Source organism: Melanotaenia boesemani, chromosome 4 (genome assembly GCF_017639745.1).
Source record: "Melanotaenia boesemani isolate fMelBoe1 chromosome 4, fMelBoe1.pri, whole genome shotgun sequence".
NCBI classification, from domain to species: domain Eukaryota; kingdom Metazoa; phylum Chordata; class Actinopteri; order Atheriniformes; family Melanotaeniidae; genus Melanotaenia; species Melanotaenia boesemani.
Genome location: NC_055685.1, coordinates 39,963,924 through 40,103,923, shown reverse-complemented (window position 1 = coordinate 40,103,923; position 140,000 = coordinate 39,963,924). Strand labels below are relative to the sequence as shown.

The following is a 140,000-nucleotide window of genomic DNA, read 5'->3' as shown; positions in this document are numbered from 1 at the left end:
AGTGGATTAAGTTGATGAGAAGATGATCAGATTATTTTTCATTTTCTTCCACAAGCTAATAAAGACTGAACCGTACTGGACGCCACTTTTGTTTTAAAACAGGAAATACCTACCGAACTGAAGAGAACCACCAAAAGAACTCCGACCTGGTGAGTTTACCAGACTGATACCACCCCTGCTGCCACCTTCAGGTTAGGAGGACAAACTGCAACACAACAGCTAAACGACGCGTTCCCTGATGCTCAAGGTTCTGTTTCTGAACCAGAATTCTGGTCCAGTTTTGGTTTCACTTACCCTCCCACACGGTGTCTCGTCCTCGGACCAGCCTGAACTTGTGGCGCCGGTCCAGTTGGCCTTTCTGGACTCTGCATCCGGCCACAGGAACCTTCTTCTTCCCCACAGAGACGTCGAACGTGGCCAGAACCGCAGCCTCACCTGGATCAGACCAGAGAACAGATGAGATTATGAATATGTCGGCCATCTTTAAACACGCTTCTGTTGGTTCTGGAGGAAGCGGACTCACCGATGACGTTCTCGGAGACCAGCAGCGGCAGCTTGGCGCTCAGCTCTTCCTTCAGCTCGTCAATGAGTTTGTAGATGACGGCGTGGAGTCGCAGCGGGACGCCTTTCTTAACAGCCAGCGTCCTGATGGAGCGGCTGGCTGCCACGTTGAACCCGTAGATGGACCCTGAGGAAGAGGAGTAGCGTTACCGGGTCAGAACGTCAAGTTTGAATGGAATACTTCAGGCGCCGCTCGTACCGCCGAACGTTTCCGCCATGTTGATGTCGTTCTCGGAGATGTCTCCGGTCCCGAAGTGGACCACGTCCATCTGACACTGCTGCTGCGTGTCATAGCTGTCCAGGATGTTCAGCAGCGTCTCCACCGACCCATCCACGTCACCTAGACACCACAGGTGGGTCAGCAAGTGACATCACAGGGGGAGGAGCCTGCAAGGGGCGGGGCTCACCTTTAATGATGAGCGGCAGACTGAGCTGCTTGCTATCCACCCTCTCACTGGGTCTGGTGGCGAAGCGGGTCTTGTTGGCCCGGTACAGCACCACCTTCCTCTGCCTCCAGGTCAGGTGACTTAGCCCCGCCCTCTCCTGGCGGTACTCCTCCAGGTGCTGCTGCTGCTTCAGCTCGATGGCACTCTGATCCTCCAGAAGCTTCTGCTGCTCCTCCTCCTGACTCCTCCACTCCACCACCTCCCTCGCTCGCTGCTGCAGGAGGAGGAATGTTTCAGGCTGTCAGACACCTGGAACACCTGGAAACCAAGGTGTTTTCTTCTACCTGGGACCTCAGTCCTCACCTCCGACTCCACCTCCAGGATGGTGTCCCCGGCCGACGGCAGCTCCTTCCAGCCGACCACCTCCACCGCCGTGCTGGGCGGCGCCTCCGCCACTGCCTGGCCGTTCTCGTCGAACAGGAAGCGAACTTTGGCCCAACACCTCCCCGCCAGCAGGACGCAGCCGCGCTTCAGCGTCCCCCGCTGGACGATGGCCGTCGTTACAGGACTGCAGAGAGAAGCTGGGTCATTTACAGAACCGGTTCTACCGGGTCGGGCCACAGAACCGGTGTGTAACGTCCTCCCTGTCCTCTCTGTGCAGGCGGAGGATCCAGCAGCAAACTTATGCTTCAATATTAATTCTTTTTCTTTAACAATATAAGAAATAATTTTTTATTTGATGCATTTTCACAGAAATTGTTTATAATAAATTTGAAATATTTCCAGGTTTTCATGATAAATAAATCCATTCCTTGATCTGTTAACTTATGTTTTTATTTATTTGGTGTTTTTCCGGCTCCATGAACTCATTTTTAATTTCTCCGTTGGAATAAATGGAGTTTAATAACTGTTTGCAGGCTGTGATGTCATTTCCTGTCACCGGAGCGTGTGGATCCATCATCTAAAACTCTGTTTTATTCAGCCTCCTGTTGGATGTCGACAGGATGCCGGTTCCTCACCAGGTCCAGCTTTAGAACCGGTTCTGAGGGTCTGACCGGGTCAGGTCTTAGAACTTCACACAGAAACCCATGTGAAGGGCTTATTGAAACATGAGTGACGTGTGGGCGGAGCCACAGAGCCTTGGGTTCTGCATCCATCTTGGACTCACCCTTTGCCTTTATCCATTCGGCTCTCGATGACGAGGCCCTCCACGAGGCCGCCGGGCTCCGCCTTCAGCTCCAGAACCTCTGCCAACGCCACCGTCGCCTCCGCCAGAGCCAGCAGATTGTCGCCCTGGTAACAGTGACATCATCACTTGCATCACAATAACTTCCTGTTGTGACGGCTTTAACACTGTGTGGTTTAAAACATGACTGTCCTGTCGGGTCAGATCAGGTCACCTTCAGAGCCGAGACGTGGATGGCCTGAACGTCGCCTCCGAACTCCTCACAGACCACGTCGTGGGCTAGAAGCTCCTGTTTGACTCGCTGAGGGTCGACTTGAGGTTTGTCGCACTTATTCACCGCCACGATGACGGGGACTGCAACGGAGACACGGACAGTAGAAACACACACAACAAAAACACACACACAATAAAAACACACACACAGTAAAAACAAACACAGTAAAAACACACACACAATAGAAACAAACAGTAGAAACACAGAGTAGAAACACACACAATATAAACACAGAGTAGAAACACACACACACACACACACATAGAAACACAGTAGAAACACACAGTAGAAACACGTACAATAGAAACACAGTAGAAACACACACAGTAAAAACACACACACAATAGAAACAAACAGTAGAAACACAGAGTAGAAACACACACAATAGAAACACAGAGTAGAAACACACACACAAATAGAAACACAGTAGAAACACACAGTAGAAACACGTACAATAGAAACACAGTAGAAACACACACAGTAAAAACACACACGCAATAGAAACAAACAGTAGAAACACACACAGTAGAAACACACAATAGAAACACAGTAAAAACACACAATAGAAACACACACACACACACACACACAATAGAAACACAGTAGAAACACACACACAGTAGAAACACACAATAGAAACACAGTAAAAAAAAACACACAATAGAAACACACAATAGAAACACAGTAGAAACACACACACAATAGAAACACACAGTAGAAACAAAAACACTTGAAAATCAGGTTCATGCAAAGCAGGTTTTTTCGCCCTCAGCTCTGACTGTCAGGGGGAACTCGCACCTTTGGCCCTCTTGGCATGCTGGATGGACTCGATAGTCTGGTTCATGACGCCATCGTCAGCCGCCACCACCAGGATGACGATGTCGGTGGCGTTGGCTCCACGGGCTCTCATGGAGGAAAAGGCAGCGTGACCAGGTGTGTCCAGGAAGGTTATCTTCTCACCTGTAGGCAGCTGGACTGGGAGGAATACCCAGAGGATAAACGTTATTTCCTTTAAAAATAAAGTATTAATTGAAATTATTAATGAATATCAGGTGAAGGATGGTATAAACATGTTCGCTCTGACTGATCAATGATCAAAAAGGTTTAACTTTCGTCTTCCAGGAGCCAAACCTCGTAGTCGTAGTTTTCTTTGGTTCCTTGAATTTGTGTCGATAAAGTTTGAACCGGGACAGAGTTTTTACCCAGAAAGGCTCCGATGTGCTGGGTGATGCCGCCGGCCTCCGTGGACACAATCTGGCTCTTCCTCAGGCTGTCCAGCAGCGTGGTCTTCCCGTGGTCCACGTGACCCATGATGGTGACCACCGGGGGGCGGTTCACCAGGAGAGAGGGGTCCGCCGGAGGTCTGAGGGGTCAGAGGTCAGGAAGTCGTTTACTCTTTGGTCAAAACTCAAGAATAAAAAAAAAAAGAGAATACAAAATCTGTGAGGTCATCACCTGTCACCTACTCTGATTGGTTTATCTGTAGTCCTGCTCTGATTGGTTGATCTGTAGTCCTGCTCTGATTGGTTTATCTCTAGTCCTGCTCTGATTGGTTGATCTGTAGTCCTGCTCTGATTGGTTGATCTGTAGTCCTGCTCTGATTGGTTGATCTGTAGTCCTGCTCTGATTGGTTGATCTGTAGTCCTGCTCTGATTGGGTCCGCACCATTTACCGGATTTTAAGCCGAGCGATGAACCGGGGCATCAGCCGGATGACCCGCTCAGATCATTAAACCCTTGAAGAACGGCCCTTTAACCACATGGACCAATCAGAGTCCATCTGCAGATAAACGCAGAAATTGTTCCAACTTGATAAATAACGATGTTCAGCCTTTATTTGTTCAGTAGCAAACTTCACATTAACATGATTCTTCCAGGCACTGAAGTTCTGTTCAAGTCCAACTAATCGTCCTTATATGTTCAGAGACCTCCAACAGAGACTGCTGCACTGTGCAGAAACAACCTGAAAGAACACAATGACACCTTTATTATTAACTTTATGTTATGTTTATGATCAATTTCTCCCTGAAAGATTTATGCCTCTTGTTTTGGTAAGGCCTCTTCCAACTAGCAAACACTTTCCTCTCCATTTAAACGGCAAACGCCCCCTCACTACTTGTCTTTACTTCCCCCCGCGTCACGGCCCAGCTGACGGTAAAAGGAGCGGACCCACGTCTGCCCGGGTCGCGGCCCGGCTGACGGTAAAAGGAGCGGACCCACGTCTGCCCGGGTCGCGGCCCGGCTGACGGTAAAAGGAGCGGACCCACGTCTGCCCGGGTCGCGGCCCGGCTTACGGTAAAAGGAGCGGACCCAGTGTCTTTGTAAATCAGCTGACCTGGGACCAGACCTTACCTCCGCTGGGCGTCTCTGTTGGGTCTCTCTCTGCTCTCACTCAGTTTGGCCCATCTGAACTTCATACCCGATCGGGTCACCACCTCCTTGATCCACTTCTCCTCCAGAACTGAGTCTGGATCCAGAGAGTCCAGATCCACAGAGGTATTGAGCAGAGCCTCCAGCACGTGATCTTCAGAGGAGACCGACATTTTTAGATCACATGATTTAAACTCATCTCTGAGAAGACGGGTGTTCAGTGTTTCTTACCAAAGTCTTTGTTGACGGCCGCCGCAAGAGCCGCCACCGTCATCCCGTGTCTGATTTCCACTTCCTGTTTGTCCACCTTGGGTTTTACATTCGGCTTCTTCTGATCTTTCCTCTGACCTTTCACCTGCAACACACCATCAGTTTTCATTTACCGGGTTTTCTCTCTGCCAGACAAAGTGCACGTGTACCCGTCCGTGCACGTATGATGAACCATGCATGTGTGCTGAGTGGAACAGCTGATCAGACTTCAGGTGTGTGAGGTCGTTTATATTCAGCTTAAAAGAAATTGGTGGAAGTTTTCAGATGTCCAGAGAAACAAACCGAGGAGATGAAGGTGAAGAACTGGTAGACAGGTAAACAGGTAAACAGCAAGACAGGTAGACAGGTAAACAGCAAGACAGGTAAACAGCAAGACAGGTAAACAGGTAGACAGGAAGACAGGTAAACAGGTAGACTGGTAAACAGGTAGACAGGTAAACAGGAAGACTGGTAAACAGGTAGACAGGTAAACAGGTAGACAGGTAAACAGGTAAACAGGTAGACTGGTAGACAGGTAAAAAGGTAAACAGGTAAACAGGAAGACTGGTAAACAGGTAAACAGGAAGACTGGTAAACAGGTAGACTGGTAAACAGGTAGACAGGTAAACAGGTAGACTGGTAAACAGGTAAACAGGAAGACAGGTAGACAGGTAAACAGCAAGACAGGTAAACAGGTAGACAGGAAGACTGGTAAACAGGTAGACAGGTAAACAGGAAGACTGGTAAACAGGTAGACAGGTAAACAGCAAGACAGGTAAACAGCAAGACAGGTAAACAGGAAGACAGGTAGACAGGTAAACAGCAAGACAGGTAAACAGGTAAACAGGAAGACTGGTAGACAGGTAGGCTGGTAAACAGGTAGACAGGTAAACAGGTAGACAGGTAAACAGCAAGACAGGTAAACAGGTAGACAGGATGACTGGTAAACAGGTAGACAGGTAAACAGGTAGACTGGTAGACAGGTAAACAGGTAGACAGGTAAACAGGTAGACTGGTAGACAGGTAAACAGGTAGACAGGTAGAACGGTAAACAGGTAGACAGGTAGACAGGTAAACAGGTAGACTGGTAAACAGGTAGACAGGTAAACAGGTAGACTGGTAAACAGGTAAACAGGTAGACTGGTAGACTGGTAGACAGGTAGTGTGAGACAGGGACGTTTGTATGTTGTGTGTGTGTTTGTGTGTGTGTGTTTATGCTGTGAATGGTGTGTGTGTGTGTGTGTGTGTACATGCATGTGCTAGGATGAGTAGGTGATAGATCGTAGGTGGGGTGGGGAGGGATGACATGACCCTGGGGGGCCTCCCGGGGAGCGGGAGTGTAATGGGGACCTCTCACACCCTTGTTCCCCCTGGGTGTGGCCGGGGGCGCGTGGGGGGTGATGGTTGCCCTGGGAGCCGGGACCTAGTTTGACTGCACTGATGGGCTGCTGGTTCTGGGGTGTGCAGGGTCTGTCGCATCGGGGGTGGGGGGTAGTTGCTGGGGGTGATGGTGTGGACCGTGCTGAGGCTCGCTGTCCTCTGGTCTACCTGGGATGTCCCCCACCCCCAGTGGGTTTTTATACTAAGAGATAATTTCTCTGTTTTTCCTGTGAGTTAGTATCTGGTTGTTGGTGTGATATGTTTGTAACATGACTTTTTGATTTGGTTATTATTTAAGACTTTTAATGACGAGCAGCTCTGTTTTTATTAAAAGTTGTAGGAAACTTTCTGGTGTGTTCATGTACAGGTGGAACAGCTTGTTGTCTGGTGATGGTGGATTGAAGGTCGTTACTTCTGTCTGTGGTGTTTTTGTCTCCTTTCTTCTTTCTCTTTTGCTTATTTTTACTATTTTCCACCTTTTTCTGTCCCCTCCGGTCAGATCCAGTAAGTTTACATAGATTCCATTATTCAAAGTAAATAAATAAATGAATGAATCAGATTATCAAGAGGAGCCTTTTACCCATAAACCTTCCCTTGGCAGAGTAAATTTGTTCAGCACGATACAACAACCAGACCATCATTCTGCTGCTACGATGCTGGACAGGTCAGGTTAAAAAAAAGAAAAAAAACACCCTACCATATTAGACGCCGCGCAGGTACAAATCCAGCTTTAGCTACTAATGTACCGGTCATCACACCCACTTGGACTAGTTTCAAGGGTCTGCTCAGAACCAGAACGGAACCTAAATCATGTTTCTGGACCATCAGAGGAAGCTGGAAAACATCTCACCTGTTTGAAGGCAAACCTTCTGCTTAGTGACCAGGTGAGCAGGGGGGCGGAGCTCCGGGGAGGATCGAAGAAGAGCTGCTGAGGCAGGTTGGCAGAGAGGAGCGCCCGTGCACCCCGCATCACTGATGACATCACATTAATACCTGCATGGAGGTGAAAGGTGACACATGATATTACCAACAACACCTGAACGCATCACTGCTGAGACGTTTTTCTAACCTGTCCTGAAACCATTAAAAATCCCAAGAACATGTTTTTAATTAAATTCAACTAATATATTCACACATACATGTTTAGATAGATAGATAGATAGATAGATAGATAGATAGATAGATAGAAGTCTGCTGCTGTTGACTCTCAGATGGACATTTTCTCATTTTCTGAACTAAACTGACGTGGACGGTCGCGCCGCCGCAGCTGGACCGGACTCCGGTTGTGTTCGGTGTCTCACCTGACATGGTTCACCGGTTCGTTCTCGTCATCTTGGAAAATGAGCTCGTTTCAAGTTTCACCGTGAGAAAAGTCTCCGACAGGGAGCCGCCATGACAGTTAGCGAGGAGGCGGAGGGATGTGAGGACAGCGCCCTCTGCCGGTCCGGAGGAGGAACTGCTGGGTTTTACCGCAGCCTCCTTTCCTTAACGGTCTGTACCATGGATGTATTATAAGAACTGGATAACGGACTGAAAATGGCGGCCCATTCATTTCTATGGAAGTTGCTCACCCAGCGCATACGCCGAAAAAGTTCTCAGGCTTCCGGGTTACTTCCGCATATTGGGCCCATAGAGCATGCGCAGTAGTGTCACCTCCCATCATGCTTCACGTCACTGTGAACGAGCAATGCGCAGCCCAGTGACCTGATCCAGCGACGCGCGGTCACGACATTAATCTGCAGTATGAGAGCTGTACAAACTCAGATGATGATTTTCTACGGCACACGATCGGACCTCGATGTAAAGTAATGATATAATATACGTGGAAAAAGTTGTGTAGTAATTGTTAAAATGATGGTTTGTTTTAATCTGATGAATTTCTATATGGGATTCGTAATAGCCCAATATAAGTCAGTCTATATTGTATATTTGTATAATCCCGTGTCAAATTTTCACGATGACTTACAATTCCTACCTTTATTCATGAATAATTTCAGGCACGTCTTTTGTAATAAATGTTAGAAGTCCTTGTTAATGCATTATTTCATTGTGCTACCCATGCATATTCTCTTTATTTTTCTGCTATTCCCTGGATGACACCAAGATTATCAATTGCGTCTCTTAAAATGTTCCTTTCTTGTGTTTTGCCGGATTCCACTTTGTTAAATGCTGCAGTTTTTTAATTGACAAAGAAAAAAAAACTTTGTTTAAACTGAGGACTATGTTAAGGCAAACTAGGCCACTTGGGTTATCACCATTCTATATTTATTATGTAGTTATGTATTTTATGTATCGTGATTTCCGTTAGGGATTGAAAATGGTTTTGTAGGCTATTTTACCTAACTTGGCGACATTGTGTCGCTGTCATGAAATGGCTCAACACTCCCAAAATATTTAACTGTATATGTATAACAAAATATCACTGACAGCGATGCGTCAAGACTGTTATTCATATTTTATTTGAACTAACGAAAATAGAATAGCAGCTCATAAGACAAAATATTTTAATTAAAAAAAATTCTATTGCCCTCTGGGTGAACAGTGTGATTAAACTACTTAACAAAAAGTGAACTAATGTGAACCAAAATATAAGAAATTAACAAATAAAAAAAAAAGCCACCCTCACTTTCCCCGATCTATTCATGGGCTGAATCTCTCTTTACATAAAATAAACCAGTAAAACGCACTATCAGGTGGTTTAAACAGGTGGTCGTAACTACAACCTAGAGCTAATTAGGATTTAGGTCACAATACGTTTAAAAACAGGAACTATCATGCATGTAATATCAAACATTAAGAATACAAATGTATTAAGTTACTCGATATCAGAAAAAAGAAACTTAACTTTAACTTAACTTTTACGAACAGCTTTCCCATCATATTGAAGTCAACAGCCGTCCTCCTCGCTCCCGACACAGCATGACCGCGCTTCGGCAGTGCATGTGCACAGCCGTGACGTCACCGGAGAAATACAGACTTTTCTGTGGCTTTTATGGCCTTTTGAAAAATAATTGACGGATTAAATGTCCATGAATTAAAAATATTGAATAGAAAGATTAGTAATTAGCTGTGTTTAAAGCTGAAGACGTCCTGTCAACAGTTTTACAGCCGTGTCTTTTACCATTGTGGCCTATGGGAAAAATGCTTTTTGGGCCCCATGGGATTTTTTGTTGCAGTACCACGAGTGGCCACTGGGAAAAATCGGCGTGCCGCCATTGTTCAGTCCGTTATCCAGTTCTTATAATACATCCATGGTCTGTACTCATGCAACACGTCATAGTTCTTCTTCTTCTTCTTTTTGATTTTTGGCGGGTGGCACCTTCCAATCAGGTGCATTACTGCCACCTACTATGCTGGAGTGTGTGTCTGAGCGGATAAGACACAAAAAAAAGACTAGATTCTAGTAAGTAATCCAGTTTCCTTTAGGAAACAAAACAAGTACTTCCATGGCTCCCCCCTTAATATAGATGATATCTGGAGATCTATGATGCCAGCTTTCTTTAAACCTGCATGGAATTTAAGTCTTTCTACTGAATATTTCGGACATCAACATAACACATGTTGAACTGTCTCTTCACCACAATTTTCACATAAACCTGACGGGTGTTTGCCTATTAAGTTTAACGTTTTATTTAAGCCAGTGTGTCCAATTCTGAGTCTAGTGATGACCTGTTCTTTCCTCGCGCTGCCCCCTGCTGGCCTGTCCTTTCTTCATCCCATTTCTTTTGCCATTCCTGCAGGATGTGTCTTTTGATTATAGATTTAGTTTTTGTTTTACTGAGTGCTACCACCGTGATATCATCTAGTTCTAATGCCTCCTTCGCTAATGTGTCTGCCCTTTCATTCCCTGTGACACCCCGATGTGCTGGAACCCACATAAAACAGGTGGATATATTATTGCTTTTAAGTTTAAAAAGTGCTGCAAGTATCTCATTTAACATATCTTGTCTTGTTTGTGAGAAAGAAGACTGAATTGATGCCAGGACTGAGTGAGAGTCAGAGCAGATGATGGCCTTAGTAGCCCTGCTGTCCTCTATCCACTGTAAAGCTGTTATCACTGCCATCATTCCACTGTAAAAACTGCTAAGTGATCTGGAGTCCGTCTTTTGATATCTATTGCTAGTGTAGGAACCGTCACTGAAAACCCTGTTTTTCCTGTTTTGGGATCTTTTGAACCATCTGTATAAATAACAACACAATCCTGATACAACATTTCAAGTCTATCTTTTATTAATATTTGAGCATTTGCTATTCCTTTGTACTTATTCCTGTTTTCCAAGAAGTATAAGTCAATGGAGACTGCAGGAAAAAGCCATGGTGGAGTAACTGATAATGGAACTGTAGGAATAAAACAGAGGTTATTTAATCCCATTTCATCAGCAAAGTGTGCACTGCTTCATATTAAACACTTTGTTCTGTCTCTTTCACTCTCCCAACAAGGAAGGATTACCTTAGTTGTTGGATGTCTGTCCAGAGTGTGACCCTGAAGATACGCCCAGTAATTCATCAGCAGTTGCCGTCTTCTTAATTTCAAAGGTAATTCTCCCATTTCCACCTGTACTGCTGCAACTGGGGATGTTTTAAATGCTCCACAACATAATCTTAAAGCCTTGGATTGGACTGTCTCCAGTTTTTGTAAGTGAGTTTTAGCAGCAGAACCATAAACAAAGCATCTATAATCTAATACAGATTGAATCAGTGCTATATATATCTTTCGTAATGCTCTCCTACTGGCCCCCCATTCACACCCCGTAAGGCACCTCATGATATTCAAAGTTCCTTTACATTTAGTACCTATTCTTGTTATATGTTCCTTCCAGGTCAAAGTGCTATCCAGCCACATTCTGAGGAATTTAAATGATCTGACCTGCTCCAGTTTTTCTTCATACATTTTTAAATCTGTTACTACATTTCTCTTTCTACTAAATATTACAACTTTTGTTTTTTCTACTGAAAACCGAAAGCCCCAAGAATACGACCATTTTTCTACAACCTCTATTGCAATTTGCATCCTCTGTTTAACATAATTAATATTCCTTCCCCGTTTCCACAGGGCCCCATCATCTGCAAACAGAGAGCGCCCTATATCATTTTGCACAAGATCAAAAACATCATTAATCATAATTGTGAATAATACCGGGCTGATCACACTTCCTTGTGGGGTGCCGTTATCTACCTTATACTGTCTGGATAAATAAGATCCAATTCTTACCTGAATGACTCTATCAAACAAAAAATCTTTAATCCAGTTAAATGTCCTACCTGTTACCCCCATCTGATCCAACTTTATCATTAAGCCCTCCTTCCATACCATAAGCTTTTTCAGTGTCAAAAAATACTGCCATTACTGTTTCTTTAGTTATTTGGGCCCTCTTGACTTCTGTTTCCAGCCACACAACTGGATCCATGGCCCCCCTACCTTTCCTAAATCCACTTTGAAAAGGAGTCAAGCAGCCTCTACTTTCCAAATAATAATTTAACCTATCTGTGATCATTCTCTCCATTATCTTACCTATATGTGAAGTTAATGCAATTGGTCTGTAGTTCATGGGATTTGTGGGGTCCCTACCCGGCTTTCTGATTGGGATAACGACAGCCTCCTTCCAGCTTCTGGGCAAAACTCCCTCTTCCCACATTTTATTATAAAACCCCAGAAGTTTCTATGCTGCTATTTTCCCTAAGTTCTTTAACATGATGTCATCTTTTCCTGGAGCAGATGTTCCAGCCTTCCCAAGAGCTCTCCTCATCTCCTCTAGTGTAAATGGAGCATCCATTGCTCCCTTTACGCTCTGAGTATTAACTCTACGCTCCAGGACCCCTGAGTGAGCAGCACTAGTTCCCTCCCTTCCTCGTTTTCCTTCTTCTGTCAAATTATTGGAACTATGGATTTTAGTGAGTACCATTGCTATTATTTCCGCTTTTTCTGCATCAGACACCGCATTCTGTTCATTATGTTTTAATACTGGATATTGCCATTCCCTTCTAATCCCTCTCATTCTCCTAATCATTCCCCAGACATCCTCCACGGGTGTTGACCTCCCAATTTTATTACAAAAGGACTGCCAGCTATGTGTGTTTTTCTTTCCGGATGGTTTTGCGAAGAACTGCTTGAGCTTGTTTGTATTAAATTAAATGTTGGAAATTGTGCGTTTTCCTGAGTTGCTTAAAGGCTTTATTTCTCTCCCTGAAAGCTACACCACACTCTGCTGTCCACCATGGGACTCCTGTCTTCTTCATTTCTTCTAACAAAATATGTCGAAATCTTTCATCCATTACCTCAATATCTACATTTAAGTTTAAGTCATTCATGTCTTTTTCACACACATCACTGAATTTCTCCCATTGTGCCCTACTAAAAACCCACCTCCCTGGTACTGAACATTTTTAATCAAACAGTTACAAAAGATTGGAAAGTGATCACTCCCTAACACAGACTGTTCCCATAATTCCCATTCACATAGTCCAGCTAGGTTTCTAGACACCAGAGTGAGATCTAGTGCTGACGTTTTTCCTGTGCGCATCTCTATCCTTGTGCCCCTTCCATCATTTAAACATACCAGCCCCTTTTCTTCCAACAATTCCTCTATCACTTCACCATTTAAATCTGTTCTCCCACCTCCCCATAAGGTGCTATATGCATTAAAATCTCCACAAAGGATTACCCTGTTACTGTCAAGTCCTTCTATTCCACGCAATCTATCAAGAATCAACTTCTTACAAGGATTATAAAAATTAATAACAGTTATCGCTCCCACAGTTGTCCATAATTCAACACCAATGTATTCTAATTCATTACCTTTACCTATCTCCCTAAATGGCAAACCTTCACGAATAAAAGTAGCACATCCTCCACCCACCCCATCCGTCCTATCAAGTCTGATGCTAACATAGCCAGCTATTACAAAATCCAGTCTGGGTCTCAGCCATGTTTCCTGCAAACAGATTCCGTCAGGTTTCCTTGTTAAATCATTAATAAACGTTTTCATGTCCGTTAGCCAACACACTTCTAGCGTTCCATAGTAGCAAAAGGACCATATTAATACACCTACCCTATCCCTAGATGCTCCTGGCTGGCCTGCATACTCAGATCATCCCTCACTTCCTCCCAAGTTAATTCCTTGATGTCAAGGTGGTGAATTGCTGCTTTAACAATGATTTGTATTCTTTCCATTTTAGATTTTACCTCCATTGTTCCATTTACGACTCCTGCAATGAAAGTGACCAGCTTCTTTAAGTCAGTCAGAACTCGTCTGTCCATTTCTTTGCCCTGTCCTATACAGTGCTGTCCTTGGATGCTTCCCCTACCTCCCTGTTCCTCTTGTGTTTTCACACTCCTGACAGCTTCTGCATATGTGATTTTATTTTGCACTCTAACTCGCTGTATTTCCACCTCCCTTTTCATTACCTCACATCCTCCATAAGCCACACTATGACTCCCCCCACAGTTACAACATTTTGGTTGTACACCCTGTCCACACTTGCCATAGTCATGATCGCCTCCACATCTTGCACATCTCCTCTTACTCTTACAAACCACGGCAACATGCCCAAATCTTTGGCAGTTAAAGCAGCATAAATGCTTCGGTACATATCCTCTCACTCGATAGTTTAACAATCCAAGAGTCGTGTTGTTTGGAAGTAATTCATCTTCAAACTCGATCACCACACCTTCGCTATCTGTCCTTTCACCGTTTCTTGTTACCTGAATTCTTCGAGCATCTCTTACTCTCCCTCCTCTGAGGTTTTGTTTAATCTCTTCCACTGTCACTCCAACCGGGACTACCCATATCACTCCTTTGACCCATTTCCTCCCCGTTTCAATGTGACTCACGCTCGTCACCTTCCACTTACCTATTTCCCTCAACTTACCTGCCCTCTCCCGCTGCTCCTCATTCTTACAAACAATCAGTAAATTACCATCTCTCAGCACCTTGGCCATGACAATGTCTCCTTCACTGGACTCATGGCAGATAAACCATTTTCTTCTCCGAAGCGTAGTATAATCTTCCATTTTTCTTCCTGTTCCTGAGGTCTCTCATCTCCAACATTCCTAACTTTCTTACTTCTATTTTCAAAGGATTCCCTCCTTCTTTTTACCCTCTGCCTGCCACTATCTCGACTTATCTCCATGAGATCCTCACCTTCAGAAAAGTCAGTGTCTCCCCACTCAGGCCCATTCACAGCATAGCTGCACCCACCCGCCATCGCTCTCATTGATTCTCCTGATTTCCTCATTCTACCAGGAATACCTCTCCTCTATCGCCAAGTGATCCACCTTCCTTTTCGCCACATTCAACCACCGAGTTTTGTTGCTGATTTCGCAATAGTGATTTGACCATCGACTCTTTTTGGGATCAGCTTCCCTCTCGACCTCAGCACATGTAGCTAACGTTAGCCCGGGTAGTCCAGACGAGTTGAGTGATGGTCCTGAGAAAGTCTTAATGGCGCTGTCAGTGTAGCTTCCTCGCATCGCCTAGCAGCTAGCTAGTAGAGCATCACGGCGCGAGGACCCGACCCGGATAGGATTTCAGCAAACGGCTTACACGTCATAGTTCAGCTCAGGCATCACGTTTTACATCACAAACACCAGCACACAAATCATTTAACACACGAACAAACAAGATTTAAAATAGAAAGGAGAAAAACAAGCAAGCTTGATGAGATATTAAGTTTATATGGAAAAACAAAAAAGATGTTCTTTATAATTCTTTAAAGGAGGGAGGACTGAATGCTTTAACATTTACTGATTTGAATCAGTTATAAAAATTGCTGTTTTTGGACAGAAAATATAAATAAATGTCCCTCATTAATATGTGATTTCCAACAAGATGTAAGAAGATTTATTAAAAATTGTAGACAGTTTTTTTCTAGTTAAAGAAAAATGATCCCAAATGTAATACGTCGCATGTTTTTCTTCTTGTTCCAACTACAGAGAAACCGGATCAGTTTTCTTATCAATACCTGATATTTTACTTTGCTTTAATCATCCCATTTTCTCTGCTGATTAAATGTTTTTAATTTGATGAATATTCTTGCTAAATTTTATATCTACAAATCAATATGGCTGAAAAAAAATGACCTTTTTATGTTTCTAAAATTACAGATTTAAGAGTCAACTTATTATAAAGCCATTAATTAATGAGCTGAATTTTAAGAAAAAAAACTAAATTAAAGAAGATTCTGGAACATTTTAAAATGAAGGCCTTCCTGTAGCAGATCATTAAAGTTATTTTTCTCTTTTCATTTACCTCCAAAAGCAGAAACCTGAACCAGGAAGCTGGATTTCCTCTTATCCAGGTAACGTTGGGGTTAACTCGGTTTTCTGTCCTAGAAAGCTGGTTCACTTCTTACTGGGTAAATCATCATGGTAACTTATGCTGATTGGCTAACCTGCTGCATAACTTGTTCCAGAGCAGGTTTTATTACCAATCAGATCTCTTGGAAAAAGTCCCACTGGGCCTCTAAAGAACTGGATGGGAACTATAAAGCAGGAACTGAAGCTCCGCCCCCCACGTCTGGGCCGTAATAATCACAGTCATGTCCAACTATATTGTCCAATCAATTAATATCCTAGAATCTCTACAGCCGGCGTTCCTTACTGGCTGTTGCTATTACAACAATACTGGATGATATTTAAGTTTTCAAATTTTCTCAAGAGTTAATGTCAGCTCCTCCATGCCTGTGATTGGTCAGATGCTACAAACTCCGCCCCTTTTATGTGAGCACGCTCTTTTCCGGGTGGAAAACATTGGGTTGAATTACTGAGCTGGTTTTCTGTGTCGAGGCTCAGTGAAACTGGAATAGTTTCATCTTTTAAAAAAGGATGATGTAGATCTCCTCGTTACCTTACAGGCCGTCTCATCTTCATCAGTAATGTCACTTAAAAAGAATTCCTGTCTGTTTTAAATACTGAAGGTGTTCGTTTGTAATCTCCATTGACTAGATGAGCAGTAGAGTTGACGAATAGTAGAGTAGATCTGCTACTCGACTGCTTTCCCACTCATCTATTCTACTACTACTCTACTAACTACTCATCGATGGGTAGTAAAGCAGACGAGTAATAGAGTAGATGAGTAATAGAGTAGATGAGTAGATGAGTAATAGAGTAGATGAGTAGATGAGTATTAGAGTAGATGAGTAATAGAGTAGATGAGTAGATGAGTAATAGAGTAGATGAGTAGATGAGTAACAGAGTAGATGAGTAGATGAGTAATAGAGTAGATGAGTAGATGAGTAGATGAGTAATAGAGTAGATGAGTAGTAGAGTAGATGAGTAATAGAGTAGATGAGTAGATGAGTAATAGAGTAGATGAGTAGATGAGTAATAGAGTAGATGAGTAATAGAGTAGATGAGTAGATGAGTAATAGAGTAGATGAGTAGATGAGTAATAGAGTAGATGAGTAGATGAGTAACAGAGTAGATGAGTAGATGAGTAATAGAGTAGATGAGTAATAGAGTAGATGAGTAGTAGAGTAGATGAGTAATAGAGTAGATGAGTAGATGAGTAATAGAGTAGATGAGTAGATGAGTAATAGAGTAGATGAGTAGTAGAGTAGATGAGTAGATGAGTAGATGAGTAATAGAGTAGATGAGTAGATGAGTAATAGAGTAGATGAGTAATAGAGTAGATGAGTAGATGAGTAATAGAGTAGATGAGTAATAGAGTAGATGAGTAGTAGAGTAGATGAGTAATAGAGTAGATGAGTAGATGAGTAATAGAGTAGATGAGTAGATGAGTAATAGAGTAGATGAGTAGATGAGTAGATGAGTAATAGAGTAGATGAGTAATAGAGTAGATGAGTAATAGAGTAGATGAGTAGATGAGTAATAGAGTAGATGAGTAATAGAGTAGATGAGTAGTAGAGTAGATGAGTAATAGAGTAGATGAGTAGATGAGTAATAGAGTAGATGAGTAATAGAGTAGACGAGTAGATGAGTAATAGAGTAGATGAGTAGTAGAGTAGATGAGTAATAGAGTAGATGAGTAGATGAGTAATAGAGTAGATGAGTAGATGAGTAGATGATTAATAGAGTAGATGAGTAGTAGAGTAGATGAGTAATAGAGTAGATGAGTAGATGAGTAATAGAGTAGATGAGTAGTAGAGTAGATGAGTAATAGAGTAGATGAGTAGATGAGTAATAGAGTAGATGAGTAGATGAGTATTAGAGTAGATGAGTAGTATAGTTGTAGAGTAGATGAGTAGTAGAGTAGATGAGTAGATGAGTAATAGAGTAGATGAGTAGTAGAGTAGATGAGTAGATGAGTAATAGAGTAGATGAGTAATAGAGTAGATGAGTAGATGAGTAGATGAGTAATAGAGTAGATGAGTAATAGAGTAGATGAGTAGATGAGTAATAGAGTAGATGAGTAATAGAGTAGATGAGTAGATGAGTAATAGAGTAGATGAGTAATAGAGTAGATGAGTAGATGAGTAAAAGAGTAGATGAGTAGATGAGTAATAGAGTAGATGAGTAGATGAGTAATAGAGTAGATGAGTAGATGAGTAATAGAGTAGATGAGTAGTATAGTTGTAGAGTAGATGAGTAGATGAGTAATAGAGTAGATGAGTAGTATAGTTGTAGAGTAGATGAGTAGATGAGTAATAGAGTAGATGAGTAGTAGAGTAGATGAGTAGATGAGTAATAGAGTAGATGAGTAATAGAGTAGATGAGTAGATGAGTAGATGAGTAATAGAGTAGATGAGTAGATGAGTAATAGAGTAGATGAGTAATAGAGTAGATGAGTAGATGAGTAATAGAGTAGATGAGTAATAGAGTAGATGAGTAGATGAGTAAAAGAGTAGATGAGTAGATGAGTAATAGAGTAGATGAGTAGATGAGTAGATGAGTAATAGAGTAGATGAGTAGATGAGTAATAGAGTAGATGAGTAGTAGAGTAGATGAGTAATAGAGTAGATGAGTAGATGAGTAATAGAGTAGATGAGTAATAGAGTAGATGAGTAGATGAGTAATAGAGTAGATGAGTAGATGAGTAAAAGAGTAGATGAGTAGATGAGTAATAGAGTAGATGAGTAGATGAGTAATAGAGTAGATGAGTAGATGAGCAGATGAGTAATAGAGTAGATGAGTAGATGAGTAATAGAGTAGATGAGTAGATGAGTAATAGAGTAGATGAGTAATAGAGTAGATGAGTAGATGAGTAATAGAGTAGATGAGTAATAGAGTAGATGAGTAGATGAGTAATAGAGTAGATGAGTAGATGGGTAATAGAGTAGATGAGTAATAGAGTAGATGAGTAATAGAGTAGATGAGTAGATGAGTAATAGAGTAGATGAGTAGATGAGTAATAGAGTAGATGAGTAATAGAGTAGATGAGTAGATGAGTAATAGAGTAGATGAGTAGATGAGTAATAGAGTAGATGAGTAATAGAGTAGATGAGTAGATGAGTAATAGAGTAGATGAGTAGATGAGTAATAGAGTAGATGAGTAGATGAGTGGATGAAAGAAGAAGAGGACAAAAACATATTAATGCTGCACAGACACGTTTATCACTGAATAAATTATTAAGTTAATGTTGATTTAAGTGATGATCATGTTTGACAATAGATTAAATAAAAATAACCAGCACAATAATTTCATACATTTTGGAGGGAAAAATTCATCTCAACCAACGAGCATTTATTAAAGACCAGACATGATGCTCCTCAGCAGCCTCTATATTTCCTACTGATAACCGTCCTTATAATCCACTTTGTAAGGTTAAAAGATCGGCTTGTTAGGGCTTATTTTCATCTATTAACGCCAGCCGTGTGGTAGCAGGTAATGTCCCAGCAGGATGGACGTAAAGTCAAAGACATGATGCAGAAAACACTGAAGATCCCTTCAGACAGGATTCTGTCTCATTTCAATGGTTTCTATTTAAAAGTCCAAATCTGCACCATCTCTCTTTAGCTGGATTCATTTAACTTGATCATGCTTAGTTTATGTTCTTCCCTTTTTGTCTTTTTAATTTAAATTATGCTTCATATGTTCTTATGTTTTTAATGTCTTTGTAAAGCCCTTTAAATCCCCATGTTGAATTGTGTGGTACAAATAAAGTTGCTTTGCTTTGAATGTAAAAGGAAAAGTCTTACTGAGCAACAACCTGGTTTAACTAAAAACCCACCTGAGCTACCGGTGGGACAAGAAAACAAGTTAAAAAACAAACTTTTTAATGATATAAGACAATAAAGTAAATAAACCAGTTTCAGTTTGATAATGAAATAATAAAAATAAACTTTGGGGAAGGAAACGTGACAAACTGATGGATGTCAATGTTCCTGCCTGCTGCTCAGGAACAAATATTTTTTTAAATGACTGTAATGGTTAAACTAGCTGCAGAACATAAATTTAGAGCAGCTGTAACATGAGCTGATATCGAGTTTTACCAGATATATCAACAAGTATGTGTGAAAACGTAATGAAGAGTAAAGAAGGAAGATTAAAGAGTGATGGTGAGTGAAGAGATGCACAGGGAATCGGTGAAATATAATTTAATTAGGAATAAATTTAGGTAATTATTAATCAGTTATTGGTGGAACATGGAAACAAAAAGGGACAATGCAGTTTTAATAAATATTTAAACAGTTTAAATAAAATTTAATAGAGAAAAGCCAGTAGGCTCTGGATAATTACCTAACAGGTCAACCACTCTGTGATTTTCTATTATTTGCAATGGTTATACAGGGTGTGCAGAATTTTTAAGCAAGTTGTATTTTTGAGGATTAATTTTATTATAGAACAACAACTATGTTCGCAATGAACACAAAAGACTCATAAATATCAAAGCTGAATATTTTTGGAAGTTGGAGTGGGGCTTTTTTAGTTTTAGTATCTTAGGAGGATATCTGTGTGTGCAGGTGACTATTACTGTACATAATTATTAGGCAACTTAACAAAAACCAAATATATACCCATTTCACTTATTTATTTTCACCAGGGAAACCAATATAACAACTCAAAATTTACAAATATACATTTCTGGCATTCAAAAACAAAACAAAAACAAATCAGTGACCAATATAACCACCTTTCTTTGTGAGGACACTCAAAAGCCTGCCATCCATAGATTCTGTCAGTGTCTTGATCTGTTCACGATCAACATTGCGTGCAGCAGCAACCACAGCCTCCCAGACCCTGTTCAGAGAGGTGTACTGTTTTCCCTCCCTGTAGATCTCACATTTGATGAGGGACCACAGGTTCTCTATGGGGTTAAGATCAGGTGAACAAGGAGGCCATGTCATTATTTTTCCTTCTTTTAGACCTTTTCTGGCCAGCCACGCAGTGGAGTACTTGGATGCGTGTGATGGAGCATTGTCCTGCATGAAAATCATGTTTTTCTTGAACGATGCTGACTTCTTCCTGTACCACTGCTTGAAGAAGGTGGCTTCCAGAAACTGGCAGTAGGACTGGGAGTTGAGCTTGACTCCATCCTCAACCCGAAAAGGTCCCACAAGCTCATCTTTGATGATACCAGCCCATACCAGTATCCCACCTCCACCTTGCTGGCGTCTGAGTCGGAGTGGAGCTATCTGCCCTGTACTGATCCAGCCACGGGCCCGTCCATCTGGCCCATCAAGACTCACTCTCATTTCATCAGTCCATAAAACCTTAGAAAAATCAGTCTTATGATATTTCTTGGCCCAGTCTTGACGTTTTATCTTGTGTGTCTTGTTCAGTGGTGGTCGTTTTTCAGCCTTCCTTACCTTGGCCATGTCCCTGAGTATTGCACACCTTGTGCTTCTTGGCACTCCAGTGATGTTGCAGCTCTGAAATATGGCAAAACTGGTGGCCAATGGCATCTTGGCAGCTTCACGCTTGATTTTCCTCAGTTCATGGGCAGTTATTTTGCGCCTTGTTTTTTCAACACGCTTCTTGCGACCATGTTGACTATTTTGAATGAAACGCTTGATTGTTCGATGATCACGCCTCAAAAGCTTGGCAATTTTAAGAGTGCTGCATCCCTCTGCAAGACATCTCACTATTTTTGACTTTTCAGAGTCCGTCAAATCTCTCTTCTGACCCATTTTGCCAAAGGAATGGAAGTTGCCTAATAATTATGCACACCTGATATAGGGTGTTGATGTCATTAGACCACACCCCTTCTCATTACAGAGATGCACATCACCTGATATGCTTAATTGGTAGTAGGCTTTCAAGCCTGTACCGGTTGGAGTAGAACAACATGCATAAAGAGGATGATGTGATCAAAATACTCATTTGCCTAATAATTCTGCACACACTGTATAACATTTTACAGACAAGAAAACAATCATGGTGAACTGTGCAACATTTGGATGCTCCAACCGGTCTGAGAGGAGCTTCCCAACGTCTGGATTCGCAGAGGACCCAGAACGGAGGAAGAGGCAGCTTGTAACGTCGGCAGGAAGGATTTTAATATAGCTGCACGAATAAGAAACAATAAGAAACTGTGTGAGGTTCGATCAGTAGATCAGTAGTAGAGTAGATGAGTAGATGAGTAGCAAAGTAGATGAGTAGATGAGTAGTAGAGTAGATGAGTAGTAGAGTAGATGAGTAGATGAGTAGTGAAGTAGATGAGTAGTAGAGTAGACGAGTAGATGAGTAGATGAGTAGTAGAGTAGATGAGTAGATCAGTAGATGAGTAGTAGAGTAGATGAGTAGATGAATAGTAGAGTAGATGAGTAGATGAGTAGATGAATAGTAGAGTAGTAGAGTAGATGAGTTGATGAGTAGTATAGTAGTAGAGTAGATGAGTAGATCAGGAGATGAGTAGATGAGTAGTAGAGTAGATGAGTAGATGAATAGTTGAGTAGATGAGTAGTAGAGTAGTAGAGTAGATGAATAGTAGAGTAGTAGAGTAGATGAGTAGATGAGTAGTATAGTAGTAGAGTAGATGAGTAGATCAGGAGATGAGTAGATGAGTAGTAGAGTAGATGAGTAGATGAATAGTAGAGTAGATGAGTAGATGAATAGTAGAGTAGATGAGTAGTAGAGTAGATGAGTAGATGAATAGTAGAGTAGATGAGTAGTAGAGTAGATGAGTAGATGAGTAGACGAGTAGTATAGTAGTAGAGTAGATGAGTAGTGCTGTAGTATAGTAGTAGAGTAGATGAGTAGATCAGTAGATGAGTAGATCAGTAGTATAGTAGATGAGTAGATCAGTAGATCAGTAGTAGAGTAGATGAGTAGTATAGTAGTAGAGTAGATGAGTAGATCAGTAGATGAGTAGTATAGTTGTAGAGTAGATGAGTAGTGCTGTAGTATAGTAGTAGAGTAGATGAGTAGATCAGTAGATGAGCAGATCAGTAGATGAGTAGTATAGTAGTAGAGTAGATGAGTAGTGCTGTAGTATAGTAGTAGAGTAGATGAGTAGATCAGTAGATGAGTAGATCAGTAGATGAGTAGATCAGTAGTATAGTAGATGAGTAGATCAGTAGATCAGTAGTAGAGTAGATGAGTAGTATAGTAGTAGAGTGGATGAGTAGTATAGTAGTAGAGTGGATGAGTAGTATAGTAGTAGAGTAGATGAGTAGATCAGTAGATGAGTAGTATAGTTGTAGAGTAGTATAGTAGTGATATTAACTCGATGGACTGAACTAGTCTGGCTCCTGGTCTCCGTGGGGGGCTGCTTCCCTCCATGATGGGGAATCTCTTCATGTATGTGTTTTATTACAGAAGCAGAACATGAGGGAGGAACGAGCCATAGTAAACATATAAATATAGCATTTAATCATTAAATGTCTATTTCAGTTGGAAATAAATTCATGAATAAATAATTAATTTCATTCAAACATTTCATTTTATGTGAAAACATAATTATTTCACTATGTAATAAATTATTTCTTGATCCTCATGCTGCAGAGCATCATGGATCCCTTTGATCTCAACCAATACACCTGGTGGGCGGGGCTAACGGCTACTTTGGTCTGAAGGTATTTCTGGGAAAATGGCACTGATCCGCCGATACCTGCTGTTTTGGTGCTCAGTGTTCCAACATTTAACCTCCAGTGATCTGATACATCTGCTTCTTGGATGTCACCGTTCCTTACCTCCTTAGCTCCTCCTTATGTGTGACGAACAGCTGATTGTTGCCCAGCGCCTTCTGGACGCCCTGCCCTCCAAATATCAACTAGCCCAAATTTCCTGTGATGTCCAAGTTGTTTTAGTAACAGGGTTCGGAGGTTTCTTCTTGTTTGTTGTGTCCAGTTTACTCTTTTTCACCATATTAAAGTCCCCACCACAAATTAATATTCCTTCCATTTTCAAGATCATGGCATCAAACGAGATTTTAAGGAGCTGGTTTCCACAAGCGCAGCATACTCATTCCCACTGTGACCATTTCGTTTTCACCACCACTCACAGGGACAAATCTCTTTTGTCCATCATTTCTTTGAGACACTCACATTTCACTGAGCTGGGGACCAGTATGGCCACGCCTCCTCTGATAGGAGGACCAATAGAATGTTTTCTAAGTTTCCCACTTTCTAGTGTAGACAGGTGGGTTTCCTGAAGTCTGTGATTTACCTTTCCTTAATGTGGTCATTATCTTCTGTCATTTCATGGGGTTTCTGAAACCATGAATATTCCACATCTTAACGTGATTCTCTAACGTGGTTTTTTACAGAGTTGTGTGGCTGTTAAACACAGAACAACGTGGACATCAGTGACGTGCATTCAGGGGAGACAGGTGATACAATAAATATTAATATTTTCCACTGGTCTGTGTTAAAAATGCATTTTCAGTTTGACTCTAACACGTTTTCACAGTTTATTAAGTAAAAATTGCCTAATTTCAGTATTTCCCAGGTTAGAAACCCGGTGGAGGAACGAGCTGTGTCTCATCTCTGACTGGACCATCCAACACAAACTGGGTTCATGACACGTTTCTGTTCCTCAGCATGAACGTTACAGAAATATGTGTTATACACCACGACTCTCTACAGTCTGTGTAATTATTTAATGTGTTTGTGGGAGAAATATTCCCGTTTATCGTACAATAAAGTGCAGAGAAAAGTCAGCGGGTGAGGCAAACAGTACTCTGCCTCACCTCAAGGGGGCGCACTCACACACCAACACGGTGTGTGTGTGTGTGTTGCCAGCAACAAATCCAGCGACTTTTTCAGTATTGGAGACTTTTGTAGACGGACGTATATGAACGTAGTTTATTCTTCTCAGTGAGGACATGGAGGATAGTGTGGGTGGAGGACAGTATGAGTGGAGGTTTGAGTGGGTGGCGGACAGTATGAGTGGAGGTTTGAGTGGGTGGAGGACAGTATGAGTGGAGGTTTGAGTGGGTGGAGGATAGTGTGGGCGGAGGACAGTATGAGTGGAGGTTTGAGTGGGTGGAGGACAGTATGAGTGGAGGTTTGAGTGGGTGGAGGATAGTGTGGGTGGAGGACAGTATGAGTGGAGGTTTGAGTGGGTGGAGGACAGTATGAGTGGAGGATAGTGTGGGTGGAGGTTTGAGTGGGTGGAGGTTTGAGTGGGTGAAGGATAGTGCGGGTGGAGGACAGTATGAGTGGAGGTTTGAGTGGGTGGAGGATAGTGTGGGTGGAGGACAGTATGAGTGGAGGTTTGAGTGGGTGGAGGACAGTATGAGTGGAGGTTTGAGTGGGTGGAGGACAGTATGAGTGGAGGATAGTGTGGGTGGAGGATAGTGTGGGTGGAGGACAGTATGAGTGGAGGTTTGAGTGGGTGGAGGACAGTATGAGTGGAGGATAGTGTGGGTGGAGGTTTGAGTGGGTGAAGGACAGTGTGGGTGGAGGTTTGAGTGGGTGGAGGACAGTATGAGTGGAGGTTTGAGTGGGTGGAGGACAGTATGAGTGGAGGTTTGAGTGGGTGGAGGACAGTATGAGTGGAGGATAGTGTGGGTGGAGGATAGTGTGGGTGGAGGACAGTATGAGTGGAGGTTTGAGTGGGTGGAGGACAGTATGAGTGGAGGATAGTGTGGGTGGAGGTTTGAGTGGGTGAAGGACAGTGTGGGTGGAGGTTTGAGTGGGTGGAGGACAGTATGAGTGGAGGTTTGAGTGGGTGGAGGACAGTATGAGTGGAGGTTTGAGTGGGTGGAGGACAGTATGAGTGGAGGATAGTGTGGGTGGAGGTTTGAGTGGGTGGAGGTTTGAGTGGGTGGAGGACAGTATGAGTGGAGGTTTGAGTGGGTGGAGGATAGTGTGGGTGGAGGACAGTATGAGTGGAGGTTTGAGTGGGTGGAGGACAGTTTGAGTGGAGGATAGTGTGGGTGGAGGACAGTATGAGTGGAGGTTTGAGTGGGTGGAGGACAGTATGAGTGGAGGATAGTGTGGGTGGAGGTTTGAGTGGGTGGAGGATAGTGTGGGTGGAGGACAGTATGAGTGGAGGTTTGAGTGAGTGGAGGACAGTATGAGTGGAGGATAGTGTGGGTGGAGGATAGTGTGGGTGGAGGACAGTATGAGTGGAGGTTTGAGTGGGTGGAGGACAGTATGAGTGGAGGATAGTGTGGGTGGAGGTTTGAGTGGGTGAAGGATAGTGTGGGTGGAGGTTTGAGTGGGTGGAGGACAGTATGAGTGGAGGATAGTGTGGGTGGAGGTTTGAGTGGGTGGAGGATAGTGTGGGTGGAGGACAGTATGAGTGGAGGTTTGAGTGAGTGGAGGACAGTATGAGTGGAGGATAGTGTGGGTGGAGGACAGTATGAGTGGAGGTTTGAGTGGGTGGAGGACAGTATGAGTGGAGGATAGTGTGGGTGGAGGTTTGAGTGGGTGAAGGATAGTGTGGGTGGAGGTTTGAGTGGGTGGAGGACAGTATGAGTGGAGGTTTGAGTGGGTGGAGGACAGTATGAGTGGAGGATAGTGTGGGTGGAGGTTTGAGTGGGTGGAGGGTAGTGTGGGTGGAGGTTTGAGTGGGTGGAGGATAGTGTGGGTGGAGGTTGGAGTGGGTGCTGCTGTGAAGGCCCCTCCTGTCGTAAAGCAACCAGAAGAGGCTTCATGCAGCAGCAGCTGCATCCAGAGCAGGAGATGACCTCCTGCTTCATGACCAGGCTGAACATGAGACGTTCAAAGCTGCTGCAGGAGGATCTCGGCTGGCTCACCGTCAGATATTAACGTCTATTAATGAAGAGTGTGGAGCAAAACAAGTTTCTCCTAATTACAAAACAAGCTACACAAAATTTAACTAGAATAAAATATTAACCAAAGAATTTGTTTTATTTTTTATTGGTTTTGCCTTTTTAAACATTTCTAGCTTGTTTTTTTTGTCCATTTCTGCCGTTCCCATGACGTTCGTCTCCACAGCAGCCTCCATGTACCAGGTTTTTATTAACATTTGATGATGTCATTTAGCGACTTTTAGGACGCCAGCAGCTACTTTTCCCACTGAAGAGTTAGTAACAGAGGGTGTGTGAGTGTAACTGAAAGAGGAATGCTGACAGGATACGAATGAATATTGAAATAAGATGCTCTTTTCAGTTCTTACAGTTGTAAATCACCAACTCACCAGAACTGTCCAACATTTTATGCTTGTTAACATGAAGCCGTCCTGCTCGGTATTAACCGGCTAGTGCACCTAAAACATGTTTTTTTTTCAGCTTTTACTTAATTGTGATGAAAACTATGTACACATAAAATTTGTATTTTGTTTATTTTAAAAACAGGATTTAGTGGGTAAAAATGTCTCATAGCGCCCTCTACAGGGTAAAACCAGGTCATGTTTTTGGTGACATAGAGAGGTTGTTTACATTTAAAACCCCCACAGCCCCTCCCTCCAGATGCAGGTAGGCGGGGCTTCGCCTTGCAGACACAGAAAGCCCCGCCCACCAACGCATATGAAGTGATGTGAGCTTATCTGGTGTAGATGTGCTAGTTTCAGACTTCTGTTCTTCCACAGAGTTTCTGATGAAATCTTCCTGCAATGGGACGGATTTGTGCTTCTGAGGGTGTAAAAGTAAAACCGGACTTTATTCTTTACCTGCTGATCCTCATCTGGCGACAGACAGCAGCTCAAATCGTAGCAGCAGCAACTTCCAGCAGCTCTTCCTGCAGCTGCCACAACCTGCCGCGAGTCTCCAGCTTTCCAGAGCTGCTGGAGCTGCTGACAACAGCTAACAGCTAACAGCGCTAATGGCTAACGACTAACAGCTAACGGCTAACAGCTAACAGCGCTAACGGCTAACAGCTAACGGCTAACAGCTAACGGTTCACACTGATACGTTCAGGACCACCTGGTTCATGTGTAGCTGAGGAGGTTCAGGAGGGAAAGTCCTCCTCATCAGAGATGCTCTGTGGTGTAGCTGCTTGGTGGATCTGGCTTTGCATCTATCTAGTGGACGCTGGGTTGCTGTCTGTCAATCATTTCTACCTGTGCATCCTGACCCGCCCACTCTCCGCAGAGTAGGGGGTGGAGCTACACTTCAAATGTCTAATAACAAACCCAGAAACAAACGTCCGTTCAGCCCTCAGTTCTATTAAGAAATCAATTTTAATGTAGAGTTTTGTGATAAATTAAACGAGAATGTTGAGCCCTGAATTTCCATGGCAACGCTGCAGTTGTTGCTGCCACCATCACCTCGACCTGCGGTGGTTCAGGTCCTGTGCTGCCTCCTCCGCTGTCCAGAAGATCCTCAGGCCGGAGTCCCGTCTGGAAGTGAATCCCCTTCTCCTTCAGCCGCCTCGATGGGGTCATGTGTCTTACGCCTTAATCTCTGCGTAGTCATTATCAAAACTGTCGTCGTTCCACCTTCTGCTTCCTGACATGAAACTATAAAAAGCTCAGCTTGGTCGACCTCACCCCTATTGGATCTGTAGCTCCGCTCCCGGCGGTCGCCTACACCTTCCTTCTTCACCTGCTAGAACTCCAGAAATCCTGATTTTATTTCTCTGGGAACGGCTGTAAACCTGATCAGCAGGAACCAGGAAACACACCAGACATGAATGCTGTGCTCTTATTGGTTCTCTTTATTCATTAATAAGTCAAATGTCACAAAGTTCCGTTTCATGGACGGCTGTGTCCTCTCCGACTCGCTGCCTCGTTGACGTCTCTGCTTTTCTGGGAACTTTCAGGAAACGTGTGGATCAGACTAATCACGCCTCCACAGAGGAATTCATCTGAATTTCTAATCAACTTGGCCGCTGCTGAATCTCTGCATGTAGGTTCTGACCCGTCAGTAAAACACAGAGACCTGCTTTGGCTTGAACAGACCAGGTCTGAACTGGACTGGAGGAGCCACTGGATTTACCTACAGAGACCGTAGACCAGGTCTGCTGCTGTGAAGAGGATCCAGCTCGTCTCCTGGTTATCTGCATTAACTAACCCGAACGTCAGCTGATCAGCTGACCAATCGGAATGATGGCTTTGAAAAACAGCTGCTGCAGCAGGAAGTGGAGACGAGTCGTTAATCAATAATCTGATCAATAATCACTCTGATGATGTCTGTTCATTACATAAGAACCACGTTTGTTTCAGGGATTCAGATCATGTGTGTGTTTATAATGGAGTTAGGGTGTAGTTAGCGTGTAGTTAGCGTGTAAACAGACCATAGAACAGCTTCAGAAAGAAGCTTCCTCTCCAACTGACCACAGCTATAATAAACAATCCCATGCAGACGTGTAGGTAAGAGCCTCCCACTGGATGATTCCTGCAGGTATGACGGCGTTTCAGCGAAAACATCTAAAGAGCTGCAGAAACTACGAGAACCCGTCCAACACATCAGTAAAGTGGGGAATGTTCAAAGTGTAGCATGTACAGCTAGCGTTTAGTGGAGGGTATAGGTAGCGTGTAGTGGTTAGCATGTAGTTAGCGTGTAGTTAGCGTGTTGTTGGTGTGTAACAGAACGACCTGGATGTATTTCTGTGTTTGGACTCTGAACTTATCGGTTTGCGGTCAAAAAAGTCAGCAGCCAGTCTTTTCCAGTTCAGTGATGGTTGGGGAGAAACACACGGCTCAGAAACAAAGGAACACGTAAACAACACCATTTAACTCCACATCAGTCACACGTGTGTGAAATCAAACCGTCCACTTAGAAGAAACACTGACAATAAAGGAGGTTCTGCAGGTGGTGACCACAGACCACGTCTCACTTCCTGGTTTCTGGCTGATGTTTTGGTGACTTTTGAATGCTGGTTGTGCTTTCACTCTAGTGGTAGCATGAGACGGAGTCTACAACCCACACAAGTGGCTCAGGTAGTGCAGCTCATGCAGGATGGCTCATCAATGCGAGCTGTGGCCAGAAGGTTTGCTGTGTCTGTCAGCGTCGTGTCCAGAGCATGGAGGCGCTACCAGGAGACGTGGAGGAGGCCGTAGGAGGCAACAACCCAGCAGCAGGATGCTACCTCCACCTTTGTACAAGGAGGACCAGGAGGAGCACTGCCAGAGTCCTGCAACATGACCTCCAGCAGGACACAAATGTGCATGTGTAGCTCAAACAGTCAGAAACAGACTCCATGAGGGAGGTATGAGGGCCGATGTCCACAGGTGGGGGTTGTGTTTACAGACCAACACGGTGCAGGACGTTTGGCTTTTACCAGAGAAAACACCAAGATTGGTAACTTCACCACTGGCGCCCTGCGTTCTTCACAGATGAAAGCAGGTTCACACTGAGCACATGAGACAGACGAGACAGAGTCTGGAGACGCCGTGGAGAACGTTCTGCTGCCTGCAACGTCCTCCAGCATGACCGGTTTAGCAGTGGGTCAGTAAATTGGGGGGGGGGGGGGGGGGGGCATCTGGGACATCATGTCTTCATCCACCAACACCACGTTGACCAGAGACTGTCCAGGAGTTGGCAGATGCTTTAGTCCAGGTCTGGAGGAGATCCCTCAGGAAACCATCCACCACCTCATCAGGAGCATGTCCAGGCGTTGTAGGGAGGTCCTACAGGCACGTGGAGGCCACACACACTACTGAGCCTCATTCTGACTTGTTTTAAGGACATTACATCAAAGCTGGATCTGCCTGTAGTTGTTTTTCCACTTTAATTTGAAGTGTGACTCCAAATCCAGACCTCCATGGGTTAATAAATATGATTTCCATTAATTATTTTTGTGTGATTTTGTTGTCACCACATTCAGCTATGTAAAGAACAAAGTGTTTAAAAAGAAGATTTCATTCATTCAGATCTAGGATGTTATTTCAGTGTTCCCTTTGTTTTTTTAACAGTTTAGTTCCTCAACTCATCTCCCAGAAAGATGAAGATCAGTAAAAGTCCAACAAACACTTTCTCACCTTCAACTCAGCAACCCTCTGAAAGCAGGCGAAGCAGCGTTTGTGGAACAAGCTGAATGTTTAGTGACGAGCTGTCCTGATGTTCTTACGTGACTCTAAAGAAGGTTTACAGGTGATTTATACTCTGCATGTCTTTCTGCTCGTCTCGTTTTTAGCATGAAGGACCAGGCTTAGCATGTTATCCTGGAATTCCTTTTTCATTCATTCATTCGATACAACCTTTTTTATTGGAATCAGTTGCCATGGTGATGCAACCTTTCCTGGAATCAGTTGCCATGGTGATGCAACCTTTCCTGGAATCAGTTGCCATGGTGATGCAACCTTTCCTGGAATCAGTTGCCATGGTGATGCAACCTTTCTTGATGCTGAAAATTCTAACCTGGATAAGACCCTGATCCTGGTTCAGTACAGAGACCTGGTCTGGATTCTGTCCTGGAAGTTAAAAGAGGCGCTTGATGAGGGAGAGGACACGGCGTCACCATGTGGCTGGAAAGAACAAACATCGAGTTTCTACCTGAAAACATCAACTTATTTTACTCCACTGTCCTGAGGTAGAAATCTTTTTTTCATTAAACTTTTATACAAACTAGTTTCTAATTTTCACACCCTCAGGTTTTATAAACTGGGATCAAACACTGATCCATCTTCCTCTTAGTGCAGTAAACTGCATCCTCATCATCACACACACACACACACACACACACACACACACACACACACACACACACACACACACACACAACAGATACGCCACAACAGGATGCAGCATCCATGTCTGTAACAGCCCTAAACGATGATAGCACCACGATTTAAATAAAGTTGTATCAAATGTTTGGTCAGAGTTTGTGAAAAAGGCACGTTGACACACGAAAACACTACAGGAACACCTACACGTCTGTCTGAGGTCACATGATTCCCACAAATCTGACGAAAAAACAACTGGAACACAAACGAAGTCCCGCCTTCGTCTCAAGCATCCGAATGTACAGGAGGAGTCGGCCAGTCGGCAGGAACCCGTCGCCGGTCCGTCGGGACTTCTGGTCCTCACGGGGCAGAAACAGGAAGAAGAGGCGGCTCGGGTTCATCTCACTGACATTTCCACACAAACAGGCTGCAGAGAAAACACACACACACACATCAAGCAGCTCAGAGATGCTGGAAGGACTCGGTCATGGACTCTTGTAGGTCTCCTGGTCTGGATTTGTGTCCAGGTGATGAAACAGAACTACACGGTCCAGGTCAGGCTCGGGGGAATCTCCCACATAAGTTCAAATGTCGTGCCAAAGGTGTCCACCAGGGGGCAGAAGACCAGCATCAGAAGGTGTTTGTCAGACGGCGCGTTTCCCTACGATTCAAGATGCTGAGATTTAAATCGTTTCACAAACTTCTTAACGGAACCGGCAAAGTGCAGCAGCTACGTCATCGGAAAGTAAACACCACCCGGTAAACACCACGCTGTAAACACCACCCAGTAAACACACCCGGTAAACACCACGCTGTAAACACCACCCAGTAAACACCACCCGGTAAACACCACGCTGTAAACACCACCCGGTAAACACCACGCTGTAAACATCACCCGGTAAACACCACGCTGTAAACACCACCCAGTAAACACCACGCTGTAAACACCACCCGGTAAATACCACCCGGTAAACACCACGCTGTAAAGACCACCCAGTAAACACAACGCTGTAAACACCACGCTGTAAACACCACGCTGTAAACACCACCCAGTAAACACCACGCTGTAAACACCATGCTGTAAACACCACGCTGTAAACACCTCGCTGTAAACACCTCGCTGTAAACACCACGCTGTAAACACCACCCAGTAAACACCACGCTGTAAACACCACGCTGTAAACACCACCCAGTAAACACCATGCTGTAAACACCACCCAGTAAACACCACGCTGTAAACACCACCCAGTAAACACCACCCGGTAAACACCATGTGTAAACACCACCCGGTAAACACCACCCGGTAAACACCACGCTGTAAACACCACCCAGTAAACACCACGCTGTAAACACCACCCAGTAAACACCACGCTGTACACACCACCCAGTAAACACCACGCTGCAAACACCACCCGGTAAACACCACGCGGTAAACACCACGCTGTAAACACCACGCTGTAAACACAACGCTGTAAACACCACGCTGTAAACACCACCCAGTAAACACCACGCTGTAAACACCACCCAGTAAACACCACCCGGTGAACACCACGCTGTAAACACCACCCAGTAAACACCACTCTGTAAACACCACCCAGTAAACACCACGCTGTAAACACCACCCGGTAAACACCACGCTGTAAACACCACGCTGCAAACACCACCCGGTAAACACCACGCTGTAAACACCACCCAGTAAACACCACCCGGTAAACACCACGCTGTAAACACCACGCTGTAAACACAACGCTGTAAACACAACGCTGTAAACACCACGCTGTAAACACAACGCTGTAAACACCACCCAGTAAACACCACGCTGTAAACACCACCCAGTAAACACCACGCTGTAAACACCACCCAGTAAACACCACCCGGTGAACACCACGCTGTAAACACCACCCAGTAAACACCACTCTGTAAACACCACCCAGTAAACACCACGCTGTAAACACCACCCGGTAAACACCACGCTGTAAACACCACCCAGTAAACACCACCCGGTAAACACCACGCTGTAAACATCACCCGGTAAACACCACGCTGTAAACACCACCCAGTAAACACCACGCTGTAAACACCACGCTGTAAACACCGCCCGGTAAACACCACGCTGTAAACATCACCCGGTAAACACCACGCTGTAAACACCACCCAGTAAACACCACCCGGTAAACACCACGCTGTAAACACCACCCAGTAAACACAACGCTGTAAACACCACGCTGTAAACACCACGCAGTAAACACCACGCTGTAAACACCTCGCTGTAAACACCATGCTGTAAACACCACCCAGTAAACACCATGCTGTAAACACCACCCAGTAAACACCACGCTGTAAACACCACCCAGTAAACACCACCCGGTAAACACCATGTGTAAACACCACCCGGTAAACACCACCCGGTAAACACCACGCTGTAAACACCACCCAGTAAACACCACGCTGTAAACACCACCCAGTAAACACCACGCTGTACACACCACCCAGTAAACACCACGCTGCAAACACCACCCGGTAAACACCACGCGGTAAACACCACCCGGTAAACACCACGCTGTAAACACAACGCTGTAAACACAACGCTGTAAACACAACGCTGTAAACACCACGCTGTAAACACAACGCTGTAAACACCACCCAGTAAACACCACGCTGTAAACACCACCCAGTAAACACCACGCTGTAAACACCACGCTGTAAACATCACCCGGTAAACACCACGCTGTAAACACCACCCAGTAAACACCACGCTGTAAACACCACGCTGTAAACACCGCCCGGTAAACACCACCCGGTAAACACCACGCTGTAAACACCACCCAGTAAACACCACTCTGTAAACACAACGCTGTAAACACCACGCTATAAACACCTTGCTGTAAACACCACGCTGTAAACACAACGCTGTAAACACCACCCAGTAAACACCACCCAGTAAACACCTCGCTGTAAACACCATGCTGTAAACACCACGCTGTAAACACCACCCAGTAAACACCACCCGGCAAACACCACGCTGCAAACACCACCCGGTAAACACCACGCTGTAAACACCACCCAGTAAACACCACGCTGTAAACACCACCCAGTAAACACCACCCGGTAAACACCACGCTGTAAACACCACCCAATAAACACCACGCTGTAAACACCACCCAGTAATCACCACTCTGTAAACACCACCCAGTAAACACCACCCGGTAAACACCACGCTGTAAACACAACGCTGTAAACGCCACCCAGTAAACACCACGCTGTTAACACCACCCAGTAAACACCATGCTGTAAACACCACGCTGTAAACACCACGCTGTAAACACAACGCTGTAAACACCACCCAGTAAACACCACGCTGTAAACACCATCCAGTAAACCCCACGCTGTAAACACCATCCAGTAAACCCCACGCTGTAAACACCACCCTGTAAACACCACGCTGTAAACACCACCAGTAAACACCACCCAGTAAACACCACGCTGTAAAAACCACCCAGTAAACACCACGCTGTAAACACCACCAGTAAACACCACGCTGTAAACACCATGCTGTAAACACAACGCTGTAAACACCACCCAGTAAACACCACGCTGTAAACACCATCCAGTAAACCCCACGCTGTAAACACCATCCAGTAAACCCCACGCTGTAAACACCACCCTGTAAACACCGCCAGTAAACACCACCCAGTAAACACCACGCTGTAAACACCACCCAGTAAACACCACCCAGTAAACACCACGCTGTAAACACAACCCTGTAAACACCACGCTGTAAAAACCACCCAGTAAACACCACGCTGTAAACACAACCCTGTAAACACCACGCTGTAAAAACCACCCAGTAAACACCGCGCGGTAAACACCACGCGCATACTTAAGCACGAATGAAAACACACATGGTGAGGAGAGCTCTGACAGCCGTCCATCCACCTTGTCAACATCTGGACGATGTCCTCTCTGCGGCGACCGCTCAATCGAGTTTGGCCAGTCCAGATGTTGAGACTGCGGTTGGTGTGTCATCCTCTGATTGGTCGGTTTCTGGCCGACAACAGAGCTATGTCGTGTTGGAGCCTAACCCAGCATTTAACAGGTAAGAGGCAGGTACACCTGGACAGGTAACCAGTCCAAATACGATGCCATCAGGTGTTAAATGGTAAAACCTCACCTGCAGTCGCTGCCGCCGGCGCTGACCACGTACTTATCATCAAAGGAGAAACGAATGTTGGTCACATGAGCAGAATGGCCGAAGTAACGCTTGTGCTTCGCCTGGAAGAGAGGAGGGAGGAGACAGGAGGAGACAGAGGGAGGAGACAGGAGGAGGAGACAGAGGGAGGAGACAGGAGGAGACAGAGGGAGGAGACAGGAGGAGGAGACAGAGGGAGGAGACAGGAGGAGACAGAGGGAGGAGACAGAGGGAGGAGACAGGAGGAGGAGACAGAGGGAGGAGACAGGAGGAGGAGACAGGAGGAGACAGGAGGAGACGACAGAGGGAGGAGACAGGAGGAGACAGAGGGAGGAGACAGGAGGAGACGACAGAGGGAGGAGACAGGAGGAGGAGACAGAGGGAGGAGACAGGAGGAGGAGACAGAGGGAGGAGACAGGAGGAGACAGGAGGAGGAGACAGAGGGAGGAGACAGGAGGAGGAGACAGGAGGAGACAGAGGGAGGAGACAGGAGGAGGAGACAGAGGGAGGAGACAGGAGGAGGGAGGAGGAGATAGGAGGAGGAGGACTTAGATCATGTACATCAGGGGAATCGTGGATGTATGAAGGTCACTGACAAACTTGTCCGAGCAGGGGAAGTCGAAGAGCTTGATGAGGCCGAAGTCGTCTCCGGTCACCAGGTTCAGGCCAGCGTGAGAAACGCAAGCACAGTTAACGTCGGCTTTGTCAGCGTTACGAGGCCACACCCCCACAACTTCATCACCGAGGATGCTGGGAAATCAAGAGAAAACCGTTACACCCCTCCTAAGTCCACCATCTTCAGTCTACTGAAGACTCGTCCAGACATCTACCAATATTGACATTTACTTCTCTAGTTTAACGTCCTACTTGTCCTACTTGTCCTACACCCGGGTCCTGTCAGCTCTGTGCTGGACCTGTTCCTACTTCTTTAGCCAGAAGATCCCGTTTGAAACGGGTCTTTGCTGTCTCTCATGTGTCCAAACAACTGGTTCATCCTGAGTTAGTAGAAATAACTAGACAGTAAAAAATGAAGAAATGAGAATTTAATGAGGACTTGGAACTGGCTGTGTGCTCTCTTCACTACATTTAAGGGAACAGGTTATGTCCTGGTTTAAATCTTGTCTAAGATGTTAAACACCTGCAGCAGGGTGTGGTTTACCTGTTGCAGGAAGCTACTGCCTCGTCTGGACATTAGCTTGGAGGCTAACACCACAGGACACCACATCTGACACTGTTATTAGCAGCACAGGAGCACCCCAGGGGACGGTGCTGGCCCCCCTCCTCTTCACACTCTACACCTCAGACTTCTGTTACAACTCAGAGCTGTGTCACATCCAGAAGTTTGCAGATGACACAGCCATCGTGGGGTGTATCAGGGATGATGGAGAGGATGAGTACAGGAATCTGGTCAGTGACTTTGTCACCTGGAGTCAGATGAACCATCTCCAGCTTAACACCTCAAAGACTAAGGAGCTGGTTATTGACTTCACGAAGTCCAGCCCACAACCACGTCCAGTGACCATCAGGGACGACAAGGTGGAGATTGTAGACAACTACAGGTACCTCGGGTTGTGGCTGGATAACAAGCTGGACTGGACATGCTGTACAGATCACCTGTACAAGAAGGGCCAAAGCCGTCTGTACTTCCTGCGAAGACTGAGATCTTTTAACATCTGCAGGAAACTCCTGTGGATGTTCTATCAGTCTGTGGTGGCTAGTACGCTTTTTTATGCTGTTGTCTGCTGGGGGGCTAACATGACAAAAAGGTGCTAACAGGCTGGAAAAACTCATCAGGCGGGCGGGCTCTGTGGTTGGCATGAAGCTGGACTCCCTGGTGACAGTGGCAGAGAGGAGAACACTAAAAAAACTACTGGCTATTGTGAATGATGCCAGTCACCCTCTGCACACTGTCATCAGTGTGCAGAGAAGCCTGACCAGTAACAGGCTGCTCCTCCCCAAGAGTAGGACCAACCGGCTCAGAGACTCCTTTGTCCCCCGAGCCATCAAACTGTACAACTCTGCATTAGGCTGGAGGGGGAGAAGGAGGGGGGAGAGGGAGGGGGAGAAGGAGGGGGGAGAGGGAGGTGTGCAGTCCGCCTGATACAACACATGCACAATAACCCATACAAACAGTTGCAATAACTTATACGTGCAATAGTGAACTGGGAATCTGTACCACCTCTACTGTGTGCAATGCTTGTTTATATTGTTTTATTTAACTTATCTTATTGTTATTTATTGTATTCTATTTGTGCTTTTCTTGCACCTTATTGCCTCTATTTTGTTTTGTACCTGTATATATTGTGTTTTGTGCTTGTCCTGCTTTACTGTTGGTGTTGTATTGCTGCTGGTACCCAAATTTCCCTGAGGACTCTCCAAAGGGATTAATAAAGTATTTCTATTTCTATTCTATTCTAACAGCTATAGCCTCTTACATGGTAACTCATTGGATTAGACACTATTAAATCATCATGTTTTACCGGCTAGCATGACAAAGCTAATCACCTCCTTGGTTGTTGCTTGCACCATAACTAAAAATGTATCCCTGCAAGGATCCAAATGACATCTTTGACATAAATAAGACTGAAAAGCTAACATTATCCCAGCTGTTGTCCAGCCAAGGCCCTGTCTAATCCAGTGAGTTACAACCTTTAGAGATGCTAGCTGTTAGTCACTTGAAGCTAATGTTTAGCTAAGACATCAGGTCACGCTGGACTGCGCCCTCACGCTAACTGGTCCCACTCAGTATCTGGGCCACTTTGTTCTTTAGATGCTTCCGTTTCTGGGATCTGCCTGTTTCTGCATAACCAAACAGGCTCCATGGCTTCTACATTTACTTTCCATTCCAGTTAGCCCACATCTCAGTGCAGGATGAACCTCTGGCTGCTTTCATTCTACGTAATGTGTTCTTACTGCTGCACAGCATCATATCCATACGTCTTTGGTATTCCATGTTCTCTACGCTGAGCCCAGCCTCACCTGGTCCAGGTTGCCCAGGTGATCCTCTCAATGATGGGCAGCTCTGTGACCATCCTTCCAGAGGGAACTTCGTGCACCTGACGAATGTAGGAGCTGGTGGACACCTGAGATGAAAATGAGCAGCACGACAGTCAGATCAGCGCAGCAGCCATGATCGAGCCCACCTGGCAGGTTCTGCTCACCTGGATGTGTCTGCTGTCAGCGGAGAAGTCGATCTGGATGACGAAGCCGGGGATGTCCTTACAGTAACCGATTCGGTTGAGGGATGGCCCCAGAGAAAGGTCGTAGAAATCAACAGCACTTTCAACTGAACCCACCGCCAGGAACCGGTTGTCTGGACTTAACCTGAAGCAGGAGGAGATCCCAGTGCTGAGAGGAATCACAGAGAACCCTGAGTGTCAGACTCGTCCTGCTGGATGTGTCACGTCATACCGAATATCCTGGATGGCGACGCTGCGGTCTCTCTTCTTGCCCCAGACGGTCAGCGAGTTGACCAGCAGGACAATGAACTCTCCGTTCTCCATGCCGATGGAAACCATTTCTCCGTTGGGGCTATAGGACGTGCACTTGGCAGGATGACCCAAATTCACCTTGTTCAGGAGTTTCTGACACAGAAAACCAAGTCAGTGTGGCATGTTGAAGTACATCAGAACCTCAGAGTTTGGTCCGGTACCTTGTCAGCCAGGTCCCATATCCGGATAGTCCCATCGTCGCTGGCGGAGATGAAGACGTCTTTAAAAGGATGAGTTGCTAAACCCCAGATGCCTCCCTGAGTGTGTCCGTTGATCATGGTGTTGGAGGCAGCATTCTTTTCTCCAACCTCTATGATCTCTCCATCTTTGGTTCCCACCAGAATTTTCCCCTGAATCAAACAGACACACCAGAGTTTCAGGTCATTATGTGGCGTTAACAAAGGTACCGCACATCCTCCCAATCAGAAACGATCGCTGCTGGGTTACGCTGGACATCAGCGATGCACAAACGTACCTTCCCTCTGCAGACTGAGCGGACATTCTCAACGGGCTGGCCGGTCTCCAGCTGAAAGGCCCGGCAGCGCTTCATCTCCTGGTCCCAGAGCTTCACAGCACCACCCTCTTTAGTTCTATTAAAAACACAGGAATTTCATCTATAATTCAAATATCAAAGACAATCTGAGAGCTGGATCCTCTTATAGTTTGTGTGACCAACAGATGGGTATCAGGATGATGAGCAGCTGCTACAAACTGACCAGTGAGAGTCCAGATAAGCAAACCCATCTGACCTCTAGGAGCTGAACTTGCAGTCTCATCTTCTGCCCTTCAAAAAAGGATGGGGTCAAGAGTAAAGGGGAGGTTCATCTTTTTATCCTACTGGAAAAGGCACCTCATACACTCCAGAACTTTTCTGAGACGAAGCCTGATGCTTCCCAGTTAAAGGAAACAAAGTGTCTTCTATCCAGTACAAACATTCCCAGTTTGCAAGAAACTGCAGGAAAGACCCTCCATCCTGGTCCTCGGGGCCGGTGTCCAGCAGGATCTACAGGTTTCTCTGCTGCATCACAGCTGATTTACACTCAGACTTGAGCCGGGCTTGATGTCTAACTGATGTGAGTCAGGTGTGTTGCAGCAGGAAGACTTCTAAAACCTGCAGGACACGGACCAGGTCTGGGTATCTCTGGTGTAGACTAAACCTTCATCTAATAGTGTTTATTGCCAATCTGATCAAAAGATGCAAGCACATAATCCAGAAACGGATCTTTAAACGGGGTGAAGTTTAGCTGGAGGATACTACAAAGCAACCAGAGGACAGAACATCTAAATCAAAGTAGATCAAATTCTGAGCTGCAGCTCTGCAGTCAACAGGTGCTCAGACAGGTGAGTTAAGTCACTCACGGCCGTTCCTTTCCCCCGGTGACGATGAGTCCATCCCTCAGGGTGGTGTACATGGTGAAGACGGGGCCGCTGTGAGCCTTCGCCACCACTCGCACCAGGAAGTGTTCCCGCCAGACGTACACGTCTCCGTTGATGGCACCAGTGAAGGTCAGGTTGTTCTGGGCGAGACAAACACCGATTCACTACAAACAAATAAAAGCAGAGCTTCACAGATACGTCCTCTAAAATCAGCGTTTCTTACGGCGCCAAACGCCACCGACAGCATGGTCTGCATGCGGCCGTCCTCCACCGAACCAATCACTCCTTTCTTGTACATGAGCGAACCTCCAACCAGAGTCCAGAACTTGATGTGTTTGATTCCCACCGACACAAACTGGGTGTCAGAGTCGGGTCGAAACTCCACCACGAAGATCCGCTCAGCATGGCCACCTTTGCTAGTCACCTTAGTGCCTGGCACAGAGGTCAGAGGTCAGATATCATGAACTTTCTCTGGTTCTTCACCTAAAACTGCGCCATAAATCCATCAACGGTTCGTCAGTAAATACCCGGAATCACTTACCCTCCTGCCACCTCCACACCGTGATGGTGTGCTCAGGCTCCACCCCCACCGACAGCAGCAGCTTCCCTGTAGCGCTGAAGTTGACGTAGCCAACACCTTTAGCATGGGAACAACGCAGGATGGACAGAGTCTGCTTGGTCACTGCATCCCAAACATGGATGGAGGGGGCGAGGCCTGTAAGAGGGAAAAAAGGTCACAGAAACCACACAGCTAAGAACCTCATCATCCAGGGAGCTGCAGGGCCATGGATCTGAAGCACCGAGGGACATCTGGCTCCACAAAGCTAAGGGCGCATTGACACCAGCCTTCTGGTTCCAATCCCAGTCCGTTTGCTCTGAAATTCTGGTTCGTTTGGGACGGTGTGAATGTGCATCTGAACTCTGATGTGGATCAAAGAAGCAAACTCTGGTCCACCTACAGACACAGGTGTATGTTCGCTTCAAGTCTACCAAATACAGGAAGTGGATCAAACACACGGCATTGTGGGTAAACACAACCAAACAAACATGCATGTGGGACAGTAGGCAGCCCTGGGTGGGAGAAACGTCTCCATTCAAAAAGAGAAACTTGAATAATGTCGACATTCATTCTTCACAGACCGACATATTTAAACGTTTATTTCTTTTAATCTGATGATTATAACTGATGATTAATTAAAACCCCAAATTCAATATCCCAGATAATTATAATATTATTGAAGACCGACACAAAACAAGGATTTCTAGAAATGTTGGCCAACTGAAAAGTATAAATATGGAAAGTATAAATATGGAAAGTATGAACATGAAAAGTATAAATATGGAAAGTATGAACATGAAAAGTATAAATATGGAAAGTATGACATGTACAGCACTCAGTACTTAGTCGGGGCTCCTTTAGCCTGAATTCCTGCAGCATGCGATGCGGCGTGGAGTCCATCAGTCTGTGGCTCTGCTCAGGGGTTATGAGTCCAGGTTGCTCTGATAGTGGCCTTCATCTCTTCTGCATCGTTGGGTCTGGCGTATCACATCTTCCTCTTCACAATAGCCCAGTGAACCAACACCAGCAGATGACATGACGCCCAAACATCACTGACTGGAAACTTTACTCTCCACCTCAACAACGTGGATTCTCTCCTCTCTTCCTCCAGACTCTGGGACCTTGATTTCCAAAGGACGTCAACAATTCCTTCATCAGAGAACACAACTTTGGACCATTCAGGAGCAGCCCAGTCTTTTTTCTCTTTAGTCCAGGCGAGACGCTTCTGTCTCTTGTTCCAGAGTGGCTTGACACCAGGAAAGCGACCTCTGAAACCACGTATTCATACATCTGTGCTGCTGGTTCCTGAAGCTCTGACTCCAGCTGCAGTCCACTCTTTGTGAATCTCCCCCACATGTTTGAATGGGTTTGGTTCCACAACCCTCTCCAGGGTGCGGTTATCCCTACTGCTTGTACACTTTTTTCTACACATCTTTTCCTTCCTTTCGCCTCTATTAATGTTCATGGACACAGAGCTCTGTGAATATCCAGCCTCTTTAGCATCGACCTTTGTGTCTTCCCTCCTTGTACAAGGTGTCCATGCTCGTCTTTTGGACAACCGTCAGGTCAGCAGTCTTCCCCATGATTGTGTAGCCAACAGAACTAGACTGAGACCATTTAAAGGCCGTTGCAGGTGTTTTGTGTTAATCAGCTGATTAGAGTGAGGCACCAGGTGTCTTCAATATCAAACCTTTCCACAATATTCTAATTTTCTGGGGTATTGAATTTGAGGTTTTCATTAGTTGTCAGTTATAATCATCAAAATGAAAAGAAATAAACATTTAAAATATGTCAGTCTTTGAGGAATGAATGTCTACTTTATACAAGTTTCACTTTTTGAATAGACTTACTGAAATAAAACAACTTTTTCATGATATTCAACTTTTATGACGAGCACCTGTATATGAAAAAAATTTTCTTTGTTCTTTAAAAAAAAAAACTATTTTTTTTTTCCTTTCTGTATTATGTTTTATTTACTTTCACTATGCCGAAATAAATCAATAAGAAATATTTTAACTGTTGCTGTTTAAAGAGAAAACTGCTGCTAAACCTGTTTATGTGTTTAGTGCAGGGGTCTGCAGCCTTTCCAATCCGAAGAGCCATTTTTCCCTCAGCAGCTAAATAAAACTCCTTTAGAGACGCAGATGTTACCAGACTTTTGGAAAAATTTGTTTTTTTCGAAGAACCACATTTTTATTTCTATTTTTAGGTTTAAAATAAAAAAAAAACATCATCACAGACAGACTTTCTTCTATGGGATGTAGATGATTGTGGAGAATGATGTTAAAAACAGTCCATAGTTTCCAACCTAATGACAAGAAAATAGATCAAAATATTCCCGGTACTTTTAGTGTCAGTATGTTGTGGAAATTCAATGCAATTATTCCATGACAATAACCTGCATTTGTATTATATTTATATTTAGAAACATGAGTTAGCTCTTCAGCATGTTTAGCCATGTAGTAAGAGCCTTTGTGAAAGGTCCAGAGACCCACTTGCTGCTCCGGAGCCGCAGGTTGAACACCCCTGGTTTAGTGTTTGTTTATTGCATTTTCTGTAAATCAGATCCTCCTGTGGTCTGAGGTGTGTTACGAGCGAATTCGTCCTGACAGTTGGAAGTTTTGTTCAATATTTACGAGCAGAAATCTTCAGGTGTGAGGAACGCCGACGACTCCTGAGTCGTGACTGCGTGGATGGTGACGTGGAACGGAACTAGCCAATCAGAGAGCGAGCTGGCTGGGGAGCGAGGAAGGACAGAAAGTCTGTGTTCACGCCGACTTTTTTTTTAGTTTGGGATTTTTCTGTAAAGACCAGCATCCTTCCCTCGCAAGGCGTTTTCCAGGCGTTGCTATGTTTCTTTTTCTTGGTTTTTGTTGGATCACGCTCGTTCATGCAAGGATTCCAGCTCGGAGGACTAGATTCTGGATCGGTTGCGGGACAGAGTCACTGTGTGTGTTGTTCTGTGAGATTATCGGAGCCGCCACACAGCACCAACAGCACTGTTAGATGCCAGATTTTTATCTTCATGTGGAGTCACGAACAGGTAAAACACATTTATCAGATTTAGAAAATCCTTGTGTGAACCAGCGTTAGGAAGGAACCTCAGAACCAAGGAACCAAATACTCCTGAGGTGGTGGTGTGAACTGAGGTCCTTACCATGTCTACAACTGGGGAACAAATGATTCAGGGAATAGGACGACAAACAAATCTAAATTCACGGTATCATAAAGCAAAGGAGAAGCTTATGGAAGAAACATACGAAGTAACAACAGGATCCTTACATAACAGAATGAAGTGGTGAGGAGGTCACTGCCCAATGGAAGAACCTTGTCTCATTCCTCATTTAAACTGAAATACCTGGAGGTTCAAGCACTGACCTGTCACTGCTTTTTAGTTTCTTTTTATATGGTTGAATTTTGTTTTAATCTAGTCTGTTTTTTTTGTGTGGTTTGTTCTGCTGCTTTTCTGGGCCAGGACTGTTTTAAAAAGAGGTCAGTGGGACTTTCCTGGTTAAATAAAGAAAAAATGAAGAGACAAGACAGAATCAGTAACCCATTTAACCCGATCCTGACACCTACAGCCCAATTCCAACACCCTGACGTCCCAGTACCGACACCACCCAATATTACCCCTCTGTTCTGCAAGGGTAAGGTCTTCCTTTTCTTATCAGATCAAGCTGTAGAGCTCATCTATCAGGACTGCTTGGATGACCAGATGACTGTCACACCTTACCTGTAAAGGTAGGGTGTGAGGTGGGGTTGGGTCAATGGATGAAGAAAGTGAGGAGCTAAAGATGAAGTGGAATCAAGACATGAAAATGTGGAGTATTAAATGGAATGACTTTAGACCCTTTAGCCTGGGTGAGATCATCTGACAGGCAGCCAAACGGTGGACGTTTTCCATTTAGGAATAATTCAGTACTTCTACTTGGTTAAGGTGTAGGAAAAACAGGCCCTGATATGCTGCTAGTTAGATCCAGGGCTGAGAACAATAAAACCACTCCTTTTCTATAGTTTTTAGACTTCCACATCTCACATTAACGCCTCAATCACACCTGTTCATAGTCTGAGTCGCCCACAAACACCAGAAATAAAACCGGTACACGAAGGCGAGGTCACCAGCATTACAAGGACGCATCATGGTTGTCTGCAGTCAGGTTGGCAGGGACCACTAGCATTGGACAGATCACATGACCATGGCTGCAGCAGGCTGATGTAACAGGATATCAGATGCATAAGTACAACAAAGCTAATGAAAGAACTCATGCAAAGGCATCCAGTCTCAGCGCTGACAGCAAACACTCTGCTTCTCCAACATGCTAAGGACAGACACTAGCGACAAGCACTAAAGCCCGGGGCTAACGACAGGCGCTAAGGCCCGGGACTAACAACAGGCGCTAAGGACAGGTGCTGAGGACAGGCGCTAAGGTCCGAGGCTAATAACAGGTGCTAAGGACAGATGCTAAGGCCTGGGGCTAATAACAGGTGCTAAGGACAGATGCGGCTAACAACGACATATGCGACATATGGGGCTAACAACCTCCTCTATGAGCCGCCACCTTATCATGGTGGAGGAGTTTGTGTGTCCTGACGATCCTAGCGGCTATGTTGTCGGGGCGCATGCCCCTGGTAGGGTCACCCATGGCAAACAGGTGTCTAGGGGAGGGACCAGACGAAGCGCTGCTCAGATGACCCTTATGATGATGAAAAAACAAGGATCAAGGTTTCCCTTGCCCGGACGTGAGTCACTGGGCCCCCCCTCTGGAACCAGGCCTGGAGGTGGGGCACGGAGGCGAGTGCCTGGTGGCCGGGCCTTTGCCCATGGGGCCCGGTCGGGCCCAGCCCAAAAAGGAGACATGGGCCTCTCCTTCCGTGGGCTCACCACCTGCAGGAGGGGCCATAGGGGTCGGGTGCATTGTGAGCTGGGTGGCTGCCAGAGGCGGGGACCCTGGTAGTCTGATCCTTGGCTGCAGAAGCTAGCTCTAGGGACGTGGAATGTCACCTCTCTGGCGGGGAAGGAGCCTGAGATGGTGCGCGAGGTTGAGCGGTTCCGTCTAGATATAGTTGGACTCACCTCGACGCACGGCTTGGGCTCTGGAACCACTGTCCTCGAGAGGGGCTGGACCTGCTTCCATTCTGGAGTTGCTCCCGGTGAGAGGCGCCGAGCAGGTGGGGGCATGCTCATTGCCCCCCAACTTGGCGCCTGTAGGTTGGGGTTTACCCCGGTGGACGAAAGGGTAGCCTCCCTCCGCCTTCGGGTGGGGGGACGGGTCCTGACTGTTGTTTGTGCTTATGCACCAAATAACAGTTCAGAGTACCCACCCTTTTTGAAGTCCTTGGAGGGGGGTGTTGGACAGCAGTCCTTCGGGGACTCCCTCGTTCTGCTGGGGGACTTCAATGCTCATGTGGGCAATGACAGCAAGACCTGGAGGGGCGTGATTGGGAGGAACGGCCCCCCTAATCTAAATCCGAGTGGTGTTTTGTTGCTGGACTTCTGTGCTCGTCATGGACTGTCCATAACGAACACCTTGTTCAGACATAAGAGTGTCCACATGTGCACTTGGCACCGGGACACTCTAGGCTGCAGTTCGTTGATCGACTTTGTAGTCGTGTCGTCGGACTTGCGGCCGCATGTCCTGGACACTCGGGTGAAGAGAGGGGCGGAGCTGTCAACTGATCACCACCTGGTGGTGAGTTGGCTCAGATGGTGGGGGAGGATGCCAGTCAGGCCTGGTAGATCCAAGCGTGTTGTGAGGGTCTGCTGGGAACGTCTGGCAGAGTCCCCTGTCAGAAAGAGTTTCAACTCCCATCCCCGGCAGAGCTTCAACCATGTCCTGGGTGAGGCCGAGTGGCGGACTCGCTTGTAGAAGATGTCCGGTCCCTGTCCGACCAGTGTCAGAGCTTGATCCGCATCGCCAGCAGTAAATCAAAGTCGTTTCCAGTGCGGGTTGGACTCCGCCAAGGCTGCCCTCTGTCACCGATTCTGTTCATAACTTTTATGGACAGAATTTCAAGGCGCAGCCGAGGCGTTGAGGGGATCCGGTTCGGTGGCCTCAGGATTGGGTCTCTGCTCTTTGCAGATGACGTGGTTCTGTTGGCTTCATCGGGTCGTGATCTTCAGCTCTCACTGGAGTGATTCGCAGCCTAGTGTGAAGCGGCTGGGATGAGAATCAGCACCTCCAAGTCCGAGACCATGGTCTTCAGCTGGAAAAGGGTGGAGTGCTCTCTCTGGGTCTGCAATAAGGTCCTGCCCCAAGTGGAGGAGTTCACGTATCTTGGGGTCTTGTTCACGAGTGAGGGAAGGATGGAGCGGGAGATTGACAGGCGGATTGGTGCAGCTTCCGCAGTGATGTGGACTCTGCATCGGTCTGTCGTGGTGAAGAGGGAGCTGAGCCAAAAGGCAAAGCTCTCGATTTATCGGTCGATCTACGCTCCTACCCTCACCTATGGTCACGAGCTGTGGGTAGTGACCGAAAGAACAAGATCGCGAGTACAAGCGGCCAAAATGAGTTTTCTCCGCAGGGTGGCCGGGCTCTCCCTTAGAGATAGGGTGAGAAGCTCTGTGATCCGGGAGGGGCTCAGAGTAGAGCCGCTGCTCCTCCACATCGAGAGGAGCCAGATGAGGTGGCTCGGGCATCTGGTTAGGATGCCTCCTGGACGCCTCCCTGGTGGGGTGTTCCGGGCACGTCCCACCGGAAAGAGGCCCCTGGGCAGACCCAGGACACGCTGGATGGACTACATCTCTCAGCTGGCCTGGGAACGCCTCGGGATCCCTCCGGATGAGTTGGTGAATGTGGCCGGGGAGAGGGAAGTCTGGGTTTCCCTGTTTAGACAGCTGCCCCCGCGACCCGACTCCGGATAAGCGGAAGAAAATGGATGGATGGATGGATGGATGGGGCTAACAACAGGTGCTAAGGACAGACGCTAAGGACAGATGCTAAGGCCTGGGCTAACAACAGGTGCTAAGGACAAATGTGGCTAACAACAACATATGCAACATATGGGGTTAACAACAGGTGCTAAGGACAGGCGATGAGGACAGATGCTAAGGACAGATGCTAAGGCCTGGGCTAACAACAGGCACTAAGGACAGGCGCTAAACAAGGCTGCGACTTGCTTTATAATCCTGCAGCCATGCCCTCCCTAATGTGGAGAAATATGACAACACAACCACACTTGCTTTTTCTGCTGCACTAAAAAGACCAAATAAAAACGACTGCGGAGCTGGTGGAGGACCGGTCCAGGTCCGGACATGCTCCAAGATGTCTGAAAGTTGTGATGTGATCTGACTGAAATCATGGCACTGAGAATTCATGCTGTAGTTAGAGCTAACAGAGACTATCCTGAAGCCGTAAAGAATCTATTTCCACCAATGGTGGTTGGTTTGTTTCTATGAGTAACAGATGGCAGAATAATCAACATCTGTGTTAAACTAGAAGTTTATTCATGACCAGTGATGGGAGTAATGGGATTACTAGTTCAGTAACGGGTGACCTAACTAATGACTTTCCCTCGCTACAACGCCGTTACCATTACTGAGGCTAAAACGTTAGCGCGTCACGTTCGTTAGGACTATTTTGTACTGCTGCTACAGTGGAGCGGAGGCGGAGTGATATGGCTGAAACTGGAGAACACACTCAATGTTTGAGTTGTTGTGACAGGGTGCAAGTCCTGGACATTGAGTGCCACTGTTTTCAATGATGAGTTTGATTTTGAGTATTGATAATGGTTTAAAAAACTGTTGCAACGTCTCCTCCTTAATCCAAGAATCCATTAAGCCATTACAAGCCTCACTGGACACCTTGCAAACCACGGTGAATTCGTTCCAAAGGCGCCTTATCTCTGTGGAGTCCACAGCCGGGGATAACTTCGAACGCTTGACGGTGGCGGAGTCTACAATAACTGAGCTCAAAAATCAGAATAAGCTTCTGCTAGATCGCCTTGATGACCTGGAGAACCGTTCACGCCGAGCCAATCTCCGCATACTGAATATTCCAGAGGGAAGCGAGGAGGGTAGGGATCCGCTGAAGTTCATAGGAGACGCTCTGATGCAGATGATGGGTCCCGACGTGTTCACCGCGCCGCCTGAGCTTGAGAGGGCTCACAGAACCCCGAATACAAAATCTAACCAGAGGAAAACCCCTCGCGCGTTCCTGGTCTGCTTTTCGAAATTCCAGCAGAAAGAGGCTGTTCTGCGCTGGGCCAGGAGCCACGAGCTTATGTACAAAGGAGCTTCGGTGAGGATTTATCAAGATCTGAGCATGGCGCTCGCCAAAAAACGGGCTGCATTTAACGACGTCAAACGAGCGCTGTACCAGAAAAATGTCCGGTTTCAACAGCTGTACCCAGCCCGGCTGCGTGTGTCCTATGGAGGAGATGTCTTTACACTTGACTCGCCCGAAGAAGCTAAAAAGTTCTACGATCAGAAGTTCAGTGAATGACGGAGGTATGACTGTATGTTATCCTGAACTGCATAATCCATTCATAATGGGGAGTTTTGACTGATATACATGGGTGGACTCCTGTTGAGCATATGGCCTCACTGTTTACATTATGGCTACAGGGAGTAGGTTATGTTAATTTGGATTTAGATTTCATCTGTATAATGTTACAACAGTTTCCTCTTTTATTACTTACCTATTATTTATTTAATTTGTTATTTACCTTCTCTTTTGATGTTGTGGTTGTATGTTTTATTTTTCCTCCCTGTCTCCCTAAGTATTCTTGACCACTTGGACATTTTACCTATTCAATGCTGTATAGTTTCTTTAGTGCTTTATGATTACATATCCCTTTTGTATAGAGGGTCATTCAGCACATTTCTGGGAGCCCTCTTGGTTAGATCAGTATGGAAGAAGTTTCGCTAGAAGTTCTTGTGAACGGTGTTAAGCCTGCAGCTTGTTACAGTTCGAGGTTCAAGTATAGGCATTTTGTTTTTAGCACAGTTTGTGCTTGGGTTTTAGAACAAGGTTTTGGGTGGGTACTCCCGTGGATTTCTGCACTTTACAAACGACTTTACAAAAAGGCCACTGTCATAACGGCAAACATACCAGGTCCTATGTTACTCCTATCACTACATTTTTCCACAAAGTATGGACCAAAGAACGGGTGAAAGGAAAGCCAACGTGAGATTTATTAGCTGGAATGTGAGGGGGCTAAACGGTCCTGTAAAGAGAGCACAAATTTTTAATCACCTCAAATCCTTGAAATGTGAAATTGCATTCCTTCAAGAAACCCATTTGCAAGTTAAAGATCAGATCAGACTCAGAAGAGCTTGGGTTGGTCAGGTTTTTCATTCAAATTTAAATTCTAAGACGCGCGGTTCTGCCATATTGGTACATAAAAAAGTCCAATTCAGTGCTAACGCCATTGTTTCAGACCCTGACGGTCGCTTCATTATGGTCTCTGGGCTTCTCTACAATGACTCAGTGGTTTTGGTTAATGTATACGCCCCTAACTGGGATGATGATTCATTCATGAAGAAAATAACATCGTTAATACCGGACTTAAACTCCCATAAACTAATCTTTGGAGGTGATTTAAACTGTGTAATTGATCCGATACGGGATCGGTCAAATCCTAATTCTACCAAAACATCAAGAATGGCTCGATCGCTGTCAGCATTTATGGAACAAATAGGGGGTATCGATCCGTGGCGTACTCTATATCCACAAGGCCAGTCCTTTTCTTTTTTCTCCCCAGTACACCATTCATATAGTAGAATAGATTATTTTTTTATTGATAGATCTCTCCTTCACTTGGTATCAAATGTTGAGTATTCAACTATAATAGAATCAGATCATTCTCCTGTACTTCTAGATCTTGTGCCTTCCTTAAACAACAAAATACACCCCCCCTGGAAATTGGACAAAACATTACTAGCTGATACGGACTTTTGTGACTTCCTTTCCAAAAAAATTAGTGAATGTGTAGAATTTAATAAAAAAGATGTTTCCCCATCACTGCTTTGGGAAACACTGAAAGTCGTGATCAGAGGGGAAATTATCTCATACACTGCTAGACTTAATAAATTCCAGAAACTTGAACAAGATCAGCTTATTAAATCAATAAGTGAAATAGATACCTTATATGCAAATGCTCCCTCTCCTGAACTTTATAAAAAAAAGCTGGACCTTCAGACTAAATATAATTTGTTATCTACTGCTAAGACAGAACGTTTACTGCTGAATTCGCGAGGTCATCTTTATGAGCATGGAGACAGGGCAGGCCGTCTCCTCGCACACCAACTTAAGCGTCACACAGCCGGTCAACAGATTCCCCAAATTAGGTCATTGAATGGCAATCTAACAATTGACCCAGATGAAATAAATGAAACATTCTCATCATTTTACTCAAACCTTTATAAATCAGAAACAAAAAATGATAATAGCGACCTGGAACATCTTTTTAGTGGTTTTGTTGCTCCATCTATCACTGACAATCACAGGACTGAGACTGAACGTCCACTGCAACTGAAGGAGGTTGTCGATGCCATATCAGCAATGCAGAGTGGTAAGGCACCTGGCCCTGATGGCTACCCCATGGAGTTCTTTAAAAGATTTTCCAACCAGCTGTCCAAAATTCTACTGGACATGTTCAATGACTCTTTTTCCCGAAGTTCACTTCCAAGAACGCTGACTGAGGCTGCGATCTTCCTTCTACTGAAACCTGGTAAAGATAATACTGAATGTGGCTCATACCGCCCTATCTCCTTGCTAAATTGTGATGTAAAGATTTTAGCCAAAATTCTAGCCTGCCGTCTGGACCCAGCGATGCATGATGTGATTTCAACTGATCAGACTGGATTTGTATCTGGACGTCAGCCATTTGCCAATATACGTTGTCTTCTGAATGCTATTCACTCCCCTGCGTCCGGCGTGGTGCCTGAAGTGGTCATCTCGCTGGACGCAGAAAAAGCCTTTGATAGGATTGAGTGGGGATATTTATTTAAGTGCCTAAAAACGTTTGGTTTTGGTCCAAATTTTACCTCATGGATCAGGCTCTTGTACACTTCCCCCATGGCCTCAGTGATTACAAATGGGAAACGGTCTCAGTATTTCCAACTGTCCAGAGGAACCCGTCAGGGTTGCCCAATCAGTCCTCTTTTATTTATATTGGCTATAGAACCTTTATCCATCATTCTCAAATCATCAGCCCTACTTAAAGGAATTAATAGGGGAGGAGAAGAGCTTAAAGTATCGTTATATGCAGATGACCTGTTATTGTACGTTTCTGACCCCATTTTATGTATACCCCATATTTTAGATGTTCTACAAACATTCGGGACTATTTCTGGATATAAACTAAATTTAGGTAAAAGTCAGTGCTACCCTGTTAATGACTTAGCTCTTCAGTTACCTGACGATGCCCTGCCATTCCAGATGTCTAGAAATGGTTTCAAATACTTAGGTATTAGTATCACAAGAAATATGGAAAGTCTATATCATGCAAACTTCCTTCCCCTACTTAATAAGACTAAAATAGATCTTAGGAACTGGAGAACACTCAACTTGTCCCTTGCAGGCAAAGTAAACTGTATTACAATGACTATACTTCCGAAATTTCTTTATTTGTTTCAGTGTATCCCCCTCTATATCCCCAAATCCTTCTTCAAATTAGTAGAAAGAACCTTTACCTCATTCATCTGGAGTGGTAGGAGCCCCAGACTGCGCTTAGAGCTATTACAGAGACCTAAACATCAGGGAGGCTTGGGACTCCCAAACTTACGCCACTATTATTGGGCTGTTAATATTCAAAGAACTATGTTTTGGCTGCAGGCACCAGGTTCTAATTGGATTCGCCTTGAGGCGTCTTCATGTAAATCAACAACACTTGCGGCCTTGGTAGGTTCTAACCTGCCTTCTTCTTTCTCACAGTATGTTACGCATAATCCAGTTGTTGTAAACACTTTAAAAATATGGTTTCAATTCAGGCAGGCTTATGGATTTAAACAATTACTTAACATTAGCCCTATACGTAATAATCACCTCTTTCCCCCAGCTCAGGTGGACCCTGCATTTACTCTCTGGCAAAACCAAGGGATTATTAGGTTTAAGGATATGTACTTTCATGGTGTATTTGCAAGCTTCACTGACCTTTCACGTAAATTTGCTCTTCCTCAGTCCAGCTTTTTTCGGTACCTTCAAGTTCGTCATTTCCTTCATCAGCGCAACCCAAACTTTCCAAACATGCCTCCAATGTCGATGCTAGACGAGGTGCTAGAACTGGCGGTCAACTCGAAAAGACTTGTGTCCAAGTTAAAGAGCCATATATCAGCTCTTGATAATACTAGTCTTGTGAAAATAAAAACAGGTTGGGAGGAGGAGCTCGGATATGAAATAGATGAGGATATGTGGAATGCCGCCTTACAAAGAGTCAACAACAGCACGTCTTGTGCTAAACTGAATATAATACAGTTTAAAGTTTTGCATAGAGTCCATTTCTCAAAAGCAAGGCTCGCAAGGATATATCCCAACTTAGATCCGAATTGTGACCGATGTCAAAAAAGTCCAGCCAATTTAACCCACATGTTCTGGTCGTGCCCTGCCTTGGTGAATTATTGGTCTATTGTCTTCAGAATATTTTCAGAGGCACTCAACGTTAACTTCCATTGTGATGCGGTGGCGGCCATTTTTGGTATTATAGGCCAAAACCATCCCCCAATTAAGAAAAGCCACAGAGACATATTTGCTTTTGTAACATTAATTGCAAGGAGAAGAATTTTGATGCAATGGAAATTAAAAAATGCTCCAAAAGCATCCATGTGGATTTCAGATCTGATGCAGCACATACAGTTAGAGAAAATAAAATACTCACTCAGAGGATCTAAAGATAAATTTTTCACTGTCTGGGGCCCAATTTTTAAATATTTAAGCAAATTTAAAACCCTGCCTGAGACCCCCTCACATTCTGGAATCTCAACATTTCCTAGTTATCAGTTTGCAAACTCCTTTCAACATATCATACCATCACCTCACCGACACCAGATTCTGTCCTTGGCACATGACAGTCAATGGTTGGAATATTTAGGAATAATAAAAACCTACCAGCTTGTTCTTAAATGTTTTCACTGGCAGGGGCTAAAAGCTGATGTAACCCGGTTCTGTCGAGTTGTCACACCTGCCAGATAGCTGGTAAACCTAACCAACCCATTCCTCGTGCTCGGCTGCATCCCATTCCTGCAGTGAGAGAACCATTTGAGGAAGTAATTATAGACTTTGTTGGTCCTCTCCCCCACACGAAAGCCGATAACCAACACCTAGTTCCACTAATGTGTGCTGCCACTCGCGTAAAATCACTTTAAGCGTAATTGTTGAAACTCTAACAAAGTTCTTCTCCACATCTGGCCTCCCGCGTGTAATCCAACCCCATCAAGGTATTAACTTTTATTCAAAAGTCTTCAAACAAGTTCTCAAAGAGCTAAATATCCAACATGCCGTTTCCAGCACATACCACCCGGAATCTCAAGGTGCTTCAGAGCGCTGGCATCACACGTTGTGGAGATAGTTTGGAGTTTCTTTGCCTTTTTGTTTTCAGAATGTGTTCATTTATCTTTAATCCTTTTGGTTGTTAAATAAACCTTTTACTTATAGCATTTCATTTCTTGTATTTAATGTTGTCACCCCCTTTCCCCTAGCAGAAACCTGGGTTGTAACAAGCACACCCACTTCTCCCCGGGTCACCGCCCGGCTGACGGAAAAGGAGCGGACCCACTTCTCCCCGGGTCACCACATGGCTGACGGAAAGGAGCGGACCCACTTCTCCCCGGGTCACCGCCCGGCTGACGGAAAGGAGCGGACCCACTTCTCCCCGGGTCACCACATGGCTGACGGAAAGGAGCGGACCCACTTCTCCCCGGGTCACCGCCCGGCTGACGGAAAAGGAGCGGACCCACTTCTCCCCGGGTCACCGCCCGGCTGACGGAAAAGGAGCGGACCCAGTCAGTGTGCGCAGCCACACACACACAAACGAGTAGGAGACGTAGCAACGGCGAGTCCAGAGAAAAGAGAGGAAGTTTTGATCTGGAAACACACACATTAGTTTTCCCTCGAAGATAAAAGACGAGAACGTGATGAGAAACGTTCATCGTGACCAGAAACGCGGTTTTCTTCATGGGGGCTGGAAGCAGGTAGAACCAGGTGAAGCTCCTCCCCTGAGGAGGAGACGCGACTTCCAGCAGCCTGAGATCAGAGTCCAGGATTTTTCTGTTAGTATTTTATTCCACCAGGTTTCTGTTTCATCCATCAGTCGGATCTAATATTCGGTTTTATTATTAAATTTTTGAATGATATGTGTATATGCTTTTCTTTTTCTGTGAAAAGCCTCTGCAACAGAATTTCGTTCTCTATACTTGCTGCATTCTAGAATAACAAATAAAAGTCTAAAAGTCGATTATGAATAAACGAACCTGCAGATGGACGTGAAACTCTGTTAAAGGGATAGATCTGAATATTTTTTAAAAAGTATCGGAGTAGTTATTTATTTTTTATAATGCTGTAACTTTGTTACCAACGCTGTTACATTCTACAAGAACTAATTATAATTACTTTTATAAAGTAGCGGCCTAACACTGTTCAGGAATCAGATTATCGTCTACAAGTTCAGCTTAGTGTTTTCTATCAAATCCACATGAGTGCAGGCATGGTGTGTCAGGTGGTTCTGGGGGAAGGGGGTCAGACCTGAACAGGGTCCTGACTGCTGATACTCACCAGAAACCTCCGCCTCTACACATCGACAGCGAACAACACCAACAGATCACACACTTCAGCAAACAGAAAGATGAGAATGGATCGGAGATGAGGAAGGTGAGCTCAAGCTTACCTGGCAGGTCACTGATGTCACCTGGTGATGAGGTGAGGCGGTGACGATGAAGAAGCAGAGGAAAAGAAAAAAAAGTGCAATGGGCCAAAGCAGCAAGTCACGTATGTAGGCAACACGGTGAAAAACTGGTTCATAGTCCAATCAAGTCCTGGATCAACCTAACTCGGTCCTGGATTAAACCGAGTCAGTCCTGGATCGACCTGAATCAGTCCTGGACCAAACCAAGTCAGTCTGGAACTAAACCAAGTCAGTCCTGGACTGAACTAAGTCAGTGCTGGACCAAACCGATTTAGCTCTGGACTAAACCAAGTTAGGCCTGGACCAAATTGAGTCAGTCATGGACCAAACTAAGTCAGTCTCGGACCAAAGACAGTCGGCCCTGCTATGGATCTTTTTTGTAGACTGATATTCTCCAGAGGAACTTATCATCTTTAGGTCTGGAGCTTTTAGACTGTTCTGGTCTGGACTCACCGATCTGTCCAGTGGCGATGATATTTTGGTATTTGGGATGCTGATTGACTGTCAGGCAGAGGATGTCGTCGGTGTGTTCCAGGTAGAAACTCTGCGTTCCTGTCAGGACAGGGAGGAGAAAGTGTGAGGGCCTCAACAGCAAAGGTTGGTGTGGAGGTCTAACAGGGAGCGTTACCGACCGGCGGACAGGCTCTGGATGACCACGGCGGCAGCGGTGTGGAAGATGATGTCAGCACCATCGTTGAGGTAATGCAGATTGTTGCGACAGTCAAAGCCTCTGTAGCCGAAGACATGCTCCAGGACCAGTTCCTGCAACGAACAGCAGCTGTTAGAGGCTGAAGATCAGAAGACTGATGGTGACCCGGCGCCACCTACTGACCTCTACCATCTTCTTCTTCTTGGTCACATTGTTCTTCAACAGCTTGTCCGGCAGCGGTGCCGCCCGGCTCACTGGAGGCCTGAACAGGAGGAGCGACGTTACACAACCGCACACGCTCCACATGTGGTGATGTAATGATGACATCACTGTACCTCTCCTCCACAGGAACCTCTTTGTGCTGGAGATGTGGTTTGGTTCCTGACATGTTCCTGATGCCGGCGGAGTAGATCTTTGTGATGTAGTCGACGGCTTTCTCCCGAGCCACGTCGCTGTCGTACCCTGAAAACACAACAAAGTCATCAGAAAGCAAACGGGCGACGGTTCTGATGGTTCGGAACCGGTCTCACCTCCGTCCTCCTCGGTGTCGTCGTCCGACTCCTCGCTGTCCACAGCTTTGCTCTCTTTGTGACCCGGCGGCTCTCTGGTCCAGATCATCAGTGCTGTATCAGCCCCACCCACCGACAGCAGCAGGGCGTCGTCATTGGACCAGCGGACATTCGTCACGTTGGTGCTGTGACCGACGTACTTCTTAAACTTGGCGAACTGGCCCTGATGTCGGTTTAAGAGGAAGGAATAGTTAGAACCTGAGGAAACGAGCTCAGGAACGTTCGAGTCAGAACTCTGATCCCAGTCTCACCCTGGACGGGAAGCTGAACAGTTTAAGGAAGCCGAAGTCGTCTCCGGTGGCGAGCAGCTTGCGATCTTTGGTGAGCGAAGCGGCGTTGACAAAGCTGAGTGTCGGCCATATTCCCTCGCAGGTGGGTCCCAGAACAGACGTCCATGTGGCCCAGTCCAACTTTTCAAACTGGACTCAGAAACAGAAACAGCTCAGTGATCCTGCAGCTTCCCAACCTGCGTTTGTGACTTGTCCGACTAATGTCCCCCATTTCTCTCTATTTTTTTAACAAAATATTTATTAATAACCGTGGACAATATGCCCCCCAAACCGCTAAACTAGCTGAAAAAGATGCTGACGCTGCCACTAACAAGGCTAATAGCTATCCTAACCGGTAAGCCATGATGGGAGGGGCAGCCTTTCTTTAACCATCTTTTTCAGTTCTTACCAAATTTGAACACACAAGCATTAATTATGGGAGGGGATTAAAATCTTTGTCTACATTCAGACTTGGATAAATCTGGACAGGGCACTAAATCAGTCGGTGCTGTACAATCCTTCCTCTCGGCATCTGGCGCGTCTTACATCCAACTAGCAGAAAATATTCCCTTTTTTTTGTATGTTCATCAAACATACAGCAGAACAGATTATTTTTTCACAGATAAAAAACAGACATCTGTCATTTCGGACCATGCTCCACTGGTACTTAAATGAAACATTCCTGAAGCTACAGGTACTGAAAGGAAATGGGGATTTAATTTGTTGTTATTGTTAGATGAGAAATGTGTGAAATTTCTTACTGAACAAATCTCTGTTTTCCTGTAGATTAACATGATGCCAGATGTTTCAGTCTCTACTGTGTGGGAGTCACTGAAGGCTACGAGGCCGGATCATATCTTTTATGGCTAACGAAAAAGGAAGTTCTCCTGGTCCCTGGATCTTTATAAGAAACTGAAACTGACAACAGAATACAACCTTTTAATGCCAAACTCAATAGAAAAGTTCCTAAAAATAGAACTGCTGTGTATGAGTTCCACTGCGACAGAGGGCCTGCACTACGCCCCGGAGAACCGGACCCCCAGAAAACCACCCGCCGCGGGCCAGAACCCACCTCGATGTTCCAGCCGCGCATCCCGGGAACCAGGGCGCCATCAACCACTATTCCATCCTCCTGAAGTGTGTGTTGTGTGTGATTAAACTGAGGGGCAGTAACCATGCCGTGCTGGGGGCGAGGCCACATTAGCAGCCACGCCCACCATGCACTACATGGCACGCCCCCCAAAAGTTGTTTGTGTGTTGTGTTTCCATGTCTAAGTGTTATTAAAACTGAGGCAAGTCACCACAGGATGCAGCCGAGGAGGCCACTTAGACGCCCCCCCCCCCCCCCCCCCCCCCCCGCTCCACCCAGCACCACGTGCACGCCTCCCAACACCCTACATGTGTGCATGAGAGGGGGAAGGAGAGGCGACCGGGGATGTAAGTCCAAAGGGAAGTGAACTTCAGAAGGTGAGCCGCTGGCACCCCTTTTCCCCAGGACGCCCCCCAGGACAGGTCAGGAGCAGCCGTCCCCTATGACAAGGACACACAGGGACCGCAGCAATGAGCCGCCACCAACCCCAGAAGGCCCCACTCACCACATTCCTAGGGAGGAAGGAGAGGAGGGGGAGGAGGACCGTGGGAGAGCCCAGACCCATGGCACACCCAGGCCTCCCCCACAAGTGCATGTAATCCCTTCCCATCCTGCTCATCCTGACACACACACACACACACACACACACACTCAAACCACCCAGTCTCACACCTAACCCCAGCACTTCTTTCTCCCTACGATCCTCCAAACTCCACTCAGGGGCCGTCCTCACGACGCTGAATTGCAGTAAAACCACAAAAGTATTTTAGCAATCCGCCCTTTCATCCCCACGAAGCCAGAGATTATCCTCCATGAAACCGACCGTGTCTGACAGCAGGTACCAAGGTGGGTCGGTTTGAGACCTCCACCGTCTGTGGTCCTGCGAGGACGGCGACGCCGCATTGCTAGAGGACGTCAGTGTGATGAACGCGCTCCAAACACAACAAGAATGACGTCCGTGACCAGCTGCGTTGTGGTGCTGCTGCATATATACACAAACGAGTGTCGCAGCCAACACGTGGTTGCAACATTTTAAACTGGCGGATGACTCGGTGTCCTTGCTGAGCAGTGACGACCCTGAACACGGACCTGTAGTGGAAGAATTCACCGACTGGTGCAGGTCATCCTTCTTAAATATCAATATCAGCAAAACAAAAGAAATGACCATCGAGTTTCAGAAGAATCCTCCGAACATCTCTCCTGTCTGGACTGAGAACCGGGCAGTAGAGCTGGTTAACACTTATAAATACCTGGACACACACCTGGATGGCAGGCTGACCTTTGACCTTCATGTGGACACTGTGTGCAGGAAGCTCAGCAGCATGTTTTTTTATCGGAAGCTTCGTAGTTTTAATGTTGACAGGATGTTTTATTCTTGTTTTACTGAATCACTTTTAACCTTCTCTTTTATCTGTTGGTACGGCTCCTTTCTCTCAGGAACAGGAACAGGCTGCAGGCGATTGTTAGACTATGTGGGAAAACTGCAGGATCTCCCTGAACGACCTTTCAGCCCTGCATCAAACCAGAGTGTTAAACAAGGCTCGTTTCATTAGTGAAAGTCCCACCCCTAAAATTAAAACATTGAGTGCATTTGTGCAAATCCAAATTAGCCAAAATTTAGCCAAAAAACAGTCCAATCTGCGATAGATGTTAGATAACTGAAGCAACTTTGATTCCCATGTTTTGGCTCGGTCCCAGATTAGAGGAATATTGGAAGGCAAGTTTTGGTACAAGGTGCTGAAGAGTTGCAGCAGGGGGCCATAAAATCTTTCAGCATTCGTTTAGCACAACACCTGATTCTTTGGAGGTGGAAGATGCTGCCCCGTCCTTATTTTCTGACTGGATTAAAGATGCAATGTCTCATTTAAAAAAAAAGAGAAAATCAGATATACAGTTGAAAGATCAGAAGGGAAGTTTGTGAAAGTATGAAGCCCTTTTCTAACGCCGCTGGAGGAACACTCATTCCAGATACAAGATTAATTTGTAAGGAATTTATTTAATTGTTTAACTTTTCAGGCCCTGATGGAGTAAAGTGGGTTCATCTGTAGATTTGTGGCCTGTGTTCTATGAGCTGGTTGTACAGGGTCATGTGTGACAGCAGGGTTTGGGGTGCGTATGGTGGGGGGGAGAGGAAGACGTACTTGATGCTGTACTATTGTTTGTATCGCCGTATATCTTCATACTATATAAAAAAGTCAAAGATATGTGAAACACAAAAAGAGGGGGCGGAGTAGAGAACTCATACCAGACAGAGATGATGGATTTGTACGACGCCAACAACACGATACGCATGGAGACGATAGAGAAGGTTAGTGATTGGTTAACCCTGCTAGATGCCATCTCTTGTACCCTAACCCGAACCCACCTGCAGTTTTATCCAACTGTGATGGATATTTAACCCTTTAGCTGATCTACAGAAGTTTTCCAGCATTTCTATCCCGTCCAGGAGGTTTACAATCCAGCTACTAAATGTAGTTTTATTTTACCAATCAGAGAGCTTAGACTGACGGTAACGTCCAATCAGCCAAAGATCAACCAGTGAGCAGAAAGTTCTATGTGTGTGTGAAAAGAAGAAAAATAATGCTCCTCTATGGCTGGAATAAAGCCAAGAAGACATCACAGCAGAAACACACATCGATGGGATCCTAATGGTATATAAGAACCCTAAAACAAGCAGACTGTGCCTTGTCTCTGAAACTTTCCATCATTTTTAACGCTGTCGACCCCGTGGCAGTCCTTCCAGTCAGGCTGGCCCCTACTGGTCACGGGAATACTGCAGCTTGCAAATGTGAGCAAACGACGCTTCAGACGAACACAGACCCAGACACCGCCGCTTCAGCCGGAACCGACGTGGCAAACTGACCTCGGCCACACTGATGTTCTGTTTGCGTCCTCGCGGAGCCTCGAAGAACAGCTGCTCTTTAGCGCTGGTGTTCACCTGCAGCAGCTTACCTGCAGAGAAACGGAGACGCTGGATACGTCTGACTGGGACACAGTTTAGGGGGGAACGGTCTCAGGTGAGCTCACCTCTGGAGTCCCAGTCGATGTGAGTGATGCAGCTTCCGGCTCCTTTACAGATTCCCACCCTCTTACTGGTCAGGACGTTGTAGATGTCCACGAAGGAGTCGTGGGACGCCACGGCCAGGTACTTTCCCGCATCTGTAACACACACCTGACTCAGCACCTGACAACCATCACCACCATGCTGCTTGGTGCGTTCAGGTACCTTGAGAGAAGCGAATGTCTGAGATGAGCTCCCTGCGGTGGTGGAAGGTCACCATGTCCTCCAGCGTGTCGGCGTTCACCACCAAGAAGCTGCCATCGTTCAGGCCGACCGCCAGAGCTTTGCCGTCCGGAGAGAAGGCGCAGCACCGCCCACCTGACAGGTAACGCAGGTAACGCAGCTGACACACAGAGAAACGCCACACTCACCTGCGCTGATCTCACCTTTCTTAAGTTTGCGGACAGCGACCATCCTGTGATTGGCCAACAGTTCCCAGATCCTCAGAGTCCGGTCGTCGCTGACGGTGGCGCAGACAGGAAGTAAAGGGTGAGCCGCCAGCCCCCACACCTCCCCCTCCATATGACCCTGAACACAGCACATAGTTAACATCACCTGATTGGCTGGAGACTTGTGATGTCACCACAAGGTAGAACATGGTTCTGTTCATGTCAGGGACGAGGTGTCAGCATCCCTGTGATCCTGGCGGCTGTGTTGCCACGGCAACCTTCTCCGGAAAGGTTAGTAAAGACAAGCTAGGTTTGACTTTTCTACCTTGTCCTGTCCAGCATGGTGGTGGCAGAATGATGGTCTGGCTGCTGTGTTGTGCTGAACAAATTTACTTTGCTTCATGGGTATAAGGCTCCATTTGATGAGTTCGTTCGTTCATTTATTTATTTATAATTATGGAATTTCTGTAATCTTGTGGGATCTGATCAGAGAGGACAGAAAAAAAATAAGTAATGAGAGAAGTAAAAAGGAAAGTACAAAAAAGGAAGAGGAGACAAAGGTCCAGCAGATAGAAGCAACGAGACTGCCGGGTTTACTTCCTGGACTTCCTGAGGTGACGACTACAGCATGCAGAGAATGAGGAATGAGGAGGATCAGAGGTGAGTCTGATCCTGCAGATGTGATCACGCCTCTACGGAGGCTGGAGGCAGACTAGGGTGGTCCAGAGACCCGGGCGATCAGCGGTAATCCTGGAGCACCAACCCAAGACCCACCTCCATGAAGACCACCCTGGACCCACCCAGAGGGCGGCAGGCCCCAGCCAGAGCCACCCACAGTCATGGGGCCCAGGCCCCGACGGGCAAAGATCGGCAGCCGCCGACTGCCAGGCACCGGCCATCCAGGGCGGCCAAAGCAAAGGGCCCAGGGCCCTGAGAGCCCCAAGGCCCCCCCAAGCACCCACCGCAGTGTTCCAGTTGCACACCTCGGGAACCAGGGCACCATCCACTAAACACACATGGGCCGATGTTGAAAAACTTACATCGGCCCATGGTGATGCCATGTGTCTGAATACAAAGCGGATCTGAGGTTTTCTGGTTCACCTGGAACCTGCTGATGGAGTTTTGGATTTCCTTCGGCCTCACAGGGCTTCAGAAGCCGCCTCCAGGTTTCTGTAATCAGTTTCAGTAAACTTATGTGTCAGTCTAACCTGAACCAGCAGCGTCATCGGTCCACTCTTATCGATTTCCAGGATTTCTCCGTTCTTGGTTCCGAGCAGGATGTGGCCGTGACCCAGGGTGATGGCTCTGATGGACGGGTTGTCCTCCAGCAGCAGACCTGATCAGAACCAGAGACAGGAGTCAGAACTACGCCACCAGAACCTGCTGAGACCTCCGAGCAGCAGTGGACACCTTTGGAGGATGGTGACAGCGCCGCTCTCTTGATGGCGTATGTCTTCAGGCATCTTTCGAACATGTCGTCCCACAGCTCCACGATGCCGTCCTTCCCCCCCGTCACGAAACCCTGGACAGTGAATGCAACACAACATCAGTTTTCAAACATCTGAGAAGGGAATCTTTGGAAGGAGCCTTCAGTGGTCGATACACCTGCTGGTCATCGGAAAAGCAATGGAAGGCAACACCATGCTTCCTACAGATCCACCCAGGGGGAGCATGTCAAGAGACCCAAAACCGACCCCTGGGGGCCCCGCAGGTCAGAGGGGGAGAAATAAAACGACACAATTACCAGAATCCAGGATCAGAAAAAGACCATTAAAACTTTTATAAGAGTAGCTTCCGTGCTGTGGGAGGCGGCCTAAAGTGGGCTAAAACCGATGGATTTAAACCTTTCTGCTCTAAAAGAGGCGGATCAAGAAGAATCTAAAAAAGTAAACGTTCAGTAAATCTGTTCACCTGGTGGAAAAGGTGAGTCCGACCTCACATTACATCACTTATATAAAAACTGATTAAATAATGACTTAAAAAGATGGATGGACGGGTGGATGGGTGGATGGATGAGCGTCACCTTGTCCAGGGAGCACATGGCGAACACAGGGCCGTCGTGGGCCTTGACGGTCTTGATGAGCGTGGTGTCCCTCCAGATGTAAACATCTCCATTTGTGGCTCCGGAGAAGACCAGATCCTCAGACCGACCGTAACATGCCGACATCATTGTCTCCTGCTTCCCCAGGTTCCCGAAAATCCCCCGTTTGAATGTCAGACCCCCACCTGTGTGATGGCAGACACAGCTGACTCATTCACTTCCTGCACAGGTGATTCAAGGCAAACAGAAGAAGGGAAAGCTACCTGAATGCTGCCAGAACTTGATGTGCTTCATCCCCACTGTCACCAGTTTGTCCATCCTGAAGGGATTACTCTTCACCACGAAGATTTTCTCTTTATGACCCCTGCAGGACAGACAGCACCGTCAAGCTTCTGTTGCTTACAGAAGGCCATGAACGAAACAACATGATGTTCCTTTAAGTTAAGGAAGGTAAGAACATCCCTAACCCTGACCCACAATCACACCTGACAGGTAATGGTCCAGTTGTTTGTGTTATAGATGTGTCAGGTGTGTTTACCTCGCTTTGGCCAGCCTCTCTCCCTTCTTCCAGTCCCAGATGACAATGGAGTGAAATTCATCGATTCCCACCGAGATCAAACTTTTCCCATCAGCTGACACAGAGACAGAAGAGAGAAGACGAGGTTTAGGATGGATGGATGGATGGATGGATGGATGGATGGACGATGAATGGATGGATGGATGGATGGACGATGGATGGATGGACGATGGATGGATGGATGGATGGATAATAGATGGACGGACGGACGGACGATGGATGGATGGATGGATGGACGATGGATGGATGGATGGACGATGGATGGATGGATGGACGATGGATGGATGGATGGATGGATGGATGGACGATGGATGGATGGATGGACGATGGATGGATGCATTGTTGGTAGTTGTTGTTGTTTACTGTACGGATGTTGACCTTGTTGATTTCAGGATCAACTCTGGCTTCTCAGCCGTACGTCTACATGTAGTAGCGTTTTGCTGCCACTGGGGGGCAGCACCAAAACATGAGGAACAGCCTGAGCTGCTCCTGGTTGAGCTGCTGCTGCTGGTGGTGCTTTAGTTCTGCTCTGCGGTGGAAACTCAGTAGAAAGATCTGCTCTGTGTTGGAGTGAAACTAAATGACAAGGTTATAATAGTTTAGGTTTTTTATTAGTTTTAGTTTTTACTTGGTTTTTACTTTTTTTCAAATTCAGTTAGTTTTAATTAGTTTTTATAGCAAATTTTTTAGTTTTTATTAGTTTTCGAGCTTCTAAAAATGCTTAGTTTTGGTTTAGTTTTAATTAGTTTTAGTGTTAGTTTTAGTTTTTTGTTTGTTTGTTGTGTTGTTTTTTCTAAATTAGAGTATTTATCAGGTGCAAAATTCAAAATAATCAGAATAATCTTTGCATAATAAAAACTTAAAAAGATACAATTTTTAAAATCTGAATCAGGAGGAAACATGAACAACATCTTAAAATCAAACAACAGCCCAAAAGACAAAAGCCTTAAGTTAAACAATGTGTACATGCTGCTTCTGGAGTCGTGTGCTCGGTAAAAATCAACATAACAACATATTAAAAACACGCATCAACATAACAACACACTAAAGACACGCATCAACATAACACACTAAAGACACACATCAACATAACAACATACTAAAGACACGCATCAACATAACAACATACTAAAGACACGCATCAACATAACACACTAAAGACACGCATCAACATAACAACATACTAAAGACACGCATCAACATAACAACATACTAAAGACACGCATCACCATAACACACTAAAGACACGCATCAACATAACACACTAAAGACACGCATCAACATAACAACACACTAAAGACACGCATCAACATAACAACATACTAATGACACGCATCAACATAACAACAGTAAACACGCATCAAAATAACACACTAAAGACACGCATTGACATAACACACTAAAGACACGCATCAACATAACAACATAGTAAAGACACGCATCAACATAACACACTAAAGACACGCATCAACATAACACACTAAAGACACGCATCAACATAACACACTAAAGACACGCATCAACATAACAACACACTAAAGACACACATCAACATAACAACATACTAAAGACACGCATCAACATAACAACACTAAACACGCATCAAAATAACACACTAAAGACACGCATTGACATAACACACTAAAGACACGCATCAACATAACAACATAGTAAAGACACGCATCACCATAACACACTAAAGACACGCATCAACATAACACACTAAAGACACGCATCAACATAACAACACACTAAAGACACGCATCAACATAACAACATACTAAAGACACGCATCAACATAACAACACACTAAAGACACACATCAACATAACACACTAAAGACACGCATCTAATAATTAACAACACTAAACACGCATCAAAATAACACACTAAAGACACGCATTGACATAACACACTAAAGACACGCATCAACATAACAACATAGTAAAGACACGCATCAACATAACAACACACTAAAGACACGCATCAACATAACAACATACTAAAGACAAGCATCAACATAACACACTAAAGACACGCATCAACATAACAACATAGTAAAGACACGCATTAACATAACACAATAAAGACAAGCATCAACATAACATACTAAAGACAAGCATCAACATAACACACTAAAGACACGCATCAACATAACAACATAGTAAAGACACGCATTAACATAACAACATACTAAAGACACGCATCAACATAACACACTAAAGACACGCATCAACATAACACACTAAAGACACGCATCAACATAACAACACACTAAAGACACGCATCAACATAACACACTAAAGACACGCATCAACATAACAACATAGTAAAGACACGCATTAACATAACAACACACTAAAGACACGCATCAACATAACATTGTAAAGACACGCATCAACATAACACACTAAAGACACGCATCAACATAACAACATAGTAAAGACACGCATTAACATAACAACACACTAAAGACACACATCAACATAACAATATACTAAAGACACGCATCAACATAACACACTAAAGACACGCATCAACATAACAACATAGTAAAGACACGCATCAACATAACAACATACTAAAGACACACATCAACATAACACACTAAAGACACGCATCAACATAACAATATACTAAAGACACGCATCAATATAACACACTAGAGACACGCAACAACATAACAACATACTAAAGACACGCATCAACATAACAACATACTAACAACATATAAGTCACGGACCTTCGGGTGGCGTACGACACAGACACCTGGTGTAAATCCGGCAGAGCGAAGTAAACAGATTTCATATCGAGGGCTTATGTATGAAATAAATTTACAAAAAAAACAAAAACGAAGGACATTTTTGCTAAAATTTTAGTTCATTTTGTAAACACACGCTACAGTTTCAGTTTGTTTTTGTTTTTCTTTAAACCCTGGTTTTTATTTTTACTTCAGTTAACGAGAATGTTTTTTTAATTATAGTTTTCTTTTGTTCGTTAGTTTTTGTTGATGATAATAACCTTGCTAAATGATTGTTTGGAGCGGCTCCCGTCTGAGGTCTAAACCTCATTTGTCGTCTTAGCTATGAAATCTGTAGTCCCTTCCAACCCGAGCTAACCATCAGCATCAGTGCTGACGCCGTCGGGCTTTCTGGACTGTGGAAGTTCATCTGTGGACTGAGTCCGCAGATGGAAACCTGAGTGTGCAGAGCCGTCATGGCGTACCAGTGAACTCCAGCGCACACACTCCTCTGCTGTGGTGTCCTTTCAGCAGAGACAGACACTTCAGAGTCTGGATGTCCCAGACGTGGATGGCCGGGTCTCTGCCCACCTGAACACATACAGCCAATCAGAAACACTCGCCGTCTGTTTATATACTGTACATGCTGCACTTTCATTGGTCGGCTATACCTGTGCGGAGGCGATGTAATCTTTGAGAGGGTGGACAACGAGGCTGAGGATGTCATCGTCGTGGGCGAGGTAGAAACGCTGGCTGTGCTGCAGCCGGTTGTAGACGACGGCGACGGCGGCCACGTGGTACACCACCTCCCCGGTCTGAGTGTAGAACAGGTTGTTACGACAGTCGAAGCCGCGATACCTGCAGGAAACAGGAAGCAGCTAAGGGATCCAGGAATGATGCGGTTTCAGTTGTAGTTTCATGATAACTCTTACCCATGAACAAACTGCAGGCGAAGCCCCTCTTCTGGAGCTTTCTGTCTCTTCAGGGAGCCAATCAGCTTCTTCCTGAGCTGTGGCAGGTCCTCCTTGTACACCTGCAGGTAGAAACAGGTTAGTCAGACAAGCAGACACCAGCACGAAATATGTTTTCACATCACGGAAGCAGCAATGCTAACATGTAACATAGCAACATGATGGGAGAAACTCTAAAGACTCCACCAAGCATCAGCATTCAGACACCAGCAGTTCTATGTGAATGTAGAAACCATGAGAACAGCTCTGTTTCTCTCTAGATCCTAGAACTCCAGTCCTCACTAAGACCAGGAACGTAGATCCTAGAACTCCAGTCCTCACTAAGACCACGAACATAGACCCTAGAACTCCACTCCTCCCTAAGACCAGAAAAGTAGATCCTAGAACTCCAGTCCTCACTAAGACCACGAACATAGACCCTAGAACTCCACTCCTCCCTAAGACCAGAAAAGTAGATCCTAGAACTCCAGTCCTCACTAAGACTAGGAAAGTAGATCCTAGAACTCCAGTCCTCACTAAGACCACGAACATAGACCCTAGAACTCCACTCCTCCCTAAGACCAGAAAAGTAGATCCTAGAACTCCAGTCCTCACTAAGACTAGGAAAGTAGATCCTAGAACTCCAGTCCTCACTAAGACCACGAACATAGACCCTAGAACTCCACTCCTCCCTAAGACCAGAAAAGTAGATCCTAGAACTCCAGTCCTCACTAAGACTAGGAAAGTAGATCCTAGAACTCCAATCCTCACTAAGACCAGGAATGTAGGTCCTAGACCTCCAGTTCTCACTAAGACCAAGAAAGGAGATCCTAGACCTCCAGTCCTCCCTAAGACCAGGAAAGTAGATCTTAGACCTCCAGTCCTCACTAAGACCAAGAAAGTAGATCCTAGACCTCTAGTCCTCCCTAAGACCAGGAACGTAGATCCTAGAACTCCAGTCCTCAGTTTTCATTTACTTTCTTTTATTTTTTAAGCGTGTTTTAATGCTTGGTACTGCTCCCGCTGTGATGCTTTAATGTTTTATGTAAAGCACTTTGAACCTAAAGTTCACAAGTCCCAGGATTACTTTATTCATTCCTAGGATTACTTTACTCATTCCCTAGGATTACTTTACTCGTTCCCTAGGATTACTTCACTCATTCCTACGATTACTTTACTCATTCCTAGGATTACTTTACTCATTCCCTAGGATTACTTTACTCATTCCTAGGATTACTTTACTCATTCCTAGGATTACTTTACTCATTCCTAGGATTACTTTACTCATTCCCTAGGATTATTTTACTCATTCCTAGGATTACTTCACTCATTCCTAGGATTACTTTACTCATTCCCTAGGATTACTTCACTCATTCCTAGGATTACTTTACTCATTCCCTAGGATTACTTTACTCATTCCTAGGATTACTTCACTCATTCCTAGGATTACTTTACTCATTCCCTAGGATTACTTTACTCATTCCTAGGATTACTTTACTCATTCCTAGGATTACTTTACTCATTCCTAGGATTACTTTACTCATTCCCTAGGATTATTTTACTCATTCCTAGGATTACTTCACTCATTCCTAGGATTACTTTACTCATTCCCTAGGATTACTTTACTCATTCCTAGGATTACTTCACTCATTCCTAGGATTACTTTACTCATTCCCTAGGATTACTTTACTCATTCCTAGGATTACTTCACTCATTCCTAGGATAACTTTACTCATTCCCTAGGATTACTTCACTCATTCCTACGATTACTTTACTCATTCCTAGGATTACTTTACTCATTCCCTAGGATTACTTTACTCATTCCTAGGATTACTTCACTCATTCCTAGGATTACTTTACTCGTTCCTAGGATTATACGTACAGTCCTGGTAGTTGTGGAGATTAACTTAATTTATTGTAGGTATATTATTTCAGACAGGAAGCTGAAAAACACAGGCCTAGTGAATAAGAGGTGAAAGGCATGTTTCCTGGTCACCTGACGTTCGTAGTTGGCCTGAGCTTCTTGTTCGATGTCTGAGTCGAGTTCTGGGACGTCCGACACGTCTGAGTCCGACTCGCCGCTGTTAGAGTCGGCGTATCCCTCTGCAGACAGAACCAGGAACCAGGAGACCACCAGTCAACAGATGATGGTTAAAATTGACTCAGGATGAGATGCAGTGAATTATCTGGGGAGGGTTGGATTGTTTCATCGTTTACAGCAGAAATTAATTCATGAAATGAACCTTTTGCTGGCGTGACATGGTTTCAGGGGTTCAGACTTTGTTTTAAACCAGCCTCCCTCTGGGAAATGAAGAACCCAGACCCATAGCAACCATCCATGAGTTAAGTCCCTCATCTTTTCTTTGGGAAGGCAAATTAATTACAACACATTTCATACATGAGGCAACACTGTGAAAATCTCTCTATCTAAAACAAATGCAGCAGAAAATAAGAGCTTTCAGGAGTGATTTATTGGAACCCAGGTCTGGATCAGACTCCAGGTTTTCAGGTAGTGTGTTCCAGATTTCAGGAGCAGAAAAAACTAAATGTTTAGTCTGAACTCTCGAGATGGAAAGCAAATTGGACCCAGATGATCTTAGAAGTCTCGGAGGCTCATATTGTATCAGCAGATCAGGTCTAGATTCTAGACCAGGGTTAAGGTGTGAGAACTTGTTCTGGTTTTTGTGTGGAGCAGCAGCATCTGGGTTCGTTGCTTTCTTTAGTTTTTATTGGTTTGTTAACTGGTTCCTCGAATGGAAGCAAAACAAAACAAATAAAAGAAAAAGACATAAAGTAGATAAACCAAATCAGCTTATATAACGCCTCCCCTTTCAACAGCAGCAGATAAACACATAAAGCAAAGTTTAAATTTCATCCATATTTTTCATGAAAAGTAAACGATCCAAACCAAAGTCAGGGGTCCCCTGGTGAGACTGTAATATAGAGCCGAGTGTCATCAGCATAATTATGAACAGACTTTTGGTTGATTCCCATGATCTAAGCTGGTGGGAGCATTTAGAAGCTAAACAATAGGGAGCCCAGCATGAAGCCCTGGAGAACTCCACGTCATCTTTGTTTTAGTAGTTCTGTAGTTACCAGCTGATATGAAGTAGTTCCTGTCTTTCAAGATGGATTAAAACCAGTTCAGTACTGAACCAGAGGTTCCCGCCCTAGATGATTCACTGTTTAGGTTAATTTCTAACCTTATTGTCTCGAGAATGATGCTCACTTCACATCAGGTCTGAAAACACATACACTGGTCCAGGTGTTAATTGACAGTCAGGTGTAGAAGGATCTGGATTCTGGTTTTGGATAAATGTTGACCAGAAAATCTTGGTTTTACCTTGAAGGAGCGGCTCCAAGACCCCATTCATGACGCCCTCAGGTAGAAATCTCCACTGGAAAACGGCATGGTCAGCACCACCAGTGCTGATGACCCACTGCAGGTCACTGGACCAGCGAACGTTGGTCACATGGGCAGAATGACCGATGTACTTCTTAAATTTGGCCCCTATGTCGGAAAGATAACGTCAAGTTTCATCTGCTAGAAATACGAAAAAGCTTCCTTTACAGTCCTGAGTTCATCCCAGTTGGACTCCCGTCATCAAAGTACAGTTTGTCCAAACTCTTCCTGGTCCATCAGACAGGAACAGAGAACCCTCTGACCTCAGGAACTGAATTTACAGCCTAGTTACTCATCTGGAAATCCAGGTAAAATGTCAAATAACTGAAAATGTTTGTACTGTGTGCTACAGACCTTTTTTTAGGCAGGGGAACCTGAAGAGTTTGATGAGACCGAGGTCATCGCCGGTCACCAGTACAGCGCTGCTGTAGTTGGCATCCACAGAGTTCACATTGGTCATAGTGGAGTATTTGGGCCAGATTCCATTCACCTCTAGCCCAACAACACCTGTCCATGTCATCCAGTGGATCCCCTTTGCTTCCTCTTTTGGAACCAGCTTCCCTGCTGCAGGACAAGAACAAGGTGAGTCCCCAGACAAGTTCCCAGTCTAAACAGGTGACGACCTACAAAACAAATCTTGAAGATTTTGATCCAGGCCCAAGGATAGACAGGTAAGTCTCATGTCAGCAAAGCGAGTCCTACGTCAGAACATGTGAGTCCATACCAAGCCGTGCTGTATTGTACCTGCTTATGGCAAGAGACTAGTCTGGTCCCAAACCTGTACAGATCCCAGACCTGAGCTCATACCTGGCATCCTGTAGAAAAGCCGCTCTCCGGCGCCGTCATTGGTCTGCAGGAAACGGCTGTCCACAGACCAGTCCAGGTGGGTGATGAAGGAGGTGGACCTGCAGCACTCCCCCACCTTCTTGTAGCGCTGAGCCACTGCATAGACGTCCACCAGCCCGTCATTTGATCCCACCGCCAGGTAGGAGCCGTCTGGAGAAAACTTCAGCTCGTGGATTACTTCCTTTCTGTCCTTGATGTGCACAACCTCCGTCATGTCCCTGAAGACATGAACAAATTTTTGACATCTTTGTTCAGATACACAAACAGCAGACTGGATGTTTTCAGAGAGGTTTCAGGCTTCGTCGAGTGTGTCTCAGGTGATCTTTGATGTTCTCCTGTGTAGAAGGAATAAAGTGTTATTTCCCAAAACTAGGGAAGGAGGGATGAGGTCACCTGACTCGAAGCACGGTGAAGGAACCGTCTTTCATTCCCAGAGCGAGCTGAGATCCATCGTTGTTGAAGGAAACGCTTCGGATAGACTCCTCCATGTTACAGCGAGCCAGCAGGGTGTGGTCAGGAAGGCTCCACAGCCTGGGACAGGTAAGACACAGGTAAGACACAGGTGACAGACAGGTGAGACATGGGTAAGACACAGCTGAGACACAGGTAATAGATAATTGTCAGGTGATCAGTGTCAGTGTGCTTGGACTGACCTGACTGAGCGGTCGTCGCTCCCGGTGACGGCAACTGGCTGTTTGGGGTGCAGGTCCAGCGCCCACAGCTCCCCTTCACTGTGACCCTGCATCAGCAAAACCGGTTTGTCCCGGTCTCGGACCATCACCTCAAAAATCTCACTGTCCTGAGTCCCGGCCAGAATCCGGTCAGCTTTCCAGCAAACGCTGCGGATCGAGAGACCTGAAAGAGACACACACTGAAACCAGGACACCAACCCGATGGAGCCAGACCTGCTCCGCAGCTGAAACCAGATCTGCTTTACAGGTGGAACCAGTACCAGACCTGGTGAACAGCTAAAATCAGACCTGCTGGACACGTGGATCAGCAGGTAAACACAAACAACTGGATTCAGACCTTTGTAGCCCTGCTCGGCTTCTCTCAGGTCGATCTTGGTGATGGGTTTGAAGTCTATGTCCCACAGTCTGATACAGCCGTCTCGTCCTCCGGTGGCAAATCCTTCCTCACAGGCGTGCATGCTAAAGATTCCCGCCTGCACAAAAACGTTTCCAGTCAGGCCTGCAGATGTTCCAGCTGCTGCCGGAGCAGAGACATACATACATACAAATATGTTGGTACCCCGTGTGCGGCCTGAATGGTTCTGATTAGAGTGATTCCTTTCCAAACATAAACATCTCCGTTCAGGGCTCCAGAGTACGTCAGCTCATCTTTGGCTGCAGACACACACAGGATGGTCTGCAGGTCGCCCGTCTTCCCAAAGATTCCTCGCTTCGCAGTCAGAGCGTTCCCACACAGAGTCCAGAACTGCAGAAGAGGAACAGCAGCAATAATGAAAACAGGAAAGAAAACCTGCTGAGTCGGATTGATTTAGTGTGACGACTGGAAACTGAAATAAAAAGTTTTACATCTGAACTTTAAGCCCAGGTTATTAAAGCTCAGCTACCTCATCCATCATGTGACTCAGTGGGTGTGGTCTCACCTTGATGTGTTTGACTCCACAGCTGACCAGCCGGCTGGACTGGAACGGATCCCAACAAACATCAAAGATCTGCATTAAAAGTAAAAAGCGAGTTAGGGGATGCTGCAGGTTCCAGTAGATAAACCTCAATGAACGAAGAGCTGTACTCTGTCCGAGTGTCCGGTCGCCGTGGCGAGGACTCGACCTCTCCTCCAGTCCCAGACACACACAGTGTTCTTGGCATCCAGACCAACCGAAGCCAGTCGCTACGACAACAGAGATATGAAACAAAGGTGTCAGTGATGTGCTTCACTTTGTCTACACTGACATATATACAACAGGGAAACTCCACCCCCCCACTACAGAAACTGGAGGACTGGAGGGTTCTACCTGCCCTAAAACAATCAGCTGACCAAGATAAAAAAAAAAAAACCTCTTCATATTTATGGAAGTTTCTCCAGGCGGCCTCCTTGGACCTCTTCATCCTTGTTTAGCTTGTCAGTTGTTTTCCAGATCTAGATTTTTATTCTAGATCCCTGCGGCTCAAGGTGAGGTCTTAAACACACCAGAAGTAGAAGGCATTTACTTCATGGACATGAGAGCCACCAGCAAATGGCTAAAGGGCCATTTATGTTGGAACAGAAGATGGACACGCAGACAGACGGACAGGTTCGAGAGTAATTCGGTCCGTTTTCAGGGAGCTTAGCTATCTGTCGCTTGACACAGAAGAACCGAGACCACCGGAAACCACGGGGGCAGCGCTGAGCAGAATAGCTGACATGCTACCAGAGAAAGAAACAAACCAGAGAAGAAGAGAATCAGGAAGGGAACAAAAACGAATAGTGAGGACGAGAACTGTTGTTTGAGCTTTTGAATAAAAACTGTGAGTGTTTAGGGCGTGTTGGGTGGTGGGAAACAACATCATAGCGACGCGTTACTGCCGCTAAATGAGGGTGTGAACTCTGAACTCAGCACTGCCCCCTAGTGGAGGAACTGAGGAAGGGAAGACTGAGCATCCATCAACATAACCTTCCAGGAGAACTTTGTAACCAGCCATCCAAGGCCAGTACAGGGAGCTGAATCAGATAACAGCCTTTGTTTTGGTTTCAGGCCAGAGCTGTTTCGTCTGCCTTGAGTCTCTCAGTGGTCCCACTCTCTACCCACTCTCAATCATCCAAATTTATGGGTCAATTTCCATCCAGCCGAGCCGACAACGTCTCCAAGTTGGTGTCCACCCCGCGTACGAGCTCCAGAATCGCAACCAGCTTGCTGTTCTGGGCTAGAATAGCCTCCAGTTTACAATTAAGTTCCTGCAACGCCAAAGTCTGATTGTTCATAGCTCGACACACACCGGCACAGAAATCCGGCAGCTTGCCAGTGGCTGCTAATTAGGGCTGCAACGATTAGTCGACGTTGTCGACAATAGTTGACAATAAAAATAGTCGACAACGAATTTAGCCGTCGACTATTGTCGGCAAAAAAAAAAAAAAGACAGACAGACTACAGAGTGAGACATCGTCTTCTAATCCTATCTCTGCTGAGAGTTGCACAATGCACATGTGCAAAGAGGGGAAAAAAATATAGAGTGAGACATCGTCTTCTTTTTTTTTTTTTTTTATCTCTGCTGAGAGTTGCACATGCGCCACAAAGGCCGCCAGGGGAAAAATATGGTGGCGGACCAGGGAGGAAAACCGCGGCGGAGAACGTTAAAAGTCTGGGATAACTTAACGTTAAACCTACAAAATAAATTAAATACATGTGAGATTTGTAAAGCGGACCTTGTGTACCACGGAAGTACGTCTGCAATGCTCGAACATTTAAAGAGGAGGAACGTCGGACTTACTTAACAACCTCACGCAAGGTTTCAAAGCTGAAAGTGAAATAAGATCCATATATAATAATCATAAGATACATAATCCGATTGGTCGACTAGTCGTTTTAATAGTCGGTGACTAATCGACCATCAGAATGTCATTAGTTGCAGCCCTAATACCAACAGTGTCCGAATTTTACAATACACCAGGAAACCGCCCGCTCCAAACAGCAGAAACCCAGTTATCATGAATCCAAATGTATAGATGTCTTTAGCGTCCTCGACAGACAGAATCGACAGGTACATGACTTTCCACACTCTCCAGGAATCCATCACATATCCAGCCGAAAGCGTTCCACCAGGACAAGCAGGCTCCCCTACGCCTGTTTTCCGGTTCGAATAAATCTGGTCGATTGCATTTAGGGACCAGCTCATCAAATCCATGGTTCTAGATTCTGGATTCAGAACAGAAATGCAGAGAGAGTCTCAGAGGTGACAGGACAAGTAGCAGGGCAGCGTGGGGAGGAGAGAGAGAGAAGAACAGCGTCTGTCTTCGTCGAGGGCCGGAAGAAGAGATCAAAAGAAAAACACAACTTCTGTCAGCACTGAGGACTAAGAGCCGTCCCCACGACGGCGGATCCAGAAACCCCACGAAGCAGGGATGAGCCTCCATGACACCAACCAGGTCTGAAGCAGGAACCAAGGTGGATCGGTTTGAGTCCTCTACCGCCTGCCGTACCGTGTGGACAGCGAAGCTGCACAACTCGAGGATATGACGTCAATGTGACGAACACGCGGCGGTTCCCCATCCACCTTCCTCCAGTTTTTATGCTTTGTAGTCCAGAGTTTTTAAAGAAGCTCAACTTCTTCATTAGTCCAAAGAAAAGTTTCTCTTTTTCCTCGCTGTGAATCCTCAGCTTCTTCTCTTCTCTGCTTTCAGTGTGAAATTCCTGCAGCGAGTGTTTACCTGTGCATGAGTTGTTCTGCTCCAGCTTTTGAGTGTTGCTCTCTAGCGCCCCCACAGCCTGTAGTATGTACTACAGCATGTCGTGGGGATGTTGAAGCCTTTCTCCTAGCTTTCACACCTGAACCGGCTTCACTGCCATGTGGACATAGTGTAATTTTAACTGAAGAAGTGAATGCTAAACAGCAACAAAAGTGGGGAATACCCCGACATACAGGAACTCCTCCACTTGGGGCAGGATGTCATTGTCACATAATGAGCTCGCAGTCAGGTGTTCAGACTTCCTGTAGGTTTTTGTACATTTCCAGCCTCTTTTCTGCCTTTTATCTCTCCGCGTAGGAAGTTACATAGGTTTCTGTAAGGACTGCCTGTTTAGGGGAGAAAAACAAATGGAATAAAACACTTTGAATAACACTGTTTATTTGCTTGTTTTTTTCCACTACTGACGAAACTCGATCCCGGTACTTTGTTCAAACCAGAGTTCTTCAGCTCTGGTCCTGCAGGACCACTATGCTGCAGGTTTTAGTTGTTTTCTTGGTTCGTTGGGTTCAGCCGTTTGCTCGTAGCTTCTGTACAGCTTCCTTTAACCTGGACCGGGTGAGGGGAAGCAAGGAAACGGCTAAAATCTGCAGGACATCTCTTCAGGGCTGGAGCTGAAGAACTCTCCCAACAGAAGAATTTTGAATGAGATTATTTTACAAGACAGACGATGAAAGGGGCTGCAGGTTTACACCATAAGAAATAACGACTCACTGAATCATGACGTGATCCGGTGTTACAGGTTTTTCATACCAGGGGGAGTCCGAATCCACAGAAACATCTACAAGCAGATGTCTTTTCCTCCAGCTTATTTTACCTAAACTCACTGAGACCAGCTCTCTGACATCCAGCTAATTTACCACCTGATCTCACACACAAGCAGCAGCTTGACTGAATCCCACGTCCCCACCTCACTGCAGGCGTAGTGCTGGTACGAGACCCACCTGAACTTAGTCGGAGGTCAGGAAGACCAAAGGCAGATGGAAGCGGTGCAGAAAATAAATAAATGAATGAATGAATGAATGAATGAATGAGTTCGGCTTCATCTTCCGTGCAGAGCGTCGAGCGTCTCCATCCTTCTTGGTAAGAAAACGCTCAGATGAACTACGTGTAAGTGAAGCCCACACGGTGACCAGCCGTACTTCCTGAACTGTTTGGAGGGTTACATGCTACATGGACCATGTGACAGCATCAGCTGGACCAAGGAGGGTCAGCACTGCTCACACTAACCCCTCACACGAGTCAGGATGAGCATCTATGAGCCACCTGTGAGGGCGGGGCTACCTATGAGGGCGGGGCCTGATAGAAACTCAAGAGTGTGTGAAACGACCTCGGCTGCAGGGCGAGTTCCTGAGCTACGTAACGAGTGTCAGGAAAAGAGCTGCGGTCTCGCGCAAAGCCAGCTGATGCTCAAGCGCGTGGTTGATGACTGATGGTAGTTTAACCTGCACACGAGTTATGGCATAAATGTAACTTCTTCACCTCCAGTTCAAACACACTTCGCTATCCACAATGCCCGTCCGGCATCTCGAAGGGGTTGTAGTCTCACCTGTCCATCTGAGTCAAAGGCGAGACAGGCGACTCCATGGGTGTGGACGTCCCTCAGGATGGAGACGGTCTGCATGGCATAGGTGTCCCAGATACAGATATACGGGTCCTTACCCACCTGACCCGTGGCAACCTGGATCTTATCTGGATGGATGGCGAGACTAGAAGACAGAAAAACACAGCTGTTAACAGTTCACCTCGTCTCCACCAGAGGCAGCAATGAGTATGTCTGGACACCCCTTGAGTCACATTTTGACACCTAAGATTAACCTAACCTCAATCCCAATCTTGATCCTATACTGAACCAGGACCTCAGAAACGAGCAGGGTTCGGTCCTCATAAAACGTCCGATCCCCACAAGGCGGTTCAGAGAAGGCAACAGAGAGGACGACACCCAGATGGTCCGTAGCCTGCAGGGCTGCCACCACCAAGACAATGTGTGCTGAACAGCCAATCAGAGCTGATCACAGTGTCAGCATCTGTCAGAGGTCGTAGCGAGTGATGAGGTCACAGGATGCTGAGCCCTGCGAGCAGCTGTCACACTCAGCGTTCGCCATCAGGTCTGAATGTTAGTCGTTTTCTCCCCATTTCTCATCAAAATAACAAAGACCTCGGTCTCCACGGCAGGTGTTTTTACGGCTGTCACAGGTTCACGTTTGGTCACGATGCCCGTCTCCCTAACAGACTAAAAAACATCCATCAGGCCCATGAACAGCTGGCTTCTAAGCTGACTTACGGAGGTTTGAGCTGACGGATGTCAGAAAGATCAGAAAGATCATTTCATCTGAAGAAGAGGAACTCGCATGTTTCATGTCTGCAATTCAGATCTAACAGAGTTCTGAGATGAAGAACGACTGACAGGAACTCAAACCTCCACTTCCTGTCAGACTTTCCACCAATCAGAGAGCTTAGATTGACAATAACGTCCAATCAGGAGCAGCCAAAGATCAACCAGTGAGCAGAAAGTTCTATGTGTGTGTGAAAAGAAGAAAAATAATGCTCCTCTATGGCTGGAATAAAGCCAAGAAGACGTTTCTGATGCACGGTGGCGCCACAAAGCAGCTGAGCTGGAGTTGGTTTAGTGAGGATAGCAGGTAAATAGTAGTTAACACAGTTAACAAATTGCTTCTTCTTCTACTCCTAAACCGCAGACCACGCCTCCTTACCTGATGATGTCATCATTGTGTCCCAGGAAGAACTTCTGGGTGTGTTCTCTGGTGTTGTAGACCACGCCCACTCCAGCCACGAAGTACACCACTTCCTTCCCGGCTGTATAGTACAGGTTGTTCCGGCACTGGTGTCCTCGGTATCCGTGGATCCACTCCAGCCTCAGCTGGCAGCGCGGCGCCGTTTTGTCCGACATGTCCACGCAAATCCTGCTGCCGAGGAGTCCTGAGTTGGTTCAGTCTGTCGCTGTAGGCTCTGTAGCCTGGAAACATCGGACTACATCTCCCATAATTCCACAGGGCAGCTTCCTGAAGTTGGTCTAATTGGAAAGCTCAGGAGAAGTTGGAAGTCCATGGAGATGCTGGAAATCTGCAGACTGTCCCTTTAATTCACAGAAAGCTTTCAACAAATTCTCATCACAGTATTTAAATCACACGCAAAGAGAATTTTAAAAACTAGTTTTTACAAAGAATTGTAAACATTAAAACCAATTAAATCTTAAAAAAAGATTTTTTTAAGATTTGTATTTTTATTCTTTTTCAGCTATAAAATCCAGTTTAAACTGTTAAAAATTAATTAGAAAAAATATTTTAGATTTATCTTTACATGTGTGATGAAGGTCGGAGATAAACGTCGCGTTTGTGGGTTTGATCGGAACCGGAGCGGCTCTTTTTAATGACGTGTCGATCCGGACCGGAGCATCCTCACCGCAGAAGGTCACGGCTGGATCAGTCCGCACTGCGTCGCGCAGAAACACGTGTGTTTAACGAGGGTTCCGATAAAAAAAAATGACATTTCGGGGGGAAAAGAATTGGTTCTGGAGGCTGAAATCACAGAAAATCCCTCCGCCGTCTGTTCGCCGTTTCCAGCTGAAATCCGGAGATTACGGCGCCGCTTTCATCCCCGTCGGGTCGCGTCCGGGTCCGAACCAGAACCGGAGGCTCGCGCTGCGGCAGGCCGGCAGGCTGACACCCGCTGCGGTTCCAGGCTCTACAACGACCGCAGAATCCGACAAATGATGGAGCAAAGTGGGAATATTAACGGGAATCCCGGAGATCAGTGACAGCAGTCAAGGCGGAAACCACGCCAGACTACTTCCGGTTGGGACTTTGGAAATAAAATCGTCTTCTATGTGATGGCGATGTTTGTTTTGGTTTCCCCAAAGATCCGGTTCTTTGGGTTCAGATCCCTTAAGGTCCATTCATGCTCGCGTACATAAACGGACAAAGTTCGTCCTCTGCCTTCATATCCTTCATATTTTCCACTAAACTCATGTAGACTCGTGAAGGGACCAGCCAATATTTTTCCACTGGATAAAAATGTATTTTTGAGGAAAAATAATCCAGATGCATCTCATAATACAAGATTCCTTAAATTGTTTTGACTACTTTTATTAAAATACTTAACAAAAATAGACATAGCCACTAGCCAGACTAGTTATTTAGTCTAAACTAACAACAGTTTCCCTTTAAAACATCTGAATGCATTAAATTTCTCTTCTCATTCAGCTGGTTTAACATCACACAGATGGATGGATGAGAAGAAAATAGGAGCAGGCTGCCGATGGGGTCAACAGCACCTGCTAGCCACCATGCTAACACGCTAACACGCATGGGGAGGGACGTTTACAACGAATGGAGCAGTTTTGGTTTGATTTTAGCCTAATTTAGGAGTTCTACATGGTTTCTGTCGGAAAGAAGTTTTTTTTCAATGTTTTAATAAAAGCTTAATTTTTATAGAATTTTTATTTGGATTTAAGTTTATTTCCTCACCTTTTCCTCAATCTTCCATTTAAATCCAGCTTCTTGTCTCTTTGTCCTGGACCATCACACTTCCTGTCTTCGTTGGGTCCTCTTTAGTCCTTCTTTCACATAATAGCAATGTGCAGTGGTTTCCAGTAGAGAATCATGTCTGCTTTTAATGCAGAAGATCACTAGCGTCCAGCCTTGTCCCCAGCACACAGAGATTCCTCCTGATTCTGTGAATCTTCTGATGATATTCTACACTGTAGGCGGAGGCTCTTCAGTCTGAGGAACATTTTTCTGAAATTGTTCCAGTTTTAGATCCAGTTTGTCTCAGATTGGTGAAGCTCTGTCCATCTTTCCATCTGAGAGACTCTGCCTCTCTGAAATGCTCCTTTTATACCAGTCATGTTACTGACGTGTTGCCAGGTAACCTGATTAGTTGTCAAATGCTCCTCCAGGTGTTTCTGGTTTGTACCAGGTACTTTTCCAGCCTTTTGTTGCTCCTGTTCCAACTTTTTCCATCAGATTCACCATCAGCTCATATTTTCATCTCATGGTGAAACGTCTGTTTCATCTGATGTGTTTGTTTTCTGCTACTGGGGATAAAATATGGCTTGATGAGATTTAGAAATCATGGACTTCTGTCTTTTTTTAATTTCACACACCATTCCTGGCGTTAGGGGTTGAAAAAAAATTTAAGAACATTCATCAAACAGGTGGCTGACACGGAAAAAAAAAGAAATAAAAATTAAAATGAGATAAAATTCTTGTGTTTCCTGTGGACACCTGAACTGTCAATCCTTCCAAGTGAAATGATCCTGAAAATTCCTCAATTTGGAATCCTGGGAACAACCGTACTGAAAACATCCTTAGAATTTTATACTGAAGGGCAAGCGCCGGACTTCCTGTCTGCCTGCACGTATCTCTGATAATTTCGAACTCTGGTGCGGCTTTGAGCTCAGGAATCGGCTTGTCACCGAGGTGCATGCTGGGAGCTGTAGTTATTCAGCCAGAGCAGATGGATTTATTTCAGAGGTCAAAACAGGAAATAAACATGTAGAATAAATAAATGTATAAAGTAAAAGCAAATTAAATGAGAAAATGAAAATAATAAAATGATTTATAAACTTTCTAATTTAAAGAAAATTAAAAATGAAATGAAACATTTGTTAATGATGAAGGCTCATCATCGTCTGAAAGAAGGACGATAAGAACAGGAAGTTGTAAAGTTTAAAAGCTTTAATGACACATTTCTGACAGCGTTAAGTCTACAGGTGCAGGTTCATACATGAGGAAAGCTTTATGCTCTAACTTCAGTTTAAATATTCAGCTGTGAACAGCCCTCCTCCTCCTCCTCCTCCTTCATTCCTTCAGATGCAGTTCTGATTGTGCAGTAAAGATGGCGGTAACTTCCATACATGTCGGTACGATAGATATACAGCGACGCGGAGCAACACGAGTATCAAAGAGCAGAAAATCAGCGAGCAGGCAGCCTTCATCTGGTCATGTGTTCGCGCCCCGTCACCTCCACCCGGCCGACGGAACCAAAGAGAACCCAGAGGTTCAGGTGAGTGTGATGTAGCATGCAGGTGGACGATTTTCACACGAAGACCTCCACCGAGGTGACGGACAGCAAACAGCGGGAAATGAAAACGTGAAAAGCACTGTTGGTCCAATTTCTCTGCGGCAGAACCGCGGCGGGTTCTTCAGACGCCTCCCAGAACCGATAAACAGAAATACAAAAACAACCCGGAGAAGATCAAAATAAACAAAAACAAAGTGGTTCCCGTTGATGTCATCACCATCAGCGAGCAAACGGGCCAATCAGTGGTCGGCAGAGCGGCACAGCTTGATGACGTCACAGAGTGACCTCAGCGACGTCGTGCCGACCACATAAACAAAAACAGTTTATCAACAACCAGCTGAAACTGATGAAACGTTCAGCTCCACCTCCTCAGCCGTCTCGTATGGGCTGTTCTCCGATGACGTCACTACTGTGACTTCCAATCAGAAGTTTGTTTAAATATAGTTTGGTTAAAAAAAACAAAAAACAAAAAAAAAACAAACAGGAAGTTAAATTTAGTGTCTCGGGAACTCAGAGTTCCCAGCTGACCTCAAATGCAACATAACTGTTAACCCATTTTAAATGATTTAGAGGCAGATGATTGGATCAGGAGGGATAATGCAACTAAATCATCATCCAATCAGAGATTTTGAGGTTAAGATCCCACAAACACCAAATTCAGAAGGTGGGTTTGGATCTGGACCCAAACTGGGTCTGGTTCTGTTCCAGAGAGCAGCAGGCTGAGGAAATGAAGCCCGGCCTCACGAAGGTGTGAGATGGATCATGAAGTCGCGACAGGAAGCGGCGCTCCGAAGCAGATTCCAGTTCAGAGGATCAGAGGTTTCCTGCGTCGGAGCGCCGCTTCCGGTTTCACCAAAGCTCCGCCCACTTCGTCTACTGCTTTTTCTTGCTGAACAGGCTGAAGCGCTTCTCCTTCTCCTTCTCCTTGTCCTTCTCTCTCTTCCCCGGACTGGACTCGGTGGTGAGCGAGACAGAGGCCGGCAGCGTCTGAGCGCGCACGGAGGCCGGCGTGCCGGGGTTGGAGCCCTGGATGTCGGAGCGATCGGCGGCGTTCAGGATGGCCTGGATCCAGGTGCTCATCTCTTCCTGTAGGAAACAACATGGGTCAGAACCAGAGAACTGGACTCCGGTTTCTAGGTTTTAGCTTTCTCCGGGAAACATGACTTAATCCAACTCTGACCAATGAGCAGCAGGTGCTGCCGTAGGCTCCTCCCACGTCCTACCGCAGTCAGGTGACCCGGTCGGAGCTGGAGGTGAAGCTGGCCAATCCGCCGTCTCACAGTTTAATTACGTTAACGCAGAAACAAACATTTAACGACGCTTTCCTGGAAAAATACATTAACACAGGATTCTATCCTCCGTGGTTCTGAATCCAGACAAACCACTGGTCCAGGTCCGGGTCCCCAGGGGAACGGGTCTGGGTCCAGGACGTTGTTGAATCACCTGAGCAGGTGTCTATAGGCGTGCGTGTCCACGCGAAAACAAGCGTGCGCTCGATGAAAACTAGTTCCCGACCTCCTGCCCCAGAATTACTACGGAAAGCGTGAAGGTAAGAAATGAGTTTCCAGGAGATTCTGCTGCTTTCAGGTCAGAGCAGAAGTTTTAGGTTAACTGAGTTTTTACTTTATTTTTCCCTGGAACCATCATCTCCTTCCAGGTAAACACACCTGACGGCAGCTTCAGTTTTTACTCCTTTAACTGATGAATCCTCGTTTTTAGCTGAAACTCGTGAAGTTTTATAAAAACTAGTTTTGTAGGAAACGTGATTAAAAATGGCTGAAAATTCTTCTGTTGCAGGTTTTTATCAGATTAAATGTATTGTTTCACTAACTCGTCGATTTGTCGCCACGTGCACGTTTAATCAGAAATGTATTTCCAGCCCTGAAATTCCCGGACCGGTTCTGGCTCAGCGGCTGGACAGGAACCGGGCTGATGTGAACTGTACTCACTTCATCTTTGGCTTGGAACAGGAACTCGTTTCCATCTGCAGCTCTGAAATAGAAGAAGAAGAAGACGGTGAACAGGAAGCCATCTGGGTCTCAGGTTCTGGTTCCTGTCCTACAACCCAACCCAGGACCAGCGGACTGCGTGCCAACAGAGTGGGCCGCTCTGGTTCTGCTCCTGATCTGTTGTAAGTGTTACGATGCGTTTACTGACATGAGCTGCAGGTGTTTGTCAGGTTTACCGCCCCACAGTTGCCATGACAACCAGCCGGTCTCTACCTGAGTTTGAAGACGTGCTTCTTCTTCTTGTAGTCGGAGGCGACGTCGCAGGCGGCGTCCTTCAGGCTGACGGGGGGCTCGTTGTGGTATGGGACCCCCTGACCCGCCGCCTTGCTGTCCTTGTAGAAGCCCATTTCCTGGTTGTTGATGACACAGTACACGTTGTGCCACGACCTGCCAATCACAGAGCAGCGGGGGTCATGTGATGCAGTGACAGAGGAGGTGAGGTGGCATGCGCTGGGGGCGGGGTTACCTGTTGGAGGCCTTCTTGTTGTGGCCCTCCCACTCATGTTTGCGGTGCAGGAACCCATCCAGCTGCGAGGTTGGGTCCTGGTTCTTGCCGGGCAGCGTGGACGACTGGCTGCCGGGGGTTGGCGAGGGGGCGGGGCTTGGCTCCTTGGAGCTGCGCTCGGCAATGCCGTTCACCAGGTTGCCACCTTCTCCCGCATCCTGCATAGACCCCAGATCAGAGTCAGATGGATCCAACAGAACCGCTTCCAGAACAAGACTGTAAAACTTTATAAGGGCTAGCCTCCTCGTTTCCATGGAAACGGACATCTCATCAGGACCAGGACGAGTCCAGAGACAAGGGTTCCTCCTCAACTTTCAATACATAAATTTTAATAATAAAAACATTAAATTTATTTACACTTTTAATGATAAAACCCAGACTCTGCTGTTCTTCTGCTAAATGTTAACGAAACTTTTAACTTTTTAACATTTAAAAAGCTGAAAGTTGGTGGAAAAACCGGGAAACTGCTGGTTGAAGCTTCAGCAGGAATAATTCCAGCTTCAGACTAAAGCCTGAACCTGGAGACGTGTTAACGGTCCAGCTTTATCCACTCATCGTAAAAGACTGAAGGAGGTCAAAGGTCAGCCGTTATGATGACTGGATTCATTTAAACGAGTAGAAAATACAGAAAATAAAAATATTTAAAATCTGCTGCTGAGTCTTCGTCTCTCATGTTACTTTTTGTTGTGTGTGCGCGATTCCAGTGAGACACACACAACGCTGTCTGGCTGCCGGCGTTGCCATGACGACAGAGACAGCATTAGAACTCTGGCTTCTGGCCAAATCCAGAACCGCGATCAGCACATATCTGGTACCACAGGAACCGGATGCAGGAACACAGCGTCTTATCGCTCGGAGGCTTTTAGTTCTCTGTAAGTCACAGCTGTTTCCTATGTGTTTTAGAGAGAGAAAGATCATCACGCACCAACCGGATGTGATCCGTCATAAAATCCTGAAGGATTAAAAGTTTGAATGATTTTGAAACTGTGATATTTTAAAAGTAGATAAAAAACCTGAGCAGATGTTTAAGAATCTGTTCTGTCTCTGGAAGTCCAGCCTGAAACAGCTGCAAGATTTTTAAAAAAGCCGAAATTTTCTACATTTGTTTGTGGCAGAAAAGCTTCATAAAAACCTTAATAAAAGTAAAATAAAAAGATAGAAGATATCAAGTTGAATAAATAAAAAATTTCCTGAACAAACTAAAAGTTTTAAAACCTGAATGTTTGAAACAACAAAACGTCTGATTTTAGCACAAAAGAACAACCAAGAAAGAAGTCAGAAAATAATATAAATATAATAAAATAAAATATAATGTAATGTAATATAATATAATATAATATATATTATAATATAATATAATATAATATAATATAATATAATATGATATAATAAAATATAATATAATAAAATATAATATAATATAATAAAATAAAATATAATGTAATGTAATGTAATATAATATAATATAATATAATATAATATAATATGATATAATATAATATAATATAATATAATAAAATATAATATATTAAAATAAAATATAATAAAAATATAATATAATATGATATAATAAAATATGATATAATATAATATAATGTAATATAATATAAGAAAATATAATAAAATATAATATAATAAAATAAAATATAATTAAATATAATATGATATAATATAATATAATATAATATAATATAATATAATAAAATATAATAAAATATAATAAAATAAAATATAATATAATATAATATAATATAATATAATATAATAAAATATATTAAAATAAAATATAATATAATATAATATAATATAATAAAATATAATAAAATATAATATAATATAATAAAATATAATATAATATAATATAATATAATATATTAAAATAAAATATAATATAATATAATATAATATAATAAAATAAAATATAATAAAATATAATATAATATAATATAATATAATAAAATATAATATAATATAATATAATATGATATATTAAAATAAAATAAAATATAATATAATATAATATAATATAATATAATAAAATAAAATATAATAAAATAAAATAAAATATAATAAAATATAATATAATATAATATAATATAATATAATAAAATATAATATAATATAATATAATATAATATAATATAATATAATGTAATATAATATAATAAAATATGATATAATATAATATAATATAATGAGGATGAGGATGAAGAGCACTGACCGGAGGAGAATCCTGGTCTGAGGGGAGTCCGTTCTGTGTGGCGGTGCTGCAGACACAAACACAAACACGGAGTTAATCTCTGCTCTCTGATTGGTCGGCTGGCTGAAGCTTCCGGTTGGTCACCTCTGCTGCTGGACATCCTCCTGCTGGACGATGGCGGCTTCCAATGATGGAGGCCTCCTCCTCCTCTCCTCCTCCTCCTGCTGCCTCCTCACCTCCAGCAGCTCCAGCTGGAAGACAGAACCACCATCATCATCATCATCATCCTCACCATCACCATCCTCATCTTCCTCCCTCCCTCACCGTGGTCAGCCTCTCCAGGGCGGAGAAGCGCTCCTCCCAGGTGGCGGCCGACTTCTCGAAGGCCTCGTGGCGTTTGATGAGCTTCTCCACCTCGTCCACGCTCTGTCCCATCTCCCGGCTGGACAGGTAGGGCTCCTGTCCCAGCAGCCAGGCCTCGGCCACACCCGCGTCCCGCGAGAACTGGTGCACCTCCAGGACTGAGGATGAGGAGGGAGCAAGGTTAGACGTCCTCAGCACAGACTCAGACAGAAAGACAGGAAACAGGAAGTGAGTCTTACTGAGGCGGAGCCACTCCCATCGGTCCTCCCACTTGTCAATCATCTCCTTCCTCTTGTCTGTCAGCTGCAGCAGCTTCTCTTTGATCTGGAGCACAGAAAACTTTATTAACACCAAGCACCCGTCCCTCTGTCCTCCACCCGTCCCTCTGTCCTCAACCTGTCCCTCTGTTCGTCACCCGTCCCTCTGTCCTCAACCTGTCCCTCTGTTCGTCACCCGACCGTCTGTCCTCAACCTGTCCCTCTGTCCTCCACCCGTCCCTCTGTCCTCAACCTGTCCCTCTGTTCATCACCCGTCCCTCTGGTCTCACCATGTCCCTCTGTCCTCCACCCGTCCCTCTGTCCTCAACCTGTCCCTCTGTTCGTCACCCGTCCCTCTGGTCTCACCATGTCCCTCTGGTCTCACCATGTCCCTCTGTCCTCCACCCGTCCCTCTGTCCTCAACCCGTCCCTCTGTCCTCAACCTGTCCCTCTGTTCATCACCCGTCCCTCTGTCCTCCACCCGTCCCTCTGTCCTCAACCTGTCCCTCTGTCCTCCACCCGTCCCTCTGTCCTCAACCTGTCCCTCTGTTCGTCACCCGTCCCTCTGTCCTCAACCTGTCCCTCTGGTCTCCACCCGTCCCTCTGTCCTCAACCTGTCCCTCTGTTCGTCACCCGTCCGTCTGTCCTCAACCTGTCCCTCTGTCCTCCACCCGTCCCTCTGTCCTCAACCTGTCCCTCTGTTCATCACCCGTCCCTCTGTCCTCCACCCGTCCCTCTGGTCTCACCATGTCCCTCTGTCCTCCACCCGTCCCTCTGTCCTCAACCTGTCCCTCTGTTCGTCACCCGTCCCTCTGGTCTCACCATGTCCCTCTGTCCTCCACCCGTCCCTCTGTCCTCAACCCGTCCCTCTGTCCTCCACCCGTCCCTCTGTCCTCAACCTGTCCCTCTGTTCGTCACCCGTCCCTCTGTCCTCCACCCGTCCCTCTGTCCTCAACCTGTCCCTCTGGTCTCCACCCGTCCCTCTGTCCTCAACCTGTCCCTCTGTTCGTCTGTCCTCAACCTGTCCCTCTGTCCTCCACCCGTCCCTCTGTCCTCAACCTGTCCCTCTGGTCTCACCATGTCCCTCTGTCCTCCACCCGTCCCTCTGTCCTCAACCCGTCCCTCTGTCCTCAACCTGTCCCTCTGTTCGTCACCCGTCCCTTTGTCCTCCACCCGTCCCTCTGTCCTCAACCTGTCCCTCTGTCCTCCACCTGTCCCTCTGTCCTCAACCTGTCCCTCTGTTCGTCACCCGTCCCTCTGTCCTCCACCCGTCCCTCTGTCCTCAACCCGTCCCTCTGTCCTCCACCCGTCCCTCTGTCCTCAACCTGTCCCTCTGTTCGTCACCCGTCCCTCTGTCCTCCACCCGTCCCTCTGTCCTCAACCTGTCCCTCTGGTCTCCACCCGTCCCTCTGTCCTCAACCTGTCCCTCTGTTCGTCACCCGTCCGTCTGTCCTCAACCTGTCCCTCTGTCCTCCACCCGTCCCTCTGTCCTCAACCTGTCCCTCTGTTCATCACCCGTCCCTCTGTCCTCCACCCGTCCCTCTGGTCTCACCATGTCCCTCTGTCCTCCACCCGTCCCTCTGTCCTCAACCTGTCCCTCTGGTCTCCACCCGTCCCTCTGTCCTCAACCTGTCCCTCTGTTCGTCACCCGTCCGTCTGTCCTCAACCTGTCCCTCTGTCCTCCACCCGTCCCTCTGTCCTCAACCTGTCCCTCTGTTCATCACCCGTCCCTCTGTCCTCCACCCGTCCCTCTGGTCTCACCATGTCCCTCTGTCCTCCACCCGTCCCTCTGTCCTCAACCTGTCCCTCTGGTCTCCACCCGTCCCTCTGGTCTCCACCCGTCCCTCTGTCCTCAACCTGTCCCTCTGTTCGTCACCCGTCCGTCTGTCCTCAACCTGTCCCTCTGTCCTCCACCCGTCCCTCTGTCCTCAACCCGTCCCTCTGTTCGTCACCCGTCCCTCTGTCCTCCACCCGTCCCTCTGTCCTCAACCTGTCCCTCTGGTCTCCACCCGTCCCTCTGTCCTCAACCTGTCCCTCTGTTCATCACCCGTCCCTCTGTCCTCCACCCGTCCCTCTGGTCTCACCATGTCCCTCTGTCCTCCACCCGTCCCTCTGTCCTCAACCTGTCCCTCTGTTCGTCACCCGTCCCTCTGTCCTCAACCTGTCCCTCTGTCCTCCACCCGTCCCTCTGTCCTCAACCTGTCCCTCTGTTCGTCACCCGTCCCTCTGGTCTCACCATGTCCCTCTGTCCTCCACCCGTCCCTCTGTCCTCAACCCGTCCCTCTGTCCTCCACCCGTCCCTCTGTCCTCAACCTGTCCCTCTGTTCGTCACCCGTCCCTCTGTCCTCCACCCGTCCCTCTGTCCTCAACCTGTCCCTCTGGTCTCCACCCGTCCCTCTGTCCTCAACCTGTCCCTCTGTTCGTCACCCGTCCGTCTGTCCTCAACCTGTCCCTCTGTCCTCCACCCGTCCCTCTGTCCTCAACCTGTCCCTCTGTTCATCACCCGTCCCTCTGTCCTCCACCCGTCCCTCTGGTCTCACCATGTCCCTCTGTCCTCCACCCGTTCCTCTGTCCTCAACCCGTCCCTCTGGTCTCACCATGTCCCTCTGTCCTCCACCCGTCCCTCTGTCCTCAACCTGTCCCTCTGTTCGTCACCCGTCCCTCTGGTCTCACCATGTCCCTCTGTCCTCCACCCGTCCCTCTGTCCTCAACCCGTCCCTCTGTCCTCCACCCGTCCCTCTGTTCGTCACCCGTCCCTCTGTCCTCCACCCGTCCCTCTGTCCTCAACCTGTCCCTCTGTCCTCCACCCGTCCCTCTGTCCTCAACCTGTCCCTCTGGTCTCCACCCGTCCCTCTGTCCTCAACCTGTCCCTCTGTTCGTCACCCGTCCCTCTGTCCTCAACCTGTCCCTCTGTTCGTCACCCGTCCGTCTGTCCTCAACCTGTCCCTCTGTCCTCCACCCGTCCCTCTGTCCTCAACCTGTCCCTCTGTTCGTCACCCGTCCCTCTGTCCTCAACCTGTCCCTCTGTTCGTCACCCGTCCGTCTGTCCTCAACCTGTCCCTCTGTCCTTCACCCGTCCCTCTGTCCTCCACCCGTCCCTCTGGTCTCACCATGTCCCTCTGTTCGTCACCCGTCCCTCTGTCCTCAACCCGTCCCTCTGTCCTCCACCCGTCCCTCTGTTCGTCACCCGTCCCTCTGTCCTCCACCCGTCCCTCTGGTCTCACCATGTCCCTCTGGTCTCACCATGTCCCTCTGTCCTCAACCCGTCCCTCTGTCCTCCACCCGTCCCTCTGTCCTCCACCTGTCCCTCTGTCCTCAACCTGTCCCTCTGTTCGTCACCCGTCCCTCTGTCCTCCACCCATCCCTCTGTCCTCCACCTGTCCCTCTGGTCGCACCATGTCCCTCTGGTCTCCACCCTTCCCTCTGTCCTCCACCTGTCCTTCTGGTCTCACCATGTCCCTCTGGTCTCCACCCTTCCCTCTGTCCTCCACCTGTCCCTCTGGTCTCACCATGTCCCTCTGTCCGCCACCATTTCCTCTTGCCCACACTTGTCTTCATCTGTCCTAACATACCCCCGCTCCCTTTGTCCCCCATGGTGCCACCTTGTCCCCACCCCCCACCTCCTCAGCAGCGTAGTGTTTCCGGGCCAGCAGAGCCTTCCCGAGCTCGATGCAGGAGGTGAAGCTGTCGTTTCGGGCATCGATCTCTGCCTTGATGCCCTGGTGGTTGTTCATCAGCAGCTCCACGGATGAAACATCTCTGAAATCACAGACAGCGTCATCAGCTCGTCTCCACGCCGCTGGACTACGGTGGACTGTGGCATCCAGACCTACCTGGGTTTCTCCTGGGCCTCAATGAGCCGGATCACATCCTCCATCCACAGCATCAGATCCCGAACCATGCTGAAGAAGCGGAACTTGTCCCCGGTGTCGAGGAGGCGGAGCCGCCGTCCGTCGCAGGACTCCAGGAGGCTCCTCCAAGCCTCCAGAACTTCGCTCTCCCGGCGCTGGATGTCGTCCGCCTTGTCTCCTGCGTACGCCGACTGCAGGCGCACGGCGTCCTCCTGCAGCTGCCTCACCTGCAGGCCGACCGCACGTTATTTCAGAGATGTTTATAGAGTTCTGCCGACCACCCGACCCAGCCCAGTCCAACTCACCTGCGTTCCTAGCGCCTGGATGTCGTGTTCGAAGGTGGTGTGCATCCTCTGCAGCGTCTCCACCGTGTTCTGATCGCGGCCCACGTCCTCCGGCAGCATCTTCTGTTTATCGGCAATGCGGACCAGAATCTCTTTGGCGTCGTGGTAGAATTTGTGGAGCTCGAAGGAAGCGGCAAGGATCTGCGTCCTGGTGTCGATGAGCTCCAGAAGGTCTGCCCAGGCCTCGTTCAGCCCGTCCTTCCACTCTGCCACCGTGGCCGCATCGCTGTGGCCGGCGTTGATCAGCTCGTCCGCCAGCCGGTTCACCGCATCCACGCGTTCCTGTCCGATGTTCCCGGTGTCCCGCGCAAACTCCCGGAACCGCTCCTGCAGCATCTGGAAACAGGTCAGGACACAGCGGTTCTGGATCAGGTTCTGGATTTGCATTAAGATCTGGATCCATAGGATTCTGGATCAAGGTCTGTATCTGCTTCTGGATCAGGGTGTGTATAGATTCAGATATAGTTCTTGGTCTGGTTCTGGATCTAGCTCAGTATCTATATCAGGGTCTGGATCTGGTTCTGTATCTATATTTGGTTTTGTATCTAGATCAGGATCTGGATTAGGGTCTGGTTCTGGATCTGGTTTTTGGCTCTGCATCTGGTTCTGTATCTCAGTGTTATGCTGAAGCATCATCAGGTCACATGACATCCTGTGATGACATCATCAGTGACGTACCGTGACGTGTTCGTAGTCCTGACCCAGCTCGTGTGACCCGGCCACCACTTCCCGCTCGGCGATCCACTGCTCCAAGTCGTCCACCTCCCGGTTGAGCTGGAAGAGGCGGAGCCTCTCGTCCAGTTTGCCCCGCCTCTCTTCTGATAGGTCCTTGAGGCCAGCGTACAGTTTGTCCACCTGAGACTGCCGCATGCTGATTCGCTCGCTGGCACACACACACACACACACTAAATTATTGACTACTGTTCAGACATCAACATGGACGTCTCCAGGTGACATGGCAGCCCCCTCACCTCTCGGGGTGTCCATCCGCCACCAGTCCTCGGCTGGTCTTGGACAGCTGGTGGACGGTCTCGGCGTAGTCCTCCACCGCCTGCTCCATGATCTGGTGCTTCTTCAGCATGGTGACGGCGCTCTGCTCATCCTGATCACAAAAAATGCTGTTTAGCGTGAATCTGATGCAGGAACAGTCGGAGCTCCGCCTCCCAGACCTTGAGGGCGGAGCTATGACCGGATCGTGGTCAGACAGGTGGTGTTACAGGGTGCCCCCACCTTGGCCTTCTCCTCTGACATCATGTAGAGCTCCTGTTCGCTCATCCAGGCCTCGGCCTCGGCGGCGTCGAAGTAGTACTGCTGGGCCTTGTGGGACTCCTCCAGCCGTCCGTGGCGTTGCTCCATCTCCTCCATCAGCTGCCTCCACAGCTGCTGCAGCTCCGCCAGGCGCTGCCGGATCACGTCGCCGTTGGAGGACTCGTCCCGAAGGAGGTTCTGGCTGCGCTCCAGGATGTCGTTGATGCGAGGTTGATGGCCCTGGATCTCCTTCTGCAGCGTCTGAGGGCCACAAAGTCAGCTTCCATCAGAGCAATCTCCACCGTCTGATCACTCCTACCTTTAATCTCCACCCTCTGACCTCCATCACCTGTTCTCCACCTATGTGAAGTAAAAACACATCACCTGGTTCTTCTTGATGAGCAGCTGCACCGTCTGCAGGTTGTTTCCGTGATCAGTGGACGTAGCCATGGGCATCCTCTCCTGAGCCCAGAGCTGCAAAAGAGAACCCAGAACCTTCATCAGAAACTAGATCCTCCGTCAGAAACTAGATCCTCCGTCAGAAACCTTGTCAGGCTCAATTCTACGTACAATCTCATCCTCCACGTCGCGGTTGAACTGGTGAACTTCTCGGGACGCCACCAGGAAGTTCCTGCGGCGTCGCAGTGGCTCCAGAAGCTCCTGGAACTTCCTCTCCACCAGCTGCCTCCGCCCGTCCACCTCGTCTGTGTCCTTCACCTCCTGACCGAGGGCCTTCACCTGGCTCTGCAGCTCCACCACCTCCCTCTGACGCACCTCCACCTGGCTCTCCAGCATCTGGACAGGAAGGAAAACGAGACTCAATGCTGCTGCTAGCGGGCCTAAACACACCTCAGCTGCTGCCATGGAAACCACATCCTGGTTTCGGCAGGTCATACCTGCTGCTTCTTGAGCAGGATGTTGACGGACGTCAGGTCCTTGCCATAGTCATCAGACTGGATCTGACCCTCCAGACCGCCCAGCCACTTGTCCAGGTCGGCGCAGCTCTGCGTGAAAAGCTCCGCCTTGTTGGCGTCGAACAGACACTGGGCTTTGGTCTGCGTGGTGGACTCCAGCTTCTCCCACATGGCGTGGAGGTCAGTAAGTTTCTCCTTCACCACCGCCTCTGTCTCTGGCTTCTCTGACACCAGTAGCATCCCGTCCTGAAATCGGGATGAGAAGGGGAACATGGAGAATAAATGCTAACCAGAACTGCACATCAGAACATCCGGGATGGGTCTGCTTGGTTCTGACCCATGCTTCAAATCCATCAACCAGAACACATCAAGAACTTTGGATCAGAACCTGCTGTGGAGAAAGACGGGGCGATGTTCTGCTGGATCTGAAACCGAAAATAACAGAACCAGAAGAACCAATTTTTCCAGAACAAGTTATTCCAGTTTCTGCTGCCACATGACCAGATTTTCATTTAGTTTTCCCCAATTCTGGTTCTCTGAGCAGAACTGAGTCCAACAGTCTAGTATGCAACCAAAAAGCAGGTTTAAGACTGGGTTTTAGCACCAAAGAATGGCCCCGTGATTAATGTGCTCTATTATGCTCATTTCAGGCTAGTTTATGTTAATATGTGAGTCCACAAGTGCAGGAATTAATCCAGCATTTTCCACAAAGCCCTTTATTTATTTATATGGATCCTCTCCGAAGGCCTCTGCCCCCTGATTCGGGCTGCCTCTGACTGATCAACTGCCAGGACTAGTTGCTGGGAGTGCGCACTGTTTTCATCACAGAAACACGGGCAGAACTCGTCAACAAACCGTAACATAAATAGTCAGTAAACAATGTCAACACAAAACATACAGTCGTACATGTTACAGCCCGATGTAGACCCCGAAAACGAGAGTGAACAACTTAGCGACCTGCAGCGACTCAGCAACCAGCAGCGACTCAGCAACCAGCAGCGACTCAGCGACCCGCAGTGACTCAGCGACCAGCAGCGACTCAGCGACCAGCAGCGACTCAGCGACCAACAGCGACCAGCAGCGACTCAGCGACCAACAGCGACCCGCAGTGACTCAGCGACCAACAGCGACTCAGCGACCAGCAGCGACTCAGCGACCAACAGTGACTCAGCGACCAACAGCGACTCAGCAACCAGCAGCGACTCAGCGACCAACAGCGACTCAGCGACCAACAGCGACTCAGCGACCCGCAGCGACTCAGCGACCAGCAGCGACTCAGCCACCCGCAGCGACTCAGCAACCAGCAGCGACTCAGCGACCCGCAGCGACCAGCAGCGACTCAGCGACCCGCAGCGACTCAGCGACCAGCAGCGACTCAGTGACCAGCAATAATTCAGCAACCAGTAGAGACTCAGCAACCAGCAATAATTTAGCAACCAGTAGAGCAACCCGCAGCGACTCAGCGACCCGCAGCGACTCAGCGACCAGCAGCGACTCAGTGACCAGCAATAATTCAGCAACCAGTAGAGACTCAGCAACCAGCAATAATTTAGCAACCAGTAGAGCAACCCACAGCGACTCAGCGACCCGCAGCGACCAGCAGCGACTCAGTGACCAGCACCAACTCAGTGACCAGCAGCGACTCAGCAACCCGGGTTGCTGGGGGCGACCACTGACAGGGACAGGCGAAACTCGTCGCCGCCCAGGTGAAACCGAAATATGGGACATGACAAACAGCAGCAACTGCAGCAGCGAATCACGCCCTGAGATCACTCTTCTCCAAGAAATTTGATGCCACGCGACAGCAGCAAAAATGGAACATTTTTTTATTTCCTTGTGTTGCGTCGCAAGCCCCCGTGTGCACGTCTACGTGAACGAACATAACATTTCACATGTACGAACACTGCCTCTTGCTTGGCTGGAGGAGGGCAGCCATGTTTGCCTCACTAGAGAATGAGGTGTTAGAGAATAGCGAACAGGCGTTTTTAGCCTGGACATGTACATCTGTTGTTTCATGTGTCACGGCCCCTTCTTTGTGGCCGTGTTCTGTAATTATGTGTGTGTGCAGGTGAAGCTGGAGTGTACCTGGCGGTGCGTACATGCGTCAAGGGCCCGACGCACTGCACGTATAAAATACCCGCCTACGGCCGGCCTGGCGATTTTGTGGGCGTTTTCTGGTTGGCCTTTGTTTGGTGTTTGGGCGCGATTTGGTGATCTCGTTGTGGGGTGGATGAGCACCCGTGTGACGTTGTTCTGGCGTTTTGGTGGGTTTTTCCCTGGCAGAAGGATCCTTTGGGTGCGTGCCCTTTTGTTTGCTGTGTGCGGTGGTTGCACCTTTGTTTGTTGGCGGGGAGTGGAGGAGTGTTTTCCCCGATTTCGGTTGGTCAAGGTGAGTAAAGCGTTTGACTGGTGATTAACCAATCAAAAGCTGAATAACCAATTGTTAGCAGGCCTGTGTCCTGGTTAGGAACAGGGACGCTGCTCCTTTGGGCTTCGTCTGTTTTTTGTAGTGTCGCGGGGACGTGGTTAGTGTTTGCTGCGCAAGCAGTAATCTCGGGAGCATGTCCGCGGTGTTTTGGGGGGTCATCTGTACGGATTGCCTCACTTGCCCGCTGGTTTTTGGTGCGTAAAAACCCGCCGCTGACCTGCGTGAAGCCTAGGGTTGAGTTTGGTGACAGGTCAGTTTGGTTAGGCAGGTAAGGTAGCGGGGCGTTTGGTTTGCTGCTGTGTCTGGTGCCATTTGGTCAGCTTTTTGTCTTGCATTTATAGACTATTTGTTTGTATTGTGGGGGAAATCATGGTAAATGTGACAGAGTTTTTTTTAGCTCTCCCACTGTGGAATTTGATATGTCTCCTATCTGGAGTGATGGGGGTACAGTGTGTAACTATTGCCATGAAAAAGGCCATTGGACTGCCCAGTGTTAAAATCTAAAAGTAACAGTGTTATGGCTGATGCGTTGTCGAGTGCACCTGTAGATTATTCTGTGGTTCACTGTTCTGTTTTGTCTGCCCTGTTTCTCGCTTTCTCTTCTCCTCTAGGCGCCAGAGTGGTTGGGAATGGCAGAGGACGGGTTATTCGGTGTGGTGGTGGTAATGGTGGTTTTGTTTTGGGTAAATCTGCACATTTGGTATTTAGTTCTGATGTTTTGTTAATTTTTGACTCGCTGATTCTTGGGGAGAATCCCTGTCTTTATGAGAGGGGGTGTCACGGCCCCTTCTTTGTGGCCGTGTTCTGTAATTATGTGTGTGTGCAGGTGAAGCTGGAGTGTACAAGGCTGTGCGTGCGTGCGTCAAGGGCCCGACGCACTGCGCATATAAAAGACATGCCTAGGGCCGGCCTGTGGGCGCACTCTCCGCTTCCAGGCCGCACCTGCGCCGGCTGCACCTTGTCGTTTGCTTTGTTTTTAGTTTAGTTTTACAACATACAACACTGCACTCATTATACTCTTTCACACAACCATGCACACACCTACACTTCTGATTTTGCAGACAGCCACACTTCATGGTTATCTGATTTTGCCTTAGTTTTGGTTCATCTTTCATTAATAAATTATCAGAATTGGCCTTATCTGTTGTTTGGCGTAATTTTGTTATAGCCGTGAGCCGGGTTATGACACATGAAAGTTATAAAACAGATGAAAATGAAATATGTTCTGCACTGCAGTTTCAGTAAAAGGCATTACAGTCGTTTCCATCTACTTTTACTTCCAGCTTGTGGCTCAGGATCGGAAAAATGTGAGTCCTGTCTAATGCTGGGCTGACACCAAACGCAGACTAAAAACTGAGAGTCTTTAGTAAATCTTAGGAGCCTAACTGGTGTTGCAGCGCTTCTGTTGGTTTAAGGTGGTAATCTGCGCTGTTTCATGTCAGTCTTTTCCTAGTCCTGGGTCTAGGACGCAAGTCGTAGTGACGTAACACGATCAACAACCAACAGATGAGCAGAAACAGGAATCCTGACAGAACGACTAAAAGTGGATGCGGGAAAAAAAAGACGAAGAAGAAGCGGTGATGAATAGAGGAGCGGATGTTATTAGAAGTAAACGTCTGCTGTGGATCATTTCTGTGTTACAGTATAATGATCTAACAAATGAGAGAAGAACAGAAAGTCGTTCATCTTTCAGGTGCTGAGTCGGTGGAACACCTGGTGGAGATGCAAAGCTACTCTCTGTACCTTCTGGATCTTGTCCAGCCACTCCTTGTTGGACTGTAGCTCGGCCATGAAGGCCTGGTGCTTCAGCCATTTGCTGTGCAGGTTCCGGGCCTCGTCGTAGCTCATGTCCTGCGCAGTCAGCATCTTCTCACTGATCCACAGAGAAAGCTGCAGAGACCAACAACAAGATCAACCCTGAGGGGAAAAACCACACCACTCTACAGGAAGTGAGTCTGTGAAGGTGAGACGGACCTCCTGACAGTCCTGGAGGAACTTCTGCAGGTCTCTGTTGTCTTTCAGTTTCATCAGCAGCTCCACTGCCATCTCCCGGTTCTTCTTGTGCCTGGAATGGAGAAACAGTCAAATCAGAACAGACAGAAAACCAAGTCCTGCTGGACTTTACATGGAACAAACGTTTACCTGTCATCAATGGACGCCACTCGCTCCTGGATCCGGTCTCCATTGATGTTCCCGTCGCTGGCTAGCCGACGTCCCGCCTCCACCACACCGTTGATCTTGTCCTCGTTGGCATCCATAGTGGTCATGAAGTCCTCCTGCTTCTTAATGGCAGCCTCAGCGGCCTCCAGAGTGGTTGGCATCTCGGTATGCGCCAGGACGTACTCCTGCAGGGAGAAGAGACTCGATTCAGTCAGGACCTTACCGAAGTCACAGATCCTGATCCAGGTCAAGGGTTCTGGGTTTACCTGGTTGTTGAGGAAGGCCTCGGCCTGTTTGGTGTCCCGGAGGAAGAGCTGGTAGGCATGAGACTGGGACAGCAGGTTCTGCCGGTTCTCCCACATCTTGTGCAGTTCGTTCCAGCCGGTGTCGAGAGCCTGTAGTCGCTGACGCAGGAACATGTGCTGGGCGTCTGTCTGGCCCTGCGTTACCATCTCCCCCATGTCCCGCATCTTCTGATAGTCCTCTTCGTAGTTCTGGATCTCATTCTTGATGCTTTCGTGTTGGGCCATTAGCTTCTCAGCCTCAGCCAGCGTGTTAGGCATGTCTTCTGAGGCAATGGCTGTCTGAGTCCGGGACAACCAGGACTGGAAGTCGTCCACCTCGCGAAGGAACTGCTGCAGTTTCCTGGCTTCACCCAGGGACTCCTCACGGTTCTTCAGAGTGTTCTTCATCTCCTCCCAGACGGCAGTGATCTCAGCGAGCCGGCCCGTGATGGCCTTGGCCTGGTCAGGGTGCTCCTCAGCCAGCCGCTGGGCCTCACCTCGCAGATCGCCCAACTTGTCCTCAATGGCAGCCAGGTCACGCTCCATGCCAGTCAGTTTGCGTTGCAGAGCCATGACTCCAGTGAGGTCATTGCCCAGCTCCTGGGTGGACTCGATGACTTTGGTCTTCTCTTTGATCCAAGACTTGGTTTCGTTGCATTCGAGGTGGTAGTTCTGGACACCCAGAGCTGAGTTTAGGGACTCCTTCTTCTGGTCCACCAGGTCTCGGAACTGACTCCACCTGCAGGCAGAGACGAGGGTAGATCAGACTAGTTTTATTCTACTGGTCTGGTTCCGCTGCTTTCGCTCTATACCTGTTGTTGAGTTTGTCCTGCTGAGTCTTGATGTCCTTCTCACTCGGGTGGCCGCTGTGAATCAACTGCCGGGCAATCTGGTTCACTACAGCGACACGGGATGCCTGGTTGTTCATCTCTGGTTCCAGACTCTCAAACCTGCAGGAGAACAAAGTCCACATCAGTCCAGAACTGCCTGACGAAGAGACAGGCATACGGAGCCTCACAGTCCTACCTGTGCTGGATCACCTCCAGGTCCTCGAGTTTTTCAGGGATCTCCATGCTGTTCAGCCACTGCTCCTTCTCATCGATCCAAACTTCACAAGCGGCGGCCTCGCTGAACATCTTGTAAAGCGCCAGCGCATCTTGCAGTGCCTGCTTCCTCAGCTTCGTCAGCTCCGCCACCTCCTTGTAGCGTTCCTCAATGCCGGCCAGCCGCCCACGCACATCTTCTGACTCCACCTCCTCCTTGGGAAGGGTGGCAGCCTGCTCGTGAAGCGAGTCGATGACCGGCCGGTAGCGGGCCACCTCTGCTGCAGCGTCCTTGTGTTTCCTTACCAGCGCCTGGGTGGAGAATTCATCATGGCCCGTGTCTCCGCTGGAGACGATGCGCAGTGCGTCCAGAGTCCAGGCATCAACGTCATCAGCGTCAGCCTGGAACTGGTGCAAGGCCAGAGCTTCTTCTAGCCTCTTCTTTCTCACAGCCGCAAGCTGCTCCAGCGCCTCCCACTGAGCCTGGAGGTCGGCGATGCGCTCCTGGATTTTGGCGGATCCAAAGTGACCGGCTTTGACCATAGCCTGGCCCTCGGCAATGGTGTGCTGCAGGTGGCCGGAACGACCGCTCATCTCGTCCTCCAGGGCACGCTGTTGGCTGAGGAGGCGCACCGCCCCTGTCAGATCCTTCCCTATCTCCAGTGAGGACACAATTTGCTCTTTCTCCCGGATCCAGCCTTCCTCTTCCGCCATCTCCCAGAAGAACTTCCAGAGGCGGCGAGACTCCTCCAGACGGGCACGGCGCTCTGCAGCCAGCTGGGTCAGCTCCTGGTAGCAGAACTCCAGGTGGGACACCCGGTCCTGGATGACCTGGGGGTCGCATGGTTTGTAGCCTGGACAGGAAAGAATATAGTCAGAGCAGAGTTTGAATCCCAGACGGGTCAGTGAGGTTCTACTGGACCATCTAAAGGCCGTCACGTGCTCCATCAGAACAGAGAACCTTGTTCTTGGTGAGTACAAAATTACATCATTGTTCTCGCTTCCCTGGTTTCAAGCTTTAAGAGTCTTTTTTTTTTTGGGGGGGGGGGGGGGGGGTCTAATTATTTCTCTGCAATCAGACTCTGTGTAAACCATCTCGGTATCAGAATAAAGCCAACGTTGGTGAGATTTCATCAGAGGACGCATCACTGCAGATGCTGCTGTGTTAAAGTAAATGAGGATGAAAGAGAAGGAAATATGAAGTCAGTCCTCATCCTCCCAAGAGGAATCTGGGACACACAACTCTGTCCCACTGTCTTTAAACTCATCGCCAGCTCTTCTTCTGTGGTGTTTTTTGTGGGATGTTATTTTATTCAGAAGTAGATAAAAAGGGGAGAAAAACTGGATGATCTCTGCAGAAACATGGAAATAACAGTAAATGGAGCAATAATTTTTATTTACATATTTTTGTGGATACCTGCGTCTTTAACCGTTTGTTTTCTTAACTGTTTGGTGGTGATAGAAATTGTTTTCAGGATCTTTAAGCTGAGATTCTGTAATGGTAAATGAGTCGTCAGGGCTTAACAGATAGTTGTGAAGAACAGCTGGAAGGTGAGGAAGTAAAAGAAATATACAACACATGAGGCAGATAAAGAAACGGACACCACCCTGTGCAAGACCCTGTTTCTTGAAACTTCTTGTTCTTGCAGAGTTAGTAACCAGTTTAAAGACCAGAAGAACTTGTTTCTGGAACTGGAGCTGCTCACCGCCATCAGTGACAGAGTACTTGCTGGCGTTGGTGGTGACGGCCTTCACTCTGTCGGCCTGGATGGCGATGTCGGCCTCCACCAGAGCGTGTTTCTGCAGCAGGTCCTCCACACCCAGAAGATGCTTCCCGTAATCCTGAGACAGCAGCAGCATCTGGAAAGAAGAGCAGGTTGAGGAGCAGTTAGAGCTGCAATATCCCGGGTTTCTGACTGCCTGGGAGCTCGTCAACACACCTTCATCTCGTCCATCCAGTCCATGATGTAGAGCATCTCCTGGAAGACCCTCTGCAGACCCAGGTTCATTTCCAGCCTCTGTCTGCGGGCCTTCAGCAGCTCCAGTAGGTACTCCCACAGTCGGATCACGTTGTCCTTTCTGGCTGCAATGCGTTTGATGTCGTGGTAGTGCTCCACCTCCAGCTCCTTCGCCACAGCAACCACGGCCTGGACACGCTCTTCGTATGCCGCGATGTCCGTCTCAATTGCTTCATGCTTTTTGGTGGCCGCCTCAACAGCCTGAAGGTCAAATCCAAAGTTGTCCTGTAGACAGAGGAGGTGGCAGGTCCATGAAAACAGAAGACAGGTGAGTTCTAGAGAGTCCCTGATGAATGTTCATCTCCTCACCTGTGAAACCAGCCGTTGGTTCTCACTGAGCCACGTCTCCCTCATGGCCGCCTTACGATCAAAGCGTCTGGCCAACTGTTCCAGTTTCTCCTGACGAATCAGCTCCGTCCTCAGGGCCAACTCCCTCTCATGCTCCGCCTTCTCCAGTCGTTCCCAGGCCTGCAGACACCAAGTCAAGGTCAACAGAGTCTTCCTCTGCTGTCCATCATTTCAGGAAAACAAAATCACTTCCAGTCTGACCTTGTTGATGTCTGAGATGAGTTTTCCCTCGCGGGGCATGTAGACCTTCTGATTGTTGGCTCTCATCTTACTCTGGATGGTGAAGAGGAGGACTTCCAGGTTCCCCTTCTCTGTGAACCTGAGGAGCAACACAGACTGCATCAGAAGGTAGAGTTACCTGTCTGGGAAGGAAGGATGGAAGGATAGAGGCAAAGGTTCTGACTTGGGGGGTTTCTCCACAGTGCGGTATGTGTTGAAGGCCTGCAGCTGCTGCTGGACTCCCACCAGAGAGTTGGCGAACTTTCTGTTATTCAGGATGATGATGGTCTGTTCGATCCACTCAAGCAGGTCCGAGGCCAGCAACTCGTACTTCTCAATCATCTTCTCTGTCTCGATGGCGTTATCCAACACCTGGAAGAAAATACAGAAATTCTGAGAATGTTTCCTGGTTTCTTATTTTTGTTGTATCTGCAAGATCCCAGTTGATTTTCGTTCAAAGATCTCATCTTGAGGAGTCATTCCTAGGAATCCTAGGAATGAGTAAAGTAATATCTCAGGAGGAACTGTGCTGCAGTAGAAGGTAAGCAGGTTTCTAGGTGTTTAATAGAGGTGTTAGCAGGTAAATATCTCAGGAAGCCATCAGCCGAGGATGATGATGACTCCAGGGATAGCCCCACATTCACCTTAGAAACATCATGAGGATCCAGAAAGAAGTGAAGCCCAAGAAAACGTCAAGTGTCAACCAGGAAATCTTAATTAAAATGTGGCTTCAGGTCTAGACCCCGACCGGGACCGGGATCTAGAAAGTGTTTCCAGACTGACCTTTCCAATCCGTTTGCCCTCCACCTTCAGAGCTTTCATCTTGGAGAAATAGTGGTAGTACGTCACTACATAGGTGATGACAGACTTCTCATCGGGATGGTCCACGCTTATATCTACAACACACACGTGTTCAATAAGCAACAACAAAAACATCCAAATAAACAAAAACTACCTGTTCTCACTAAACAGTCCAGTCAGCGTAGACAGAGACAACACCTGTAGTTTAACCAGTTTTAAACTGGTTAGTAGAACTGGTTGGTTAACTGGTCGGTACCTTCTGGGTCCAGCAGCTTGGTGAGGCCCAGGTGTTGTTCTGCCAGGTTGAAAGCGTTCTGCAGGTTGTAGTGAGCGTTGGATTTCTTCAGTTTATCGAAGTCGATCAGGTCAGGCCTGAAATCCACAAACAGCCTTAATCACAAAACACCTGAAAACCCATCACACCTGTCCATCCATCACACCTGTCCATCCATCACACCTGTCCATCCATCACACCTGTCTATCCATCACACCTGTCCATCCATCACACCTGTCCATCAATCACACCTGTCCATCCATCACACCTGTCCAACACACCTGTCCATCCAGCACACCTGTCTATCCATCACACCTGTCCATCCATCACACCTGTCCATCCATCACACCTGTCCATCCAGCACACCTGTCTATCCATCACACCTGTCCATCCATCACACCTGTCCAACACACCTGTCCATCCAGCACACCTGTCCATCCATCACACCTGTCCAACACACCTGTCCATCCAGCACACCTGTCCATCCATCACACCTGTCCATCCATCACACCTGTCCATCCAGCACACCTGTCTATCCATCACACCTGTCCATCCATCACACCTGTCCAACACACCTGTCCATCCAACACACCTGTCCAACACACCTGTCCATCCATCACACCTGTCCATCCATCACACCTGTCCATCCATCACACCTGTCCAACACACCTGTCCATCCATCACACCTGTCCATCAATCACACCTGTCCATCCATCACACCTGTCCATCCATCACACCTGTCCATCAATCACACCTGTCCATCCATCACACCTGTCCAACACACCTGTCCATCCAGCACACCTGTCTATCCATCACACCTGTCCATCCATCACACCTGTCCAACACACCTGTCCATCCAGCACACCTGTCTATCCATCACACCTGTCCATCCATCACACCTGTCCATCCATCACACCTGTCCATCCATCACACCTGTCCAACACACCTGTCCATCCAGCACACCTGTCTATCCATCACACCTGTCCATCCATCACACCTGTCCATCCATCACACCTGTCCATCCATCACACCTGTCCAACACACCTGTCCATCCAGCACACCTGTCTATCCATCACACCTGTCCATCCATCACACCTGTCCAACACACCTGTCCATCCAACACACCTGTCCATTCTTACCTGTGTTTGTGAATGAGTGCATTGAACGCCATGCCGTCTCTCCAGCTGGTGGTGAAGTTGTGGATGTTGACGTTGGGGTACCTGAGGAAGAGGAGATGGTAGTTAGTCATCATCATCACCATCATCATCATCATCATCATCAGGAGTCTCACCCGGCCGTCTTCATCTGACACCAGAGCAGCAGAGCGTCTTTGGCTGAACGTTTCTCCTTGTTGTCCTCAGTCTCCACACTGATGTCCTGGATCTGAGGGCGAAATAGACCAGTCACACCTCCACCTGTCAGCCACACCTCCACCTGTCTGTCACACCTCCACCTGTCAGTCACACCTCCACCTGTCAGCCACACCTCCACATGTCTGTCACACCTCCACCTGTCAGCCACACCTCCACCTGTCAGTCACACCTCCACCTGTCTGTCACACCTCCACCTGTCTGTCACACCTTCACATGTCTGTCACACCTCCACCTGTCAGCCACACCTCCACCTGTCTGTCACACCTCCACCTGTCAGTCACACCTCCACCTATCAGCCACACCTCCACATGTCTGTCACACCTCCACCTGTCAGTCACACCTCCACCTGTCAGCCACACCTCCACCTGTCAGTCACACCTCCACCTGTCAGCCACACCTCCACATGTCTGTCACACCTCCACCTGTCAGCCACACCTCCACCTGTCAGCCACACCTCCACATGTCAGTCACACCTCCACCTGTCAGTCACACCTCCACCTGTCAGCCACACCTCCACATGTCTGTCACACCTCCACCTGTCTGTCACACCTCCACCTGTCAGCCACACCTCCACCTGCCAGTCACACATCCACCTGTCAGCCACACCTCCACCTGTCCTTACCTGGAAGCGCAGGATGATGGTCCAGATGAGGCCCAGCGTCAGTCTGTGGTTCCCATCCACAATGTCGTGGGATCCCATGTTCTCCAGGTGAACCCGCTGCTCCTTCAGGAACTGCAGAGCTTTGTCTACGTTCTCCAGACAGTGGATCCGCATCCGTCCTTTGGTGGGCTTCGGCTGCAGAACCAGAACAAACAAGAACTAGCGTCAGGGGGGCTGCAGTTCATCTCACCTCCACCAGGTGCTGCTGTGATCAAACTGTTAAATTAAGAAAATCTCCTGCAGGTCCCGTCCAGCCCTCCCTCGCCTGACCCCCACCTGGGATTGTGGTCCTCTGGTGGTCCAGGACGGTCCGGCTGAGATTAAAAGATCCCAGAAGAACAGAGACAAGAGACAAAGGAGAGGAACCGGGATGGAGATCTAGATTTGAATCAGGACTGATATTGAGACCAGGAACAAGTTCAGGATATGGATCAAGACTGGGAGCAGGACTGGGACTGGAGCATAATCTGTACTGGTCTTTCTGGGATTGTTACTACTGCCCTGACTTCCTGACAGATTTATCATTCAGACTTCAGGAGACACCCATTTTGGTTGCCGTGGCAGCAGCCACAGAGAGATCACAGATGATGAGAAATCCAAATGTTTCCAGGCCCTGAATGCAGCACAGGAAGTGAACATGAAGTGTCCTCTGTCTTCAGAAGTCATGGGGGGGGCAGCTGGACCGGAGCCAGCTGTCTGACATCTTATCTGGACGTCTGAATCCAACAAACCACCAACAGGAAAACAGGAAGTGGGATACACCTGGTTAAACTCTCACAGAGGAGCAGCAAAACAACGGTGGATTCAGAGGACACGTCCTCCATCAAAACGCCCCTGAACAGAAGTTCTACTAAAACCTGCCACAGGAGGTCCAAACACTGTTTATGACCCATTTCTGCTGCTCTCAAAGTACACTACCCCTTCTCCAGAGGGAGAGCTATTAGCTCAATGCTAACTGGACATAAACTGAACACTGAACAACCTGGTCTGACATGTTGGTGCAGATTCTCTAGGTCATGGACTGGGTCTGAAAGACTTAGTGGGTCCTGATGAGAAGACAAACGTCTTCAAGATCCCAGAAAAATCATTTTTATTCAATCTGAGCAAGCCATAAGATTTGGTTAATGCATCTCAGCTGCTGAAGAAAACATGAAACTCTGAGGCTAAAGGTCCATTTATGCTGGAACAGAAGACGGACAAGCAGACAGGTTCGTCCGTCTTCTGCGTTGGTTACGCGCGTGATTCAGTCCGTTTTCAGGGAGCTTAGCTATCCGCCGCTTGACACAGAAGACCCCCGGAAACCGTGGGGGCAGTGCTGAGCAGAATAGCTGACATTCGACTAGCGAAAGAAACAAACCAGAGAAGCAAAAAGCAGAAGAATGAAGACGAGGACAACTGTCAAAATAGGTCAAGCGTTTGAAGAAAGACTGTATGTGAGTGTTTAAGGCGTGTTGGGTGGTTGGAAACGTCATAGCGACGTGTTACCGCCACTAACCGGTGTCTGAAACGGATGTCGGGAGTGAACTCTGAACTCAGCACTGCCCTCTAGTGGAGGCAACACAAAAGACGCTTGGAAGTATCAGGACGGCGACGTTTGAAACGGACGTTGCGGTTTTTGTACGTTAGGGAGCAGAAATGGGTCTCAGGACAAAGATCAGTCTCCATCTTTGGTTCTGTGATCACACATTCTTCTTTCAAACACTCGACTTTCTTCTCATCAGATCACATGACTGACTGTAGCCACACCTCCACAGGCCCCGCCCAGAACCTCGCCACGAGAACCGACCCACCTGATGACCAGAACCCGGCGCGGTTTCTGCACATGCTCCTTACAAAGGACCAGTCCAAGTTTTCAACAGTTAGGTCATTTTTTAAGATCAGTTAAGATAATTTAATGAGTTAGTGAATTAAATAGATTGTTGTTGGAAGAATGTCTTTAATTTGTAAGTAGTAATATTTCTATATACAAGTCCATAAATTTCATTAGCGATTTGTCTGTTAATAACATATCAAATCTTTCAGTAATATTCGTCTAAGAAATGACTATATGATTCTGCTTTTACAGAATTTAATTAATATTAAATTTAAAGTAATGAACTCAAACTCTTTTTTGACCACCAACAATACTCTGAACACGACGCAGTTAAAAAAGCTGATCGTTTCAGTAGGATGAGGCTTCATATCCTACTGAAATGATAAGCCTACTTAGCTGCTGTAAGATGTCTTGAGATGACTTTACTGTGAATTTGTGCTAAATAAACCTGACTGACCTGAAATAATGTCAAACTTCTCCAAGTAATCCAGACTAAATGAACTTCAACGAACCGGTCCTCACTTTGCATGTGTTTCCACACCGTACTCACAGTGTGGTAAATACAGGAATGTGTGTATGTTACCGGTAAATACAGGAATGTGTGTGTGTTACCAGCTTCTCTCCAGAGAGGACCTCCAGCAGCTTGATCAGCATGCGTCCATCTCTCAGGTCCATGTAGAGGTCTGTGATCCTGCAGGAGACTCTGGACAGGTGGGAGTTGACCCATTTTGTGAAGGTCTTCTTCTGGACCGCCTCACGCTCATCTGCATGCACACACACACACACACACACACACACACACACACACACAGACGAGAGAAGATGGTTCAGGTTTTGATGATGCAACATGATCATTTATTAAGTCAATCTTCAAAACAGAATCTGCTGTGCAGAGATTAAGGAACCGATGAAGAGAACTAACCCCTCCTTTCCACCCGGTGTGTGTGCGCCACGTTATGGCTGTGCTGCGGCCTCCGCTGCTATTCGCAGCCATTTTAGTCAACGGTTCGATTTCCACCGAGCGTCCCAGAAGCGCAGTGGCCCGACACACCGCTAAATTTACGTGTCTATTTTTGACGCTTCATGCACCCAGAATACGTCAATTCCGTAGTTCAGACAGGGGCAGACAGGAAATCAGACGGGGAGCAGAGTAAAAGCTTCCAGCATTTTTCAAAATAAAAGCCCTCGTGCACAAAACACTTTTTAACCACTCAGGAGCTAAGTAATTAGCCTGCACACAGCCTGCCGTAGACTCCCATGAAGAAGAAGAGCTTCAGCAGCCTGCATATTGTGCCTGCCTGAGCCGCCCGCATGGGAGACGGGTGTAAACATGGACATTAGGACATTTTTAGACAAACAGTACCACCACAGAATGGCAACAGTAACTGTGATGAAACGTGTGATGACTCAGGTTTGTAAATCTTGTTTAAAAAGTGTCTGACGTTACTCTGCTGCTGGAGGACGTATGAACCATTTAATCCCACCGCTTTTCCGTAACACTAAATAAATGTCTTTTTCCAGCTTCCTGTGAACTCCTCGTTTACCAGTAAACAAGCGTAAACCCTCTACAGACTGCACACAGTCTCCATTTTCCCTCTGAAACCATTTCTTTTTCTTTTTAAATTCCTTCAAATGTAAACATTCGTGTAATTCCACGTACAGAAACAGAACATTGTTGTGTTGTCTGAGCTTGGAAACCACGTCCCTCCCAGTGAATACTTTCTGAATATTTCCTGGTAGCGAAGGACTTTTTGCCAGAAATATTACTTGTGCAGCTTGAAATGCAACGATATCCGGGGACATTCGCCTCATGTAGCATTTTATTTTGTTGTAAATATAGATTCATTATATAAATACTAGCTTAGCCTTATATGTTCTGCTTATAGTGGATGTGGGTGAATCCCTGGGCCAGTGATCTGCTGACTGACTGATGTTGATTTACAGGGTTATTTTGCCTCATTAAAGCATTATAATAATTTATAAGTAGAATCCAGTGCTTTTGTCTGCTTTAAGATGGTCAGAATTTGAAAGTTGAGATGCTGTATCAATAACAAAAAAGCACCAAAAGCTAAAAGTTCCTCTCATCTGGGCTAAACCCGACCTTCAGTCCTAAACCCGCCTGGCTTAGCCGAAGCGTAGCATTGGCTGGACGAGAAACGACGTAGCATGAACAACGCGTAACATTGCATGGAGAAGGTATAAATCCTGGTTATGTTGAGATGTTGACAGAACATAAGGACATTATGTCCTTGGTCATTTTCAGTCTGGTTTCCACAGGGCTCGCGCTACTGAAACAGCCCTTCTCAGAGTCTCCAGACATCTTGATGCAGAGCCATGCAGGCCATTGTACCATGTTATTACTGGACTTGACCTCAGCTTTTGACACCGTCTACCACCACAACATGCTCGACAGGCTGAAACTCTGGGCTGGGCACCAGGAACTGCTTTGAAATGGTTTTCCTTATAGCTATCTCTGCTGTATCTGTGGCTGCTGCAGACTTTAAGTCCTCATCACTCGCCCACGGCGTTCCACAGGGTCTATTCTGGGGCCTTTGTTGATTTTCTATATGGTCCCTCTGCACCATCTATTGGCTATTTTTAAGACATCTTATAATATTTATCCTGATGACATTCAGCTATATATTTCTTTTAACCCTCAGGATGTTTTTAAGATGCAGATAATGCTCAAGAATTTTAATGTTGTTTGAATAACAACTTTCTTCAATTCAATGATTCAAAAACTTAAGTCTAGTTCAGAGTCTTGGCCCACTTGTCTCCTTTATTAAACCCTCAGTCAGGAACTTTAGGGTAACTCTTGACCGTGCCCCGTCTTTGGGTGTTTATATTAAATCACTCATTCGTTCTTGCTTTTATCATTTAAAAATACAAGCAGAGTCCACTTGTGTCCTGATCTGAGGCGAACATGATCATTTATGCCTTCATTTCATCACATCTCAACTATTCTAACTCTGTTTCCACGTTTAACTAAATAATCTCTGGAATGTCTTCAGGTTCTCCAGAACACTGCTGCAAAGCCAATAATAAAATCTTCCAAGTATTCACACGTCACCCCGATACTAAAGCAGCTGCATGGCTCCCTGTTCATTACAGAGTGCTTTTTAAAATTCAGGCCTTAATATAAAAAGCTTTAAATGATTAATCACAAGTTTATATCAGTGACCTTCAGGAGTTTTATGTTCCCAACAAGTTCCTGAGATGACATGACCAGTGGTCAGGGTCTGCGGGTCCCTGGGCAGTGGCGGAGCTAGACTTTTATCCTTGGGGTGGCCAGAGGGTGGCCAATGCTATTTCAGGGGGTCCACAGATTATGCCAATGAATTTGTTTCTCGACCAATCAATCTCAATTGGATGCAAATAAATGTTAAAATGTACATACTAAGCACACAGGAGATGAGATTTGTGAATATAAAGGACACCACCGTGAAATTTACTTTAGAATGAGGATTTCACTGTCCAAGAAGGTTATTATCCTTCTTCTCGCCTTCTTTTGCATCTTCTTTTCAAATATAGCTCAAGGCACAGGAACGATAACCGTCCTCGACTCTAGTTCAAATCTTCCTCTTTTTCCGTGGCGATTCTTCTTCTTCTCCTAATAAAGGTGGATTACAACTCTTTGTGATACATAGCGTCAACTACTGTCCAGGAGGGACTTAGCAGTCAATAGGCGTCGCTGATTTCAACCGGCTCCGTTCGGCGGAGCGGAGACGTGCGGTGCTGTGATATGTCAATCATCTGGGGTGGCACTTGGGGGGTCCAATAAGATTTCAGGGGGGTGCAGTGCTACCCCGGCCTCCCCTCTAGCTCCGCCCATGTCCCTGGGATCACGCGATCAGGGTCTGCAGGTCCCTGGGATCACGCGATCAGGGTCTGCGGGTCCCTGGGATCACGCGATCAGGGTCTGCTGGTTTTGAAGCTGAAAACCAAAACTGGTCTCCTCCGTGTGGAACTCCTTCCTCAGCCTGAAATCTGCCGACTCTTTTAAAAAGCAGCTAAAAACGCATCTTTTTAAACTTTCTTTTGCTGAGTTTTATTTATGTCTACTGTGTGGTTTTAGTGTTTTGTGAACCACTTTGTGATTTTTATCTTGAAAGGGGCTGTTATAAGAAAGATTTACTTTATTTAATTCTTTGTGCTGGTTGGTAGTTAAATTCCTCTTCTGTTGTTTCTGATCCGTAAACTTGGGGACACCTGATCAGACGTCTGTTTAAGCTGCTTGTCCAATCCTCTAACAGATCAGAGAACATCATCATCAACTGCTGTGACAGGCAATGAAGACGACTTCCAGAGGTTAAAGTCTGACTCAGCAGCTTCCTGTCCAAGTTTACGGCCGGTTTATGGCACTCAGCAGTAAACTGTCTGGTTAACTGTTAACCGGCAGGAGGTCAGAGGTCAGGGAATAAAAAACTTCTACAGGATTTGGACCTTCGTCAATTCTGATGGGTCGTACTGAGGAAGGTAAACTGATCTGCAGCTGATCCAGAACTGGCTAAACCGACACTGGACCACTGGTTCGGACCCAACACCATCCCTGAGGTCAGGAAGAACTATCGGTTCTGAAAGGCAGGTCAACAGACTGTATATAAAAGATGGGCGGAGCCACCGTGATGTCACCTGTAGCTTTCTGAAGAGCAAACGTGAAGCTCATTGGGCGGTTCCAACCGTCGCCATCTTGGCAGTTTCACGCCTGCTGTCGCTCCCGGAAATACAAAAATGGGCAAAGAGGTGGAGCTGAGAGGGGGCTGTGAGCGTGGGGGTGGATGATTGACAAACATCAAACTCCAAGCTGCCTTTAGCTAAGAGCTAACTGAGCTAATTCGGATCTAACGTGAGCTAACTGGCTAATGAAAATAGGTGGGCTAAAGCTAAGGCACGCTGTTAGCCGGCTAAAAACCACGGCTGTGATGCTCTCTCCCTTCTTGCCGCGGATATTGGATACATGTGAATAAAAAGGACACGCCCCTAATTATTCCAAATCCTGAATTTCAAGATAAAATAACACCCAAACGGATGAGATAGAAAAAAAATTCACCCCCCTCACAGTTGTCATGAAGGTAAACTTGACCTTTTAATCCTAAAATGTTTTTTGTACCAGGCTTTAAACATGTTTATTCTGCTGTGAAGTTGGTCTTTTTAACATGGGAGTCTATTTGCTCTGTTTTGGAGCCCCTAGTGGACGAGGGGGGAACTGTAATTTTTTGCACTTCCATATAGGCTTCACATTTTACAGGTGGAGGTTGCCGCTTGGTCAGAACCCTTCAGACTCTTGTGGGTGGAGCTTATGCTGTCAAACTCCACCTGTCTCCAGGTGAAGGTAGGCTGTGGTCCCCAAGCCATGAGGTCCACCACCACTGAGGGACTGGGCTCGATCAATCATCCTGCACAACCATTGATCCAGGATGAGGGAAAAGAACACTGGTTCTGGTGCCTCTGATCGGTCCAAAGATCAGTTCCCATGGTAACTGTTAGTGGGCTCGTGTCTGGTTCTGATTCAGATAAGTTTCCCAACATCACCATTTTGAAAGAAAAGTCTTTTTCTGCTGTTTTCAAAGTTCTGATTTGGCTCCTGGTCCTTGTAGTCCAGATCCCAGTACAAGAATGTAGATTCTGCTTCACACCCTAAAATTCACTTGAGGTCAGAACGGTTTAAACAGAACTAGGCCCAGGCCCATTGGACCACAGACCATAACCTCAAGACTAGGACCCCAGACCAGGATCCAGGAAGCGCCTGCCCATCATTCTTCTTCTTACCTTGCAGTTGTTTGAATCGACCCTCCAGCTGGACGTAGTTGGCCTGCTGCTGAGTGGAATCCGAAGCCTCCATTAGAGTCCGGAATCCACCGGTCAATCAAAACGGTGAAGTGGTCCTAATCAGGAAAACCCACCAAGAGCTCCTGGATCATAACCCACTCAGAACCAGTTGAGCCCAAAACAGCTGAAATCTGCAAGAACTTCTCTCAAAAGTTCTGGAAATCTTGATGAATTAAAAAGAAAAATCTCTGGAGGGAAAAAAGAGGATAAAGTTTTCCTCCTTAAAAAAAAACATCCAACCCTTCTTCCCTCAGGGCAACTGCTGACTTTTCAACCACAGAAGAAGAATCAAACCCTCTGTTTGGGCTAAAAACGTAGAAACGTCCTCGTGTTGCAGGAGCTGATCAGAGTCCAGAGGTCGCAGCTTGGCAAGCGTGTATTTGTGTGTGTGTGTGTGTGTGTGTGTGTGTGTGTGTGTCAGGAGGGAAACAGGCAACCAATCAGATCGCTCAGCTGAAACAATCAGCGCAGTAGAAGAAGAATGAGGAGTGTGTTTCTGCTGAGGAACGAACACACATTCATTCAGAGCCCCGCCCACTGCAAGCAGACCCGCCCCCCTGAATACACGCTGTAAAAAATGGAAACTTGTGTCTGAAGTTTAAACACCCGACCGAAGGCGTCACCGTCTCATCACATGATGGCTCGTATTTATCAAAGAGTGCAGCCAGGAAGCTTTTCCTTCCTCTGGAACAGGACTTTTCATGCTGGAAAGGTTTGAATGAGAAAAAAAATCTGAATCCAACTGAAGCTCCCAGTTTGGCTTCAGGAACCAGAACCAGCTCCCAGATCTGTCCCTGCTAGAAACTGAGGCTGCTGAGGGACGTCCCATGATGCACTGGGCTCCTCTCTTTACTCTCCATGTAGAAACATCTGATCTTGTTTTCATTCATTTCATGTTTGTCTTCTTCTTCCTCAGCAGAAATCCCTGGTCCCGTTTCCACCAACAGGTCAGGTCAGGTCAGGTCAGGTCAGGTCAGGTCAGGTCAGGTCAGGTCAGGTCGGGGCGGGTCAGGTTAGGTCAGGTCAGGTCAGGTCAGGTCAGGTCAGGTCAGGTCGGGGCGGGTCAGGTCGGGGCGGGTCGGGGCGGGGAGGGATGGATGTTTTTGTTTCCACGCGTGAAAACTGGGAAGGGAAAACTAATATCCGACCTGTCCTACTTTAATGTTACCCTTCCGTCGGGGTACCAGTCTAACCACCAACCTGAACAAGCGGAATTTGACACGCTGCAACTTGATTGGTTGGTTAAGAAAAAAAAAAGAGTCACTTCCTGTGCGACCTGGCATAAAAACAGCAGGAACGGCTCCTCGTTCAGAGCAACAGACTTTCTTTGTGTTGGATTAAAAACAGCGTCACGAAGCTCCACCAAGAAGAAAGAACAGCCTGGTGGACGTCCTCCACCCTCCTCCGTAGTTTCTGAGTCGTGTTCTGGTTCTGCTCTAAGGAAGCGCTGCGATGCGTCACGCTGTAAGGTACCTGAAGCATCTGTTGCTATCCAGCTGATGCACTGCCTCTCAGGTGAGGTTACGGTTGCTATGGAAACACGAGGTTACAGTTTACAGACCACAACCTAACCCTAACCGACCCGACCCGCTGGTGCAAATGAGGCTTAGAGTTCTGCTGCTTGTTGACCCCTCTTTCCTGTCCTCTTCACCCCCAACCACTCCAGGAAGATGGCTGTCCTTCCAGGTTCTGGTCCTGATGGAGGTTTTCCTTCCTGGTTCTGTTTTCCTGGTTCTGTTCGTTTGGTTCTGTTTGGTTCTGTTTGGTTTTGTTTGGTTCTGTTTGGTTCTGTTTGGGTCTGTTTGGGTCTGTTTGGTTCTGTTTGGGTCTGTTTGGGTCTGTTTGGGTCTGTTTGGGTCTGTTTGGTTCTGTTTGGTTTTGTTTGGTTCTGTTTGGTTCTGTTTGGTTTTGTTTGGTTCTGTTTGGGTCTGTTTGGTTCTGTTTGGTTCTGTTTGGGTTTGTTTGGGTCTGTTTGGGTCTGTTTGGGTCTGTTTGGTTCTGTTTGGTTCTGTTTGGTTTTGTTTGGTTCTGTTTGGTTCTGTTTGGTTTTGTTTGGTTTTGTTTGGTTCTGTTTGGGTCTGTTTGGTTCTGTTTGGTTTTGTTTGGGTCTGTTTGGGTCTGTTTGGGTCTGTTTGGTTCTGTTTGGTTTTGTTTGGTTCTGTTTGGTTCTGTTTGGTTCTGTTTGGTTTTGTTTGGGTCTGTTTGGGTCTGTTTGGGTCTGTTTGGTTTTGTTTGGTTCTGTTTGGTTCTGTTTGGTTCTGTTTGGTTTTGTTTGGTTCTGTTTGGTTCTGTTTGGTTTTGTTTGGGTCTTCTGTGACTGAAAGTTTAAGTTCTTAAAACTGAAAAAAAAAGTTCAGGTCACCCTGCTGGTTCTGGTCCTACAACAGAAACTTTTTGTTCTCGTTTTTCTTTTACAGTGTAGTGTGTTGAAGTGTGTATGTGTCAGCCAATGGTGTTGCAGTGTGACATGATGTCATCAGTGTGTGTTTCCCTTCATTGTTTCTTCACATTCCAAATCAAGGACAGGAAGTAGGAAACAAACATCCTGCACACGCACAGCTGACAGAACAGAGTCCACACCCTAAACCTGAACCTGAGCCTGAGCCTGAACCTGAACCTTAACCTGGACCAGAACCAGAACTAGACCGGAACCCAGCCCGCAGAAGAACCAGAACCAGTATCCCCATAATCATGGTAAGGAGATCAGGTCCCCACAGAGGTCTATAACAGGTACACTAATGGAATTTAAACTGGACTCAGAACCAGAACGGAGCTCCAGCAGCCGCTGCATCCAGATCAGCTGCAGATAAACGTGTCTGTCAGCTGATGATGAGGTCACAAAGATCACATGACCAAGCCGCGATTCAGCAGAAACCACTTTATTAGTCTCTATAAAACCATCGGCCTCCTCAGGGCGTCAGGTGAGGAGCAGGAGTTCTGCTAGACGACTAGGACCAGGGCCAAGGATCAGAGCCAGGACCAGAGTCCAGAACAAGGATCAGAGGCAGAACCAGGACCAGGATCAGGGCCAGGTTCAGAACTGATGACATGTCACAGCTGTGTATCCGATCAGAGATCAGCTGCTCAACCCTTAAAAACCCTTGTTTCTATTTCTGGTTCAGCAGGTTTCCTGGTTTGGGAAGAAATTCATTTTTCCGTGCTGCCTCTGAAGGCATCGGACTGCTGGTGCCGGTATTTCCTCATTTTCTCCTGAGCCATCCAGCTGTTCTCAGTGTTTGTGGTCCTGCCATGTTTCACCTGCTTTTCCCTCCCTGGCTTATCGAACCTCTCGGCTTTCCTGGATGGACGGTAGAAAAACACCAGACCAGATCTAAATTCTAATATTCCAGCTGGTTTTCACCCGTTTATCCCACTTCCAGATTAGGCTAAAATAACTGTATGAATAGATATAGCAGCATAAAGGCCGACGAGCAGAAGAAAGCAGAATTTATTACTAACAGAACTTTGTAGAAATAACACACAGATCAACAGTGACCAAACCTTTTCTCATCTCATCGTTCTCTCAAGTCTTGGCTTTCAGGAGAAAAAATATTGTTATTGAAACAAACACACAACAGAAACTATTTCCATGTTTCCACTTTTTCCTCATTTCCAGTTATTCCTGCTACTATTTACCTGCTATCCTCACTAAACCAACTCCAGCTCAGCTGCTTTGTGGCGCCACCGTGCATCAGAAACGTCTTCTTGGCTTTATTCCAGCCATAGAGGAGCATTATTTTTCTTCTTTTCACACACACACAGAACTTTCTGCTCACTGGTTGATCTTTGGCTGCTCCTGATTGGACGTTACCGTCAATCTAAGCTCTCTGATTGGTGGAAAGTCTGACAGGAAGTGGCTTCATCATCATGTCCAGGTCTAAATAGAGGTCTCTTAGCAACATAGTAGTGATGGTGATGTTTTTATGGTGAAATGTGATAAATAATGCTGTTATCATGGATCATTGTGGATTTACCAGATAGAGTCTCTGAATAAAACTACATTTAGTGGCTGGATTGTAAACCTCCTGGACGGATAGAAATGCTGGAAAACCTCGTAGACTGGCCTCAGGTAGACCTGCTGGAGGTTTGAGGGTTAAATCAGCTGCTGTCTGACGCTGGTTCTGGTTAGCTTAGATTAAATGTAAAAATAAAGAAACATAAAATATTTGCATTTTTTGACTCATTGTAAAAACAGGAAATGAAGCTTTACATTTAAAAACTGGTTTCCATGACAACGGTGCACTTACTGATCAACGCACGTCTCATGTGTGTTTACTGATGCACAGTGAAATCAGATTTCTCAGCACAGTGGGACGGACCTCAGGTGTTGAGGGCGGGGCTCCTACCTGCGAGAGCCTTGATGCGCGAGCGTTCGAAGAGGCGGGCGGAGCTGTTCTCGTTGTCCCAGTCGTCGTCCCAGCGGTTGTTGACCGTGTCGCTGCTGCTGTACTGCTGCTGCAGCTCCATGTGGTCGAACTCGGCCGCCACCGTCGTCATCATCCTCGCCGTGGAGTCACCTCGTCGTCACGGAGACCGTCCACACGGCGGCTACAGGCCGACCAACACCTATGGAGCAGACAGGAACTGGATCAGACACCTGACATTCTAACAGAAACCAGAACCGGTCCTGGACCAAAACCAGTACTCCGTGGGACAGATGGACCCCATGAAGGACTAACAACTCCATCTTCTTGAGGACAACAGTAAACATACCTTCAGACACTCCCTGAAGGCATCATGTGACGTTCAGGTTCAATTTTTTCCCAAACTGCCGTCTGATGAAGAACTTTTGATCCAGGAAGGTTCCAGCTAACAGCTGTTTGGGAATCAAAATCCTATTTCCTGTCTTTTCCTGGTACTGGTTCCTGGACTGTTACTGGGCTGGTACAAGGACTGGAACCGGTCCGGTGCCTGGACTGGAACCGGTCCGGTACCAGGGCTGGAACCGGTCTGGTACCAGGGCTGGAACTGGTCTGGTGCCTGGACTGGAACCGGTCCGGTGCTGACCATGTAGTGTTCTTCATGATGTGAATGAGGTGATGTGATGTTTGTGTGTGAAGCTCTCTGATTGGCCCATCAGGTCAGCTGACCCTCACTAAAGGAGACAGGAAGTGAATCGGATCGATGGACTTGAGCAGCTATTAGAGACTAGAACCAGGAGGGGTTCCCAAGGGGTCCTCTAATGGATTAGATTTTCCTGAAACTGATCCCTGATCAGATGTCATCATCATCATCGTCGTCGTTGTTAGAGGGGAAACATCAGATCTGAGACAGAAACTAAGTTTGAGGATAAAAATACAGTTTCTGAGCAGACTGGGGGGGGGCAGGAAGTAGCGGGGCCCCCGCCCTCTCCCTCGGGGCCTCCGTCTGGTTCACTTCACACGGCTCCACATTCCAGAACCATGACGACGGGGAGGATCGTCCACCCGACACCGCCTGACAGGAAGTCCCCACTCAGTACCCCCTCCCCCTAAAACACGATGTAACCATGGTAACCCCCCCCCCCCACACACACACACATACACGCACGCACGCACACCATTCTATGACTGTGTTAAAAATGCAAAGTGTGTGTGCGTGCGTGTGTGGGGGGGGGGGGGGGGGGGGGGAGGGGGGGGGGGGTCAACTGTGTGACAAATGTTTTCTGACCCACATTCCTGACTTACAGCTGTCTGACACACGGGGATCAAATATGCAGCCCGGGGGCCAAAACTGGCCCTGCAACGGGTCCGATGTGGCCCAAAGGATGAAAACAAGTAACTGATTTAATAAAATCTCTGATGTTTCCAGGTGAGGTTTCAGGGAAAATGTGGACGGTCTCCAGGGCAGGAGGAGAACTGCTTCCATCTTTCTGTGTGATGAGTCGGGTCAGCTGCTCCGGATTACTACACACATGTGGAAATGTACACGTATGTACATTTAGAATAACTTCTAGATCTGGAAAAGATCTTCACTGTTCTCTTCCAGATACCTGGATTAGGTGTTTGCTGCTTTATTGATCCAGACTGATCCAGATTGATCCAGATTGATCCAGACTGATCCAGACTGGTCCAGACTGATCCAGATTGGTCCAGACTGATCCAGACTGGTCCAGACTGATCCAGACTGATCCAGATTGATCCAGACTGATCCAGATTGATCCAGACTGATCCAGACTGATCCAGATTGATCCAGACTGTTCCAGACTGGAAGCCGGAACAAACCTGGAAATTAGTCAATAAAATGAAGACAGGCTGGTGTGAAGATCTGACTGGAGAAAGGAGGAAGATGAGGATGATGATGAAGAGATGAAGGATGGAGCGGTGGCATGTGTTTGTGCTGCAGAAACAGCTCCTAACGGGCTCCTCCATCAGGGTGGAGTTACTGGATTTACTCAAACATAAACAGTCATTTCCTGCTGAGCCAACCCCACCCGCTGGTCTGAGGTCAGCACCACAGATCACCTGATCTGTCAGGACCAATCAGATTTCACTCTCTGTTCTGTCCAGATCTGCTGGATTCACTCACACACACACACACACACACACACACACACACACACACACACACACACACACACACACACACACACACACAGAGAGAGAGTTTTCATCAACAGATTTGGCTTTTTAAGAACATTCACAATTCAACACATGTCCACCTTCTGGACTTTAACAGAACCACCTATAACCAGGACCAGGACCAGAACCAGAACCAGGTCCTAAACCAACCAGAACCAGGTCCTACAGCACGGGTGACAGTTTCCACTGACGTGGGGTAAAACCCCTAATATCCGACCTGACTCGTCCTGCTTTGGTACCCCAACAGAAGACTCCCAACAATCTGACCAACCCACTCTGAAAGGGCGGAGCCTGACACGCTGCAATCTGCTGATTGGTTGAGCAAAAAAAGGTCCCTTCCTGGTATAAAAACAGAGCAGGAACGGCTCTTCGTTCAAAGCAACAGATTTTCTCTTTGTTGATTAAATCTCCGTTAAAACGGCGTCACGAAGCTCCACCAAGAAGAAAGAACACAGCCTGGTGGACGACCTCCACCCTCCTCCGTAGTTTCTGAGTCGTGTTCTGGTTCTGCTCTAAGGAAGCGCTGCTATGGCGTCAAGTCAGGCATCTGTCGCTATCCGGCTGATGCTCCGCCTCTCAGGTGAGGTTACGGTTGCTGTGGAAACTCAACAAGTTTACAGCTTACAGACCACATCCTCGCCCGGCCCGACCCGACGGTGGAAACACGGCTCTGATGCATCCTTTCTCCACCACACCTGACTTCCCTCATCTGCCGTCCGTCACCTCTGCACAGGTAACGAGTCGGTCATTCAGGTGTGCATCTAAAAGTTGTAACATACTAGATCTCAAGGACCAGACTTGGGCCTCGCTGTCCTAAACCAGCTAAAACCAGGTCCTAAACCAGCTAAAACCAGGTCCTAAACCAGCCAAAACCAGGTCCTAAACAAAAGTTCTGTCCCAACTGTCCCCACTAGACTAATTTGGCTGGAAATTTGATCCCAAACAGCTGGAGGTTCTAGGAAGCGTTCTTCAGTCTGGCCCAGCTTGGGAACTTCAGCAGAACGTCTCCGGACCTAAAAACAACATTCCCAAAATGCTTCCCTGATGTTTTCACTGCAGACATTCATAAAATCTTAATATTAATATTAATATTCCAGCTTGAAGAGACGTTCTCCAGGTTCTACCAAAGTTCTGCAGAAATCACAGAAACGTTCCCTGATAGATGGAAGACAAGATGGAAAACACCGATCTGGAACTACCAATCACCTCCGGGTTGGGCTCGCAGAAGGAACCGGAATGATTTATTGATCCGTTTTACTGTCAGAGATAAAAACGTTCCAATTATCCTGGTTCTACAGAGAACTACAGAACCACCATCTTCCTGACTGGAAGACCACTGAGTGTTGAAATTTTACTTTTATTACGAAAATCAGGTTTCACAACATTCCCACCATGTTTCCAAAACATTCCTAAAACGTTCCTGAACCAAAAACTTATGGCTGAGTTCTCAGTTTGTTCCTAGCATCCGTGTGGTTGAAGAGGGTTCTGTTTACAGAGGAATTTTCCCGGAACATTTTCCAGAATGTTTCGGTGACGTAAACCCAGAGCACATATGTACGACGAAGGAATGTTTAAGTTACACCCCGGAACGTTCCTGCACCCAAGAGCTGGGAGATTCCGGGAAATGGTGGAACTATTTTCAGCTAAAAGAGCTGGTTCCATTTCTAATCCAAATAAACATGCAAAACATCCTTAAATGACCGAATTCTTCCTAAGGAATCTTTGGGAAGTTCCCAGTCATTCTGGAGAGGTCCACTTAACCAGAACCATCTGACTCTGAACCATGTTAAAGGGTCCTATTAGGATCTTTAAGGTTCCTGGGCCTTCCCGGAGGGTTTGTGATGTTTTTAGGCCGAAAACGAACCAGCAGAAGCCGCTGCTGGGTGTCCGGATATGTGTGTGTGTGTGTGTGTGGTCTAGTCCCTCCTCACAACATAAACAAACGGGTTGCCGAACCGCGGGGACTGAACCCGGAGGTTCTGGCCCGCGGCTGTTTTCCAGCATTTTCTCCCGGTGAGCGCGCAGCTGCGCAGCGGCCCGTGGAGCGGCTGCAGGCCGGACGCACCCGCCCGATCTGCCGCTAAAATAAACAGCCGCAGATGTGCGGCTCCAGCTTCGGTTTATTGTCCTGAACACACACTTCACCTCCTCCTCCTCCTCCTCCTCCGCGGCCACGCCTGCTCTGCGTCCTTGCATGGCGCACCGTTATTATCCTCCATCCTCCTCCCGACAAATGGCTGCTGGCAAGCGGCGGGGCGGGAGCTCGAGCGGCGGCCAGGCGGGCTGAGAGACGCCGCTGCTCGGCCCTAGAGAGTGTTTCGGACCGGGAAGGAGGACCGGGAGCGGAGCCCGAGGGGCTCTGAGGACCTGAACTTCAAGCTGGAGTCGGATCGGTCAGATTGAGCCGAAACTCTCCGACATGGAGCGAAGTTAGCGGCGAAGCTCCGCGGAGCTCCAATCACAGCAACAATAGACACACAGTAGAAACCAGTGGAGACCGAGGGACGCGGCTCACCTGCTTCGAGGACCAGACCAAAGCTTCGAACTTCAGCCGGGGAGGAAGAGTCCGCGGACCGGAGAGCACCGACAGGACCGGAGGAGGGAGGAGGCTCCTGCTGCTGCTGCTGCTGCTGCAGGGAATGACGGGAAAGAATCCGCACTGCCCCCTCTTCATCCCTCCTCCTCTTCCTCCTCCTCCTCTTCCTCCTCCTCCATCAGTCTGCTTCACATCTAGCAGATAACATTAAAATGATTCAGTCTAGAAGGACTATACTGAACTGCAGATCTTTGTAAGTTCGCACAGGAGAAACTTTTCTGTTTCGGTTTGTGGAATTAAACTGTGGAAAAGTTTAAAAAATGAAACGGTTTAAAAACATGATGAATGTTATCTGCAGCTGGTGGTTGAAAGTTTGTGCTGTTTCCATGTTTCCATGGAGGAAGGTGGGTTTTATTGAGGTGGAATAAATAAGTTTTCCTTGTCGAGCACAGACAGAAATGGCAGGTTTGTGGTGGACCAGCCTCGTTTTCTTGTCTCTAAAATGAGCTAAGCAGGAGGTCTAACTCGGATTCTGGTTTAAACGTTTTATTTGAGTGCACTTCGTGCTGCATTCAGGAACTTCTGCGACTCGGGAACAGCAGAGGTTTATCCTCCGGAGAGCAGGAGTAGTTTGCTCCGGGCTGGAAAAGGTGTTTTCATTTTCGAGATGCTGCAGGGCAACAAGGCCTCCAGAAATAACAAAGATATGTCTATATACCATCTAAACAAGTCAGAAGAAGAGTTTTAAGGTCAGAAAATTATTTACTGTCACTTTAAAACCAAAACTTAGTTATTTTTTCTTTTATTTGTTTATTTATCAGGGACAATGCAAAGAAGACATGAAGCATAAAAGATGTTTTGCATAAATAGCATTTAGCTCATGATCCACAACCTTGAAAAACCCTGAAGTAAAATGACATGAAAACATGTAACTCGATTAAGACCAGGTTGCGATTCATCTCACACTGTAAATAAAACCTGATAAAACCTAAAATTGGCACGCTAACTCAGCCACGCTATCTCAGTCACGCTAACTCAGTCACGCTAACTCAGCCACGCTAACTGTCACGCTAATTCAGTCACGCTAACTCAGTCACGCTAACTCAGCCACGCTAACTCAGCCACGCTAACTGTCACGCTATCTCAGCCACGCTAACTCAGCCACGCTAATTCAGTCACGCTAACTCAGCCACGCTAACTCAGCCACGCTAACTGTCACGCTAACTCAGCCACGCTAACTCAGCCACGCTAACTGTCACGCTAACTCAGCCACGCTAACTCAGCCACGCTAACTGTCACGCTAACTCAGTCACGCTAACTGTCACGCCAACTCAGCCACGCTAACTCAGTCATGCTAACTGTCATGCTAACTCAGTCACGCTAACTCAGCCACGCTAACTCAGTCACGTTATCTCAGCCACGCTAACTCAGCCACGCTAACTGTCACGCTAACTCAGTCACGTTATCTCAGCCACGCTAACTCAGCCACGCTAACTGTCACGCTAACTCAGTCACGCTAACTCAGCCACGCTAACTCAGCCACGCTAACTCAGTCATACTTTTACATTTAAAGTTTTAACACGTCACAAAATATAAAAGCTTAACAATTTCCATTCAGACACTGATATCCTTTATTGTTTTGTTTAAATTTAATGAAATGCTAGAAATTGTCTTCAGAGTCCACATTTAAACATTATGATTTTGTACTTAAAGAACCAAAGAAAGTCTCAGACAACCCTGGTTTCAGCAGCAGGACAGAAGGCCCAGCAGTTAAAATGATAAATAAAACCCAGCATCCTTTCCACAGGTCACTTTTGTTTCTACTTCACTCAGAGTTGTGGCTTCATCCATAACTTTTCTCATCCCCTGCTTTTAACCAGCTGTAAAAAACTACAGAAGAATCATAAAACTACATCAGTGTGTTCAGCAGAGCCTCCAGCTGCTCAAGGCTCAATACGACTCATCAACATTATAGTAACTGTTTGACTTTGTCGTCACAGCAACCGTCATAGCAACGGTAACAGGCTCAGAGGACACCGTCGTCTTAGCAACAGTAACATTCAAGCTTAGTGGACACCGTTGTCATAGCAACAGTAACATTCAAGCTTAGTTGACACCGCTGTCATAGCAACGGTATCAATTAGGCTCAGAGGACACCGTCGAGGTTGCAAACAAAATGTACATATGACATTAATAAAATAAAATAACTTTAATAAAAGTTATTAAAGTCAGGTTGTGGTTTCTTATCAGATGTCAGAGATTACTTCCTCCGCCCCCGTCACAGACTCCGCCCCCTGCGACTCTCGGACAGTGAAGTGTTGTTTGATCGTCAGAGTTCAGCTGAAGATCTGGTTTCTATTCACATAGTCAAACTAAATGTTGAAATTTAATGTTGATCTCAGTTTCATGTCTTTTTGCTGGTCAATGCTGTTACCATGACGACAGTGGTCAGGTTGAATCACATGGTGTGTCTGCAGCTCATCTGATTCAAAGGTCACCAAAATAAGTTCTAATGGTGCTTTGAATACATCAGACCGTCTTCATAACCGCTTCAGAGCGAGGACAGAAACGTTCCTCCTCAGTTTAGCTGCAACTGCTGAGGATTATGGGTAACACAGTGTGTATGTTGCTTCCTGTCTGGTCGATATGGAGACATGTTGAGAGGCTGCTGTTGTGTAAGATGATCCTTGCTGACGATCAGCACTGAGCCCATTACTGCTTGATGGAGTTCTAATGGAAAATACTGAACTATGATTGGTCAGAACCTCTGAGTGCAGCAGAGAACAAACGCATCGATTCAGCGTCTCATCATCACAAAACTGCAGCTGATGGTTTCGGCTGCTCCAGCAGAGAACCAGGAGCTCCATCCGTCCACTGACAGTCCTTCCTCCATCTTTACCTGCTGGTTAAAGCTACAGACTTAACCGGGGGGGGGGGCAATGGGACAACGGGGATACCATGGTGACATCACTTGACCAGATTAAAAAGAGTGATCACATCATTTCATACCTCTTTATACCTTTCTAATTCAGTTTCTGGTCATGGAGGTGGAGCCTATCACACCTGGAAAGGTCACCAGCCCACCACAGAGTTCTATCTGAAACAAAAACTTGTTTCTAACCTTAAATCGATCCGGTTCCATTAATATGAAATTAAATGAGAAATAATTTTGTTTTCATAGTGAAACTATTTACCTGTAAAAACTATATATATATAAACCATCTCCTATAACATGCAGGTCTAAAACTGGACGTTAAAGTAGGACCTGGGCTCGGCTTGGCTTTTCATTAATGTCTGTGTTACGGCAGAACACAGGGAAAGACCTGTTTCAGGTGATTTTTAGTCTTCAACTGGAACTCCAGGTCCAGCTGTGAAGCAGTAGGAAGAATATCTGGTTTAAACTGCAACACGACACCGTGATGACGTGTACCCCGTACGCCTGAGTGTGAGAGCAACTCACTAGCGCCAGCTACGCCGTACGGGCAGCACGTAGACGCCAGCGTCCCGTACGGGCAGCGCGTAGACACCTGCGTCAGCTACGCCGTACGGGCAGCGCGTAGACGCCGGCGTCCCGTACGCCGTACGGGGCTGCCCGGCGTCCCATACGCCGTACGGGCAGCGCGTAGACGCCAGCGTCCCGTACGGGCAGCGCGTAGACACCTGCATCAGCTACGCCGTACGGGCAGCGCGTAGACGCCTGCGTCAGCTACGCCGTACGGGCAGCGCGTTGACGCCGGCGTCCCATACGCCGTACGGGCAGCGCGTAGACGCCGGCGTCCCATACGCCGTACGGGCAGCGCGTAGACGCCGGCGTCCCATACGCCGTACGGGCAGCGCGTAGACGCCGGCGTCCCATACGCCGTACGGGCAGTGCGTAGACGCCAGCGTCCCGTACGGGCAGCGCGTAGACGCCTGCGTCAGCTACGCCGTACGGGCAGCGCGTTGACGCCTGCGTCAGCTACGCCGTACGGGCAGCGCGTAGACGCCTGCGTCAGCTACGCCGTACGGGCAGCGCGTTGACGCCGGCGTCCCATACGCCGTACGGGCAGCGCGTAGACGCCAGCGTCCCGTACGGGCAGCGCGTAGACGCCTGCGTCAGCTACGCCGTACGGGCAGCGCGTTGACGCCGGCGTCCCATACGCCGTACGGGCAGCGCGTAGACGCCAGCGTCCCGTACGGGCAGCGCGTAGACACCTGCGTCAGCTACGCCGTACGGGCAGCGCGTTGACGCCAGCGTCCCATACGCCGTACGGGCAGCGCGTTGACGCCGGCGTCCCATACGCCGTACGGGCAGCGCGTTGACGCCGGCGTCCCATACGCCGTACGGGCAGCGCGTAGACGCCTGCGTCAGCTACGCCGTACGGGCAGCGCGTAGACGCCGGCGTCCCATACGCCGTACGGGCAGCGCGTAGACGCCAGCGTCCCGTACGGGCAGCGCGTAGACACCTGCGTCAGCTACGCCGTACGGGCAGCGCGTTGACGCCGGCGTCCCATACGCCGTACGGGCAGCGCGTAGACGCCTGCGTCAGCTACGCCGTACGGGCAGCGCGTTGACGCCGGCGTCCCATACGCCGTACGGGCAGCGCGTAGACACCTGCGTCCCATACGCCGTACGGGCAGCGCGTAGACGCCAGCGTCCCGTACGGGCAGCGCGTAGACGCCTGCTTCAGCTACGCCGTACGGGCAGCACGTTGACGCCGGCGTCCCATACGCCGTAAGGGCAGCGCGTTGACGCCGGCGTCCCATACGCCGTACGGGCAGCGCGTAGACGCCTGCGTCAGCTACGCCGTACGGGCAGCGCGTCCCATACGCCGTACGGGCAGCGCGTAGACGCCTGCGTCAGCTACGCCGTACGGGCAGCGCGTTGACGCCGGCGTCCCATACGCCGTACGGGCAGCGCGTTGACGCCAGCGTGGGGCTCTCTGAGGGGATTAGAGAGAAAAGTGTATGGCCGATCTCAGTGACGATCATTCTGGGTTAAAGGAGAGAGAAATGTTTACGTTCTGATGCATAAGGATGTGAATTTGAGAAATTTCCAAGTCATTTTGGGGGGAATTAGTGTGGACTGTGGAAATTTATGAACTTACTTTGAACTTTATGACGGAGTTAAAACAATGGAAGAAATCTATGTCCTTTAAATGAGGTTGTTATTTGAAAGGAGGAGAACAGGAGAAGTTTAGCAGGTTTTATAAAACACGTGAGAAGCGCTGCAACCTTGTCCTGATCGAGTCGCACGTTTTCATGTGGTTGGTTTTTCTCCAGCTGCAGGAATCTGACAGAAACAGAAGAAACGGAAAAATAAGGATTAAGTCACACGGACGGGAATATGTGAAGGATCGCTGGGATTAATCTGATCTGTCCACAGTGTTTCAGGCTTGGTTGATAACATGAAAGAAAAAGAGGAAAAGATCTGACTGCCATGACCTCCGCAGCCCAGCAGGTGGCGTTAAGTCTGACAGAAGCCGCCTCAGCATCAAACATTTCACTTTTTATTAAAGTTTCTGATAAATAAAAAGAACAAAGCTGAAATAAACTTTTCATCACAGAGAAAAGCAGCGAGACGAGCGTCCATCAGAAGTCCAGCCACTCCGTCATGTAGGTGCAGCTGGACGGCGAGATCTCCCCTCCTTCGTGGCAGTCGGCAAACACCTGCAAAGAGGACCGGGTCAGCTCAGGTGTGCTGCGCCAGCAGCCGCAGGTGTGCAGGTGTGTGCTGTTACCGGGCAGAGTCCGCAGGGCGTCTTGACGAGGCCGGTGGGCTGCAGGATGGCGTTGACCCCCCTGTACAGCTTCACTTGTCCGTCCACGCTGCCCACCGTCCCCTCCTTCGCCGCGATCACTGTCATCTCCACCTTCCCGTCATAGATCAGAGTGTTCAGGATGGTCTCGATGTCATCCATAGACAGGTCCACCTGGAGACGCACACCTGTGAGGCTGTGACTCGGCTAATGACGTGATTGGTGGATGTGACGTGTGATGTCACAGCAGCTCACCTTGCTGATTCCCAGCTCACAGATGTACTTCCAGACTTCGTGAGAAGTAGCGAAAGAGCTGTTCCTCTGAACCATCGGACTCTGTTTGCTGTCCCTCGCCGCCTCGGCCTCAACACACACAAACACAGGGTGGGTCACATGACCTGCACGTCAAACCCTCCTGCAACGTGTCCGCTGCAGGTCCGCAACGTGTCCGCTGCAGGTCCGCAACGTGTTGCAGGTCCGCAACGTGTCCGCTGCAGGTCCGCAACGTGTCCGCTGCAGGTCCGCAACGTGTTGCAGGTCCGCAACGTGTCCGCTGCAGGTCCGCAACGTGCTGCAGGTCTAAAACATCTCAACTCACCTCAGGACAGTTTGTGCCAAACAGAGTTTAAATAAAGCTTTTTGTACCTTGCTTTGTAGGAACTTGAAACACTGCTGGTTCAGGACTTCCACAAACTCGGACTCAAAGTCCTGGTCGCTGTACCAAGCGCCCCCCGTCACCGAGCGGTCCGGCTGCAGGTTGTACAACATGTACACCTTCTTCTTAGATGCCTGAACACAACACAGCAAACGGACAGGTGTCAGAGGCTCAGGTGTACCTGCAACCTGTACCCCGAACCGTTTCCACAAACTGACCCGTGATCCAGTTCGGTTCTCATGAACCAAACCTTTATGTTAAAATGTCATTTATTTATTAATGTTCATTTACTGAAAAATCTATTGTATTTTGTTCCAGTCTTTACCCCCCCCCCCCCCTTTTTTTTTACTATAATTTGTTTTTATCTAATTATAAATTAATTCAAGTTTAAAGAGGGTAAATATTTCCAGAATGGTGATCGAATAAAAATGTTTGTTCAATTTTTTAATATTAATTTGTTAATCTATATAATATTAATTTAATATTAATTTATTTTTGCTGAAATTAAAAAATATTTTAAAAAGAATCAAAACTGAAGAAATGCTTGGTTTAAAAAATAAAACTAAATAATTTGAAATCTGTTTAACAAACATCCTCCAGCTGGACCGGGTGGGTTCTGAGATTGGATCTGCGTTTGGACCGGGTCGGTTCGGTTCTGTGGTGAACTCACAGCCACAGACTTGACAGCTTTGATGAGCTTCTTGCTCTCCAGGTTCTTCAGGATCTTGTTGATCTCGGTCAGAGGGAGGTTACTCTTGAAGCGAATGTCTCTGCTCCAGATTCCTGCAGGAACAAACATCATCTGTGGTTCTGATCCGATCACAGCGGGCTGTTCCAGACACAGGAATGTTCGGTACCTTTGTTTCCTGCATCCTCAATGATCTGATACACCAGCTTCTCCTGGCTGTCCGAGCCTTTCATCTTACTGAAACACAGAGAACCGGATCAGACAGAACCAGAACCACAGTCTGACCCAAAGGTGTGTGCATTTACCTGGTGCTCTGGGAGTCCTTCAACCGATACAGGAGCCCCGAGCTGTTCCTCAGCAGATCCAGCTGACCCTGGTGCAGATCAGGACAGGTTCCGATCAGAGTTATTAATTACTGATCAACGGGATGGATGAGCGGTGGACTGACCAGAGACAGCAGCTTGTTGATGGCCATGGCTCTCTGCTGAGGCTCCAGGTGAGGCAGGTCATTTTGGATCACCTGGTCTGTGATGCCTTGAGGAAACTGCTGACACAGCTCTTTGATCCTGGAACACAAACACACCTTGTCTAAGGGTTAATTAACTTTACCGTAAACTAAACCGAGCTTTTCTCCACGTGTACAATCCTTCACTTCCACAGCAGAACAAGCAGATCCCCCTAAACCCGACCTGAACTTCTCCACCATGAATGAGCCCGTTTACGTGAATAAACACATGTGCGTTCATTTTATTAACCCCGAATTCTCTATCACGTCCTTCCAGAGTAGAAAAACATCATCTTGTCAGGTTGGGCAGCTGGTTGTTTGATTAAAGCCAATAAAGCGCTGAATGTCATGGAAGTGAAAGGGACTCCGTTGGGTCGGTTCCTCCGGCGGAGCAGCGGGACCTCAGACCTGTTCTCGACGTCTGCCGATTCCGTGGCGTTCTTCTCCTTCTTCACCTTCACCTCCGACATGTTAGCAGATCTCTGCGGGATCTGTCCGAGCAGCACCGTAAAACTGTTAGCCTCACAGCTAATGCAAACAACACGGTCCGAAAACGGGTCCTCGCCGTTCTCTGGAGGAGGTGTCCTGAAAACTGCCTGTTCAAAAACCAACCGCCGCCCTGTCTTCGTAGTGACGTAACACTGTTGACTTTAAAAATGACAATTAAAGACAAAATATAAGGGACGTAAATTAACGTCACATCATCAGTATCATATCTCCTCCTTTGTTAAGTTTAACTAACGTATTTTTATCTCTAATGCTGTTTTTACACCAAAACTTCCACACTGTGTGACAAATAAAGGATTATCTTATCTTATCTTATCTTATCTTATCTTATCTTATCTTATCTTATTTATCTTATCTTATCTTATCTTTTGTCGCGGTGCAGTCTCGCGGGGAGGGGGGGACACACGAAGCCCCGCCCGTTGCTTTCACTCCGAACTCGTTGCTATGGTGACGCGTGTGCAAACGAAGCCTCTCGTTGTTGAAGCGACTTGATGGATTTAATTGTAAATAAGGTAAAGTAAATGTAATTTAAAATTCTTCATAAATGTTTCCCAGCCAGCCGCTACGTGCTAAAGTTTAACAGACATGAACGATGATTGCAGCTTCTGGGAATCCTCCAGAAACTCTGTTTTATTTCCGGAAAGAATTCGGCAGGCTCATAATTAACCATGTTTTTAAAGACTTTTAATTGCAAATTTATTTATTTATTTATTTCGGCATAGTGAAAGTAAATAAAACATATTACAGAAAGGAAAAACCAAACAACAAAAAAAAAAAAAAAACAAAGATTCTGATTTATGATGATGATGATGATTATTGTTATTGATTTTATTTTATTTATTTATTCTTTCCTGGTCTTAGTGAGGACTGGAGTTCTAGGATCTACTTTCCTGGTCTTAGTGAGGACTGGAGTTCTAGGATCTACTTTCCTGGTCTTAGTGAGGACTGGAGTTCTAGGATCTACTTTCCTGGTCTTAGTGAGGACTGGAGTTCTAGGACCTACTTTCCTGGTCTTAGTGAGGACTGGAGGTCTAGGATCTACTTTCCTGGTCTTAGTGAGGACTGGAGGTCTAGGACCTACTTTCCTGGTCTTAGTGAGGACTGGAGTTCTAGGATCTACTTTCCTGGTCTTAGTGAGGACTGGAGTTCTAGGATCTACTTTCCTGGTCTTAGTGAGGACTGGAGTTCTAGGACCTACTTTCCTGGTCTTAGTGAGGACTGGAGGTCTAGGATCTACTTTCCTGGTCTTAGTGAGGACTGGAGGTCTAGGACCTACTTTCCTGGTCTTAGTGAGGACTGGAGTTCTAGGATCTACTTTCCTGGTCTTAGTGAGGACTGGAGTTCTAGGATCTACTTTCCTGGTCTTAGTGAGGACTGGAGTTCTAGGACCTACTTTCCTGGTCTTAGTGAGGACTGGAGGTCTAGGATCTACTTTCCTGGTCTTAGTGAGGACTGGAGTTCTAGGATCTACTTTCCTGGTCTTAGTGAGGACTGGAGTAGCGTTCTGGACTAACTGCAGGTGTCTGATGGACTTTGTAGGGAGACCTGTGAGGGCAGCGTTACAGTAGTCCAGTCTACTAAAGATAAATGTGGACCAGTTTTTCTAAATCCTGCTGAGTCATCAGTCCTTTAATCCTCCAGATGTTCTTTAAGTGATAACAGGCCGACTTCACAGCTGTCTTAATATAACTGCTAAAATCCAGGTCTGAGTCCAGGACTACTCCCAGGTCAGATTCCAGGACTACTCCCAGGCCTGAGTCCAGGACTACTCCCAGGTCTGAGTCCAGGCCTACTCCCAGGTCTGAGTCCAGTACTACTCCCAGGTCTGAGTCCAGGACTACTCCCAAGTCTGAGTCCAGGCCTACTCCCAGGTCTGAGTCCAGGCCTACTCCCAGGTCTGAGTCCAGGACTACTCCCAGGTCTGAGTCCAGTACTACTCCCAGGTTTCTCTCCTGATTGTTAGTTTTGAACTTTGCTGTTTGAAGCTGAGAACTGACTTTTCTTCTTTAGCTCAAAAAACTATTATATCAGTTTAGTCTTCATGTAACTGAAGGAAGTTCTGGCCCATCCGATCTTTAATCTGATCCATGCAGGTGATCAGAGTCTGGATCAGACTGTAGTCTCCTGGTGAGATGGTTATGTAGATGTGTGTGTCATCAGCATAACTGTGGTAACATGTTAGTTGTTTCCATAATGTGAGCGAGTGGCAACATGTAGATGTTGAACAGCAGTGGCCCCGGGATGGAGCCTTGGGGAACTCCACAGGTTATTTAGGTTCGCTCAGATTTATAGTTACCTATAAGTAGTCCCTGTCTTTTAAACAGGACTCAAACCAGCAGCTAGGGCTGGGCAATTAATCGAATTTTAATCGCAACTACGATCTGGGTTTTCAACGATCATAAAAATGAAATGGTCCGATTATTTTTTGTCCTTCGATTTGTGCTGTTTTCAAATCGAGCGCAGCTGTCATTGCAGAGCTTTGCTGCAGACTCCTCCCACTGCTGCAGACTCCTCCCACTGCTGCAGACTCCTCCCACAGCTGCAGACTCCTCCCACAGCCCCGACCGCTTTAGTTTGATTCAGAACGAGTTGCAGACACCTGGACACACGGGAGGCGGCGTTGCTCCTTCTCCATCATTTTCTATGTAAACTTGCGCGAGGAAGTGAAAATCGTTGCCCTCCTCCAGCCAAGCGACAGGCGACAGTCGTGCATGTAAAATGTTGCGTTCGTGCACGCAGACGTGCACACGGGGGCTTGCGATGCAACACAAAAAAATAGAAAAATGTTCCATTTTTGTGAGTCACAACTAAATAATCCACCAACTCCCAGAGTCACAGAGAGACAAACGTTATAAACAAACAGAACTTTTCTCATTTAACACAGTGAACAATCCGGGATTTAAGAAACTCATCAACACTTTGGACAAACGGCATCACTGCCGTCTCACCACCATGTTAGTGGACTGTCTCTTTCTTCCCTGTGTGATGAGTGTAGTGAGGGTGTTGTGAAAGACGTGGTTACAGTCCGATGTTTCGCCACCGCTATGGACCTGTGGTAAAGCCGCACCAGAGCCGTATAGAAATGTTGCGCTACATTTTATTGACACGGATTTCAACGTGAAAACGAAATGTCTCCAGACTATTTTTTTCCAGATCACACCAGGCGGAACAAAGCTGCTGGTCTGAGACAAACAATAGCTATGGCGACCTGGTGGAAAGAAACTAGTCTGTATTACCACAGTAAACACTTCAAATGTCCCCCCCCCCCCCAAAAAAAAAAACCTCTTATCTATTATAGTGTTAAATAATCGAGATCTCAATTTCAATCAAAATAATCGTGATTGTCATTTTTCCCATAATAGAGCAGCCCTACCAGCAGCACCTCCATTCCTCGTTCCAAGCGAAAGCCAAGGGTGTCTCTGTCTTTGTAGACCAAAATATCCCATTTGTGCATCACAATGTAATATCAGACACTAGCGACCGTTTCATTATTGTCTCAGGGAAGTTATATAATACAAAGATGCTACTCGCTAATGTTTACGGGTTTTCGAACACTTCTGTTCCTCTCACCCAGACCTGAGCTCATACACTCTGATACTCGGGGTGATTTTAATTGCTGGTTGGATCCCACTTGGATCGCTCTTCTAATCCAGACTCAGGCAGCAGGTTCTTTTCACTCATTCCATCTTTTTTATCTTATTCTGGTTTCTCTGATGTGTGCTGCTTCCTTCACCCAAATAAGAAAGAATTTTCTTTTTCCTCACACGTCCTCCGTACCTTCACTAGGATTGACTACTGTCTCATTGCTAATGAACCACTGGTGCGATCCTGTGTTTATCAGGGCATAATAATATCAGACCATGCCCTGTTGTAATATAATACACAGACGACCTGTTGAGTTTTACATCCGGATACCTCCCTAAACGTCACGTCGACATTTCTGCCAACCGTCTCTTTGAACTTACTGGACTCAACATCTCAGGAATGGGGAGACTGGGTATTGAACATTTCAGCAATCTCTTTACTGATACTAGTCTTGGATAATTTGAACAGCTGTCTGAAAGGTTTATCCTCCCAAAGTCTCACTTTTTCAGGTATCTACAGGTAAGGCATTTCCTCCGCTGTCAGATACCAAACGTCCCTCAGAGGAAGAGCATAAGAGCATCGCTGATGCACTTCTCAATCTGCAGCCTCACCACGCTAGGTGATGCTAGGTGTGAGGCAGGCCTCACCTAACAACACAGTGCATGGGAGCAGGATCTGAATCTCACCCTGTTTGAGGACATATGGAACACAGTTTTTTAAGTTGGTCAATCCAACGTCTCTTTGTGCCATTTCGGTCCACATATCCAAATCAAACTGGTTCATTTTTATCCAGACGTTGATCCTTTGTGACAAATGTAAGAGAGAGTAGGCTACACTTATTCACATGTTCTGGACAGGTCCTAGTTTGGAGAAATACTAGAGGGAAGTCTTCCAAACTTTATCCATAATTGCTGACAAAGATGGCACCCAACCCTCTGATTGCTCTGTTCTTGGAGACAGTTCTTGATTTGCGCCTGACCTCAGCTAAACACCCAACCATGTCTTTCGCCTCCCTCTTGGCCAGGCATGTAATATTGATGAGGGGGGGGATGTTATGTCTTGTTAAGACCTCGAATAATTACATCACTCAATTTGCAATTCCAAAGAAAGTTTCAAAAAGTATGGGGACCATTTCTGGAATACTTCCATAACCTTCAAACTAGCTAAGGACTGGATCCCTTAAAACACATTTTAGTCTGTCTTTATATCAGCAATACCAAGTGTATAAATCTTTATGTCTTGGTTTCTACCTTCCCAGATTAAAACCCGACTTCCAGCTGTTTCTTATATTGCTCCAGGAATGAAGTACATTTAACGGTTCTGTTTGAATCTTTCATGTACGTCTGGCTCGGTAATGATGGGTGGGTTGGTACGTTTTTTCTCCCTACTGTACACACACAGGCTTGTTGGACTGTATATTTCACAAACCTCCTGCCAACGTTGTATAACTGTCATTTATTCGGGACAAACTTTAATAAAAAATATCTTAGAGAAAAAAAATCTGTTTGGTAAAAGATTTTTTTTCCAATTAGGAACAAATGGATTCCAATACGAGTGAATAAAGGATACTGTGTCATGTTGAAACAGAGCATGAATAAATCTATTATTTTTCTTTTTGCCAACAGTTAAACAGATTTACTCCTCTGACGTGTTAGCGGTTTTTAACGTAAGCATGGTCTCACTTTACAGAAAAATCAATGAGACAAATAATCCACCAGAAGGAGCCTTTCATCTTCATGTTCTCCGTTTCACACTGAAGAAAAACTCAACTCCTTCTGACTGACTGGCAGACAGTGGTTGCCATGGCAGCAGGGGTCAGTGTCAGCTTCCACTCATCATTCCCATCATCCACCTGCAGACTCACAGAACCAAGAACCACATCACTACCAGCACACCTGTCTCCATCCAGTCAGGTACCACAACACACACCTGTCTCCATCCAGTCAGGTACCACAACACACACCTGTCTCCATCCAGTCAGGTACCACAACACACACACCTGTCTCCATCCAGTCAGGTACCACAACACACACACCTGTCTCCATCCAGTCAGGTACCACAACACACACACCTGTCTCCATCCATGTCAGGTACCACAACACACACACCTGTCTCCATCCAGTCAGGTACCACAACACACACCACCTGTCTCCATCCAGTCAGGTACCACAACACACACACCTGTCTCCATCCAGTCAGGTACCACAACACACACACCTGTCTCCATCCAGTCAGGTACCACAACACACACACCTGTCTCCATCCAGTCAGGTACCACAACACACACACCTGTCTCCATCCAGTCAGGTACCACAACACACACACCTGTCTCCATCCTGTCCAGGTACCACAACACACACACACTGTCTCCAGCCTGTCAGGTACCACAACACACACACCTGTCTCCATCCTGTCAGGGTACCACAACACACACACCTGTCTCCATCCTGTCAGGTACCACAACACCACACCTGTCTCCATCTGTCAGGTACCACAACACACACACCTGTCTCCATCCAGTCAGGTACCACAACCAACACACCTGTCTCCATCCTGTCGGGTACCACAACACACACACCTGTCTCCATCCAGTCAGGTACACAACACACACCCTGTCTCCATCCAGTCAGGTACCACAACACACACACCTGTCTCCATCCAGTCAGGTACCACAACACACACACACCTGTCTCCCTCCAGTCAGGTACACAACACACACACCTGTCTCCATCCAGTCAGGTACCACAACACACACACCTGTCTCCATCCAGTCAGGTACCACAACGACACCGGTCCTTCACATCAGATCCATTATTGATCCACCCTCAGTCGTACCTGGTGATGTGTAGTCACACCTGTCTCGGGGACGAGAGGCATCGGGATGCCAACACTGGAGGGCGGGAGAGGTGAAGTGTCTAACCCAAGGTCACACTTCGGTCGACCCGCTCTACCACCTAAGCCACTGCCCTGTTTCTGTGTTCAGACTCTTCAGGTGTGCAGATCTACTTCACTCTGGACGGTTCAAAGCCAGCGGCAGGGACAGCGGGGGGACGGCGGGCAGCAGCAGGAAGTACAGCGGGCCCATCCTGCTGCCTGCTGGCCGGGTGTCTGTCAGAGCCATGGCCGTCACCAGGTAGGTGGTGATGGGTGAAGAGGAAGAATCTGGGGGACATCACTTCCTGTTTAACTTCAGAGCCATTCACTGATTGGATGGTTGCCATGTGACTGTCTGACTGCAGTGATGGCCGTCAGAGTTCTGTGGTGACCAAGGTCTTCTCAGTGGATCAGCTGGAAGATGTGGATCCACAGAACCACCAGCAGGTAACCACACACTTGTAGTTCTTCTTAAAAGGACTACATTTCCCAATCAGCTGTGAAAAACTGATAAACTTAATCATTCTTGTTCCAGCATCTGTCTGATGGAACTTCCTGCCTCTGCTGCGAACTCTGACAGTTCTTCACCGAGTCCCAAAGGTACCTTCAGACCAGGAACACAAACCCAAACCGGGTTGATGGTGTTCTGGATGGCCGGCATTCTAGATCACTGGTGTTCCAGACCACATTTCTGGACAGTCGGTTTCCGGACCTCTTGTGTCCCAGTAGGTTGGTGTTCTGGATCATCTGGTGTCCTAAACCACCCTGTGTGCCATATGGTTGGTGTTCCAGACCACCTGTGTTTTGTTGTATTAGGACGAAATAAACGATGAGCTACATGAGTCATGTGACCTGGGTGTCCACTGAACTCCACTTAGAAAGACCCTCCATTGTGTTTCAGAACTAAGGATGGGACATCCTCCTCCCAGGTCCGCGCTTCCTAAACAGTCTCCTTGGCTTCAGAACCACCAGGACTGACTTGTGCCGTCAAGGCACAGGTGTACTGAGCTGCGAACGGTCTATTGGTTTCCTACATGGACGTAACTGTCTGTCAGGCATCACATGAGGTGGAGCATCTGAGCAGCACGGACGGACCCAGAGGCAGCGAGAGACCAACTTCTGCGGACAAACAGACGGACACGCTGTCTGAAGCTGTCTGACATCTAGAACCTTTCAGGTTCCCTGTAAAGGACGTCTGGAACAGGAAAGTCTTTACACGAAGAAGTAAATCCTTCTCATCACTGACTCCCCCCCGTTCATCTGTCCATCCAGGTGTCCTCACTGTCTCAACGCTTGCCCAAACAGACCCGTTGGCCTCAGTTCTTGTGCTCAGTGTGGCGCCGTGGTTCCTCCGTTACCAGGCCAAAGACTTCCCCCTCCTGAGGCGGCACAGGTACCACACACACCTGACTAATAGAGGCCATTCAGTGAGCTCAGGTAAGGAGATGCTGAATGTGTGTGTGTTTGTGTTGTCAGACGCTGCTGTGTGTCTTCTGTTAACTCTGTGGTTCCCGTCAACACTCACAACCTGTCTGATCTGCGAGGAAACCGTTGACCCACAGCGCAGACCTCCAGGCCTGCCTCACCCTGCAGGTAAACACACACACACAAGTAAACACACTGGCCCTCATTTATCAAATGAAAGTGGAAATGAGCACATGATCACAGGAATGATCTTACGATTGGAACCATGTGTGATTTCTGAAACGTTGGTATCTGACCAATCCAGCGTAAGAATGATCGGGCCTTGATAAATGCAGCGGCTGAAATCCATCCTCTTTTACATGTTATGCCCTTAATTATTCGTGTGCAGAGGCCACACCCAGCAAGGTCAAACCATGGAGGGGAGACGTTCTGGCAAAAAAAGAAAAAAACTTTTCGAGGTTGAGATTGAAAGTTGGATCTCTGCTCTTTGCAGATGATGTGGTTCTATTAGCTTCATTGTGATTTTCAGCTCTCGCTGGAGCGATTCACATCCGAATGCAAAGCAGCTGGGATGAGAATCACCACCTCCAATCCACGCAGAAAATGGATGGATGGATGGATGGATGATGGATGATGGATGGATGATGGATGGATGATGGATGGATGGGATGGATGGATGGATGGATGGATGATGGATGATGGATAGATGGATGATGGATGGATGGATGGATGATGGATGGATGGATGGATGGATGGATGGATGGATGGATAGATGGATGATGGATGGATGGATGGATGGATGGATGGATGGATGGATAGATGGATGATGGATGGATGGATGGATGATGGATGATGGATGGATGATGGATAGATGGATGATGGATGGATGGATGGATAGATGGATGGATGGATGGATGGATAGATGGATGGATGGATGGATGGATGGATAGATGGATGATGGATGGATGGATGGATGGATGATGGATGGATGGATGATGGATAGATGATGATGGATGGATATATGGATGATGGATGGATGGATGGATGGATAGATGGATGGGATGATGGATAGATGGATGGATGGATGGATGGATGGATGATGGATAGATGGATGATGGATGGATGGATGATGGATAGATGGATGATGGATGGATGGATGGATGGATGGATGATGGATGATGGATGATGGATGGATGATGGATAGATGGATGATGGATGGATGGATGGATGGAT

General features: G+C 46.9%; 5 protein-coding genes across 10 annotated transcripts in view; 1 reads left to right on the top strand and 4 right to left on the bottom strand.

Annotated features, from left to right (window-relative positions):
- The window catches only part of mtif2 (mitochondrial translational initiation factor 2), an 11,876-nt gene extending 4,005 nt beyond the window's left edge, over window positions 1-7,871 (bottom strand). Inside the window, exons 1-13 of one of the 2 annotated variants that reach the window (XM_041983996.1) lie at window positions 7,707-7,871; window positions 7,256-7,398; window positions 5,008-5,131; window positions 4,759-4,930; window positions 3,610-3,770; window positions 3,206-3,382; window positions 2,348-2,487; window positions 2,116-2,240; window positions 1,311-1,515; window positions 969-1,221; window positions 761-901; window positions 524-688; window positions 295-435 (exon numbers count right to left, since the gene is read on the bottom strand). In XM_041983996.1, the coding sequence (XP_041839930.1) occupies window positions 295-435; window positions 524-688; window positions 761-901; window positions 969-1,221; window positions 1,311-1,515; window positions 2,116-2,240; window positions 2,348-2,487; window positions 3,206-3,382; window positions 3,610-3,770; window positions 4,759-4,930; window positions 5,008-5,131; window positions 7,256-7,398; window positions 7,707-7,713 (1,954 nt within the window). In that variant the 5' untranslated portion in view covers window positions 7,714-7,871. Of the gene's footprint in view, window positions 1-294; window positions 436-523; window positions 689-760; window positions 902-968; window positions 1,222-1,310; window positions 1,516-2,115; window positions 2,241-2,347; window positions 2,488-3,205; window positions 3,383-3,609; window positions 3,771-4,758; window positions 4,931-5,007; window positions 5,132-7,255; window positions 7,399-7,706 lie in introns of those variants that run through there. The other variant, XM_041983997.1, reaches the window with a different exon arrangement.
- A 20,207-nt stretch (window positions 7,872-28,078) lies between these two features.
- Window positions 28,079-79,947, bottom strand: LOC121638910 (echinoderm microtubule-associated protein-like 6). Of its 4 annotated transcripts, none has more exons than XR_006010105.1 (43): window positions 79,422-79,947; window positions 78,257-78,416; window positions 74,059-74,157; window positions 73,913-73,981; window positions 73,552-73,737; window positions 73,330-73,465; window positions 72,954-73,155; window positions 72,694-72,831; window positions 72,262-72,518; window positions 71,809-72,018; window positions 71,395-71,562; window positions 70,048-70,154; window positions 68,034-68,134; window positions 67,773-67,959; window positions 67,587-67,692; window positions 64,323-64,416; window positions 64,048-64,148; window positions 63,767-63,969; window positions 63,154-63,265; window positions 62,952-63,079; window positions 61,741-61,882; window positions 61,520-61,672; window positions 61,321-61,452; window positions 61,157-61,245; window positions 57,186-57,353; window positions 56,896-57,097; window positions 56,701-56,827; window positions 56,549-56,627; window positions 56,349-56,478; window positions 56,170-56,268; window positions 55,699-55,719; window positions 40,861-41,034; window positions 40,543-40,751; window positions 40,302-40,459; window positions 39,418-39,532; window positions 39,104-39,292; window positions 38,863-39,035; window positions 38,613-38,775; window positions 38,431-38,534; window positions 36,048-36,201; window positions 35,434-35,534; window positions 31,470-31,689; window positions 28,079-28,252 (listed from the first exon to the last, which is right to left on the bottom strand). XR_006010105.1 is itself a non-coding variant. In XM_041983982.1 (42 exons), exons 1-42 carry the CDS (start codon window positions 79,616-79,618, stop codon window positions 31,665-31,667), a joined length of 5,868 nt encoding a protein of 1,955 aa, XP_041839916.1. In that variant the 5' UTR covers window positions 79,619-79,947; the 3' UTR covers window positions 30,415-31,664. The 4 variants fall into 4 exon arrangements, 2 of the variants coding, with proteins under 2 accessions (XP_041839916.1, XP_041839917.1); XR_006010104.1 differs by lacking the exon at window positions 28,079-28,252 and adding an exon at window positions 30,415-30,797 and having other exon boundaries at window positions 30,900-31,689; XM_041983982.1 differs by lacking the exon at window positions 28,079-28,252 and having other exon boundaries at window positions 30,415-31,689.
- A 2,444-nt stretch (window positions 79,948-82,391) lies between these two features.
- LOC121638909 (spectrin beta chain, non-erythrocytic 1-like) lies at window positions 82,392-122,884 on the bottom strand. 2 transcript variants are annotated; one of them, XM_041983979.1, is made up of 36 exons: window positions 122,770-122,884; window positions 118,041-118,260; window positions 108,478-108,629; window positions 106,014-106,187; window positions 105,310-105,401; window positions 105,158-105,238; window positions 104,001-104,116; window positions 103,727-103,839; window positions 103,128-103,315; window positions 102,926-103,043; window positions 102,686-102,844; window positions 102,299-102,601; window positions 102,065-102,218; window positions 100,342-101,212; window positions 100,128-100,265; window positions 99,298-100,054; window positions 99,014-99,216; window positions 98,846-98,936; window positions 98,615-98,761; window positions 94,426-94,689; window positions 94,100-94,324; window positions 93,914-94,003; window positions 93,512-93,790; window positions 93,253-93,383; window positions 92,960-93,164; window positions 92,243-92,617; window positions 91,920-92,164; window positions 91,707-91,845; window positions 88,069-88,153; window positions 87,791-87,987; window positions 87,611-87,717; window positions 87,488-87,533; window positions 85,228-85,424; window positions 84,975-85,148; window positions 84,702-84,744; window positions 82,392-83,838 (listed from the first exon to the last, which is right to left on the bottom strand). In XM_041983979.1, the coding sequence occupies exons 2-36, from the start codon at window positions 118,192-118,194 to the stop codon at window positions 83,626-83,628; spliced, it is 7,026 nt and encodes a 2,341-aa protein (XP_041839913.1). In that variant the 5' UTR covers window positions 118,195-118,260; window positions 122,770-122,884; the 3' UTR covers window positions 82,392-83,625. The 2 variants fall into 2 exon arrangements, with proteins under 2 accessions (XP_041839913.1, XP_041839914.1); XM_041983980.1 differs by lacking the exons at window positions 118,041-118,260; window positions 122,770-122,884 and adding an exon at window positions 113,635-114,003.
- A 5,382-nt stretch (window positions 122,885-128,266) lies between these two features.
- polr3f (polymerase (RNA) III (DNA directed) polypeptide F) lies at window positions 128,267-131,061 on the bottom strand. Its single transcript, XM_041984031.1, has 9 exons — window positions 130,785-131,061; window positions 130,320-130,437; window positions 130,177-130,244; window positions 130,041-130,108; window positions 129,854-129,966; window positions 129,174-129,317; window positions 128,784-128,891; window positions 128,511-128,702; window positions 128,267-128,439 (listed from the first exon to the last, which is right to left on the bottom strand). The coding sequence occupies exons 1-9, from the start codon at window positions 130,844-130,846 to the stop codon at window positions 128,362-128,364; spliced, it is 951 nt and encodes a 316-aa protein (XP_041839965.1). The 5' UTR covers window positions 130,847-131,061; the 3' UTR covers window positions 128,267-128,361.
- A 4,764-nt stretch (window positions 131,062-135,825) lies between these two features.
- dzank1 (double zinc ribbon and ankyrin repeat domains 1) overlaps window positions 135,826-140,000 on the top strand; it is a 19,301-nt gene continuing 15,126 nt past the window's right edge. Inside the window, 10 exon segments of the mRNA XM_041982479.1 lie at window positions 135,826-135,829; window positions 136,259-136,381; window positions 137,452-137,499; window positions 137,502-137,601; window positions 137,708-137,803; window positions 137,878-137,942; window positions 138,351-138,462; window positions 138,603-138,735; window positions 138,819-138,837; window positions 138,910-138,935. Of these exon segments, the coding sequence (XP_041838413.1) occupies window positions 135,826-135,829; window positions 136,259-136,381; window positions 137,452-137,499; window positions 137,502-137,601; window positions 137,708-137,803; window positions 137,878-137,942; window positions 138,351-138,462; window positions 138,603-138,735; window positions 138,819-138,837; window positions 138,910-138,935 (726 nt within the window).

Excerpts from the sequence above, each read along its gene's own strand:
- LOC121638909 (XM_041983979.1), bottom strand. The coding sequence starts at position 118,194 with ATGATGACGACGGTGGCGGCCGAGTTCGACCACATGGAGCTGCAGCAG. Across the intron at positions 105,402-106,013 it reads CCATCATCCTGCGCTTCCAG|ATCCAGGACATCAGTGTGGA; the intron begins GTAAGGACAGGT and ends TTTCGCCCTCAG. Across the intron at positions 99,217-99,297 it reads AGGCCTTCCTCAACAACCAG|GAGTACGTCCTGGCGCATAC; the intron begins GTAAACCCAGAA and ends TTCTCCCTGCAG.
- LOC121638910 (XM_041983982.1), bottom strand. The coding sequence starts at position 79,618 with ATGTCGGACAAAACGGCGCCGCGCTGCCAGCTGAGGCTGGAGTGGATC. Across the intron at positions 56,269-56,348 it reads CATCCAGAGCCTGTCCGCCG|GAACGCAGAGTTTCTACCTG; the intron begins GTCGGTAACGCT and ends CTGTCCTGACAG. Across the intron at positions 40,752-40,860 it reads GGTGTGGAGGTGGCAGGAGG|GCACTAAGGTGACTAGCAAA; the intron begins GTAAGTGATTCC and ends CCTCTGTGCCAG.
- polr3f (XM_041984031.1), bottom strand. The coding sequence starts at position 130,846 with ATGTCGGAGGTGAAGGTGAAGAAGGAGAAGAACGCCACGGAATCGGCA. Across the intron at positions 129,967-130,040 it reads TGAGGATGCAGGAAACAAAG|GAATCTGGAGCAGAGACATT; the intron begins GTACCGAACATT and ends TTGTTCCTGCAG. Across the intron at positions 128,892-129,173 it reads TCAAGTTCCTACAAAGCAAG|GCCGAGGCGGCGAGGGACAG; the intron begins GTACAAAAAGCT and ends GTGTGTGTTGAG.